This window comes from Aotus nancymaae, unplaced genomic scaffold (genome assembly GCF_030222135.1).
Source record: "Aotus nancymaae isolate 86718 unplaced genomic scaffold, 86718_ANA_hifiasm-v0.15.2.pri h1tg000031l, whole genome shotgun sequence".
In the NCBI taxonomy this organism is placed as follows: Eukaryota; Metazoa; Chordata; class Mammalia; order Primates; family Aotidae; genus Aotus; species Aotus nancymaae.
The window spans coordinates 3,551,073-3,666,081 of record NW_026988444.1 but is presented as its reverse complement, the minus strand read 5'-3'; the positions used below and the strand labels follow the sequence as shown (position 1 = coordinate 3,666,081).

Below are 115,009 nucleotides of genomic sequence, written 5' to 3'. Positions count from 1 at the left end.
ATGTTCAGGGGCTGCTCTGGAGCGGGAGGAGGTTTCACTTTTCCAGAGGACCTGAATTCCTCGACCTCTCACAGGGGTGAGAGCTACAGGTTTAAATGGTGCCCTGCCCCAGCTCTCCAGTCAGAGAGGACCAAAACCAGAAACAGTGTTTTCCCCTCCTGGGAGGAGGAGAATTAGAAATTTTTTTTTTTTTTGAGACAGTCTCACTCTGTCACCCAGGCTGGAGTGCAATGGCATGATCTCGGCTCACTGCAACCTCTGTCTCCCGGGTTCAAGCGATTCTCCTGCCTCAGCCTCCCGAATAGCTGGGACTACAGGTGCATGCCACCACACCCGGCTAATTTTTGTATATTTTAGTAGACACAGGGTTTCACCATATCAGCCAGGCTGGTCTTGAACTCCTGACCTCACATCCACCCACCTCAGCCTCCTCAAGAGCTGGGATTATAAGCGTGAGCCACCACGCCCAGCCTAGCTATATTAATAATAAAGAAATTTCACCAGAGTGTACTTACAGAAACCTAGATGGTACATATATTTTTATTTGTGTATCTATTTTTTCATATGGAAAACCAAATGTCCCAGCACCATTACTGAATAGGGACCATCTCCCCTGCTTGATCTGCAATGCCAGTAGCAACTGCAGTGTATCAGGTTTCTAGATGTGCTCCTTTGTGGCCTAATGGGACCACTGTCCTTTATGCTGTCCCTTGTTCACTGAATTATGTGCCACGTGATTGTACAAAATACACAATACTCTTTATGACAAATTCCACAGAGCTAACGCATTCTCACAGAAGGCTTCTGATTTTTGCTTAACTCTCATATCCATAGCCAACCTGTGGTTCCAATGGACGAGTTTAGTTCTGACACGAACGCCAGTTCTTTTCATTTCTTTTAACAACTAAGAGTGAAGTGAAACAACCGAGACTTACATAGGAACCGCGCCTGTTTGACAATGGGCCGAGGGACTTCTTTGTTGCATTGCATAAGCTTCTGAATCTTGGAGGAATTTTCCTCCACTTGCTTGGTGCTAGTCACCATGGAATAGCTGTGGACACGGCTGTGACATTTACCTCATGTTTACCGCATTCCTTCCACTCGCCTTCACACTATCACTTTCAGATGGAGTCTCCTTCTGTTGCCCAGGCTGGAATGCAGTGGCTGGCGTGATCTAGGCTCACTGCAACCTCTGCCTCCTGGGTTCAAGCGATTCTTCTGTCTCAGCCTCCCAAGTAGCTGGGACTACAGGTGTGTGCCACCACACCCGGCTAATTTTTGCATTTTTAGTAGAGATGGGGTTTCACCATGTTGTCCAGGATGGTCTCGATCTCTTGACCTGATGATCCGCCCACCTCAGCCTCCCAAAGCGGTTGGATTACAGGCATGAGCCACCACACTGGCAACGCTATCACTTTCTTAAAATTAGGTAACGAAACAAGTCAAGCCCTGACTTGTGGCATCTGTCCATTTCCAAGCTGTAAATCCTCCCGCCTTGGGCAAACGTGATTGCACTGGGCTTGGAGTTTTAAGAGACGCACAATGGCACACACCCAGGATTTCCCCCGCTGTGGGTGCAAGATAGAAACCACCTCAGGGCACAGACACGAGGAAAATGTAAAATAGTTAGTTTTCAGTATTCCTTACCTTTATATTTTAATGTAATGGCTCATAACATTCCTGTACATTTAACTCTCACTGAACAGCCAGCCCCAGCCCACGAGAACCACTTGTGCCCTGTTCCTGGTGCCCAGGCCCTTGCCGTGCCAGCCAGGAGCAGAAGGCTGTGGAGGTTGGAGAGGAGCGTGGCTAAGCATGGCCTGGAGGTCACCATGCAGCCGTGGACGTGCCCCGCTGGCTGTGTCCTGCCGTGCTCATCTTGGAGGTTATGGGGACCTTAACTCAGCCCAACGCATCCCAGAGACCACTCTGCTCTTTATTTTTGAGATGGAGTTTTGCTCTTGTTGCCCAGGCTAGAGTGCAATGGCGGGATCTCAGCTGACCACAACCTCCGCCTCCCAGGTTCAAGCAGTTCTCTTGCCTCAGCCTCTCCAGTAGCTGGGATTGTAGGCATGTGCCGCCATGATGGGCTAATTTTGTATTTTTGGTAGAGACGGAATTTCTCCATGTCGGTCCTCGAACTCCTGCCCTCAGGTGATCCACCCGCCTCAGCCTCCCAAAGTGCTGGGATTACAGGCGTGAGCCACCGCGCCCGGCCACTCTGCTCTTTATATAAATCATGACCTTTAATTTCACTGCTAGGGAGTCCAAGTATTTTACCACTACAAATGGATGTTTTGGCAGGTATAAAAATCAGGAAAATATGGAATAAACATTGCCTGTGCAGTTTTACAGGCAATGGGAGAGAGCCATCGCGGAGGAATAAAGGCCTAGCTCACAAGCCTCGCCCACGTGACTACGTGTTTAACTGAGGCTGAGAAGTAACCGCAGCTCAAGAGGCGTCTGAGAAAAGAACTTCCCCACACAGCACCAAGGCTTGCAGGATCCAGGCCGAAGTGCTGACGGAAGGTTTTGATTTTGCAACGATCGAACGAGTTTAATGCTTAAAATCCATGGTTTAAGAGATTTTATTTGAAAGTTCTATTTTTAAAAGCATCCTGGTGTTTGTATTGAAACTGTCCCAAAGACGCTTTTCTTTAGAGCCATAATCCATGGAAATGGAAAACCCACCAGAAGAATGAGAGCTTGCTCCCCTCCCTGGGTGCACGCTGGGCTGGAGAGTAGAATGAGGTCAGCTTCGCGGTAGGTCCAAGCCACACGGGGACGGCTGCAAGCCAAGCCAGCGGCCAAGGCTCAGGGCTGCATTATGACTTTCAGGGGCCCTTCCTCTATAAAAAATATTAAAAATTCGATTTTATGATAGCATTGATATAAAGATGAATATATTCATATTGTATATTAAAACATTTCCTTTGACCTAAAAGTTCATTTTTCTCTTCTGATTATGAAAGAAATGAAAACACTTTCGAGGGCTGTGAAAGGCGCCGTGAGTGCTGGCGCCACGCCTGCCAGGCTTGACGGGTCCGACGGCCCTGCACACACTCCCACACGGAGCGGCTGCAGCCTCGGGCAGGATGGGCCAAGCAGCAAGGTCCTGCTGCAGGTGCATGGTTTGGGGTGGGCGGTGGCCATGCCGCAAAGTGGGATTGTTCAGACCAGGAATGCCTGATTCTGCCCTCTCAGGTGTCCTCACTCACCCACAGCCCTTACTGTGACACCAGCCAAAAAACCGGTCATGCTTATCTCAGGTCACCAGCTTGCCGTTTCTCAGCTGAGTGCTCATGCAGATGACAGGATATTCAAGCAGGAAAATCCAGGGCCAGACAGGCTATGCCCTCCTGACCTGCTCCCAGGGGCCCTGGGCCAGCCACGTGTGCAGCGAACACAGCCAGGCCCCTGTATCCCAAAGGACGTCGTGCCAGGGACCGAGAGCTGTACCTTGCTGAGCTTCGGTTTCCTCATCTGCGGGTTGGCTATGGCCCGATTCCCAGCCCAGCGAGGCTCACTTGACGTCGGCGCCAAAGGTTTTCCTCAACAACTGTACACGCCAGGAGGCTTTTCTTTCCCTGCGGCTCCAACAGCACAGCAGAGGACTTCCCTGGCAGAGGGAATTTCATGCCCTGACCAAGGTGCCAAGCTCTGGAACACTGCAGGGCAGCCGCGGCCAACACAGGCAGCCAGTGCAGCTACGCGGCCACAGAGGGCAACTTTGCCCAGGGTTTGAATCCAATTTTTGGAAAACCCCCCAATTTTGAAGGGGTCTTAAATAGCCTCCTTGAAAGTAAAGTAGGAAAACTGGCAAATGTAGGCTGTTCTCAGAGGCGTGGCCACTGAAGGCTGCCTGCCGGGCAGTCCCACGTCCTTACACCTGGGGAACTCCCCAAAGGTGGTTTCTATTCAAGAGGGAATGATTAACATTCATTCCCCAGCTTGAAGAAGGACAAGTTGGGGGCCGGACAGGACTCCCCGGGGAAAGACTGAACAGTGAGGGGCAACTGGAGACTTCAGAGGCCTTCTGGGGTGTGGGAGACGGGGAAGGCAGGAACCGCAGCCCAGGCTCCACCTGCCTGGGGGCTCCTGAAGGCATGTCTGCTGAGGCCTGGCCCCCGCGGGGGCTGGCATGTTGCTGCAGTTGGCAGAAAATGCAATGGGGTGTGAAGATCTGGTCTGCTTGATGCCTCCTGTGACGAGGAGCTCACGTCTACCTGCTGACGGGCCGTCCTGCCATCTTGGAACCATCTGCTGGAACGGAGACTCCCTCCTTACGCCTAGCCAGTCAGTCTCCCTTGGTCTCCTACCCATGGGTTCCAGGGCCACCAAGAACAGGCTCAACCCTCCCTCCACCCCAGACCTGTTATTTCGAGATAGGGGGGCCATGTCTCTCCTCCAGCTTTTTCTTGTCAACAAAATATTTCTAACTTTGAGAAGTATTTCCAAAAGCCCTCCAGAAGTCTCACACAATTTACACCCCACATCCTCCATCGCCACAAGTACTATCCATTTTAAAATGTTTGGCAGTTGAAAGATGTGTGCCACTGTGGTATTAACCTACATTACACAGATCACAAACCAGAGCCAGGGTCCACCCGGAGCGCGCCGTGTGCCGAGTGCTGCCACGCGCTCTTTCCACCTGGTGCTGCGCGTACGCGCCGATGACAAGGTGAGCCCGGCATTCCTGGGTCCACCCAAGCAGGTGGGAGAGGAAGGCCAAGGGCGTGGCAGTGCCTGTCCTGCTGAGAAGCCCAGGTAACTCCTCTTCCAGTCTGGATTCCCAAATCCCTGCCACCTTCTCTCTTGACAGCAAAGTTAAACATTGGTTTCTCATGCTTTGTGATCGTTTGATTACCTATGTATTCCTTGCTTCTATTTTCAATCGGGCTGTTTTCTTATTAATTAAAACATCTGTCTTTAAACAGAGTTTAAAAGACACTGCAAGTTTATTCCAATGTGTCATTGGTTTTTGCTTTTGCTTGGAATACATAAAGCATTTCACTTCTTAACAGAGGAAAATATCCATGGTTTTCTGTGGCTTTTGGAAATTGTGTCTTTTAAGGAGGTTCTTCTTCAGCCCAAAAAGTATTTAGCACTAGCATCCTGGGCTGGGCTGCAGGAGGGCAGGGTCCCTCTCACCCCAGGTCCCCTGGATGGGGAGAGGGAAGGGCCTGGGAGGCTTCACTACTGTGCATCCGGACCACAGGGTCCCCACATCAGAATCGGACAGAGATACCACCCAGTCCTCTCGGGAGTCTAGTCCTATTGGGGGGTCCCTCACTGCCTCACCTGAAGCCTTTCCCTCCTGCTCCTCCTCAGGCTGTCCCTAGGGCCCAAGACGCAGGGGAAGCTTGCCCTAGTGTCTCCTCCCCGCAGCCATCGGCCCTGCCTGTCCTCACTGGTTGGTCTGGCGGATGGTGGGCAGCCTCTCTGACGGGGCCCAGGGAAGCATTTGCAGCAGCACCACTGATTTCTCACTGCTCAAGTCAGAAGGATTTTATGCACTTTATGAAAATAAAACAAATGCTTCCCACAACTGTCAGGCCCCATTAGCTCTAAAGGGTCACGTGCCTGGCTTTGAAACCACAAATTTCTGGCAGGTGCCTCTCATCCCAATGCCACTACCTAGGAGGCCCAACCCCCCTCCCAAGAAGCCAAGCCCCCAACCACAGGCTTGAGCCCCCACCCCCACCAGAGGCCGAGGCCAACTTGCTCGTGCCTGAGGTTCGTCCTCAGGCGTGAGGCCTGGGCTCTGAGGCTCACAGAAACATGCTAGCAGCAAGCTATCCAACCATGGCAGAGGCATTTCTGAACATCACCGTGTCTTCAGGGCACATTTCAGTCATCAGCTTCTCTGCCTAGGAGATGTGAGACCATCCACCAAGACAGGGCCACGGGCAGCTGCTCCTGAAGGGTCAGAGCTGAGCAGAAGCCCCCAGGCCCTGCCAGCCAACCGGCGAGGCAAGGGACAGCACATGCCACCAGCATGCCTCCTACCAATGCTCACCAGGCACCCAGGAGCCACATGTGCTCCCCAGGGCTAAGACCTCTCGGCAGACAACCGAGGCTCAAAGAAGAGACAGGAGCACCCGAAATCACACGCCCACACCTGACAGAGTGTCCTGACCCCACACCCATGTTCTTCTACACCACCTCGAGAAGGGACAAAACTTACCCTGCAGAGGTGAGGTTTGGCAAGGGAGAGGAAAGAAGCCCAAAAGGTGACAGAAGGCCTGAAGCTACGCCCACCACCCACAAAACGGGGCACGGGAGGAGGGGTCTAACCACAACCCCCAGAAGGCCGGTGGTGGGACGGGAGGCCTGGCGGTCAGGGCCCATGCCGTGGGCCCCACGGGGCGCACACACTGTGGTTCTTGACTCAGCTACTGCCTGTTCAAGTCTGAACCCCACACAGACCTGCCACTTACCATTGATAATAAACCTTGTTTGTGCTTCAGAAACAATGCGGCAAGACCCATGAACAAGACACAGAGGCCAGGGTGAAAAGCAAGGCACCGCTTGGGGCGAGACTTTCGAAGTCACTCTGTGTCAAGGACCTCCCAAGCCAGTTTGGGTTAAGACCTAGGAAACATCTTCAGAAGTGGTAGACAGCAACTTGAGCATTTCCACTCTGGAATTTCTTTTTTTTTTTTTTTCTTTTGAGATGGAGTCTTGCTCTGTCACCAGGCTGGAGTGCAGTGGCGCAATCTCAGCTCAATGCAAACTCCGCCTCCTGAGCTCAAGTGATTCTCCTGCCTCAGCCTCCCAAGTAGCTGGGATTACAGGTGCATGCCACCATATCTGGCTAATTTTTGTATTTATAGTAGAGATGGGGTTTCGCCACGTTGGCGAGGCTGGTCTTGAACTCCTGACCTCAGGTGATCCACCCACCTCAGCCTCCCAAAGTGCTGGGATTATAGTTGTGAGCCACCAGGCCTGCCTGGAATTTCTTAAGATGAAAAACAGCTGGACAAACCTAAGGACAGACAGCCAAGTGCCAGAGGAGGGTAGGGAGTGCAGAACTCAGTGGGGCGGCTGTAGGACAAGTGTGCTCCAGGAGAGAGAACAGGTTGCCCCCAGGGCCTCAACAGGGGTCAGCTGCCTCCCCAAGGCTGTTTCCACAAAATCTCTCAGGAAAGGCTGGAGAGAGCTTTAAGTGTCTCTCGCTGCACACACCTGAGAGACTCTCTGCCCTAAGGGCCCTGTCTCCTATTCCCTTCCCAGCTCCAGCGGGTTTCCCATGACCTAAGGCCGACAGGCTTCTCACCTGCCCCTGAACGGTGTCTTCTGTCCCACAGGGGAGAAGCTTCCAACCGTAGTCATTGTTGGAGAGCACAGAACTCCTGCTGAAATCTTCTCCCCTATGGGACAGAAGAGACCATTCAGGGACAGGCGAGAAGCCTGTCAGCCTTAGGGAACTGGGGGAACCCCTGTAGCTGGGAAGGAATAAGAGACCCCGACTCCTGCGGGAGAGGTAAGAATGCAAGCTGGTTCTAGAGCTGCAACCAAGACCCAGGGACACAGTGTCCACCCACGGCTGGGGTTAATCAAGCAACAGAGTATGCCCCCAATCCCACTGCCAGCCAACAAGCACTGGGCAGTATAAGACACAGTGGACTCATGCATGTGTGGCAGAATCACTCAGCACGACGGAGGAACAGCCTGCCTGACCATGCGGGACTTCATCTGTGAACGAAAGATATTTTCTTTTCTTCTTTTTTTTTTTGAGACAGAGTCGCTCTTGTTGCCCAGGCTGGAATGCAGTGGTGTGATCTTGGCTCACCACAACCTCCACCTCCCAGGTTCAAGTGATTCTCCTGCCTCAGCCTCCTGAGTAGCTGGGATTGCAGGCGTGCACCACCACGCCTGGCTAATTTTGTATTTTTAGTAGAGACAAGGTTTCTCCATGTTGGTCAGGCTGGTCACGAACTCCCAAACTCAGGCAATCCACCCGCCTCGGCTTCCCAAAGTGCTGGGATCGCAGGCGTGAACCACCGCGCCCAGCAGGATATTTTCACATTGGGTAATCTAGAATAGCACATTACTAAGCCAAGGAGAGAAAATGTGGTCACCTTAACAGACAGGGATAATTCAACATCCATTCCTGCTAGAGGTTCTCTGTGACCAGGAACAGAAGAGTGTATCTTTAACGTGAGAAAACAGCCATCGCCATTGTTCCTGGCAGCCTCTCGTAAGATCACAAGGACAGCCCTTGGTATCCGTCCAGCATCGCCCTGGGGGAAGGAAGCCATAGCACAGTCAAAAGGCAAACTGGAAAATAACATGAACTGAAACCAGGAAGCACTTCTAGAAATCCAGGAGGGAAAAACCGAGAGTCCCACAGAATAAAGGGCAATGAGCTGAACAGATCAGAAAAGCAAACAAGCAAATGGGCCTTAAACACATCAAGAGAGGCTGCAACTCGGTCAAAATGTCGAAGCGCAAATTAAAACCATGCTGAGATCCTCTTTCTCGCCTGAGTAGTGGAAATCTCAACGTGTGGCCAGCAGCTGCTGGGAGGCTGTGGGGAAGAGGCACTTCCACGTTTTCTGGTGCAGGAACGACATGGAACCACCCACAAACAGCATCTGGCAACGCCCACCAGTACTGCGACAGACATGTGCTTTTGACACTGCAGTGTCGCTTCTGGATATCTATCCACACATAAGACATGGAAGGGCTGGGCGTGGTGGCTCACACCTGTAATCCCAGCACTTTGGGAGTCCAAGGCGTGTGGATCACGAGGTCAGGGGGTCAAGACCACCCTGGCCAACTGGTGAAACCCCATCTCTACTAAGATATAAAGAAAAAAAAATTAGCTGGGCATAAGCATGGTGGCATGCACCTGTAGTCCCAGCTACTTGGGAGGCTAAGGCGGGGAATCACTTGAATCCGGGAGGCGGAGGTTGCAGTGAGCTGAAATCATGCCACTGCACTCCAGCCTGGAGACAGAGTAAGACTCCGTCTCAAAAAAAAAAAGATGATGGGAGAACAAAGCTTTCACAGTGCATGGTGGCATTGCTTTTAATGGCAGAAGACTAGAAACTACACGACTGAGCACCAGGGAGCCAGCAGGAGAAGCCAGGCAGCTGCGTGGGGGAGATCCAGGCAGCCTGGAGAGGAGTGAGGACGGTGTCTTGGGTGGACACGCTGAGGTCCCCATCAATTGGATAAACCCGAAAAGCCAAGGTTCAGAACAGGGCATAGATCATGACCTTCTGTGAAACTGTATGTTATAGGGTATACAAGTAAATATTCATATCTGCTTGTACAAATGGTGCCTGCAGGAGCAAGAAGCAAGGCAGACAGGGACCGTGGGAGGGGACTCCCAGTGGGGACCCTTTCAGCTAACTGTGACTGTGGATCCATGTTAATGTATTACCTTTTCCATTAAAAGCCCTTTAAGAGGGCTGGGCGCGGTGGCTCACGCCTGTAATCCCAGCACTTTGGGAGGCCAAGGCGGGTGGATCACGAGGTCAAGAGATCGAACCATCCTGGTTAACATGGTGAAACCTTGTCTCTACTAAAAATACAAAAAATTAGCTGGGCATGGTGGCGCGTGCCTGTGATCCCAGCTACTCAGGAGGCTGAGGCAGGAGAATTGCCTGAACCCAGGAGGCGGAGGTTGCGGTGAGCCAAGACTGCGCCATTATACTCCAGCCTGGGTAACAAGAGCGAAACTCCATCTCAAAAAAAAAAAAAAAAAAAAGCCCTTTAAATTAGAGGAATTGAATACTTGAGAAATATAAATTAGTTATCCAAACATGAATCCCTGGCATGACTAAGGATGATACTGATACATGATTGACAGTAAGCATAATCTTCCTTAAAAAACGTACACAGAGTGCTATCTGCAGGGTGTCATGCCTGGCTGCCGGAGAACATAAATTAGACCCTACCAACTGTGTGCACAGTGGGGCAGGGCCAGCCCCACCTCGAATCACATGGCTCTGGGTGCCCGGCTTCCTCAGAAGACACCCAGAGGTTTCCAGGGTGCCTTTACCAAAACCACACACCAGCCAATCTGGACACACGTTTGACTGCATTCATTTACAAGAACGTGATTCTGCCCTGGCTGACCAGAGCACAACCTTCTTGGAATATGTGTGCACTTTAACTTTCGTTTGAACTCCATTTTCTTACCAGAAAGACCAATTTGCTTGGTTTAACAAACTGATAACCAGTTCGGAACTCAGCTCTACACACAAATTTTTAAAAAGTTTTATGTAGTATTATTTCAGAGTGGGTCTTGCTCTGTCACCGAGGCTGGAATGCAGTGGTATGACCATGACTCTCTGCAGCCTCAACCTCCTAGGCTCAAGTGAGCCTCCCATCTCAGCCTCCTGAGTCACTAGGACTCTAGGCACATGCCAACATGCCCAGCATTTTTGTTTGTTTTGATGGTGTCTCACTACATTGCCAGGGCTGGCCATGAACTCCTGGGCTCAAGCAATTCTCACATCTTCATCTTGGGCTCCCAAAGTGCTGGAATTACAGACGTGAGCCACGACGCCTGGACAAAACAAATTTTATAAATTTTTTTATCTTTTTATTTTTTGAGACAGTCTCACTCTTTCACCCAGACTGGAGTACAGTGGTGCAGTCTTGACTCACTGCAACCTCTACCTCCCTGGTTCAAGCAATTCTCCTGCCTCAGCCTCCCAAGTAGCTGAAATTACACACATGTGTCACCACACCCAGCTAATTTTTTTGTAGTTTTAGCAGAGACAGGGGTTTCACCATGTTGGCCAGGCTGGTCTCGAACTCCTGATCTCAGGTGATCTGCCCGCCTTGGCTTCCCAAAGTGCTCGGATTACGGGCATGAGCCACCATACCCCGCCAAGTTTTATAGCTTTAAAAGCCATTTAAATTTCTTTTCTCTTGCTGAATTTAAAAGAAACCAAAGTCCCTCTCAATCTCCCTTTATGAAAATATACATAATAAGCAAAAAAGGGGTTCTTTTTAGGGAGCTTCACTAATGCCCCAACATAAAGCTTGCATAAACCACACTTATCCAAACACCTTTTAGAAAAATAGAAAGCGTTTTTATTAATAAAGTGTCTCATAGGCTAGAGTTAGACTCAGAGCCCAAATGCCGTGAGCGGTTGCCTTTGCGATAGCTGAGAACAGCTGTTCCTCCCCTCTGACTTAGACTGGCTCATGGTTGACTTACATTTCTCACTTCCGCTTTGCTACATCCGTCTTTGCTGGAGAGCCCCTCAGAAGAACCCACAGTGGTCTCCTCAGAGGTGCCATGAACAAGGTTATTTACTCTCTGCACTTTTGGGTGTGGAAAGAAGAGCCCAGAGTAGGGAGCCAAGTCCAGGCCTGGGTGTTCAGCGTCTTCCGATGGTGACATGCTGAGCCGTGATCCTGCTGGGGCGCAGCCTCCTTCTGAAGTGGATTCCTACGGAAGCCCAGACAGGCTGCTGGTCCTGCTTGCTGCTGCCTCACGCACTGGCTACTGACCCAAAAGCTGGTTAAAGGCCCTGGCCATTTTTTCTCTTATTCATGTGCCACGACACGGGGCACATCGACCAACAGAAGATACACCCTTCAGTCCAGGGCAGCTCAGAAGAGCAGTGCCAGAATAGCTCAGGGGCACTTGTCAATACACTGAATACAATTCCACATCACCCAAATCCTAAGTAGCACTTTGTGTCACCAAATGACAGCATTTTGCTTGATAGCAAAAATCAGTTTTTTAAAGCTGATTATTAAAAAGAAAAATAAGGATGAATATAAAAGCAGAAAGCTGCATTTTAGTCTTGAACTATTTCTTCCAAAGGTTTATTATGCATTTCCTTTGAATATAAATTACCATCAGCTCAACTTTTAAATTCAAATTCCTGAAGTATGACTCCAGTACTTCCTGAAAACTTATAAACCAAAGTATAGAAAAATAATCCCATTTGTGTATTTTCTCAAAATAAGAGAAAAATTAAATTTCTCAAATAAGATCAGGATCTAGTGTCTACGATAAGATTCAGTAACAATCACACGTAGAGATCTTCTAAAACTTCACGAATGATCTTAGTCTCTGCCAAATGCTTACCTGTCTTGTAAGACTTCAATTCGTACTGAAAAGAGATAAAGTGTCACAATATGAATGAAAAGTATATTTCCCTGCACTTTCCTCATAAAAACCAAGTGCACACATTTGAAAATAAAAAATCCAAATGCTTATGATTTTTCCATGTGTGAACTGAACTGCAGAATCCATACACTTATGGGAAAAATATGTGATTTTTTTAATGATTTACATATAAAAGAAAAATAAACTTTATGATACAATTTGACAGACTACTTCATAAAAAATTTTACTTACATACAACGTATGCAATTTTTTGCAACCCCCAAATTCTATTTATATATACAAATTCATAAAAGGCGGACATCTTAACTTGAAGTGAGGCAGGGGCCATTCAGGGTCACGGCTACGTCATTTGATTCAATAGAAAAGAGATTATAAATACGTAAAGGACTACTTAACTAATGTCCCTCCGCTCCCCCAAAATGTGTTTAATATAATCTGATCAAACAGAATTTTATGGTGCACTGTAGGAAGGAGAAGAAAACCAACATTTCAAAATGGCAGATCTTAATAATCTGCTCCTGAATTTACTCAGCTCAGAAAATCACAAAACTACCTTAGTACGTTATTCATTTTGGAAACTGTACAAAGAAAAACCCAACTGTGCCATTTGTGCTAATCCTTAAAGAAACAAAACCTGGCCGGGCTCGGTGGCTCACATCTGTAATCCCAGAACTTTGGAAGGCCGAGGTGGGTGGATCACAAAGTCAGGAGGTCGAGACCATCCTGGCCAAAATGGTGAAACCCCGTCTCTACCAAAAATACAAAAATTAGCCGGGTGTGGTGGCGTGTGCCTGTAGTCCCAGCTACTCAAGAGGCTGAGGCAGGAGAATCGCTTGAACCTGGGAGGCGGTGGTTGCAGTGAACCGAGATGGTGCCACTGTACTCCAGCCTGGGCAACAGAATGAGACTGTCTCAATAAAAAAGAAACAAAACCAAGCAATTCTCACAATTTAAATGGCACTCCTTAGTTTACATAATAAACACACTATCAAGAAATAAAAGTATTAGGATCCAGACCTTAAGATCTGTAAGTATGTCTTCAAACACAGTGAAATGCTTTATACAATAACTTAAGACTCTGCTGAGTATTTACAATAGTATCTGTAAGTGAAAAACTATAAACCATGTTTTTTTAAAAAACCTTTGATTTAAAAAACAATTTCCAAAAAAAATGGCTAACATCAAAAAAATATTGTAAATCAGTGCATCCTTTCACGTCTTCCTTATGTAGTTTTTCTAAGCTACCCGTCTCTTGGGTGTGCACGTATGCAAAGGAAAAGACATGATGCCAACGCCTACCAGAGCAAGCCCCTCTTAAGAAGGACAAGGACTCCAGAAGAGCTGTGCTGGCCTGTCCGAGGACCGCCAGGGTAAAATGCTGAGGAAAGCGAGGATGTGGCCCACGACAATTTCCAGATAATGTCCATAACGGCCACACTGAAATCTCCTTTGTAAATTTATAAACTTTAAGGACTAGAAACACAAGCAAAAGATAATAGAGATTAAGAAGAAAATTACATAGAAAAGTACATGCAATTACAAAGAAGTCAAAACACAAAAGCAATCCAGTTGATTTGTACCTTATATGGAGACAGGCTGAGATTAGCCCTTTCAAGTGGAAATTAACTAAAAATATAATATATTCATTTTCAGGCCTTATTCTACTTACAAAGTGCCTATCGGAAAGTATACAGTCATCCTTCATTCGGCAGTGACCTGTGAAAGTCTTTCCACTAAACCAAAATAAAGGACCACTGTTCCCTTGGTATGCCAGCACCACTCACCTGCTAGAGAGTTCTGGTACAGAGCTAAACAGGATGCGGCAGAAACAAAAGAACAGGCTTTCAGAAAAACTTTTCACAGAGGTGTTTGGAAGCGCTATTTATAACTAGCCAGTATTTCATCTGGAAGGAGGTATGAAAACATGTTTTTTTAAATACACTTAACATGCTTACAGTTTTAAAGCTCTGAAAATTAGCTGGATAGTAACATTGTAAACTGTTCATTTTCTTAGCAAACTGGAACTTAAAGAGTAACGATTTTCTGCCTTCCTTTTTGCTTTTAAACCGGAGTGACTTTTCATCTCTGAAACTTCTGAGTGTTCACCTTTGTGAGGTCGAATTGATACTATACACCATCTTCTGGATTTTTTCCTCATTCCTGAGGATGTTGGCCTTCATCGCACAGATCTTGTCCTGCTGGTCTTTGATCAGCTGCTCCAGCTCCGCCAGCTCAGCCTTTAAGGGCTCCACGGCACAGTCTGTGATACTGAGGGAGAACAAAACCAGCGGCTCGTCACTCATCTCAGTGTGTGTTGGCTTCTTAATTCAGACATTGAAAGACAACAAAAGTGAATTATTCATTTCATCCAAAGAAAAGGATAAAATGTATTTCTTATTTCCAAGACCCCTGCCACAACCAGAAGTGAAGTCAAACATGAGATTTATAAAAGCAGCAGTTAATATTTCTTCAGTGATAAGTTTGAAGTCCTTAAATTATATACAGAACAGCCTCTGGGACAAGGACATATGCAGCAAAGTCGTCATCCACTTTGGGGACCCCACTCTGCTACTGCCCAAATCTCCTGCTGCAGGGCCCCCTCCCCATGACTACCCCCCTCCGCTACCCCCTACCTCTGCTCCTGCTGCAGGGCCTCCTCCCCATTACTACCCCCCTCAATACCCCCCACCTCTGCTCCTGCTGCAGGGCACCCTCCCCATTACTACCCCCCTCCAATACCCCCCACCTCTGCTCCTGCTGCAGGCCCCCTCCCCATGACCCCCCCTCCACTACCCCCAACCTCTGCTTTTGCTGCAGGGCCCCCTCCCCATTACTACCCCCCTCCAATACCCCTCCAACCTCTGCTCCTGCTGCAGGCCCCCTCCCCATTACTACCCCCCTCCAATACCCCTCCAACCTCTGCTCCTGCTGCAGGCCCCCTCCCCATTACTACCCCCCTCCAATACCCCTCACCTCTGCTCTTGCTGCAGGGCCCCCCTTCATTACTACCCCCCTCCAATAACCCCCCCACCTCTGCTCCTGCTGCAGGGCCTCAGTGTGCTGCTTGTTTTCGGCATGCCACAGCTGCAGCTCATTCTGCATGGCATCCACGTCTTCCTGGATATAGTCCATGATCTTCCCCAGGGGAAGTGCGCTCTTGCACAGGGTCTGGATGGACATGCGGAGCTTCTCTATCTCCTTGGAAACGATGTCCTTCTCCTTCTTCCACGCTGACTTGAAGACGAGAGATCTCTCCTACAGTCAGGGAGACATGGGAAGAGGAACACGCCTCCTTAGTCCAAAGGTAGCCACAGGGCTGGGAGGGAAGGTGCAGGCAGGGACAGTGCTGGCTGTGGGACACTCACTCCCATGCAAAGGGAGAGCTATGCCGCCTGACGGAGTAGCCCTGAATGCTGCATGCCATCAGTGGACACAGCAGTGCCAGGGAGGGGCCACTCCTTCTCTGCTTGATGGGAACAGGGGTCTGTCTTTACCTGGAAATTCATCTGAGGGCAAATCTCTATACTGGCAGATTTCAGTTCCCAACAAACAAGCAACTTTTGTAGCTACTGTTACAATAGCTTAGTGACATGGAAGATTTTTCCCAAATGGACTGGCAGAAAGGGGGCCTGACCCTACAGCTACTCAAATGGCCCACCTTCCATCTCAAATGACTCCAAAACCCAGCATGCGAGGAGGAAAAGGGAAAGAAACCCAAAGGAGAGGCAGAAACTGGTGCCACGGAAAGGAAGGCATGGAGAATATGCAGGGGGACCGGTGCCAGCAGCACCCAGTAGCACCCAGCAGCAGCCAGCAGGCAGACAGGTTGACTTAGACAGGACTGTGCTGGTCACTCAGAGAGGCCAGAGTCTGGGGGCCAGGGGCCAGGTGGAAGGGGCAGGGCTGAGACAGCAGCAGGTGAAGGCGGTGAGGAGGATGCAGAGACCAGTGGAGAGCTGCATTCGGCTTTGGCCAGGAGTTCTTGGGTTCTTTGACAAGCAACATTTAGAATTCTCATCATATGAGCTTTTATCACAGACATCTCTGAATGTCAAAAACTGATGTGAGTTGATAAGAACCAAGCTTGGGAAAATTAGCATGGGTTATTTCTCCTTTCCTTTCTTTCTTCTCTCTTTCTTTACAGACAGGGTCTCGCTGTGTTGCCCAGGCTGCTCTCAAACTGCTGGGTTCAAGTGATCCTCCTGTCCTGGCCTCCCAAAGCACTAGGATTACAGGTGTGAGCCATGAGGCCCTGCAACAATGTTTCTTTAGGAAGCTCTCCCTGGACACCTCACCCAAGTCCAGACTGGCTAAGGTGCCCTTCCTTGCCTCACCCACTTACAGAATGAACTAGTAAATGCATTAAGTTGTAACCAATTAACTCATTTAGTTTGAACCTATCATAGCTACGTCATCACTTGTATTAATTCTTCTAGTTTCAGGCTGTGGGCTCAGGAGGGCAGGACCTTGTGTCTAGATTCATTGTGGTTCAAATAAGCTCTGCGAAAGAATTTGTGAAATGAACTAATGCAGTGGATAAATGATTTATGTATCAAGATCCTAGTTCCACCAATTACTGGCTTGGACAACTACAAGAAAGCTTTAGCATAATGTCTGGCACAGAAAGTGTTAAATGATTGGGACTTTAAATAAAAGGTAAAACTCATACAACTAGTGAGTTCAGCAAGGTTGTAGTACACAAGATGAGCATATGAAAATCAACTATATTTCCATGTACAAGCAATAAACACATGAGGGAATGTGTTCTCTTTCCGGGCCCACAAGGGGGCATAGTTTTAAGGGCAATAATTTCCCAGTGCCATGCCCCCTCCCATCTGTCTCCATCGGGAGATTTAACTGTTTATGTTTAAATTTCGCGGGCGCGGGAAGAAACTAAGTCCATCACTCCAGCAGAAGACTTTTCATTGGCCCGGGGGACTTAGAGAAGGTGGGGGTTCCTCCCAGGTTAAAAGTCCCCTTCTTCCGCACCCCTTCGGACTCCGTGTTTGGGTCCCCTTTCACGAACACTCCCTTCGTGGAAGCCATCTTTCTCTCTCCTGGATTTCCCCTCTGGGGTCCCCTTCCACACTCTCTCGTGGAAGCCTGTCTTCCCCTCCTAAACTCCGTCTCTATTCCCTTCCACTCAGTGTGGAAGCTGCTTTCCTCTCCTGGATTCCATCTTTCTGGATTCTCTCACTCAGTGTGAGAGTTAGCTGTTCCTTCTCCTGTTTCTCTCTCTCTTTAAATAAATCACTTTCTACAAACACTTTTGAGTCCAGTATTTACTGTGCACTGTGCCATGGTCCCCTCTTTCATTCTTGAGAGGGCAGGAGACCAGGAATCTGGAGAAACGTCCTCTCAGGGGAGCTGAGGGCACCCTGAATCCCTGAACCCCAATATTACACATGGACACTGAAATTAAAAATACAGTGCCATTTACAATTGTTCAATGGAGGACAAGGCTTAGTTGTAAATCTAACAAAACACGTATAGGACTTGGAAATGGAAAACTAAACAATTCAGATGAAAGAAATCAAAGGAAATCTAAATGGGAAGACACACTGTGTCCATGGATTGGAAGACTCGACGTAGTAAAGACATCAATTTTCCCCAAATAGATATGCATGTTTAATGCAAATCCTACCAAAATCCCAGCCAACTTTTCTGTAGAGACAAGATTATCCTAAAATTTATGTGGAGAGATAAAGGAACTACAAGAGCTAAAGCATTTTCAGAAAAAGAATAAAGACAGAACTAACCAGTCTACCCAATTTCAAGGTTTTTTTTTTTTTGAAATGGAGTCTCACTCTGTTGCCCACGCAAATGGCATGATCTCGGCTCACTGAAACCTCTGTCTCCTGGATTCAAGCAATTCTCTTGCCTCACCCTCCCAAGTAGCTGGGATCCCAGGCGTGCACCAGCATGCCCAGCTAATTTTGGTATTTTTAGTAGAGACGGAGTTTCATCATGTTGGCCAGGCTGGTCTTGAACTCCTGACCTCAGGTGATCCTCCCACCCTGGCCTCCCAATGTGCTGGGATTACAGGCGTGAGCCACTGCATAGGCTTCAAATCTTTTTATACAACTACAGTAATTGAGACAGTGCAGTATTGACAGAGGGACATAGATCAAGTGAATAGAACAGAGAATCCAAAAATAGATCCGTATGAACATGCCCATATGCCCAAGCAATCTTTGACAAAGGTACAAAAGCAATTTAATAGAGTGGAGAGCCTTGCACCATTTGGCACTGGGTAAGTGGACATCCACGAGCCAAAAACCAAACAAACGAAACCTTGACCTAATCTCACATCTTAAACAAAAACTAACTCGAAATGGACTATGGATTAAAATACAATCTATAAAACTTTAAGATAAAAAACATATGAGGAAAAAGTCTGTGGGATCTAGGACCAGGCAAAGAGTTCGAAGACTTGACACCAAAAACATGACAAAAATTTCAAATGTTTGCCGTGCCAAAGACCCTGTTAAGAAGCTGCAAAGAAAAGTTACAGAATGAGAGAAAACAACTCCAAATCACATATCTGGTAAAGGACTGATATCTAGAATATGCAAAGAAGTCTTGAAACACAATAGCAAGAGACTAAATAATTCAATTAGAAAATGGGCAAAAGACACAAAGAGACATTTCACTGAAGAGGATATATGAATGGCCGACAAACACATGAAAATATGTTTGAAATCGTTAGCTATTAGGGAAATGCGAATTCAAACCACAATGAGCTATCATCACACAACAATCAGAATGGCTAAAATAAAAAATAGTGACAACATCAAATGCTGGCTGGGGGAAACTAGATCACTCATACGTTGCTGATGGGAACGTAAAAAGATATGGTCGCTTTGGAAAACAGTTTGGCAGTTCTCTATAAAACTCAACATGCAGCTACTGCATCATCCAGCAATTGTCCAAATTGCATCCTGGGCAATTATCCAAAGAAATGAAACTCATGTTCACAGAAAAACCTATACACAAATGTTTATGGATGCTTTAATCAAAGTAGCCACAAACTGGAAATGACCCCTATGTCCTTCAACGGGTAATTGGTTAACTAAACTGTGGTGCATCCACTCCAGGTAAAACTATCCCCCAATAAAAAGGAACAGACTGGCTGGATGCGGTGGCTCACGCCTGTAATCCCAGCATTTTGGGAGGCCGAGGCGGGCAGATCACCTGAGGTTGGGAGTTCAAGACCAGCCTGACCAACATGGAGAAATCCCGTCTCTACTAAATGGACAAAATTAGCTGGGTGTGGTGGTGCATGTCTATAATCCCAGCTACTTGGGAGGCTGAGGGAGAAGAATTGCTTGAACCCAGGAGGTGGAGGTTGCAGTGAGCCAAGATTGTGCCACTGCACTCCAGCCTGGGCAATAAGAGCAAAACTCCCTCTCAAAAAAAGGAAAAAAGAACAGACTGCTAATCCTCAGGACAACCTGGATGGCCCTCAGTGGATTATGAATGAGAAAAGTGAATCCCAAGAGGTTACATGCTGTAGGATTCCTTTTATACAAGATTCTTGAAAGACAAAGTTCTGGAAATGGAGAACTGACAGTGGTAGCCGGGGTTAAGGAAGAATTGGAGGTGCAGAGAAGAAGGTGTGGCTATAAAAAGGCAACAAGAGGGATCTCTGTGGTGATAAAAATGTTCCGGATACTGTTTCAATGTCAATATCCTGGCTGACAATGTACTATAGTTCTGCAAGATGTTAATCACTGGGGAAAGTGAGCAAAAGGCATACAGTGTATCCCTATTTTTCTTTTTCTACTGTTTTACAGGGTTTCACTGTGTGGCCCAGGCTGAACTCAAACTCTTCGGCTCAAGCGATTCTCCTGCCTCAGCCTCCCCAAGTAGCTGGTGCTACAGGCACGAGCCACCACACCTGGGCTTCTAGTATTTCTTATAACTGTTTATGAATTATGATTATCTCAAAAGGTTTAATTTTTAAAAGGCTATATAAATGCCTTTAAATTAAGATGCTAAATGACTGAAATGAATTCAATACAATAATAAACTACTTCCCAAGTGAAAAATATATTGTCTTTATTATACACAAATTAGTAAAGGTCCCACTGACTTAGTTGAGAAATTAAAAATTCTATTAAAACACACTCATAATGACTATTAAGTAATTCCTCTGCATTTGGCATCGTGTTAACTCTAATATAAAACTGTTTAGGGTATAGAACTTAGGGTAGGAGACTAATATGAACAAATGTCTTATAAAATTGGAGAGTTACAATGTAGAAAAAGGCACTAAGAGGTAATCTGGCCAAGCTCCTCATATTTCTATAGCACAAAACCAAGCGGAATTTGGAACACTAATCTTAAAGCTTATAATTTTATTTTTAAGAGATTAATACTTTAAAATAAATACACTTGGGCTGGGATCGTGATAGTCAGGACAGACTTTTATTATTATCCTAAAGGCACTGGAATACATTGCTGCAAAAAAACACAATTCTGCCAATTTTCAAGCTTTCATTTAATTTAGCACAGAAGGGGTAGGGTGAATACGTCAAGCAGTGATTATTTGCTTTAAAAAGCACACCCCTCTGATGACAGAGTTCGAATTATATGTTGCTCATGTAGATATATCAACAATTTTCCAGATAAAAACAACCTTGTTTTAAAAGACTTTAAATCTGATAGTAGTTTAAGGATCTACTACCTCCACACAGGAATTAGTCATACACAATTTGCTTAATTTTTGGAAACAGAGAGGAAAAAAAAACATTGAAAATCTGTCATGACTGGGCATGTTGGCTCATGCCAGTAATCCCAGCACTTTGGGAGGCTGGGGTGGGCAGATCACTTGAGGCTAGAAATTTGAGACCAGCCTGGGCAACATGGCAAAACCCCATCTCTACAAAAAATACAAAAATTACCCAGGTACGGTGATGCACACCCACAGTCCCAGCTACTAAGGAGGCTAAGGGAGGAGGATTGCCTGAGCCCAGGAGGAGGAGGTTGCAGTGAGCCAAGACTGCGCCACTGTACTCTAGCCTGGGCAACAGAGCGAGACCTTTTTTTCTCAAAAAAGAAAAGAAAATCTGTCATTACACAAAATATGACCTAAAACCACCTAGACCATAGAAGGAGTCAGGGGCAATAGGACACGCCGTCAGTGCCCTGCGGGTTCCGGGGCCCTCTGCCAACCCAGCCTCACCACCTCCTAACTTTATGACCTTGGAATGACCTCTCCGTACCTCAGCTTCCTCACAATAAAATGGAAATAATAATATTTATCCTTCAGGTAAGATTAAATGGGATAATGTAAAGTAAGCAGTTCAGTGCCTCGCACATAGTAAACCCTCAAATAGACGTTAACCATTATCGTAAATTTATTCCCCAGAAAGAAGCAAGCTGCAAGTCCCCCGGGACGAAGCATGGGCGCTTTTTCCTGTGCACTGATACAGTCATTTTACCTCCTGTTAACTTGCTGGCTACAAAAGAGTCTTATCCAGGCATGTTTGGAACACTTTAGTGCACAACAAAAAAAGTATTTATATATATTATCAGCACCACCTAACAAGCAGTCATGTCCTCACAAATTCTTTCATTAAAAAGTCATTTACCTTCCTCATTGACACACTTCCTTCCCCATCTCCATTTTAAGAATATAAATAACCCACAGCTATGAAATTAATCTCAAAGCTCTTTTCTCTACTGAAAGACTGGTGATCCTGAGCTCAGAGGAAGTCTGCTGTGAATACTGCAGAACCACCCACAGTACCTTTTTGTGGCACCCCTGCCGTGGATCCAGTGTCTACAGGCAGTTTTTCCAGGTTACACAAACAGAGAGGTGGCAGCCCACATGTGTTTCGAGGGGACTCAAAGCCACCCCTCCTGTCCCCTCCAGCCTTCTACCTGGCTGGCCTCCCTTCTCCTGCAGGCTGGAGACTGTTTACTCAGCTGCCTTCTGGCAGCAAGGCCTCTGGAGAGGCGTCTCAGTGTTGGGCCACTTCATGTGCTCATGTGTGTGCACACACTTTTGAGAAAATGCTTCCATGATTTCTCAGGTGAACAGTTACTTCTGGGACTTACTATTTTATTTGCATTTTGCCACACACACACTTGTCCCCAGAAACATGGGCATTTGCACTTCTAGTGACTTTCAAATTTATAGTTATTGATTATAAGTCATATAAATAAAACATTGACCTTAGAGATTTGTTTTTTTAAATTTCAACTGTAATCCTTCAAGAGAATAATAATAACTATTATTATTTTGAGAGAGTCTCGCTCTGCAAGGATGGTGTGCAGTGGCACAATCTTGGCTTACTGCAACCTCCGCCTCCCAGGTTCAAGTGATTCTCCTGCCTCAGCCTCCCAAGTAGCTGAGATTACAGGTGCCTGCCACCACATCTGGCTAATTTTTGTATTTTTAGTAGAGATGGGGTTCCACCATGTTGGTCAGGCTGGTCTCCAACTCCTGACCTCAAGTGACCCACCTGCCTCGGCCTCCCAAAGTGCTGAGATTACAGGCGTGAGCCACCACACCCAGCTAAAAGTATTATTTTTTAAATATCTTAAAATAAAATTTAAAAAATAAAGATGGAAATAATAGACACTGAGTACTCCGAAATGGGGAAGGGTTGGGAGAGAGAGGGTTAAAAAATTACCCACTGGCTGCGACGTTCACCACTGGGTGATGGATACACCAGAAGCCAAATCCCCACCCATTAACAAGCATGCCCATGTTCCCATAAATCCAAAATAAAATAAAACGTATAAAAAAGAGTATCTTAAAAGTCTGGCCTTTAGATGCTGCCAGAAGTCCTTCTCGGAAGCAGGATCCAGGGCGCATGGGGGTGGAGGCCTTCAACCCCTGCCCTGCCCTGCTGCTGGATGTGACTGGTCAGCCACACTCCAGAGCAGAGCTCTACCCGACATTAAGCAAACTCAATAAACAAAAGCCTGATTAATTGTAGCGTGGCAGGGGGTGGACAATAAATCAAAAGAGTAGGTATTTGCTTCAAATCACATACACATAACAAATCTCATGACCTCAGGAACTGACCTATATGTAACCTGTCAAAAGTTTGTTTTCTAGGCTGGGCGCAGTACCTCATGCTGTAATGCCAGCACTTTCGGAGGCCAAGGCGGGCAGATGGTTGGAGCCCAGGAGTTTGAAACCAGCCTGGGCAACATGGTGAAACTCCATCTCTATGAAAAATTACCCAGGCACAGTGGTGCTTGTTTGTGGTCCCAGCTACTCAAGAGGCTGAGGTGGGAAGATGGCTTGAGCCCGGGATGCAGAAGTTACAGTGAGCTGAGATCATGCCCTTGAGCCCAAGAAGTCGAGAATGCAGTGAGCTGAGATAGCACCACTGCACTCCAGCCTGTGCAATCGGCAGAACGCTGTCTCAAAAAAAAAAAAAGGTCGTTTTCTTCATAAACGGAGGAATACCTGCATTCAATTTACAAAAGAAAAGCACAGAATGACAGAATAATTATTCTAAATGTCCTGTTCATCCAGAAATATTCCATCACCAAACTTCTTCATAAACTGCATGTTCACTTCGAATGCAAGTCAAGCTGAAACCCTTGAACACACAAGCAAAATGGCCTGTAAACATGTATTTTTTTTTTCTTTTTTTTGAGATGGAGTCTCACTCTGTTGCCCAGGCTGCAGTGCCGTGGCGAGATCTCGGCTCACTGCAACCTCCGCCTCCCGGGTTCATTCAATTCTCCTGCCTCAGCCTCCCAAGTAGCTGGGATTACAGAAGCGCACCAGCATATCCGGCTAATTTTTGTATTTTTAGTAAAGATGGGGTTTCGAGATCAGATGGTCAGGCCGGTCTCGAACTCCTGACCTCGTGATCTGCCTGCCTCATTCTCCCAAAGTGCTAGGATTACAGGCATGAGCCACTGTGCCCGGCCAACACATTTTAACCTTTTAATGTATATACAGAAAAGCATATAAAACATCAATGCACCACTTAACAAAACGATGAAGTGGATACCTGCAACCCTCACCTGGGTCAAGAAGGCACACTGCCAGCATCCCCAAAGCTCCTCGTGTGTCCCTTCCTGAGATCACCCGCATCTGCCTTCCCCATGACCAAGCCTTGGGTCTGTGCATACCTAGCTCTGTTTTGTTTACCTCATGCTTGTTGCACTTTGTGAAGTACAAATGGAACCACACAGTATATATCCCCTTGTGTCTGCCTCTTTGGTTCAACATTATGTTTTCCCTTTGGTTTTTATTTTATTTTATTTATTTGAGATAGAGTCTCACTCTGTCACCCAGGCTGGAGTACAGTGGAACAATCTTGGCTCACTGTAACCTCTGCCTCACCAGTTCAAGTGATTCTCCTGCCTCAGCCTCCTGAGTAGCTGGGATTACAGACAGGCACGTGTCATCACACCATGCTAATTTTTGTATTTTTTGTAGAGACATGGTTTCACCATGTTGGCCAGGCTGGTCTTGAACTCCTGACTTCAAGTGATCCACCCACCTCAGCCCCACAAAGTGCTGGGATTATAGACATGAGCCACCACACCCAACCAATTTCTTGAGACAGGGTCTCATTCTGTCACCCAGGCTGGAGTGCAGTGGTGTGATCACAGCTCACTGCAGCCTTGAACTTCTAAGTTCAATAATCCTTCCATCTCAGCCTCCCAAGTAGTTGGGATACAGGTATGCACCACAACGCCTGGCTAATTTTTTTTAGTTTTTTACTTTTGCAGACAAGGTCTTGCTATGTTACCCAGGTTGGTCTTGAACTCCTGGCCTCAAGTGATCCTCCTATCTAGCTATCTCAAAGCACTGGGATTACAGGCATGAGTCATCATGCCCAGCCTCAAAATTCTGTTTAAGAATCAACCATGTTACATGTATTTTGTTCATTTGCATTGCTGAATAGTGTTTCATTATATGAATGAAATGCCACAACTTATTCATCTGTTGCTGATGGACATTTGGGTTTATTATTGCAAAAAAATGCAACTCTGAATAATCTTACATATATCCCAATATAGATGAGCACACAACCATCTCAGGTATGCAACAAGAAGTGGCATTGCTGGGTCAAAGGGAATGTGTATCTTCAATTTTATGATATAAGGCCAAACCATTTACATATAGTTTTAGAAATTTACATCAACCATTTTTCATTAATCAATATCTTATTTCTAGGCATATAAAGGAAGCTTTAGCTCTATTCCTACACCACTTCTACCATCTGATAACTGAAGGTCATAACTACTGAACTGTTACCTGGCAGCAGCTAGAAAACTGCGACTCCAAGTCAGTAACAGGCTGTTAAAGGAGCCTTCCAGACGGCAGACAGCTGCTCATGAGACGAACTACTTATAACTGCTTACACACGGGTGGTAAGCTTTTAGCATGGACGTATGAGAAGCTGGACAGGATGAGGGCTAACTGCCCAGACTGGGGCCCAACAGATCTGGGGTAGTTTGTACCTCTAGGACTTACTGTCTATATTATCTTGGACAAGATAACTTTTGTGCCTCATTTTCCTAACCTAGGAAATGGGTATAACGCCGATCTCATCTGTAGGTGACCGTATTAAATTAAGTATGTAATTCCTTAGTCACGGTAAGTGCTCTATAAATGTTAGCTGTTGTAATCATTATATTGTCTATAATGAATAATTAATGGCAAATGTCTATAGGAGAAAAAATGCATACAGAGCAAAATATCATTAAATGTTAGCACCTTTTACAGATAAACATGAATGTCCTTGGAAGATGAATGAGAAACCCTCTTAGAATTATGTGTAGCCAGGTTGAGTGAGCTTGGCATGAGCCCCAATGGGTCACTGTGGTCAAGGCAAAAGATCAGAGCACAAAACACAGAAATCTTCAGACTGGCCTTTCTGATGGACCTTAAAGTGGTCTGAAAGTTGATTTTATGAGTTAGGTTATTCTTGTCATATCCAAGTAAACCAGAGTCAAGGGGTGAGGGGAAAAAGCACTTGGCACCTGCTTCAAGAGTTACATTTTTCAGACCAGTTGCTTAAACAGCCTGCTGTAACCTAAGACCAGTTTTACTTAGGAGCTGCTGGAACAACCCCCTGTGACTCTAAGACCAGCTTTACCTACCACTGTCACTCACCAATTCCAGCTTGCCAGCTCCCCAAAGCGTCTCTAGTGCCAGTGAGCTTTCTTCCAAAACAACATGTAACCTCTTTCTTTCTGATTGATAGAACTCCCAACCTGCTCTGTTTTTCAGACATACTGAAGATCATCTGTTCTGTGTGTACACCCCGAATTGCAATTCTTGCCTCCCAAATAAAACGTTTTAAATTTCAAGATTTGTCTCTACATTTTGATTTCGACAATGGAAATATTCTTTAAAATCACCTGTTCACTGAAGGGTGGCAGACTATCCCACCCAAAAACCTGCTACTTTGGCAGAAGGATTATTTTGAGCTAAAGGCACTTGAATAACAGTGGAACAAGGAGGCCAGGCTGACCTCCCTTTTCTTCTTAAAAGTAGATGAAACTCCCATGTGGCAGACGCCCTCCTTGCACCAAAAAGAAAGAAACATTCTCATCACCAGAGATGGGTTCGAGGCCAAAAGAATTCTGTACAAACAGACCTAGAAGTCCGTGGAAAACTTCGCTTTCATGAAACCAGTCCCTGGTACCAAAAGGGCTGGGGCCCGCTGTTGTGGAATATCTAAGCAGGGTTACAGTGCTCACACCTGTTCCTGACTGCAGTGGAAATGCCTCTAGCCACTCACTAGTACATACGATGCTGACTGTTTGACACAGGTGTTTTCTCTCTCTCTCTTGAAAAAGAAGTATTTTTCTATTCCTAGCTCACTACAGGTATTCAGTCATGATGGATATTGAATTTTACATGAGCCATTTATTTTTAAGAGAAAATATACTGACTAGCGATTTGAGCTGGTTCGGGAATAATTTCTTGGTTAAATGTAAGGTAAGTAATCCACACTTAAAAGATGCTACAACAACTGACTTGAATTTCTTAAACTGAAATGACTGACTCTCCCCAGGACATGGCTGCACGAAGGAGGAGGAAATACTGGAGAAACTACTAAAGGAACTAGACACAAACATATTTATCTAATAGGAAACAGTTTCAACCCTAGAATATATTCTATCTCACTTTTGATTATATAGTAAAACACACACTTTAGGAAAGAATTACTAGTAATTCCTAACTTTAACTTTTTTCAAATTTCTTCATCTTTGCTGAAATGAAATCTCTAAAGTCCATTCTAGCCATAGTTTTAGGATTCTGTAACCCTTTTTAAAGGCTATCAGACTGGGTGTGGTGGTTCATGCCTATAATCCTAGCACTTTGGGAGGCTGAGGCAGGCAGATCACGAGGTCATGAGTTTGAGACCAGCCTGGCCAATGTGGTAAAATGCACTAAAAATACAAAAAATATATATATATATGTGCTTGTAATCCCAGCTACTCAGGAGGCTGAGGCAGGAGAATTGCTTAAACCCAAGAGGTGGAGGCTGCAGTAAGCCAAGGTCGTGCCATTGCACTCCAGCTTGGATGACAGAGCAAGACTCCATCAATCAATCAAATCAGACTGATTCTGGACAGATTGGAAAAGTGGGAACCAGACTAGCAAACAAGTGTAAAACAGAACAAAAGATCAGGGGCAACTGTTTTCAGCAGTAGGTGGAGGCAGCATACAAGTGAAGCCCTGAGACAGGGGACACTCAGGAGGCCAGCCCACCGGTGCCCTGCTCTTGTATGAGGATGAGAGCCCGACCAGGGCAGAGCTGAGTCTACAAGGAGCATGAGGGTGCCACTGAACCAGGGAGAATGAGTCCAATGGGGGCCCTGCAAGACCACAGCTAAATCAGAGAACAAGCCAGTGGACAGGACATAGTGGAAAACTAACAAATAGTCAACCCCAAAGACAGCAGGCGATGAGCAAAAGAGGAACAGAAACCATAAGGGGAGATACATGAAACAAAGAGCAAGACGACAGACTTAGGCCTACCTGTATCGACAACTGCACTAAATGCAAACAGACTAAATTTGAACACCATGCAAAGAATAACAACAGGACTTCACTAAGAGAGACGCAACTAGCACGTACAAAAAGTTATTCACCTCAATTTGCAACATGAAAAGCAATAAAACAGGTTTAGCTGCTAGCAAGGAATCCAAAAACAATGAAGATGTCCAGTGTTTGCCACAATATGAGGAAACGAACACGCACGGTATGGGACAGAAAGATATTGACAATCTAGATGACCCAAGATTCCACTTCTGGGATTTACCCTTAGGAGATGTTAGAGAGGTGCCCAAAAGTATGTGGGCAAGATTTTTCATCTCAGCATTTCTAATCATAGCAAAAGCCCGTCCCCACACCAGTGCCAAAGTCGACAGGGGCCTGGGGAAATGTCACAGTGCATCTGTGCAGTGGGACAGTGAGCATTCACCTGTTGGATGGTGACTGACAGATTCAGTGCAGATCATTGATTAACCGGTAATTTCCAAAGGCCTATGCTGGGCAGCACCATTTGCGTGCAGCCACACTTTCAAAGGCACCTACTGTGTGTAAGGGCCTGGGCCCACTGCCCTCGGGACTCTCACAATCTAGTCAGAAGAAAGGGCAGCAAGTCTGATTCAGGTTGCCAATGAGACACCAAGGGGATGGGGGAATGGAAGTGAGGTCCCACGTAGCCTGGGTATAGGAGACTGCCCAGAGGGCAGCCTGCCGCAGGTGGGCCTACAGTGGGTGAGTATTCCAGACAAAGGGCAGAGCTGGGTGCAGACTTCCTCAGAGGTGAAAACCACATGCAGGTTCGGGAAGGCTGCAGGCTGGAGGGCAGTGTGCAGACAAGCAGGGAGGTGGCCGGAGCCAGACAATGGTGAGGATTTCGGACTTGATCCTATGGGCAATAAAAAGCCAACAAAGGGATTTCAGCAGCCAGAAACCTAATGAGATCAGAGTTTTCACAAAAACACGTGGCTTCCAACTAGGGGATGAGAGGAGGCAAGGAGGCTCTTGTGACCAACTGCCCAGGGAACTAATGGAGGCAGGAAAGGGAGGCAGCAGGACTGGAGAGAAACATGCAAGCTTCTAGCCTTATGAGAAGTGGAGGGGCAGGGAGGAAGGGCTGGGACTCTCTTGAGCAACTTGGGGGACAGTGATGCCAGTCGCTGAGCCAGCAAAGAAGGTCTGGAAGGAAGGTGGTGACACTCGACTGAGAGCTGCTGAGCCTCAGCCATCTATGGGGTGCCAAGGGAAGACACGCAGCTCCAAGGAAAAGGCGGACACCCACGAGTCCTCCACCTTTCATCCTCCCCCACCTGCTGATCTGAACGCACCATTTCACTGCCTCCAGGTGCAAATGACGACTTGGGCAGGTACATAAAATTCTTGTGTTGCAATGTTTCCTTTACGATTGTGAACTTTTTCTGGATTCTTTCAACATTTAATGTTGCAAAACTCTGTGGTCAATCTGATTTTTGTCCTTTAATCATTTTTGGCTGGGTCCTTTGTAGTGTTCTTTTCTTTTTCCTTTTTATTATTATTATTTTTTAGAGGGAGTCTCACTCTGTCGCCCAGGCTGGAGTGCAGTGGCGCCATCTCAGCTCACTGCAAACTCCGCCTCCCAGGTTCAAGTGATTCTCCTGCCTTAGACTCTTGAGTAGCTGGGATTACAGGTACGCACCACCACGTCCAGCTAATTTTTGTATTTTTAGTTGAGACGGCGTTTCACCACGTTGGCCAGGCTGGTCTTGAACTCCTGACCTCACGATCCGCCCACCTCGGCCCCCTAAAGTGCTGGGATTATAAGCATGAGCCACGGCGCCCGGCCTGTAGCGTTCTTCTCTTATCCTTGACAGTCAACGATTCCACCAGGATGTGTCTCAGTGTCCTACTGGCACTTTTTAGCTGACACTAAGGGAGTGCCTCCTGTCTGCATACTCAGGTCTTCAGTGCAGGAGAACTGCTGTGGCATCTGTTCCACCTGTTCTCACGTTCTCTTTACAAATGCCAACCACCACATCCAGGCTCTCTGTCCCCTTTCTGTCATCTCCTTTTTCACACGTCCCCGTGGCTTTGGTGTTTCCTCCTTGATATTCTGGGAAGGCTTCTAAGGTTTGCCCCAAACATTACTGGTTGCTTATTCTGCTGTACCGATTCTGCTGCTTTATGGCTTTAGGTAAATACTTTGCTCCTATCATCACGTCTGTGTGCCTCCATGACAACTGCTCCTTGACTCAGCACACACCTCTTCCCCATCTGTGGCTTCCCTCCCGCCAGCCCCTTTCCTTCGCAGCCTGTCTTCCTCTCATTGATTTTTTGCTTAATCATTGGCATTTTTAAAATTCATAGAGCATGATGCACATATTTACAGAAGAATCACACCCTACGCCCACAAGGAGCTCTCCTCAAAAGTCCCTGTCAGTTCTGCTTACAGATGGCAGGAAGGGCACCCACATACGCAGTGCTTCGTGAACCCTCTCTCTGCTCACAACCTGGAACAGTGGTGCAAATGAATGTTTACATCCATTTCCAAGGATCTCGTCAGGGACAAGTGCAGGGCGGCAGCCCATCAGGGTGGTGTACACAAGGGAACTTCGGTCCATCTCTCTTCAGTGCCTAGAGGAGCCCCTGGCCAGCATCCTTCCACACAGTGCTGCTCACAGGCAAAGAGGGCCCCCACCTTCCTGGCTTCCAGCTAGGTACCAAGCCTGCCTGAACCTGGGAGCTCCTCAGGCCCCACTTCCAAATGCCACTGAGCCACAGCAGAGAAAAAGAACCGAAGAGTGTCCCACCCTCACCCATGCCCATGGCCTTCCAAGGGTGTCAGTGGGGTTCAGTGGCCCCTACAGGCCTTCTTCCAATCCAGCCCCCTCTGCATGTCCCAAAGAAACTTTTTAAAGTTTCTGGAATGTGGATGCAACCCTCACTGGTTTTGTCCCGTTTTTATGTTCCATTCACTTCACTGGGATTCTGAGAAGGGGAAGAGAAACTTGGGTTCAAGCTACCCTAGCTGACCCAGGAGTTCCATGGAAACAGAATTCTGGGGGGGGGGGGGGCGGGAACAAGCATCCTACCAAGTCTCATCATTGTGGCAAGAAAAATAGTTGCTATTTTGTAAATAGGACGGATGATGAGAGTATCCTCAGGAAAGCAAAACAAATGAGTCAGACTCAATAGAGATCTGGAAGAACTGGTTTCAAGCACGCAAAGAACTTAATTCTCCACAGAAGATACTCGTCTACAGAAGGATCCTTGCTCTCCATCCTTGTTTTATGGCTACAGCACTCGCACTTAAACATCAACTCATACACCTCCATGGAAAGCAGGGGTATTAATGGGCTTTTATCTGATTTTCTTACATTCCTCTAATCTCTTTACAACAGTGTTTTTGGTTTTTTAATTTTTCAGGAGTTCAAAGACTAAAAGGTATAATGCAGGCATTTCCTTTAAAATACTGTTAGGATCATCTCACCTTGGGGCCAGGAGGCTGGGCTCGGGAAGAGCAGGATCTGCTTCTGCCACCACAGCCTGGAAACAAGCCCCCAAGTCCATCCACAGGAGAGAGAAGAAGATGCTGTGAGTGGCCGGGCTGGACCACTAGGCAGGGCAGTAGTATGTGTTTCCTGTTGGTCAGGGGGATACTTCAAGATCTGCCTCAACTGCAGAGCTTCCTGTTCAAATTAGCCAAGTCCAAGAGGACACTCCCACCACTCAGGGACTCCGGGGGAGAGGTCCTTCCCTTCCTGTGCATGTAGATACCGTATTTTCTGGGTGTAACAAGATCAACTGTTGTGCATAGAAACCAAAGGGCACAGGTAAGCAGCTTCTCTACCTGGTTCCTGCGGGGCTCGGAGGGGCCCTCTGAGAAGCTGGAAGGCACCCGCAGGGAGCCACCTGCACACAAAGTAACCTGGGGAGCAATTTTACATGACCAGCACCAGCACCTGCCCAGAGACGGACCCTAACGGGGAGGGGAGGGGCCTGGGCACCAGTATTTCACAAACACTCTCTGGATGCTTCTAATACCTAGAGGTCTCTGAGCAGATGAACCTCCAAGCAAACGTCAAAGGGCACAAGGTTATAAAGTTCACTTTCTCTACATTTTAGAATCACTTTCCATGTCATAGGCAGCAGCAGCAAAAGAATCTAAGTTTAAAAATAGACTTTAAAATTGTCTTTCTCCGTCAACACTGAGAATGGCCAGTGAGGGAGGGGATTATTCAATTATTTTGTTTTTTATTTCCATCTCTGTACTAATTAGATTTGCTATCTTAAATATCTTACTAAAATATTAATCATTTTCTTTTGAACCAATTGCTACACTACTTCCTTATCATTCTGGCTCCAGTTTTATATTTTGCCTTCTAAATTCCGAACATACTTAATTGTTCCAAAAATACCAGATATAACAGGCAGTTACTGGGCAACATGAGACCCACTGAAGTGAATGGCTGACATGTGAGCAGGGGTCCAAACCTGTAGCAGGAAGTGACCATGAGGTCAGAGGTCCTCAGCAGAAAACAAATGTCACAGAATTAATTGAAGTCTAAGGACTGGATGAGCAAAGGAAAATTCACATACAGGACAATGAGGTTCCAAATCCCCAAGCAATGGCCCCACGCTGCCACCTTCATGCAAACAAGTGTCCATGGCTGCCAAGGCAGACAGAATGAGGAGCTCTGCTGAGGCTGGCACGCCTCACTCTTCCCTCCACCAGCATTCTCACAGTCAGCCCCAAAGTCGCACAGTCTCAGTCAGTGACCGATGCCGTGAGGAAAGAGGGCAGGGGTCAGAGATGGTGAGTGTGCGGCTGAGGCCCCACACAGCTGGGTGGACAGGAGAGGACTCTCTGAAGAGGAGACTTGTGGGCAGGGACTTGAATGGGGTGGGGGCTGCCTGGCCCGAGAGACCAGCAGCCGGCCTCCAGGTAACTTTGGACTGCAGGAAAACAGGCCCCCCATGACGCACAGACCACCAAAGAGTGAGCCGACAGGAAACAAGAACAAGTCTGGGGTTCCGCTGAGCCCTTGACACAGGGCGGCAGCATCAGCATCAGCACCAGCACCTGGCTGCCTGAGGTGGGGACCGAACGCTGAGTCACACAGAGAGCACCAAAGAAGGACCGGACCCTCCGGAGCCTTTCTACTCCCAACCCACCTCCCATGAAGGCAAGAGCAGAAGCAACCTGATACTTGTCAGCAGTGACCGACCACAAAACCGCTCGAGTGCCTCGTGGTATTAGGTTTGCAAGTTGTTGGGGAGTAGGAAGCTTCTGACCCAGCAGCCTGGGGCCTGGGGTATCAATGGGGTTCAGTTGGCCCTACAGGCCTTCTTCCAATCCAGCCCCATCTGCATGCCCCAAAGAAACTTTTTAAAGTTTCTGGAATGTGGATGCAACCCTCACTGGTTTTGCCTGGGCTTGAATCTCGCCTCTGCCACTCACCACTCATACAGCCCCAGACACATTCCTGAACCTCCAGATGCCCCAGTTTCAACATGGGTAACAGCACTGCCCCTATCTCACTGGGAGGATCCCAGTTTCTGACCAAGCTAGGGAGAAAGTGCCCAGCCTCAAGTTTCCCTCATCCCTCAAAACCCAGATCGCCCATCAGACGTAAGCTATTCTAGGGCTCCGGAAAAAACACAGGGTCCCAAATTAATTTTATAAAATGGACACAACCTTGATTCACACACACACACCACAAACACACACCACAAACACACACACACACACACACTCTCTCTCTCTCGCTCGCTCTAGCTCTCACTCTCGCTCTCTCTCTAAAACACCAGGCCAATTCCACTTTAATAAATATATGAAGTTCTATTTCTAAATGTCAGCAAATTAAATATAGTTTTATATTGGGTAAGTAATAGATGATGACCAAGCAAAGGTTACTTGAGGAGTGTAAGAACTGTTCAACATTAGGAATTCTATTAATATATGAACATCCCAACAGCTGCCAAAAAGACAGTTGTTAACCTTGTCATCCGTTTCTGACTGAATGCCGAGAACAGTGCCTAGCACATGGCAGGTGCCAGATGGCTGGTGATGAATGGATGCTAACTTTTAAAACATGAGACTTTATAGTCATAAACGAGTTTGCATTAGGAGATTTTTTTTTTTTTTTTTTTTTTTGAGACAGAGTCTCGCTCCGTCACCAGGCACCAGGCTGGAGTGCAGTGGCGCGATCTCGGCTCACTGCAACCTCTGCCTCCCAGGTTCAAGCAATTATCCTGCCTCAGCCTCCCGAGTAGCTGAGACTACAGGCGCGCCCCACCATGCCCAGCTAATTTTTTTAATATTTTTAGTAGAGACGGGGTTTCACCTTGTTGGCCAGGATGGTCTCGATCTCTTGACCTTGTGATCCGCCTATCTCGGCCTCCCAACGTGCTGGGATTACAGGCGTGAGCCACCGTGCCCGGCTACATTAGGAGATTTTTTTTTAAGGCTAAATAAAAACTAGTAACTAAGGTGTCCAACTTAATAAATTTAAAAAGAAAAACAGTACAGAAGGAAGAAAATTAAATAAAACTGGAGGTATCAATGAAAATAAACACAAAGATTAAAACAAGAACAAAAAAGCCAAAAGCCAGTGGTTTAGACAGACGGACAAATTTCTGGAAAAACAGATTTTAAAAAATGCCTAAGTAATATTGGTTTTTAAAAAAGAACAAAACTAAACCACATATAGAGCAAATATTAAAAAGAGTACCAGTAAGAGCTTTTTTCCAGTAAGTTTGAAATTTTTCAAAAAATTGATAGTCAAAATGGACTTGAAAACAAATTTTCAAAAGTCTGAATATTCTCAGCCAGGCGCAGTGGCTCATGCCTACAATCCCAGCACTTTGGGAGGCCAAGGTGGTCGGATCACGAGGTCAGGAGTTCAAGACCATCCTGGCCAACATGGTAAAACCCCATCTCTATTGAAAATACAAAAATTAGCTGGGTGTGGTGGTACACGCCTGTAATTCCAGCTGCTCGGGAGGCTGAGGCAGAAGAATTGCTTGAACCCAGGAGGCAGAGGTTGCAGTGAGCCAAGATTGTGCCACTGTACTCCAGCCTGGGCAACAGAGCAAGACTCTGTCTTATCAAAAAAAAAAAAAAAAAAAAGCCTGAATACTCTCATAATTAACACAAAAATAAAAACAATGGTTTAAATATTTCCCACAAAGAAATACCAAGCTCAGGTGGTTTTATATGTGAAACTATCAAATTGTCAAGAAATATATTCCAATCATATACAATCTCTTCCAGAACAGATAAAAACAAAGAATACCCTCTATTTGTTCTTGACCTTGGTACTAAAAAAAAATAAGGGAGCATACAAGAAAAAGAAAATTATGGGTTCATTTCATTCATGAATATAGATGGAAAAATACTAATTAGCAACTAGACTCTTAACAGTAGATAAAAATAACAATAATACATCATAACAATGTTAAATTTATCCCAAGAATGGAAGGACTGTTTCCTATGAGAAAAGCTACAAGTGCCATATAGTGAATTAAGGAATATAATAGAATCATCTCAATCGACACAGAAACAGTATTTAGTAAAATTTAACACCCATTAATAACAAAGCCTCATAGTAGGGGGAAAATCTACAAAAACTTAGCTGGGCACAGCGGCACTTGCCTGCAGTCCCAGCTACGGGGAGGCTGAGGTGGAATGATCATCTAAGTCTAGGAAGTCAAGGATACACTGAGCCATGATTGCACCACCGCACTCCAGCCAGGGTGACAGTGAGACCCTGTCTCAAAAACAAAAAAATCAGGTTAAGAAGGAAACAAGGTTGCCCACCACAACCATTCCTACTCCTACTCTAGTAGAGGGCCAAGCCACAGAAATGTAACAGTAAGAGGGAATTAACTGGATAAGACTGGAAAAAAAGGAAATGAAATAATCAGAACTTTCAGATGCCACAGATGATGGTGCGGAGCATGGGCTAAACGCATGGACTCTGGGTGCGATTGCCTGGCCTTGAATTTCACCTCTGCCGCTCAGCACTCATACAACCCCAGACATGTTCCTTAACCTCCAGATGCCCCAGTTTCAAAATAGGTAACAGCAGTGCTCACAGCTCACTATTATCTATGTTATTAGCTATCTTAGAACAGAGCCCGGCACACCATGCTGTTAGGTGTGTGCTGCTATGACAACTAAGAAAACACAAAAGACTCAACAGACACATGTTTAAAATGGTTTGAAAGCATTTGTTGACCTACTGGTTATAAGTCAACAGCATTACTATCTACCAGCAACAAACAACTAGAAAACAATTTTAAATAAATATATAGTACTTAAAACAGCAGAATAAACCATAAATACCCAGATATAAATCTAACAAAAGATATGAACAACCTTTACAAATAAAATTATAAACATTCACTAAAAGACTTTAAAGAAAGTCTAAACAAATGAAGAGAGAGTTTTGTTCATAAATACCCCAACTGAAATCCCAAGAGGGTTTTTCATGGCACTCAATAAGCAGGTTATAATATTTATATGGAAGTGGATGGGACCAATAATTGCCAAAACACAGCTGAAGAAGAGGAATAAGAAGGCAGGGCTTTGCTACCGGACATGAGGCCTTGCTATGAAGCGACAGTCATTGCAGCAGGGTGGTATCAGTGCAGGACCGGCGGAACAGTAAAAAGTATATACAGCCTGTGGACCGGCCCACCATCTGGATTTTTGTATAGCCTATGAGCTAAGAATGATTTTTATACTTATAAATAGCTGGAAAAAACCTGTTAAGGAATAATACTTGGTGGCACATGAAAGTTATACAAAATTCACATTTCAGTATCCATAAATAAATAGAGCCTTGCGGAAAAGCAGCTACACTCATTGGCGTATATATTGTCTGTGGTTGCTTTTACACTACAATAACAAAGTTGAGTAGTGGCAACAGAGATTATATGGTTCTCATGGCTGAAGATATTTACTACCTGACCTTTCACAGAAAAAGTTTGCAAACCTCTGGGGCAGAGAACACAGAAAGAGTCCCACGCATATGGAACTTTCATACTCACTAGAGACAGCATTGCAGATCAATGTGGAGAGGAGGAAAACTGGTTATCCATATGAGGAGAGAAAAAAGAAACTACACGCTATCCACAGAATACAGGAAAATCAACTCCAGGTGGATTAAGCATGTCCATGTCAAAACAAAGCTTTACTTTTTAAAAAAGAATAAATATCTTTCTGACCTTGGAATAGAGAAGGATTTCTTAACCAAGACACAAAAAGCATTAACCATAAGAGAAAAGATTGAGAGATATGATTAAAATTTAAAATTATCACTGAAAGACACCGTAAAGAGAGTGAAGGAAAAAACTTTTAAATAAATGTGATTTTAATGTGATTGTACTTTCCTTGACTCCCTCAACCCTACCATCTACTATTTATTATGTTATTCTTCCACAAAACTATTTTTTCTAGAACTAGTTTAGGGGTTTTACATTCAATTCTGTAGTTATACTCAATTCTATATGCTTAATCAGTTTCAATAATCAATTTTCACTCATTTCACCTATACCAGTGCTGTCCAATACAAGTATGCAAGCCATATATGTAATTTAATGTCTTCTACCAGTTTCACTTTAAAAGTAAAAATGAACAGGTGAAATTAGTTTCAACAAATTTTATTTAATGCAAAATATACAAAATCATTTCAACATGTAATCAACATAAAAATTACTAATGAGATAGTTTATGTTTTTCTTTTCCAACATAATATTTGAAATCTGATGTGTATTTTACACTCCAAATATATTTCAGTTGGGACTCAATGCTTTTCCAGTGCCACCACCATGTGGGGCGAGGGGCCACTGCACTGCTCACCCCAAGCCCACACTCGGCCTTTTCTGAGGTTTGGGGCTTCATTTTGATGTTTGCTTATCGATTTCTTAGTTATATAGATATCTATATATTTTTTTCTTTTTCTTTTCTTTTTTTTTTTTTTTTTTGAGACAGAGTCTTGCATTGTCGCCCAGGCTAGAATGCAGTGGTGTGATCTCTGCTGACTGCAACCTCCACCTCCCAAGTTCAAGTGATTCTCCTGCCTCAGCCTCCCGAGTAGCTGGGATTACAGGTGCCAACCACCACACCCAGCTAATATTTTTTGTATTTTTGTTTCACTATGTTGGCCAGGCTGGTCTTGAACTCCTGACCTTGTGAATCGCCCGCCTCAGCCTCCCAAAGTGCTGGGATTACAGGCATGAGCCACTGCGCCCAGCCGGTATCTATATTTTCTAAGCAATTTTTTCCCCCCAAGAAGAATCCAGGAACAATCTTTTTTTTTTTTTTTTTTTTGAGCTCTTGCATTATCTGGATATATCTTCCACTATTTTTACGTATGAAATGACAATCTAGCTAAATAGGAAGAATCTTGGGTCAATTTCTTTCTCTCCAAATGCTGAAGCAACTGTTCCTTTCTCTTCCGGCATTTATAGCCAAAGAGAAGTTTACAGCAAATCTGACTTTGGTTCTTCTGAAAAGAACCTATTTTCTTCTTGATGTACAATATACTTGCAGGATTGTTTTTGGTTGCTGTCAATAAAAAACCTTGATCTCCACAATACTGCCAATATTGTGAGTTCCCTTTTTACCTGGCACATGAAACCCTTTTCAAGTGCAGACTCATAGAAGGTCAAGCTTCATGCTCTTCACAAAAAGTACCAAAGCACCCCTAAGAAACATACTTTTAATGTCACATTAACTGAGATCCAAAAGCTAGTAAACTTCATTCTTGTCACACTTTACTTAAAAATCTGTATTACTGTCCAAATGACATATGTCCCAATTGTGGCAGAAAACCACATTACAAGAGAACCATGCCTGCTCCCTAGTGCTCAGAGGCCTCATCACGGGCTTAAAGCACCCCCTGGTGTTAGCACAGGGCTCACCGGAGGCTATGGCATGAAAAATGTCCATAATTCCCCTAAATGCACATAGATTCATTTTCACCTCTGGCAAGTGCTTCCCCACATTTTATCATTCATTCCCTTCCACTTCCCCCTTTCTCTTCTAACTTCGGTTCAACTGCCAATGAGATTCATCTCTTCAACAGTTGATGACACGCACTTAGGTCCACTGCTATGCTAGGCACAACAGGGAGGTGAGAGGCACTGCTCTTCACCTTACGAGACGCCCATTCCAGGAGAAAGTCAGGAACTGATCTCCCCGTCCTGAGCCATTGGTCCTGAAGCCATGAAGTGGACAATGCCAGGGGAACACGTGCACTAGGCTGGGGGTGGGAGACCTGGGGTAGGGAGAAGGGAGGCAGCAGCCCAGCATAGGGGGAAGAGGAAACGCTCAGGGCTGAGGAGACCAGGTCGGGAGGGCAGTGACATGTACGCACACATATGTGTACACACATACACGCATAGACATGCACATACACATATATCACAGACATAGGCATGCACAAGCACATGTATAGATACATGCAGACATACACACATACATGTATACACTCAGACACCAACATGCACATATGCATACATGCAGACATGCACAATACATATATACATGCATGCACACATACACATTCATATACACATATCCAGACATGCACACATATACATATATACACATAGATATGCACACGTACACATATATATACACACACATACACATGTATACACACATGCAGACATCCACACTTAGACACACAAACATGCACACATACACATTCGTATGTATACACACATACAGACATGTACACGTGTATACTCACAAACACAGAAACGTACATTTTTCCCCTCTAGCTCTGTTCACTGAGACAATCTGAGAGCGGAACATCCAAAAGCAGTAAACACCCCAATCAAATGACCCAGGTGTCCTGGGGAAATGGCTGATTCTGCGGCTGGAGCAGGGAAAGAACAGGATGAGCCCGAAAGCAAGGAACAGCTCAAAGAAGACTGGGCACAGGCTGAAAGAACACAAAGCCAGCTTGAAGGAGCTCTCCAGGGCCAAATCTGAGGCCATCTGCACATGAAAATCATGACAGTAAGAGATTACAGCCCACAGAGTCAAACTGGAAGCCACGAGCCCACAATGATACAAACGAATGCTTACATTTAGTGAAGCATGGGGTACTTAGATTGCACAAAGTACTTCCTCCAAAATCCCAGTAATTATAAGAGAAAAGGAGCGGCTTGACAACAGAGAAGCTGGCAGACGGCATTCTCATTGAGAGGCCACAGAGAGTGTCTGCAGTCAGGGAACAATCTGAAACCCCGTACCACCCAGCAGGACACAGCAAGGGCAGCACAGCCTCGTTTCTGGGAGATTTCCACCCAGGATGCAAAGTCTGACTCTTAATCACAAGGAAACACCACACAAACCCAAATTGACGGCCGGTCTGGAAAATAGCTTGTACTCTTCAAAACTGCCAAGGCCAAATTAAGGGAAGAGCACAGACTGCTTTGAGACTGAAAGAAACTTACAAAACACGTTACTCATTCTGGACTGGACGTTTCTGCAACAAGAAGCAGAGTCAGAACGCTCCCGACGGAAGACAGTGGAACACGCTCCACTTTTAATATCACTGTCATTCATCTCCAAAGGCTCTCAAGTCCCCAAAAGTGTCTTTCACAACTGAATGTTTTGCCTGCTTCTAACCCCGCTTTTCTTAGAAAGCTGATTTTAAAACTGTTAAAAATATAAAAATATATTTATTTTAATTGCTTGGTTTGATTATTACTATTAAAATAACAGCATTATTTTCTATCATTTTTTACTATAAATGAACACTACTTGTAGTATAATAAAAGCTTTGTTAAGCTACCAGAAACCTAGTCAAAACCAAAAAATAGTAATGTACAAAAATCACTCCTAAGTTTTAAGAACTAACATGGTATGCCATCTAAGAGTATTAAGATACAGTGTATTTTACTTACAAATTATTTATTACTGACCAGGCCCAGTGGCTCATGCCTGTAATACCAGCGCTTTGGGAGGCTTGAGGTGGGTGGATCACCTGAGGTCAGGAGTTCGAGACCAGCCTGGCCAACATGGTAAATCCCTGTCTCTACTAAAAATACAAAAAAATTAGCCAGACATGGTGGCAGGCGCCTGTAATCGCAGCTACTTGGGAAGCTGAGGCAGGAGAATCGCTTGAACCTGGGAGGCAGAGGTTGCAGTGAGCCTGGGTGACAAGAGCAAAACTCCGTCTCAAAAAAAAATGATTAATAACAATGTCTAAAACAAATGTATTTCTACTTTGTTTTCATTTTTTTTCCTTTAAGAGATTTAAGAATATTCCTGAAAATATAAAACTTACATAGAGCAAAGCCTGATAAAATACAAGCCCTTCACAAGGTGGGTGTCAGTCCTGGTCTCTGCAACAAGTATTGTAAGTATTATCAAGAGGCTTTATTAGTCTAAACAGGGTCACATCTGGGGATGGAGGAAGTCTACTGGCCAGATGAAACCATATGGAGATTTCAATCAGGAAACCTTAATAATATTTCAATATGAAAAATTATATATGCATCCCTGCTATAAATAGGAAATCTAAGCATTTTAATGCCAAGAATTTAAGTTTTTCTTTACTCTAAAATATCCCCTATAATCCACACCCAGAGAAAAGTAATAAAGTTGTGCCATTGTTTCGTCCATTTCAGCCCTCCTGAGCCTGTTTTACCCACATTAAATTAAAAACTCAATAAAACCTAATTCATTCAGCCAAGTTCTGTTCCTCTAGCGATAGCTCTTCACTGGAAGCTGCTTTTCAGGTCAGAAACAGACAGCAAGGAATAACAGATGAGAACTAGAAAAACACACGTGTTTCTCAAAACAGTGAGCACAAGTGAGTATGTTTGGAAAGGACAAAAATAACTAAGACTTTTTAAAAAATACATTTCTTTTTTTTCCAAAGGGAAGCTGAAAAAATACAGAATTTCAGGATTAAAACAATGCTGGAAATAAGTTGCTCCAAATAAAGCCAAAAGCAGCTCAGTACACCCACCCGGCACTGAGTGAAGGAGCACACGCCCTGGCCTGGGGCGCACTGGAACCACAAGTGCTGCTCCCTCCTGTGGTGAGAACCTGTGCTTTTGGATCCAGGCTCTGGAGTGCAAGGCCCTGGGCAAGGGACTCAGACTCTCCTAAGCCTCAATTTCCTTAGCAGTGAGCTGTGGTGAGGGTGTGGGCGGCCATGCAAGGGAAGCCCAGCACAGAGAGGGCTCGGTGGTGCAGGCTCTCGGTCCCACTGTGGTCTCCAGTGTCCCACAGTCCCTCTGGGAAAGCTCAGTCAGTCCCGCAAGGAGCAAGACCTGTCACATCCACCACGACATGCTAAGGGGACCCCAGCCCATGCCAGGTCCACACCAATGGCCCAGGCCTACTAGGGTCAGCTAGGTCGTTTCTAAACCATTCCTTTGAAGGCCTAATAGCTAACAGATTTTAACAACTTCATGATGTCTCACTGGGTACCTTCTCAAGTCTTCACACCTCTTCAAACTAGTGAGCTCTGCATCCTCAGTCTTCTGCTGCAGGGTGGTTGAGGCTTCCAGAGCTTGTGCCGCAGCCCCTTTGATTTCTCTACTTACTGCTCTTCAGATGCCTCCTACACCTCTCTCCACTGAGCTGCAGCATTTTTTAGTAGTCAGTTTGACTAAATTCTATTTAATTCTAATCCTTATCCACCAATTTTCATCCTGGGGCTAAGATAACATCATTCCCTCATATATCCATTAATGTGTCATAGTGAGTGTATTTAAACACCATGGTCTACACTACTCAGAAACTGAACTGACATCCAAGGCAGGCTGTCAAAACCAATCAACTGAAAACATTTTTTTATGCAAAGCACAGAAAAGAGTAGTGGTGAAATGAAGACCAGAAATAACCTATCAGACCACAACTGACAAAATCTAAAAAACTGAGGACATAATATGAATTTCAGTGACATTTTGAGTAAAAATGAAATCTTTATTGACTGTATTATTCGCTGAGTAATCATGAACCAGAAGATAATGACCATTTCAATTTGGAAATGTTGGTGACAATATGACTAAACACATTTTTATAATAGTTTTCTTAGGTCATTTATATGTATATCTATTTTTTTTCAAATAAAGAACTCATATTGTATCCTTATCATGAACTTTCTTTGTCTAGAGAGAGAAGGCCTATCTCCTCCTAATTATTTTTATAAAGTTCATATACATGTAATATTCTAATGGCTCCCAAACCATTTTTGTGATCTGTAATACATCCATAGCATATGTTTACAAATATTTTAAGTGATATAGTTGGTGTCTGATTTTTTATAAGACAATATGGTAACAAATTTTAAATCCAAAACAAATTTTATATCCAAAACTTAAAATCCCCAGCTGGTATATTGGATGATACTGCATTCAGAGATTTTACTTGGGAACATAAACTATCACCCTATTTCCTTAAAAACAAAAACAAAACCTCTAAGAAACAAACAAAAAACCCCACCGCAACCTTTCATGATTAGAATCAATTTCAGTAGTTCCCAATTCAACTACTGTATTTTTATTTCCTTTTATTTTAAAACAGGTCTCACTCTATCACCCAGGCTGGAGTACAGTTGCGCGAGCTCAGCTCACTGCAGCCTCCAACTTCTGGGCTCAGCCATCCTTCTGCCTTGTCTCCCGGGTGGCTGGAAACACAGGTATGCACCACTCCATGTCGGATGGTTTTTAATTTTTGTTGAGACAGTGTCTCACTATGTTGCCCAGACTGGTCTGCAACTCCTAAGCTCAAGTGATCTGCTTGCCTTGGCCTCCCAAATGCTGAGATTACAGACGTGAGCCACCACGCCAGGCCCATTTTTATTTCTTTAACAATTTCAATGGAAACAATATTCCTAGCAAAGGACAAACCTAATAATACTAGGACTACAAATATCCAAACTAAAAATACTGTTGTCAGGTGTAGAACTTCAGGTAAGGAGAGATTCTGAACAGCATTTTTCTGAAAGAGTTACAGTATTTGTGATGAAATTGCACCATCTACCTCCCAAAAACAGAAATTTGAAGATCTATTCCAATCAACAAAGTGAAATAATTTAAGACTCAAATCCCTAACTTTCATCAACAATTCAGCTAAATACTATTTGCTATATGCTACTGATTTTAATTAAAACATAACTTGTTCATGATAAGGTCACTGTATCCATAAAGAGGCATCTCAAGATACAAGAAGTTCTTATATTCTGAAATAAATGTCTCTTTAAGACAGTCATCCATAATTTCTAGCAGTATTTGTTTGCTTATTACAACTTTCTTTCAGAATGGCAACAAAAAACATACATGCAGGTCAAATTCAATACATGCACGTGCTCAGCAGGAGATGATATGGGCGTGATCTCTAGCAGTCCCACAACAAGGCACAGTTTACACGATTGAGAAAGTAAAGAGAGCAGTCACAAAAACTTTAAAAGGACTAAGAGAGAAGGAAATATACAAAAAAGAGGTACTCCAATACAGTTATTTCAAAATAAAAAATTTAAATGAAAAGAAAAGGATCTAAAATTCATATTAATAATTAGATATAAAATAAAAAAGAAAAACTAAGGGAAAATCATGTAAAAGGAGATTGAAAAATTAGGAGTAAGAAATATTTACTTTAAAGTGAGTGAACAGTCTTTGAAACTGTTGGCCATTAGCTTAAAGCGTCTTCACATATAAAGCTTTAGAAAGCACAAGAAACACTGTAATAAAATGGTTCTCTTGGTGGATTTACAAAAACTTATTCATAAACCTGAAGAAAGAAAAAATGCTGGCAGGAGCTAATATCTTACTATTAGCAAAGTTTATACTTCCTCTTGAAAAGAGAGCAAAAACGTCAGGATAATGAAGAAAACGCTTAAAGCAATCTGATTCACATATTTATTCTATAATGTATTATTCAAGTCCATTAGTACAATAAAAAATGGCTTTTCTTCCAATGCAACTTCAAAGACAGGCTGGAGAGAGGCCCAGATTATAAATATGTATTTCTTTAGCATTAAAAATATTCCTCCAAAAAAAATAAAAAGTATCAAGACTAAGGAAGGGTACAGTGCAATTTATGTGAAAAGCAGAGAAAACACCTGCTTTGAATTTTTTAATGAGACAGGGAGAAAAAAAGCAACTACTATGGTAATATGTATAAATTAATAATGACGATAGATTCAGCATACATGCTTTGAGGATATATTCCTACATTTGCCTCTCTGTGAAATCAACAAGGGTACGTGGAAGCCTGGACCTGAAGTATGGACAGAAGTAGGCAGCTTTGCAAGCAAGCACTTGGAAACACTTACAAACCTGACTACCAACTAGGCCACAATAAAAGCCTCATCAATTCCAAATAATCAATTTCATTATATTAAATATTATCATTAAAAAGAGTTTAAAAAATCTTCATGTGTAAAAAACTAAAAAACAAATCCCAGCTTGCCCATATGTTAAAATCGTAACAAAGCACTTCACATTAAAAATCAAGGACTTTGTAATATTCATTATGAAATTTAATATTCAAGGAATTTAGAAGTCAAGGATAAAGTATGCTTAAAATGAGATGTACAATCTTAAATATGTGTAGGTTTAAAATGACAAAGACTAAAATTAAATGAGCTATGTGTTTTATTCAAGAAGCTAGGAAAAGTCAATGCCCACAGAAATTAAAAGGAAAAACAATGAGTAGAAATTTATAAAACAAAAGTGAATTATCTATAAAACTGAAAGCTGATTATTTGCTAGAAAGTGTCTATTTTAATAGTTTTTTACAAAGTCTCATCAAGAAATAAAAAGACACAAAATTTTGAGAAGAAAAGAAAAACTAAGTATAGATAAGATTTTTTTAAATCATAAAGGATACTTCAAAAACATCTTTATGCCATGACTATAAGATATGAATGAAATAAACAATTTCCTAGACAAACACTGCAGAAGAGACAGCTGGTCGACCTTGTGTCTGATCTCTGCTTTGGCAAAGCTTCTGGCCACCGTGTGCAGCCCACATGTGAGACATGTGCTTGGTCCAGGAACCCTCAGCCTCTAGCCAGGGAGGCAGCCTCTTCCACTTACCCATGTGCCTTGCAAGCATTAGCGTTTTCTGAGCATGGCAGGCACTGAGAAAATCTGACACATTCTAGTTTGTGATAATGGAATTCCTGACTTCTGGCTACGTAAATGAATGCCTAAAATAGAGGTTTCACTTCATGATCTCCTCTGTGACAAAGTTCTGGCCAGCATAATATAAGCGGAAGTGGTGCATAACTTCCAGTAAATATCCTGAAGGAGGAGAGCAGGCCTTCTCCTTTCTCCCTTTTCTCCCTCTTGCTGGCTGGAAGCTGAAGCTCTGCTGGGCTGTGAGGTGCCCTGAGGAAAGGAGGTCACATCATGCTATGGAGGAATGAGGCAGAAGGCATTGGGGTCACTGCCACCTGGACGGCCACCTCCAGACTGACCCATGAGATAAAACACTTTATACCTCATTGAAGCCACTAACGTTTTGGATTTCTTTTGCTTGCAGGTAAATCTAAACCTAACTGATTCAAACATTAATTACCAAAATAAACAAGAAAAAGCAGAAAAAATAGAATATAACCACTAAAGAATCTGACTTGGTTAAGAAAACAATTAGTTTGAGGGGACAGCTAATAACATTAAGACGGTGATACTAAGAAAAGAGTGAAAGAAGAGGAACCAGCGAAGGAGAGAGAGGAGGAGGACTGGCCTGGCAGGAGGGGCACCAGAGGAGAGTGCTGTCCTGGAGGCCACGCCAAGGAGGCGCAGCAAGGAGGGAGTGGCCAACAGCATCAAATGCTGTCGCTGGACAAGACATAACCAGCAGACAGAACAACGGAGAGGTGAGGCGACCCTGCCGAGGGCAATTCGGACAGACGAAGTAGTAGAGCCAGTGGCCTCCCTGGAATGGGGTTAGGAGAAAGTGGGAAGAGGTGGATTGTAGACAGCAAAAGACAAGCAATTATTTTAAGGATTTTGCCAAAAAGACAGGCAAGGCAATAAAGTGGGAGTTAATGGCAAAAGTCAAGTCAAGAGAAGATCAATACAATTCCAGTCAAAATCACAAAATAGGATTTTTCACTGAACAACACAAACTGATCCTACAACTATATTAAGCCATAAAGACTTAATCATAGCCAAGACAACCCGGAGAGTGGAGGAGGAGTGGAGGAGCATTTAAGAAGGCTTTCCCAGACAGAAAACAATAGTGCTGAAACATGGAGAGACACAGTAGAGCCCGGAAGCACGGGACGCCTGGGCTTCCTAGAGGTGGGGGGGAACAAAGGCAGGGGTAAGGAAGCCTAGGATGGCTAGCACGCAGCAGAAAACCACCCTTCCGGACCAAGCAGAGACCCAGACGTGAAAAAGAAAACTTACCACAAGAAAACTAGAGACTACCTTTACAACCAGCATAGGACAGGTTTTTCAGACAAAATAAAAAATGAAGTATAACTGCACCTTAAACTCTTGGCCAAAACAAAAAGAAAAAAAAAGAAAAAGCCTATTTAAATTTTATAACAAAATACAGAAGTCTGGCCAGGTGCAGTGGCTCACTTTGGGAGGCCAAGGCAGAAGGATCACTTGAGCCTAGGAGATCAACACCAGCCTAAGTAACATGGCAAAACCCCACTAGAAAAAATACAAAAATTAGCCAGGTGTGGGAGGATCACTTGAGGCTGGGAGGCAGAGGATGCAGTGAACTGAGATCCTTACCACTGCACTCCAGCCTAGGCAACAGAGCCAGACTCTGTCTCAAAAAAAAAGAAAAAAAAGAAAACATTTTTTAAATAAGAAGGCGAAGTCAGACAAGTGACAGACTGGAAAAATATTTACAACATATGAGACACAAGGGCTTAGGTGCCATTATATGTTATATATACAACCATAGGATAGATATTGAACATCAATAGCCATTAAGAAAATGCAAATTGTTGGCCGGGCACATTGACTCACACCAAGAATCCCAGCACTTTGGGAGGCCAAGGCAGGTGGATCACAAGGTCAAGAGATCAAGACTATCCTGGCCAACATGGTGAAACCCCGTCTCTACTAAAAATACAAAAATCAGCTGGGCGTGGTGGTGGGCACCTGTAGTCATAGCTACTCGGAAGGCTGAGGCAGGAGAATCGCTTGAACCTGGGAGGCAGAGGTTGCACTGAGCTGAGATCGCGCCACTACACTCCAGCCTGGCGACAGAGTGAGACTCCATCCCAAAAAAGAAAAATGCGAATTACAACCATGAAAAATTTCAAAGTTTCACCATATCTAGTGCTGATGAGGATGTGAAGGAACTGGAACTCTTACACACTGCTGGTAAGAACGCAAAATTATATAACCACTTTGCAACACAGTTTGGCAATTTTTGTTTTGTTTCTTTGTAGAGACAGGGTCTTTATGTTGCACAGGTTGGTCTTAAAATCCTGGCTTCAAGTAATTCTCACACTTCGGCTTCCCAAAGGGCTGGGATTACAGGTGTGAGCCACAGCACCCAGTCCTACAGTCTGGCAGTTTTTTAAAAAGCACGTATTTACCACATGCCTCAGCAGTCCCACTCCTAGGTACAACAGTCCTGACCCCCATCCATAGTTTCACTTCCTGCAGTTTCAGTTCCGTGTAGTCTGAAAATATTAAATGAAAAATTCCAGAAATAAACAATTCATTTGTAAGTTTTAAATTGCATGCCATTCTGAATAGTGTGATAAATCTTGCACAGTTCTACCAGGACATAAATCATCCCTTTGTCCAGTATATATACACACTGTACATGCTACCTGCCTGTTAGTTACTTAGCAGCCCTCTCAGTTTTCAGATGGTCTAGACTGTGGCAATATCCCAGTGCTTGTGGTAAAGCAACCCTTATTTTATTTAACTGTGGCCCCAAAGTACAAGAGAGTGATGCTGACATATTGTTAAAATGGTTCTGTTTAATATCAGTTATTGTCAATCTCTTACCGAACCTAATTCATAAATTAAACTTTATCATCAGAATGCATCATGAAAAAACATGGTATATACAGGGTTTGGGACTATCCACAGCCTCAGGCATCCACTAGGCGTCTTGGAACACATGCCCTGCAAATCAGAAGGGTGCTACTGTATTGACACAACATAATGAAAGCATCTGTTGACACAAAGACATGAACATGAATGTTCACAGCAGCTTTATTTATAATAGTCCAAACTAGAAACAACTGAAATGTTCATCCACTGATAAATGGATGGACACACTGTGGTATATCCATACAGTGGAATACTACTTAGCAATAAAAAGGAATAAACTATGGATACATGCTGTAACAACATGGATAAATCTCAGAATAATTATGCTGAGTAAAAACAGCCGTACTAGAGAAAAAAAACTCCAAAGAGTGCACATCATATGATTCCACTTATCTTGGAAATGCAAACTATAAAGCACAGTGATTCAGGGCAGATGAGTGGCCGCTGGGGGATGGGGCACGGGGAAAGGCGAACACGGAGATGGGCTGGAGGGTGGGTTCACCAAGGGCACTTGACACTGGAGGGTGATGAGCATGTTGACTATCTTGACTATGGCTGGCACAGATGTTTAGAAACAGACAGTCGTTCTACCGGGAGAATACACTGGTACAGCCACTTTGAGGAGTGGCCTATCTGGTGAAACTAAAGATCTGTGTACTTCCTGGCACAGCACTTCTAAGCCTGGGCATAGCCCCCAACGCTGAGATCAGTAAACTGCAGCCCACAGCCTAGACCTTGTTTTTGTAAAGTGCGTTTTATTGAGTATAGCCGCACATGTGCATTTACATTGTCTAATGCTGCATTCATGCTACTTTGGCAGAGTTCAATAGCTGCAACAGAGACCATCTGGCTCAAAAAACTTAAAGTATTTACTATCTGGCCCTTCACAGAAAGTGGCCTGATTCTTGCTGGAAGAGACACTGGTTCTTGAAAGCAACCTGCCTAACAGATCAACAATAAGATGACAATAGAAAACTCACAAAACTTCACGATGTACATGCAAAGTAAAGATACACACCAAGTTCATCCTAGGGACTGCCCTCAGGGGAATGGGACTGGGGCAGGGGAACAAAGGACTTTGGCTCTTACTACATGTTTTCTTTTTAAGACAGTCTTGCTCTGTCATCCAGGCGGGAGTGCAGTGGCCCAATCACCACTTAATGCAACCACTGCCTCCTGGGACCAAGCGATTCTTATGCTTCAGCCTCCGGAGTAGCTGAGACAAGTGCACACCACTATACCCAGCTAATTTTTGTATTTTTAGTAGAGAGGGGGTTTGGCCATGTTGGCCAGGCTGATCTCAAATTCATGGCCTCAAGCGATCCACCCACCTTGGCTTCTCAAAATGCTGGGATTACAGGTGTAAGCCACCACGCCTGGCCATATTATTATTTATTTAAAAAAAAAAAAAAGTAGCTGGCCAGGCGTGGTGGCTCATGCCTGTAATCCTAGCACTTGGGGAGGCCAAGGCGGGTGGATCACGAGGTCAGATCAAGACCATCCTGGCCAACATGGTGAAACTCCATCTCTACAAAAATACAAAAACTAGCTGGGCGTGGTGGCGCATGCCTATAGTCCCAGCTACTCGGGAGGCTGAGGCAGAATTGCTTGAACCCAGGAGGCGGAGGCTGCAGTGAGCTGAGATCGCACCACTGCACTCCAGCCTGGTGACAGAGCAAGACTCTGTCTCAAAAAAATAAAGGTAACAAAAATGTTTTAAGAAGACCAACAAGTTAAAGTCTGATGTTTATCAATATCCTAAAGAAAATCACACAGACACTTGCTGATTGTCCCCTACCTAACTGTAACATACATCACCCCTGACTTTGAAGTACTCACTAATTACTCTTTTTCAAAGCAGATGTTCACCAAAAAAAGACATTTTTCCTTTTATCTTCTGAAGCCAAAAGATTTATCAATCTGAAATAATTTACTCTTCCGAGGACACTTTGAAACACAATCCTAATATGCTCTGCATAAACATCATAGCTATAAAATTTAAACCAATGGACGCTTCAAAGGTGACCTCCACTAGGAGCCTGGAGGAACACATTCAAGGTTTTTGACTGGGTCTCAGAAACACCACCAGGGACACCAGGACCACCCCTCATGCATATGGAAAGGACTATGGTGTATTAACATTCAACAGAAAACAGGCTGTAGAAGGCATTTCTCCTCTCAGCAAGGCAAATAGTGGTAATGTCAGCAAAGCCTCCTTCGACAACATTCCCAGTTATTATTGTTAAAAGGGCTCCCTCTACTGTTAATCTCAATTGTACAGTTCTGATTGGCTATTTCAATCCCATGACAAACTAGGACATGTTAAGCAGAATTATCTAAAACAACCATTAATTCAGCTGCAGAAAAATACATATATGTGTGCATGTGTGTGCACACACCCCCATATATAAAACTTTTTAAAACTGTTGAGTGACTAGGCTAACTATACAAAAAACTCCTGTTTAAAAGAAAAAAATATATTCTTCCTCTTTAAAGTGACTGTAAGAGAAACCTGCCTGTGGCATTTAAGGCACACCCCTCTGGCCCACAGGTGCTCACCCCCATGGCCTTGTGCCCAAAGAAAGGGCAGTGGCTGGCAAGAGGCCACAGATCCCAACAAAATCACATCACACATGTGTAAGGAGGACTGCAGAGAGCCAGGTATAATAGAACACACATTTAAAACCCAGTCTTAAAAACACCGTGCAGCCTCTTACTTTGCAATCAGCCAGGGCCAGGCAGCCAGGCTCTCGGTCTGCAAACAGAACCTGGGAGAATGGACGGGCAAGGCTGGAAGGGGAGAGTCAGGACGTCAGAGCCCAGCAGGCCTTTGGCTCTTTGTTCCTCAGCTTCCCAAGCAAGCCACCACCGCCTCCCAAGACAGGGCTGTATACCAGGCCAGGGAAGCAGCCCCACACAGAGTCTCCCACACTTTATATCCTCCCAACTGGGAGCAGGGAGGAATTATATATATTTTTTTCTTTCTGAGGCGGGGTCTCACTCCATCACCCAGGCTGGAGTGCAGTGGCGCAATCTCAGCTCACTACAACCTCCACCTCTCAGGTTCAAACGATTCTCCTGCCTCAGCCCCACAAGTAGCTGGGACTACAGGCATGCACCACCACAGCCGGCTAGTTTTTGTATTTTTTGCAAAGACAGGGTTTCGCCATGTTGCCCAAGTTTATCTTGATCTTCTGGGCTAAAGTAATCTACCTGCCCTGGCCTCCGAAAGTGTTGGGATTTCAGGTGTGAGCCACCGCACCTGGCCAGGAATAGCATTTAAATATGCACAGACAACACTAATAATGGTAATTTTTAAAAGATGCTTCTAATTTTTAAAAGTCTGTAAATGCATGAGACAGACTGCTAAAATGCCAGTGTTTACGGAAATCATTTCATTACCTTCTCCCCAGGTTTGAGTGACTGCTGCAATTTCTCATAATCTTTCTTAGTCTCCAAAATTTTTTTCACAAGTCCACCTGTTGAAAAATCAGTGATTTTATGTTAAAAGTTGATTCTAAATGGGTGGGATGATGGGAAAAACACTAAGTTTTTATCCTATCTCTTTTTAAACAGTTCCAAATCATCTTTATTTGTCAAGGAGATAGTATACAAGAGTGATATGACAGCTGGTGGTAGAAATTATAAAATTTCAAAGTGTTTCAGGGAAATAAGCTCCTTGAAAAGTAAAAAGCTTTAGAAATAAAACAGATTTTCTCTTTTCAAAGATTAAAAAGGATGTAGATTGACAGCCAAAAATATTGCCATCTATTATGAACAGAAATAAGAATTATGAATTGCTTCTAAGTACTAATACTTCTTTTATATTGGGGCAAGAATATCCCATTTCTTTCAGAATTTACCCAAGGGATAAAATCCTATGGAAAGTGTTTTGAAATAAGTGTTTCACCCAGGCATGCATCAGCCTGGGACTGATTGAATAAAAAAGGTGCATGCACTTGGTGGAGGACCCTGCGGCTGTGAAGAGGAATGGGGGAGGTTTCTCTGCATTGCTGCGGAACGAATGCCTGCATCTACTGCCAAGTTAAAATGAAGAGCAAGATGGAAACAAGTGTAGGTATCAGTAAATACACATGCACATGCATATGCACTTATTTATTTATTTTTCAAATGTAAGTATAAGCCCTATTTTTCACTGTTACCGCCAGGGAGAGGGAAAGTAGAGGGTGGAGGAGACAGGGGTCAAAGCCTCATATTTCTGATTATACCTGGTTTTGTACATCTGACCTTAAAACCATGTGAGTTATCTTACATTAAAAAGGTAAACTCTCATGCCTAAAGACTGAATGCAAAATGAAATAAACTTAGTGATATCCAATTGGCAAGCATGAGCCACTAGAGAAAAAATTGTTTCATAACTTTAAAACAGAGTAATTAACTGTACATCCCTAATAGGATATACCCAACAAAGAGACAGACACATCTACCGAAAAAAAAAAAATCTATAGTTTCCAGCAATCCTATTGCTGTTAAAAAACAGTGGTGGTGTTCTAAAACTGCTGTGTGAGCGTGTGAAGGATCGTAAAGCACGGGACAGCTGCCGTTGCTGGAAGCCAAGCTTTTTGGCAAGACGTGGAAGAGATGCACATATAAAATCAAAGAACGCAGGCAGAGCCCTACAATCCTAAATTGGAATTGGAAATATCAGCACCAAGTCAGAATATACTTTCTTATTTTAAAAAACTATATGCCTGCTTTATGCAGTGAAAATGCCTGGAAACAAGAACCACCCAGAGCAATAAGTAGCCAGGTTCCTTGGAGAAATGAGGCAGTTATGGGGCAGAAACGCCTTGTCCTATGAAAAAACAAGGAAGCTACAAACTGTACTGGGATGTGTCTAAAGGTCCCCAGAAAATAGCTCCAACAGGCTCCTCTGGTCAAATACTGGGCAATCTGAACATTACTAAGAAAAACTGAGAGGGGCTGAAATGAAACACATCCACGATGTTAAAAATCTGTGACTAGGCCGGGCACAGTGGCCCACGCCTGTATTCTCGGCATTTGGGAAGCCAAGGCAGGTAGATCACTTGAGGTTAGGAGTTTGAGACCACCCTGGCCAATGTGGCGAAACCCTGTCTCTACTAAAAATATAAAAATTGCCCAGGCATGGCGGCAGGCACCTGTAGTCCCAGCTACTTGAGAGGCTGAGGCACAAGAATCGCTTGAACCTGGGAGGCAGAGATTGCAGTGAGCCAAGATCACACCATGGCACTCCAGCCTAGGCAAGAGTGAGACTTCGCCTCAAAAAAAAAAAAAAAAGATTCATACAGATACCAAAAAAACCCCCAAAACCAATAATCCCTCATTAGTCACCTGTGATGGGTGCCAGGTAACAAAGTCATGTTGTGGGAAATAAAGGGAAAGTATTCAGCCTGCCTCTTCCACAAAAGCTGTGCTCCTGGATACTCAAACCCTGGTGCAGGGAGCGGGGCTTGCACTACTGAGTTGAACAGCTAGAAAACCAACAATAACATCCAGAACTCGACTTGGGAAGGGCCTCAGAGATCATCTACTTCCACAATCTAATCATACAGATGAGACAAGACGTCATCTGCAGGACACTTCCCAGCGAGTCTGCAGTGTCCAGCAGTGCCCTCCTGCTCCTCTAAGGATGGGGAGCAGCAGTCATTGCCTTAGGGAAATCCATGCCCACAGGGTCCTATGTACTGCCAGTGTGATCCCATTGGTGTGACCCAGACCAGAACCTGGCACACAACAGTCCCTTGCACTGGATCCTTTCCAAGCACACGTGGAGAAGGTGCGTTGCGCCAGGACTCACCATGTTTCTCCTCTTCTAGTTCCACTGCTGCTACCTAAGCAGGAAAGGAAGAGGAAAAAGAAGATTCAGGCTTGCTGAATTCTAAAAATCACGCTGCTGTGGATCTCAAAAACCGAACAACAAAATTAACGAAAGTAGAAAACTAACTGGAAAATTATAGGAAATTTTTGTCTACATAAATCTAAAAGCTACAGTATTAATCTCGATGTAGGCAAAACATGATTATTAAAAACCACCACATTTTGGTTAACTAACCATTTCAATTTCTGACATTTCAGAGAGCTGAGGGGCAGCTTCCACCACAAATTGATCATCCTCTTCATTGTCAGAGTTGTGTGACTCTATAATCACATTTGAGACGGTTTTACCACTCCCTGACCTAAATAAAAAGAAATTAGATTAAATCTGAAACACTCTATCAGTCACACGTTTTCTTCAATCCCAGGCATTTGAAACTGTCAGAGGTCAGCAGAGATGAAGCTAATCACCAACCATCTGAAGAACAGCATCTCAAGCGACCTGCTGAAGCTCAGATGGACTGTTTGCAGTGTCCTCTGTAAGCCCTCCAGGCCTGAGTCCCTTTGAGCCTCACCCGCCACCCCAACCCAGCTTCCCCATGTCCCTGTGCTGCCCTGTGTGTGTGTGTGTGCCCCCTGGTCCACACCTGGCCTCCCGCCCCCAAAGCCTCGTCATGCCCTCTACTGGATGAAGGCCCTCAGGGCCTCCACCTCTCCCCTGACCATGCTCAGTGACACCAGCCTTTCATCTGCTGCCTTCTACCTGGAGGCGCTTATTGCCCTGGGTCACAAACCTCAGGGTAGGGGCCACATTGGGGTCCCCATTGGCAGGGCTGCCCCCAGACCTCTCTTCACACAGCCAGCTGGAGGCCCCTCATTCAACTCCTAGTCATGGTGGCTGCCCTGTGTCCTGGCCAGTGCCATGCACACACTCCTCTCCACCAAGATCTGACCTTCTGGGCAAGTCAGCATCCAACAGCCTGACCCTCCAGCCCCGGACTTTGTCCTCCCTGGTGGTGACAGTCTTCACCCAAGGGCTCTCTCATGCTCTCCAGGGCCATCCACTAGAACTGCCCCAACTGCAGCTGCTCCACTCCTGCTCACGCAGACCACTGTCAGCTCATTTTGCCCAAATGTGAACCCCAGACCCACTCACTCTACGGGTTTCCTGACGGCCCCTCCTGCCTTTGTTCCTTCCCTACACACTCATGCTTGAACCAATCCCCTAACTGCCCTGCCCATTATCACACTGCTGCATGCATGCACACACATATGCACACGCACATGCACACACATGCACACACACACACCCCTCCCAAACCCCTCCCTTGCTTCAGTGCCATGCACAAGATCCAGAGGGAATCTAGACACTTGGGAACGAGCTCTTAAAATAACACCCATTGCCACAAACATCCTCAACTTCCTCAACAGCGTCCTTGAGACAAGAGGGCCTGTGACAAGAGGCTCGTGGGAGGAGCGGCAGCTGCAGCTGAGGGCTGTGGGGAAGCCGTGTCCTGGAGAGCATGGTGGGACAGAGAGGGACTGCCAATCAGGGCAGGCACGAGGGTACAGGTATTTGTGGGGTGGGATGTGGGCCACAGTGGGGACGTCAGCATGGCCCCTGCCCTGAGGTTTGTGACCGAGGGCAGTAAGTGCCGCTGTGGTCCATTCAACAACCATCTGTGTGGCTCCTCCAGGACCAGCCTCACCTTGTACCTGCTGCTCTGTCAGTACCAAAGGAAGCCCGAGCTCCCATCTCCTCATCTATCGCACTCCTTGAGTGAAGGCAGCAGTGTGATAATGGGCAGGGCAGTTCGGGGATTGGTTCAAGCATGAGTGTGTAGGAAGGAACAAAGGCAGGAGGGGCCGTCAGGAAGCCCGTAGAGTGAGTGGGTCTGGGGCTCACATTTGGGCAGAGTGAGCTGACAGTGGTCTGCGTGAGCAGGAATGGAGCAGTTGCAGGTGGGGCAGTTCTAGTGGGTGGCCCTGGAGAGCATGAGAGAGCCCTTGGGTGAAGGCTGTCACCACCAGAGAGGACAAGGTCCAGGGTCGGAGGGTCAGGCTGTTGGACGCTGACTTGCCCAGAAGGTGGAATCTGGGCGGAGAGGAGTGTGTACGTGGCGCTGGGCAGGACACAGGGCCCACATCCCACCCCTCCAACACCTGCACCTCCCGTGCCTGACCTGATTGGCAGCTCTTCTCCATCCCAACTTGCTCCAGGACACGGCTTCCCCACAGCCCCTCAGCTGCAGCTCCGCTCCTCCCATGGGCCTTCTGTCACAGGCCCAGAGGCAAGGTCAGTAATTTCCTTATGCTTGCTGTGTCTTCCAGATCATTCTCACTAGAAACTGCCAACTTTAAATCTTGTCACCGTCAACCCCATCATTGCTACCATCAGCTGCCAACCCCTGGTCCCACTCGATCCTCCCGGACCCGCCACTCTCGCCAACACTGCTCCTGTCTTAACTTGTGATTTCAAGCATTGAGAAATGATCTTTCCCAAATCTGGCCTTTGGTCCCTGAACCGTCCTGGAACGATCCCACCTCCCGCACTCGACACCCACTCCCAGGGTCACCCCTGTCACTACCACTAACAGAAAGCCCCAATCTCAAATCCAAGCGCCCCACTCCTTTACCACCACCACCCATCTTTCCAGCTCACGGCTCTAGGACCGGACTCCAACAATCCTTCCACCCGTCCAGCATCTTCAGTCTCTCAATCCTCCCACCTCCTCCTGACCTTCACCCCCAAGGGCTCCTCCCCCATTCACTGGCATAAATCCCACATCAGTCATGACTGTGGCACTTCCACATACTCTGACTCCTTGCTCTTCTCTCTGGTGTGCTTGCTTGGCACAGCCGAGCACTGTGATAACGGGGCAGCCTGTTTAATCCAGCCTTTGCCCCCATGCCTGCACTGTGCAACTGACCGAGGCTGCACAACAGGCCCCGCCACACCAACTCCTATCTCTTTACACCCAAGTGCACCAGATGCACCAAAGTCAGCTCTCAGTTACAGCCTCCACCCAGGCACCGAGGACGGGCAGCCCGTCCTCCTTTGTGGTGGGGGCCGTCCTGTGCATTGCAGGGTGTTCAGCAACAGCCTTGCCCTAACCCCTTGCCTCATCAGAACACTAGAAAATGTCTCCAGACCAAAGCCCAATGTCCTCAGAGGGGGGTCACCCTGGAGGAAAACCTCTGCTCCAGTCTCTTCACTAGCCAACTCTTGTGCCAGGGATGTCACCCAGCCCCTCTCTCCTCTGATACTCCTCCAGACTCTCTTATGGCTCATAAGAAAAATACGTAGCAGAGTCACCTTAAGAATCTGCACCACATCATGTGCCAACTCCACCTCTGCGCCCGTTCCCACACCCATGCAGGGACTCTGCCCCACCAAACCCCTGCCCCACGTCACCTACATCATCAATTTCCCCTCTCCACTGGATCATTCCCATCATCAGAAAAATAATAACTCCCCTTGACACTGCCTTTCCCTCTTTCTAGTCTTACTCCTTCATTTCTCTTTGTAACAAAAAACTCCTGGAAAACCACATCTACTCCTGCTGCCTCCAATTCCTGCCTCTTATTTTATCTGAAACCCACTCTGATCCATCCTGTCTTGTTTGTCTTTATATTGCTTACGACATTTTTTTTTTTGAGACAGTCTCACTCTGTCACTCAGGCTGGAGTACAGTCGCACGATCTCAGCTCATTACAACCTCCACCTCCTGGGTTCAAGTGATTATCCTGTCTCAGCCTCTTGAGTAGCTGGGCCGACAAGCACAAGCCGCCAGGCCCAGCTAATTTTTGTATTGTTAGTAGAGATGGGAGTTTCACCATGTTGGCCAGGCTGGTCTCAAACTCCTGACCTCAAGCGATCTGCCTGCCTCGGCCTCCCAAAATGCTGAAATTGCAGGCGTGAGTCACCACACCCAGCCTGCTTATAACATTTTGACCATCTTCTGTTTTTCATTTTTGTGCAATTAAGCCCCTAAATTTTCCCCTACTTTTCCCTCAGCATTGTTTTCATGCTTAGAAGTCTTCAATCTAGAAGCCAGGCACAGTGGCTCACGCCTGTAATCCCAGCACTTTGGGAGGCCGAGGCGGGCAGATCACGAGGTTAAGAAATTGAGACCATCCTGGCCAACGTCGTGAAACCTCGTCTCTACTAAAAATACAAAAATTAGCTGGGCATGGTAGGGCATGCCTGTAGTCCCAGTTACTCAGGAGGCTGAGACAGTAGAATCGCTTGAACCCAGGAAGCAGAGGCTGCAGTGATCTAAAATCGCACCACTGTACTTCAGCTTGGCAACAGAGCAAAACTCCGTCTCAGGAAAAAAAAAAAAAAAAGAAGCAAGTCTTCAACCTAGAGATCAGAGAAATGCAGTCCAATACTTTCCCATGGATGTTAAGATTTAATTTTACATGGATGTGCAGCTTTCCTCTTTCACCCATCTGCTAGGTCTGTTGGCCTATGGTGTGAGGCAAGGGCCTATATCATTTTTCATTCCTCGACACTGAGTTTCCAGCACCATCTGTGGCCCCCCTCCCCCATCCCTCAGTGGAGGCACTGTGCCCACGGGAGAACACACTATGTGACCGGAACTGCCCTGTTGAGCCAGCCTTACCTCTCCAGCGGTAACGCTTCCGCGCTGTCTTGCCGTTTGACCCGGGGAGGTGCTGGTCTTGCACTCCCAGGCCGAGGAATTCTTCTAAACCCAAATATCAGAAAACCAAAAAAGGAGTATGAAAGGCTTATACATTTCAAAGTGGAAAATCATCTCCAGGCCATAAGCAAGTGCTAGTTAGGACACACTACTCTGCAGAAGAGGAAGAATGTCCCGTTAACCTAACCAACCAGAAAGTGTCCATCTTTCAAACTACATTTTCAGTCATTTCAAAATACCAAGGAAATAGCACAACTATCATTAATCAAAACATGACATAATTCAGACATAATTTTGAATTCCCCTAAATCTCCAAAATATTCTGCATATGGTTATATAACTGAGGTACAGAAAAATGATCTATTTTTTTTATTAAATAAATAAATTTTTTTAAAATTTTTTCTATTTTTTCTATTAATAAATAAATTTTCTATTTATTCTATTCTACAAGTAATTCCTCATAAGTTAGCTCAAGTGCTAAATAAACAGCAACAAGTAGAAAGAGAAGCATAGCAGCGTCCTAGGTGTGGTCACTGCTGAGGGAAAGGGATTAAAAGCACACAGACCTGATGCTGGATGAAAGCTCATTAGGAATTTCTGGAATCTCTGACACCTCAGTCTTATCTTGGCCAGCAGGTCCAGCGTCTCCTTCTAAACAAATGACAATCAATTAGCAATTCACAAGGGAAAAAAGACACTGACAACTATTTGAAAATTCTATTTGCGTTTGTATTTGCAGTTATTTGCAATCAAATACATTTGTAATTGCAAATACAAATGAGTAATTTTTCCATCAATCATGTTGTTGAAGATAAAACCGATGTCTGATATCTAAGCTTGGTGAAGATTTGGGAAAATGGGCACACTCAAACCCAGGAAATACAAACTGGTTCAACTACTTCAGAAATAAAATTCGAAAGGCAGGCTGATCAACTCCGCACTTAAAGGAAATACAACCCAAGAGGAGAAATGGACACATGTCAAGATATTCACCCATCATCATTGATAGTATTGACAATTAACCGGTAACTAAGTAAATTATGGTACAGTCACATGCTAGTCCCTTTTGTGTGAAACAATTCAGTACAGTAATATATCTAACAATTATATACGTACGCATATATATGCAGAGAGAGAGGGTTCTAGAAGAATATTCATTTAAGTTATAAGCAGTGGAATTATCAGTGCTTTTAAGTTTTGTTCCTTATGTTCTTCTGCATTTTTAAATTTTTCTACATTGGTATGTACCATATTATGTTTATAATCCGAACAAAGTTTTCTTCATTTTGATAAAAAGAATTAAGCAGTAAATAATAAGGCCCAAACTATTAAGACAATTAAGTTTACTCCACTACTTAAAGTAAAATAAATTAATAATTCAGAACATAATCAGAATTTGAATATTAGAACTATACTTTATATTCTGGAAAAAATCCTGAAATGTATTATTTGCAAACTTAAAACATATAAATTAAATTAGGGTAGTTAACATCTGTTTCCATAAACTAAGTTACTTTCACTAATGCACTTCATAAAACATAAATCTTTGAGCCCATGTTTACATTCACAACATGCATCCTGATGTGACACACAGGTGTCTAAGGCCATTCCTCACCTGCATCACTGGCGGAGTCACCTGAAAAAAAAAGCACAGCAGAAAATTAACTTTTGTGTAAGTAAACGTCAATATGGTAAATGATGAGAACAGAGTTAGAGAAAAAGCACACTGTACATAATTGTGGATGTCTGTTAGAAAAAAAGATCATTTCCTCATAGCCACTTTTCTGATGTCCCTATTGCCATTTTGTTTTATTTTCAAAGATAGAAAAAGCGCAAACACATCATGCATCATAAAATAGTATTACATAAAAACAGGACACAGGGGTGTGGAAAGAGCACATCGGAGACAGGAAGTTAACAAGTTCATGAGACAAGAATTGACAAAGCCAGAGCCACAGAAAAGCATCTAAATGCGAGGGAATGACGCAACAGTTTGAACCCGGCCAGCTAAATTCCAGCCTTTCCTAAGACTGGGAGATAGCCAGCAACAGCCCATCTTATAGACATAATCGATATTTTTCCATCAGCCCCTGAAGTAGAAGAAAATCTCCCAGCTCAACACAGGCCCACCTCTGCACCTTCACCCATGATCCTTTTCCTTCAAGTGCTGTGTCTTGGGGACAAATGTGACCTAAACAGTCAAAGTAAATGAGCAGTGGCACCACAGGAGTGGGGTGGATTCAAAACCACAGGTGGAAAATCTCTGTTTCACCCTCTCAAGATGCATGAATGCACTTGCTGAAGAGCGGAAAGCACATGGATTCCCAAGACGGCCCAGAACACTACGCGGGCAGACACAACCCCTCATTTAACACGGCTCCACCCCAGACGGGGACAGTTCACGCAGCCTCGAGAAAGCAGCCTGGGTTATTCTGAGGGTCCACAACCAACAGAGTGAGGAGCACTCCACAGACACCTATAGCTCGTTTATTCACAGGAGGACTTTCCATGAGCATAACAGTCATGAGCTCATAAACGCTGCCCTAAAGAGGGTGGCTCTGGCAGGGAGAAAGAGGCCAAGCTTGTGGATCAAGGGGAACCGGGAGGCTCTAGAGGACCCGATTAGTGTGGGCCTGGGAGCCTCCAGAGGTCACGCCCCACAAAGTGCCACAGCACAGTGGGCAGCCTGGCACCCGCCAGGGCCTAGGGGACTGGAGGGCACAGTGGTTAAGAGGGGCCTAGAGAATGTGGTCCCAGATAGTGACACTAGAAGGGCAGTTTCAGAGATCCCAGCACTCTGGGGCAACAGGGTTGGAGCACTTAGCTCAACCCCCGGTACAGGACTGCTCGGGACCAAGAGCAAATCTTCTCATGGCTGTGTAGCCTGGAGCAAGTGCTTGACAGAGACCAGCGACCTGGGGGTGGGCAGCAGACCCAGTTGCAAACCCCCAGCTCTTTATTTAAAACACCAGGGTGTTGGGGACAGACTCTGGGTCACAGAGCTCATAGGTTCCTGAGAGGTGCAGTTATTCAACCACGAGGCCGATACCCAGAAGGAAAGCGAGCACAGTAAACTCTCTACCTTTCCATGGAGACTTCCAGTCCCCATTACCCAGAACCCAAGGCACCTGCCACATGGCACACACCTTCCTCCCTGAAGCCTGTGCTTCCACGGCACCAGTGCTCTGCCAGCTCCTGCACTCACGGTCTTGTCCCAGGTGACCTCGTCCCCATCCAGGCTCCCGCCATCACCAGTGCCAGCAACTCTCACAGCTCCTCTCTAGCCTGTGCTCTCCCTCCACGCTCCAGGCCGGCTCCTCCAACACGTGCCAGCAGCCCTGGAATCCCTTCTCCCTTCCTGGAGCTCCTCCACAGTCCAGGCCTCTCTCTCTCTCTTCTCTGGACACTCTTTAATCCTCCCTAATTAACATGGCCGCGCATTAAAATCTAAATATCATTATACTGCTCCTCCTAAAGATGTGATTAGCCTCCTGCTGCTCTTCCAATAATGGCTAAACTCCATAAGGAGGCACAGGGACCTGGCTCTGCACTTCCTCTGGGCTGAGCCAGCCCTGCTGCAGCTGCGTCCCAGCTAGGATCCTGGTTTATAAATCCCTTCTGCCCTGCAGGCTCCCTGGGCCACCCTCACCACCCAAGGCCCCTCCTGCCCCAGACTGCCACTTCATCAGATGGTTTCGGTGAATCCTCGAGCCTCATCTGCACCAGGAAGGCAGAAGGCCAGTCTGACTTCACTGGCTAATGCACTCCCAGCCTCAGGGCTGAAATGTCGTAGGCCTTGGACAGGTATTTTCTGTTTGAAGGAATCAACAAACATCAGCCACATCCCACCCTGCCGCTGCCACCTGCACAAGCCTTGGTTCCCTGGGCACTGGCACCCCTGCAGGCCTGTTAGGAGCTCCAAGGCCTTAAAACACAAACACTGAATGGCTATTTTACCAAAGTTTTTTTAGGGTTGAGAAAATTTATGATGAAAGTAAAATCTCACTGAGGTATAATTCAACATTCAAAAAAAATGACAGAAAAATCATGGTGGCCACAGCACCGTGACCATGAAGTGTGGGTGGCACACTGCTTGGCCCATAGGGCTCTCCAAGCAGTGACCCTGAAAATTCAGGGATCACTCATGACACCGCCCGAGTGATGAACCATGCCACCTCCTCTCACTCACGAAACACAGGGGAGCACATGAGTGGGTCTCATGTTATCAAGAAACCACTGTGTTAGATTCTAGTTTATGCAAAAAGCCAGAAGTGAATCACTCGCCACGTTCAGACCCAAGGGAAAGCCCTGAGCTCTGGGCTGTGGCCCTTTGGGAAGAAGGCTCTGGAGGGCTGACTACTCTAGCCAGAAAAGGGCAAAACAGGACCATTCTTACCTTTCTGCTTCACTGCAGGGTCGGGCTCAATATTCTCACGCCGCAGACGAGCTGAGTTATCATCTGAAATACTAGTTGAGTTAATATTAGCTTCTTTTGTTCCTGACATAAAACAGTTTGAAATTAGTCATTAAGACTGTACACCAAAGGGCCGGTGATCAGCGGCTTCGTTAACACAGAGCATGCTCACTTATCTACGTCTTCCCACACTGCAAGTTTACAAAGGATCGACCAAAGGCAGTTTTTAGAAAACATTCATCTAGAATGTTCCTTCCCCATGGGTGGCTCTGCAATTAGGTGAAGAGGAAAGAAAACCCCAGACTGTGAGTGTGCCCTGGGTCTACCTGGGCCAGGAGGCGCAGGCTGTCCCCGCCCCCATTTCTGGAGCTATCTGATACTGCCAGTCTCCACTCGCCTCCCCACTAGAGCCAGACCCAGCAGCTGAGACGCTGCAAGTAGGTGGTTGTTTCAGGAACGCAGGAAGAAAAGAAAAATATTTTGGACACAGTGCACAGTCCTGGACATATTGAAAACCTCCACATACCTGCCTACTAATTACTGACTGATGTTCCAAAGTTTATGAAGACAGAAAAAAATACCAAATACCTGAGAAAATATTTTTGCTATGAAAAACGAACACAGGCTGGGCGCAGTGGCTCACACCTATAATCCCAGCAATTTGGGAGGCTTCGGTGGGAGGATCACTTGAGCCCAGGAGTACAAGACAACCTAGGCGACATAGGGATAGGCAGACCTTGTCTCCACACAAAATATAAAATTTCAAAAACTAGCCAGGCATGAGTACACACACCTGTAGTCCCAGCTATTCAAGAGGCCAAGGTGGGAGGATCACTTGGGCCCAGGAGTTGGGAGATGCAGTGAGCTATGACCACGCCACTATCCTCCAGGATAGCGAACAAAGTAAAACTCTATCAAGGAAAAAAAAAAAAAAAGGCCGAGTGCAGTGGCTCATGCCTGTAGTCCCAACACTCTGGGAGGCCAAAGAAGGCACCAGCCTGGGCAACCTGGCAAAACCTCATATGTACAAAAATTAGCTAGGAGTGGTGGCAGGTGCCTGTAGTCCCAGCTACCCAGGAGGCTCAGGCAGGAGAATCACGTGAGCCCAGGAGGTTGAGGCTGCAGTGAGCCATGATTGTGCCACTGCACTCCAGCCTGGGTCTAAGAGTGAGATCCTGTCTGGAAAAATAGGGGATATAGGGGCCAGGGAAGGGGCTAGAGGAATAGGTTCTAAATTACAACAGGACCCAGAGCTAGAAAACTAGCCCATAGTCAAAGGACCTGCCACTCTAAAAAGAAACTAAGAGACAAAAATAAAACTGGAAAAATGTTCCCTTTCCTGAAACACAATCTTAAAATTTCTTCAAACTATTCAAAACAGCTTACATCAGAATCAACCTGACATTAACTACCAACTGTCTTATTTATAATGTAATAGAACTACACAAAATAGATGAAATATAATTTTATAAAGACATTTTTATCAATCTATGAAAATGTTGCTGACTTAACTAGTCTGATTCAAATAGTTATTTATACTTCATACAGGGTAACCAGAGAATAAACAGGAAATAGTAAGTTCTTAACAACAACAACAACAAAAAAATCAATGTAAGCTTGGCAATTCTAGTTCAAGAAAACACTCTAATCATTTTAAGTTGCATACTTGATTTCTAAGTGTCAAATATTTTCCATACTCTACCATACCCACCACCATCACAATAAGTAAATTATAAATGCATCATCTTCATTCTGTAATTCAGAGACCAATGACACTTTGCACAATTTTACCTTTCCTAAGTTCCAGTGGTATTCTTATGTAAGCTTTACTAAACCCCAGGTTCACACCAAGAGAAAGAACATGAAAACAGACTATACACTCACTAATGATATCACACTGCAGAATCAACTTTTAATCACAGAGAAGGGATTAACCAATCTGTCAAATAATAGCTTTAAAAAAATAAATAATGCACTTATAAAATGAAAATGATGGCCAGGCTCGGTGGCTCACGCCTGTAATCCCAGCACTTTGGGAGGCCAAAGCAGGCTGATCACCTGAGGTCAGGAATTCAAGACCAGCCTGGCCAACATGGCGAAACTTCATCTCTTCTGAAAATACAAAAATTAGCTGGGCCTGGTGGGAGGCTCCTGTAATCCCAGCTACTCAGGAGGCTGAGGCAGGAAAATCACTTGAACCCGGGAGACAGAGGTTGCAGTGAGCCAAGATTGTGCCATTGCACTCCAACCTGGCAACAGAGCGAGACTCCATCTCAAAAATAAAATAAAATAAAATAAAAATGGCTATAAATTGAAAAAAAAGAAAAGAGAAAGAAAGAAACAGGAAAAAAAAAAAAAGAAGAATCACAGCATAAGCACAATCTGTTGTCTGGAACTACCTGGTAACCAACGAATCTTGTAGGTAAGAATGTGAGCCCTGGTTCAAGACTCCCTAGGGTGGAACACTGGTGCTCCCTCTCTCCACGGGCTACACTTTGGTCAGACCCCTCAGCCTTCCTGAGCCTCAGTCTGGTCTGCCTACCTCATAGAGCCATCCTGAGTCAAATGAGATCTTGTGCATAAAGCAAGGAGCCCTGTGTGCCAGCTGGGAGGGGCCAGTCCCCATCAGTCACTGTTATTGAAACTCATCAGACTTAGGCCCACAATACAACTGCAAGAGATCCGTCATTCTGTCAGTGTTCTTCGCAAATTTTAGCTACACTGAGTTAAATGTGATCAAATAGCCAGTGTTTAAAAAAAAGAAAAAAACATTTCTAGGACAAAGAGAATATAGCTTGGGATTCAGATGCTATCAGGAAGTAATAACTGAGTTCAGTTAGACAATACTTTTGTGTCTATGTAGGAGAATGTACTTTTTTTTTAAGCTGCATGTTGAAGTATTTACAAAGTGTTAGGATGTTTTTAACATATTTTGAAACAAGTCATTAAAATATGTAACTAAGGAGGCTGAGGCAGGAGAATTGCCTGAACCCAGGAGGCGGAGGTTGCGGTGAGCCGAGATCGCGCCATTGCACTCCAGCCTGGGTATCAAGAGCAAAACTCCGTCTCAAAAAAAAAAAAAAAAAAAAAAAAAAAAAAAAAAATGTAACTATATGCTGGGTATGGTGACTCATGCCTGCAATCCCAGCACTTTGTGGAATTTGAGGTGAAAGGATCACTTGAGCCCAGGAGTTCAAGACCAGCCCAGGCAACAAAGTGAGATGCCCTCTCTACAAAAAAAAAAAAAAAAATTAGCTGGGCATGGTGACACATGCCTGTAGTCCTAGTTAGTCGAGAGGCTGAGGCAGGAGGATCACTTGAGCCAAGGAGTTCAAGACTGCAGTGTGTTATGATCATACCGCTGCACTCCAGGCTGAGTGACAGAGCAAAGTCCTGTCTCAAAAATATACGTAAGTAGCCGGGCGTGGTGGCAGGTGCCTATAGTCCCAGCTACTCAGGAGGCTAAGGCAAAAGAATCGCTTGAACCCAGGAGGCGGAGGTTGCAGTGAGCTCAGATTGTGCCACTGTACCCCAGCCTAGGTGACAGAGTGACACTCTGTCTCAAGAAATACATATATACACATACACACGTAACTGTACATTAAGCAAAATGGCAAAAATGTTAGAACTAGTGAATCTAGGTGAGAGGTATATGGGCATTAGTTATAGTCTTCTTTCTACTTTTCTGTATTTTTCGCAATAAAAACATTTAAACAATTAAGCAAACATGAAATGAGGAAAACTAAGTAAAATAAAGACCTGGCTTAATGCTCCAGAAAAACTTGGAAGCGTCACACAATTGTAAAGAGAAAAAAGCATAGCTTACAGCTTGCATAACAACTGAAGTACAGGAAGAAATTGTTCATGTTTTGAAAAAGAAATGGATAAATTCCTTGCTGAACTCTTTGAGACAGAGTCTTGCTTTGCCGCCCAGGCGACACGATCTCAGCTAACTACAACCTCCACCTCCCAGGTTCAAATAATTCTCTGCCTCAGCCTCCCGAATAGCTGGGACCACAGGCGCCTGCCACCATGCCTGGCTAATTTTTTGTATTTTTAGTAGAGACAGGGTTTCACCATGTTGGCCAGGCTGGTCTTGAACTCCTGACCTTGTGATCCACTCGCCTTGGCCTCCCAAAGTGCTGGCATTACAGGCACGAGCCACCGGCGCCCAGCCAAACTCTTTAATCCACCCAAAAAATCAAAATGATAACGTAAACCCCACAAATTCTCTGATGATGACCCAGACTATGGGCACAGGGCTCGCTAGGGCTGGGTCGGTCATTGCAACACAGGCCAGCCTTCTTTGACAACATGGACTTTTCTTTGAAGCACTAAGAAGGAAAGGTACTGTGAGGACCGGCTCACTAACCAGACCCAATGACAGTGCACCTGGGGTTCACCCTCAATGAAGAAATCAAGGAACTGTAACAACTGCCAGCAAACTCTGAATTCCAAATGTTAACCATGGCCAGTGCAAGGTAACACCTGCAACTGCGAGGACAAACAACCCAGGCCCGAGCCGTGGCAGGACCCCAGGGGAGCAGGGCCAGGGTTGGGGGAGGAGAGAGAGGAGGGACCATGAATCTCTCCAGAGCCCAGGCTCTGCTCCTGGCCACTGTTCCCAACCCCCCGCACGGCCACCCACCCCTACACCACCACCCAAGGAGAGACTCTGCTCCCCAGCAGGTGGCATCAGGCTCCATCCCTATCTCTGCAAAAAGCTGAACCCAGAACCCATGGTTAGAGTGCGTGCTTCTCACTGCCTGGGCTTGTGCTATCTCACACTTGTGGATATTATCTATATAGTGCTCAGTACCTGTCTGGAGAATGCTTTCAATTTGTTCTAAATCCACTGCCCATCTCAGGATGAGCGCTGTCTCGCCCTGATCCGGGGCTGGCAGTTCAGCTGAGGTGACCTGTGATAAAGCGGGTTAGACCGCGGCATGCCTAGGACGAGCCACCACCTTATGGACATCACCTCCTTCACCCTCAGGCAGGTCTCTTTATGCCCATTTATGATGAGGAAACTGTGGCTCAGAGAACCCACTCACGTGGCTGGCTAAGGTCATGAGACAGGTAAGCAGAGGGTGGGGAGCTGCCCCAGCAGTCTCAGAGATGGGGTCCCAGCTACCCGGATGGGGACTACCAGGAGTCTGCCCCTCAGGCTTTTGCTGCTGCCTGCTGCCCTCTCCTGCGTACAGGACTTCAGAGCGTCTGGGCGTTTCCCCACAGGCGCCTGGGGATGAGGAAAGCTCTCACAGAAAGAAAACATACATCACAAGATGTGGTGGAGCTGTAACATGCATTTCCACGCGGCAAGGGCTCTCTTCAGTGGAAACCCCTGCTCCAACTCAGTCACCTTTTACTGTGCCATCCCATGCTACCGAAGACCCAGATAACTCCTACTTGGAATAAAATAACCACAGATCACCTTTCACACTGCAGCTGCTGTACCAATCACGCCCAATCCTGGAAGTGCCAGCTCTGAGGGGGAACACATGCAAAGAAAGAAAGGTGTACCCATTGGCATTCCAGCTACACTTCAGAATTCGTCAAAGTCAGACAGATACAAGGCAAGTTGGGCCCAGCAAAAATCTTATCTTCCCCTAAAGTGTAATTTTACACTATTTTTTCCTTAAATGCAACTGAAGAATTCGAATATTTCTGAAGAATTCCATCTGTAGTCACAGATGACCGCCGTTACTGATACTGAACCAAGGGCCATCCCCTCTGAGCCAGCAGGATGAGGACTGAAATGTGACTGGCTGTGACAGGCCAGCTTCCCCAGTGCCTAAGAAGCACTTTAAACATCTCTACTGCGAGCATTTTCTAAGTAGAATACAGTAGGGCAGGATGAAGACAGAAAAACCGTTTCTCTATGTCATCACCCACACCACTGTGAAATCCCAGCAGTAAAATTAAGAAACCATTTTGACTGAAATGTAAACATAAGCTATGTACAAAAAGGCATATAATTAACTTAAAGCTGAGTTAATAAAGTTACGTAACTTAGCATATTAAAGCAAGTAAAAAAACCTCAAGTCATTCCAATCTTCAGTACATCATGAAAAAGTCTGATGAACATAAAAGTGTTTAGAATAATTTTTAAAAAATGTATAACTACACTGAGATATAGCCATTCACATTAAAGGGGTAAGGAATTGAAACTAAAGAATCTATTTTTCTTACCAATTTCTGAAGTTGTTGTTTCCTGATTTGGCTCATTATTTATTACAGACACTATGGAGTCTACAATTTTAGCTGAAATATTATCCTCCTTCCTTCCTGACATAAAATAGTTAACAACAGATTAAAATATTGTAAAAGATTTTGTGTTTGGTTTAGTTGGGATTTATAGGGGATATACAAAGGTCACCAGCAAACTGTCTTGTCAACTAAATGGTCAATTCTCAGCCTCCACATGACTCCCTCACATTAGAGCTTGACAAGAAGCCCCTTTCTCCTTCCCTAACAGTTTCTTCCTCTCCAAGTTTTCCTCCAACTTGTTGGCCTTCTGTTTCCTTTGTGAGGATGATCCTCCATCTTTCCTCCTCCTCCTCCTCCATCTTTTTTCTCCTTCTCCTCCTCTTCCTCCTCCTCCTTCTCCTCCTCCTCCTCCCCCTCTTCCCCCTCCCCCTCCTCACCTCCCCCTCCTCTCCCTCTCTCCCCTCCCCCCTCCCCTTCCCCCTCTTCCCCCTCTCTCCCCCTCCCCCTCCTCCTTCTCTCTCCCCCTCCTCCTCCTCTTCTCTCCCTTTCCCCCTCCTCTTCCAACCTGGGAGCCCACAGCAGGCCCCAGAGCTCACCACGCCCTTTCCTACCTACACACTCCCCTGGACTACTTACTGCACAAAGGCCCATGGCTGTAAACATCACTCGTATGCTAGAACTCTCCATTTTTGGTTTTTACCTTCAGTTTCTCCAGCTCTCTCCTATCTCCAAGTCTATACAGCCAGCTGTCTACTAGATGTTTCTACTTGGTTGGTCCACAGCCATCTCAAATTTGTTGTCAACACAGAATTCCTAACAGTGTCACCCATTCTACCAACCAGCGTCTCCTAGAACCTTCCACGTCAATAAAGGCCACCCCCAGGAACCTAGACCCCTCCCAGAATGTATCGCATCTTTGATTTCCTTCCATCTGAACAAGTGGCATCCAACCCATCAGCACAGTAAACCCAAGCTGCTCTCACCACTGGTCTGAACTATCACCTCCTCTCATCTGGATGCCACAGCCCCCTCCTTACTGCTCTGTGGCCTTTATTCCTGTCACTCCACAGTTGTAAAAGGAGGCCTTCTAAAACCTAAGTCAAATCTTGCCTCTGTCCTGCTTAAAACCCTCCAAGGACTTCTATATGCACTCACTGTAAACCACAAAGCTGCTGTGGACAAGGACCAACAGCTCTGAGCCCTGCTTACCGGCACAGTCCCTCCCCTATCGCTGTTCCTCTCTCCACCCAGCCTCACTACTCACACAGGAAAGCCTGTCCCAGCTCAGAGGCTCTGCTCAGAGGCTATGCACACCTCTGTGTCCTCCTTTGCCCAAGTCAGCTCTCTGTCCAGATGTCCTCCCTCAGAGACATCCTCCCTGCTCAGCCCCTCATCCCTGCTCCTCTTGGCTTATTTTCCTTGAAGATTCATCACAAACTAACATGCAAATATGCATCCCTGAGTCATAAATGTCTGCAGAATCAATGAAGTAAGGCTCAAATGGACAATTTCAGCCTGTGATTGACTCAGAATAAGAAATTCCCACCTGGTCAGGGGCAGCCCTGCAGGGGGCCAACAGGTCCCTCTGCCCCTCTCCATTCTGGCCTGAAGGCAGTGTTCTAGAGCTCAGGCCCCAGGACAAGCAGGGCCACACACATCCAACCACCCCTGCAGACTTCCACATGTTCAATGACCAAGCAGAAGCAAAGGACCAGGCAGCAAAGGTTTCAACTCTCAACACTCACTCACAGCCTCCACTATGGCTCACCCAGCTTACCAAGCTATTTCAGGGTATGCTCCTTCTTAGCTTTATAGTGGGAAGAGTTATGTTCTTTCTCAGGGGAAAGACTATTTTCACTGGCTTTAGGGTCCCTTCTTCCTGACACAAAATTGCACAATGAAAATATATATTAAACTTAATTTGTAATGTAAAGCAGTTAACAAACAAATGAAATTAAAATATACTCATTAAATCAAAGCGATCAGCTCTATATGCACTACTTAGGAATAAGCAAAAATTGTCATAATCTTATGCAGAATGCCTTCTGGATTCTGTGGGATTCCAGAATGACTTTAAGAGTCTAAGTATGTTTAACAAACGTGCTCCCCTCACATCCCATAGTAAAGGCTCATTGATCCCCTCGAGCAGAACACAGAGGTCGAGTGTCTCACACACCTCTGGAAGCTGGGCATTTAACCTACTTAAGTGAGGCAGAATGTTCAGGCAGAGTGCCAGCTGTGCTGGGAGACCTACAGTGAGGTCAGTGCCCGGCTAGCAGGAGGGGAAGATAAGGGTTCACTGGGCTGTTGGTAACTCAGGAAAGCTCAGTGTCAAAAAACCCAAAAATGTCTGATAATAAAATCTCTTAAGATCATACAAAAGAACCCTAGAGTACAAGCTCACCAGTAAACACAAATGCAAATATCCCAAGTGATTAGAAAAGAGCAGACGATATAACTGTCTGCTTAGGAAACCCAAAAGAACCAACAGAAGACCTACTGGATTAAGATGCAACAACAGGCCAGGCGCAGTGGCTCACATCTGTAATCCCAGCACTTTGGGAGGCTGAGGCAGGTGGATCACTTGAGGCAAGGAGTTCGAAACCAGCCTGGCCAACATGGTGAAACTTCGCCTCTACTAGAAATACAAAAAATTAGTCAGGCATGGTGGCATGCACCTGTAATTCCAGCTAGCTGGGAGGCTGAGGCAGGAGAATCACTTGAACCTGGGAGGCACAGGTTGCAGTGAGCTGAGATCATGCCACTGTACCCCAGCATGGGCAACAGAGCGAAACTCCATCTCAAATAAAAAAAAAAATGAAGCCACTACATACCAACAATAATCATTTTTAAAATGAGAGAAAATACCATTTCCAAGAAAAAATTAAAAATAAAACAAACCAGCGAGCAACCACTGTGACTAACAGACACAGCCAGGCACATGCACACGTGTTCTCGAAAGAGGGGGACGCCTTCCCAAAACTGAAGTTAGAGGTGTCTAATCTTCCTAACCTAATGAGAGCATATCTTTAACACAAGTCCAATTACATTCTGAGACATTAGTTTGTTTATTTTGCAGGAGTGGAATTCTTTGAGTTGTGAAGTGCTTTTAAAATTCATCTGGAAGAATAAGCAAATAAGATGGCTTAAAACTTTCCTGAAAAGAACAATGATAGGAAACTGATAGTAAAACTAAAACAGTGGAAGTAAAAACCACCACACACAAAAAAGCCGATAACGCAGACTACAGAAGGCATCACAGAGCAGGAGAGAAGGGTTCAATTAATTAGTAACTGATCCTGGAACCCCTGATGAATTACTCTGACAAAACAGATTCAGAGCCTCACCTTATACCATGAATTAAAGAGATAAAATAAAATATTAAATGAAAAAATGAATGATAAAACACAAATCTTCACCTCTCAAATCTCTGGACAGATTACCAAAAGAAAGATTAGAGGCCTCAAGTACCTAACAATTTAACACTTGGGCAAATCAGAAACCAAACCAAATATAATTAGCAGAAACAAACTGGAAAAAAAATAAGAAACACTTATGCAAAAATCGGCAAATTGGCAGATGCCCTTAACATGCAGTGCACATGTGCAAATCAGTAAGAACACGAGACTCCAGCAGCAAGAAGAACCCAGGCAAACGAAAGGACAGGCAGATCAGACAAGCCCAAAACACTCACATACGGCAAAAAGTGCCATTTCACTAGCAATTAACTTTTTGTTTTTCATCCACCAAAATCAACATGCTTTTAAAACAGTGGAGAAGGTGTGGGATGAAGGGCCGTTAAGGGAGAGCAGAAGCCACAATGCCACGCCCTTTGTGCCAGCCACTGCGCTTCTGGAAACCTACCCCAGAGCGGTCAACCAAAAGATAGCAAAGGCTTCTGGCACAAAGCTGGTCATGAGCACACTACTGATTCTTGTGCAAGAGTGGAACCTACCATGTATGCTACCCCACAGAGGCAGGCTGAGAAAGCCTCCTTTCCATACGAGAAATTCCCACTGCTATGTCTTGCCACCCTTCTTTAATCTACACAATTTAGAAAAAGGAGACTTTCTGGAAACTAGTACTGCTCATTCAATATAACGTCATACTTCAATGGAAAATGAGCCTCCAACACCGTGGCCTCCAACAGGGCTTTCCTGCATGTGCCTGGCACTCTTGTGTTAGGCAAGACGATGAGGTACTACCCTTGAGCGAACCACAGGCCAGGCCTGTGTGCTCCCGGCTTTTAGCATGACTTCCATCATCATTTCTGTGGTTTTTAAACACATAAACATTATCCACCTATGTGCTCTATGTCCAACCAGTGTAAGGATTAAATGTAGCCTGCCAAGGCAAAGGACAGAACCACTGAAATGAAGAGGGCTGGTAAGTATTTCCAGAAAATGAAAATTTGATCACAACTTTTAGATTTCAACACAGATCTCCAGCAAAGAGGGCTACTCTGCCCTGATGCCATCAGCTCACACACTTGAGCACACGTGCAGGCGTGTGCAACGGCCACAAATCTGCACTATTTCCACACGCCGTTCATGCCCAGACACAGCAAGTCTGTTTTCCAGCCACAGTTCTTTCCTACTAGATGTTGAGATTAAGGCAAAAAAAAACTAACATCCATATTTTCAGCCACATATATAAGTTTTGCAGTACCTTCCACTGAATTTTTGGATCGCAGCTTTGATGTTTTTGTTGTCAATGACTTGGATGCTCTAGTGGAAATCTCAGTCTTAAAGAAAAAAGAATGAAAAGAAATTAATTGATGTATTACACAGTGATATCACAAGCAGATTTACTTTTCAAGCTCTGCTTGAGGAAGAACAAGTAGGAAATCCAGCAATAGTGCTCGTATGCTTTAAAAACTCAATACAATTAAGGACTCAAGACCTGACAGTATCAATTACAAGGAAACCAAAACCTTTTTTGCACTATATTTAGAATTCCATCTTTTTGTACAGCCCTAGAAAGGTCAGTAACCTACTCACCAGACTTTGAGAAACACTAATGTCTTATCAGATGTGCTTACGAGGACTCTACTCCTGTTGCTATATACTTAATTACTTAAATGCACTTGTAAGCAACTCTGAAGGTAAAAATTTACACGTATTTTAAGCAGAACCCAAATCAGAGAAAACAGCATATCCTAGTCCTCCCTCCACTGACACAGTGCCAGTCTGACCACCTCTCTCTCCTAATTGGCCTTCCAGCCTCTGCTCTATGCCTAACCCATCTCCCCTGCAGCCTACTCAATACTTCCTGAAATGCAAAACTGGATTACAAAAGTTGGTTTAAACTTCTCAGTGGCCTTTACTGCTGGGGATGAGTCTAACCTCCACAAGATGGCCCACGTGGAGATGATGGGCTTCTACCGTACCCAGCCCCAGTCCCAGAAAATGCATGATAGAGTCCTGAACAGGCCAAGCAGAGGTTGGAGGGGTCCCTCCCACTGGACCCGTCTGCCTGGTGACTTACAACTCTTCCAGATTCATCCTGAATGTCACCTCCCCCTTCTCCCCAAACTGACAACCCTATCATACCAACATCACACTTGTCATATAAAAGCATAAGTAAACCCAGGAGCGCCCCACAGAAAATCAGAGAATACACACACCCATCTATTTTACCAGGAGGTAAAGCATGTAACAGATTACTTTTACAACAAAATAAAATGGACCTATTATAGGTAGGCCCAGACCATGCGCTCCTTCCATGCCTCAGTGGACCAGGGGAGGACACAGCATTCACCATATCCACACAACTACAAGTTGACATCTCTTAAGGTTATTTTTTAAAGTTTACCTCTGTTTCAGCCTTGGAGTCTTTAAAAGTTCCATCTGACAACTTTTTAGACATCTCCCCTGAGCTTGCTGACTATTAAAAAAAAAAAATCAAACTTTAGAATTATTCAAATCCATAATATCTAAAAGTACATCAAGATATTTTCTGTAACACTGACAAAGAGTGAAATCATTCTTCCCATGAGAACATCTCATCACCACTCTGATTAGCCACCACTGTTATTGCTGCCTGGATTCCCCAAGAGTCTTCCAAGCCAATGGCAGGGAAATCTCTTCCTGTAAGGGCAGAGTAGGTGGGCAAGGACTTCAAACACTCCTGCCTCTCAGGAAGCTACATGGAACACAAATCCCTATGACATGCCAAACTTCCTGGAAACATCCCAGTGAAACCCAGAAGTGAGGGAAAGAACGAACACCCACGGAGAAACTGCTCCTAGTCGCCTCTGCTGATCATAAGGTAACTTTATCAATAGAATGGGGCAATTCTTCTTAAGCAAAGGCTTCAGACTTTAAGTGAAGAACGCATTCTCATAACATAAACTACATAAAAACCATAAGCACCATCTCATCTCATGCCTTAAATCAATTCTCTAAAAGATACATTTCAGAGTAGAAGGAGAACAGATTATCTTCACTGAGATTTTCCTCCAGGAAGACTGAAAAGCAAAGAATGCCTGTTCAATATTTTAACAATTCAATGTCCTCATAAGTTAATTATGAAGGTATCAGATTGTATCAGCAGTAATTACCCATGACTGCAGGCTGGGTACTGCACACATGCTACCCATAAAAGAGGCAGTTAAGAGAGGGGCCTGGGACCCCCACAGGGCCAGTCTAACCTAGCACCTGGCCACTCAACTGCACTCTTAATTTTCCGAGTGTTTTCATATCTACTATTTCACCTCTTCTTCACAAAAGCCCATGGGGTAGACTACAGTCTCACCACCCTTTCTACTAGACAGAAATAAAATGGGGAAGAGAATAAAGAATGACTGAGTTCTAACCAGGGTTAGAACATAAGTCTCCTGACTCCCCAGATCAGACGTGACTGAAGTCCCTGGGAACTGGATTCCTTGGGAGGCATCTCACAGCAGCTCACACCTGCCTGGCACTTTTTACCAGAAGAAAGGATGCAGCTGCCTCCCAGATCCGTGCGGCTCAATGAAGAAGCCCCCAGATTGTCCACAGAAGAGCCTGGCAGGCAAAACCACCAAGCAAGATCCACACAAATCTCACGGCAGCCGAGAAAGCACCAGCTTCAAGTAGGAAAATATCACTTCGCCATGGTCTCAGATGCTTTTAAACAAAACTATCATTATACTTGGCTCTAATATGTTCCCAAATATCAGCATCTAGATTTTGTTTGGAACTATTTCTCTCAACTTAAAAAGCCAGTTGCCTCATTAGCAGTTTTAGGGAACATAACGTGGGGACCCTCAAGCCAGAGGCCTTGAGAGCTGAGGAAGGCTGGCCCCTTCCTAGGCTGCTTCATGACAGCAAAATACACCAGAATGTGCTGGTGCCCCAGAAACATCAGATCCATGAAAAATACTTTTCTTACACCTCTGAAAAGGAGCAAAAGATGGGGAATGTCTTTGTAATTTCTAAGACTCATAAGGAAAGGCAGGTTATGAGACACAGCATAAGGTACATTACTACAGGACGTGCAGAGGAGGGGGAAGGAGTGACATTTTAAATAGTAAAACTCCAAAGTGCTCTGTAAAACACCACGCTCAATTACGAACAAACCACCATCTTTCCTGATAGGCACCCCCTTTCCCACTGTGATCCACAGATCTCAACAAGGGCTTGTACTGACCCCACAAGAAAGCCTGGTTTACAAGATTTCCTCAGGGTCAGTCCTGTGGTGCCCACCCCCTCCCCTGGGCAGGCACACCCTGAAACACAGTGCCACAAGACAAGATGGCTGTCCCAGGAGGAAGGGGTCACAGCACCAGCCAGGCCTGCCCCTCAGTGCCCAGCCAGATCAATGGGGCAGATCTAGACCCTTTCCAACCTCATTGTCCTCCTCTCTAGCAGCTGGAGACAATGATTTCCACCATCTTCGCAGGATGCTTTACAATTTGATATCCTCCGAAGAACGAGTAGGGGACCCATATAGTGGGTCCAAAAGGAATCCACACATTTAGAAAACACTTTGAAACGAATAGGATTTTCTGGCCAACCCTAAATTTACCTGAAAATTTAATTAAACAAGAAGTATAGTAAACTGAGGTCTTATTGTACTTATCTGCTAATGCCTAAAAGCCCTTGAAAGCAGCCCTAATCCTTAATAACTGAGCAATGTCCATGCTCTGAAAGACACCAGGCACACAACTCAGACTGCACATCAACACTGCATGCAACGTTAAAGGTGGAGGCTGCTCCAAAGCCTTCACGGCAATACCAAGAGTAACACAAACGACACAAAAGACACGCACAGGAGAAGCAACGCACCTTAAAACACCTGCAAGACAAGGACAAGGGCAACCTGGCGAACCAGCTCAAACCCTGAAAAATGTTCTCTATATGCCTGGTGGGGAATCATTAAACTCTAAAAAGAGCAAGATTAAATAATATTTTCCTGACTTCCTCCTCCAAATTATCTTCTACTACTCCCAAATCAAAATTCCACAAAGGGAGACCTCAGAAACCACTATCAATTGATCAATTCTATCCACAGTTTCATGATCTAAAAAGCCCATCATCCCTTGCCTGGATGCTCACTCTGGTCCACCAGCAAATGTCTACTGCAAAGCTACTATGTGTCAGACACTCTACCAGGATGGACATCCAAGAGTTAATATGAGTGAAACCTTAGGCTCTTAGGGAGCTTACGATCCAGCAGAATTCTGCCTGGACATGACGTAGAAAAAGGTTGGAAATGCACTGAATAATGCCTTAATAAATGATCAGCTGAATAATAAACTTCTATTAAGGGATGAACAAAAAAAAACACAACTGGCAAGAAACAGGTATCTCCGGGTTTCTATTGAGAATCCAAGACTGTCATAACTTTAAATTGGCATAAAAGGAAATCAGTTTCCTAGTCACATTATAAGATAAAAATCATGTTTGAGACCACCATAAACTCTTGCTAAGTGAAAGGCGGGGTTTTTAGCCAGACTTTACCTTTTTCCCAGGTTTGTCGTGCTCTCTGTTCTTCTCCCTGTCCGGGTCCCGGGAGTGCTCCCCATTTTTCCCTCTCCGCCTGTCCCTGTCCTTCCCCTTGTCCCAGCCACGCTCCCGGTCCCTGTCTCTCAGTCTCTCCTTCTCTTTTCCCCCCTCACTCTTTCTCTCTGACTCCTTCTCGCGCTCAGAGTCTCGGTCCCGCTCCCGGTTGCCTCTGTCTTTCTGCCGCTCGCTCTCGGGCCGGGCCTGGGCTCTGGCTCGCTCTCTCTCCCCTTCTCTGTGTCTGTCTCCACCATTCTCCTTGGCCTTCTCCTTGCCCTTGTCCTTTTCTCTTGGCTTGCTGTCTTCTTTCAATTCTTCTTTCTGTTTTCGATCTCTGCTTGTACTTCTCTCTTTCATTTCAGAGTCTCTTTTACCCTAAAAAATAAAAATAAAATCATTTATGAATGTTTTTACCTAAACTACAAAAAGACTCACTATTTGATTTTCAAAGACGTGCGACTTGCAATTCACCTCTGTATCTTTGTGAACTCTGGACTCTTCTTGCACATTCTTATTATCCAGTTCCTGAGATCTTGAGGCTGGTGAGGCCCGTCCTTTCACTTCTCCCTTCTCTCCAGCTAACACCCTCCGCACCGCATCATCGCTGGAGAGCTTGTCGTCCAAATGAAAGGAAATGAGGTGTTAGGTGAAATGTGATCAGCAGACGTAACAAGCAGAGTATCATCATTCAAAGATAGCTCGTGAGACAGATTCAAAAGATAAAATATTTTTTGAAAATGTTATCTATTATATACAAAGCACAGCATAACTTTATAACTATTACTTTGAGCACTTTGGTCATTAACAGTAAAGTCCACCCAAGCTAAATGAATCCTGGTTCACATCTACCCAAGCTGTCAAAACTGAATGTCTATGTTCAAGGTCAATAAAGCTGACCCATGCAACTCTACAAATACCTTAAACTTCTAATGGGATCGTAGAATCCCAGCCATAAGTGCCTTAAGGTTTTATCTAACCACCTCATACCCATTAGGATGGCTGCTCCTAAAAAAACAGAAAACAACAAGCATTGGCAAGGATGTGGAGAAATTAAAACTCTCATGCATTGTTGATGGAAATGTAAAATGATGCGGCCATCATGGAAGACAGTATAACAGTTCCTCAAAAAATTAGGCACAGATTTATCATATGACCCAATAATTCCCCTTCTGGGTATTTATCCCCCCAAAAAAAATGGAAAACAGGGTCTTGAAGAGATATTTGTATACCCATGTTCATAGTAGCAGCATTATTCATAATAGCTAAAATGTGGGTGCAAACTGTACCATTGACAGATGAGTGGATAAACAAAATACAGTAGATTCACTACAATGGAATATCATTCAGCCTTAAAAAGGGACGGAATTCTGACACATGCCACAACATGGGTAAACCTGGAGAACTCAGACTGCACATAAAGTGAAATTAAGTGAAATATATTAAGTAACATAAGCCAGTCAAAAAAAAAGACAAATACTCCATGATTCCACTTATCTGAGGTCCCCCAGAGTAGTCAGATTCATAGAGACAGAAAATAGAATGGAGGGTGCCGGGGGCTGGGAGAAGAGAAAGTGAGTGTTTCATGGGGACAGAGTCTGTTTTACAAGATGAAGAGTCCTGGAGATGGAAGCGGTAATGGCTGCACACCTTGATGAATGAATTTCCCACCAATGAAGTGTACACTTCAACATGGTTAGGATGATACATTTTATGTGATGTGGATTTTAACACAATAATAAAATTATGGGGGGAAAATCTGATCTAATTCAAGCCCTGCCAAATGCAAAAATTATCCCTGACAACCATCCAGAGTCTATGACACCTCCAGTCAAGAGTCCCACTCACTCACACACTCATTCCACAAGCACACGCTAAGTGACTGCCACGTGCCAGGCTCCATGGGCCAATGACTCACCATGTACTGGGACACAGACAGACACAACAATGGAACAACAGCCTGTAGGAAGCCTACGGGGGCACCCAAGTCGGCCTGGGAGGGAGGAGAGGCCTGGGCTCAAGGCAGCGCTCACAGACACTGCTGCTCAGTGAGGCTGGAGGAGGAAGGCAGCCCAGGCACTAAGAAGCCAGCAGGCACCAGGGCAAGAGGCTGACGGGAGACAGCGGCCAGGGCTGAATGCCAGGGTGCGTGTGACTGGAGTGGAGGACTCAGGTGTGGGAAATGAGAGAAGGACCTGAGGGGAAAAAATAGCAGCAGGTCTCTAGGAGCCTCACAAGCCATGCCATGGAGCTGGCCTGGCCTCGAGGCTACTGGAAGCCAGAGAAGATTCAGCAGAGGAGACAGGAGTCAGATGTGCTTTTTAGAAAGACGAGCAACATAAAGGACCCGGGAAGAGATCTGGGGAGCCTGGGGACAGAGGCCAGTGTACCAGCAAAATCTGCTTCCAAGTCTCTAAGCTTGCATGCTGGACCTGCACTAGGGCAAGGCCTCCCAGGAGTCAGCTGGACACCCCTACACACCTCCATGACCCACTGCTGTTAAAGAGGCTGAAACCCACCTCTTCCCATGTGCATCACATTTAAGATTAGCCCCCAGCCAACCACCCACTAGGTATGTAGAAAATTGTATTAACTGTACTCTCAGTACAAGCCCAACCTGCTCCTCCACGGGCGACTGCTTGGCCTTCAAAAGAAGGAAGACGCTGGGGGAAGACCTTCTCCAATGTTCGGGCAAACATGGCCCAGGCTGGAGCTAACCAGAGAAGCCTGAGGCCTGACACCCAAGTTTCCAGGCCACCGTGACAAGCTCAGGAAAGAATAAATCTACTCCCTGTACAACTGAAACAGCAACTGGGAGAGAGAGAGAGAGAAAGAGTAGAGAAGAGAGAAGAAGAGTGACAGGTTAAGCAGACACCACAGGCTGGAGATGCAGGAAGAGAATAGAGACCTCCACAACACCCAGGGAAGAAAAAAAGCACTCCTGTGACACCCCAGCCCTGGCTGGAAGCAGCTACCTGTCCTCAACGGAGCCCCAAAAAAGAGAAAGCCAGAGGGCACAGAAGCCTGGGCCTGCAGCCTCCAGCTGCCAGCTGGGCACAGAGTGCCTGCAGTGTTCCCGATTTTATATTGAAAGCTTGCAGAACTTACATATAACAAACACTTATTTGTTTTATTATTCAGTTTTAAATTACTCCTCCTGTATCTCTAGGGCTCCAGAAGGGGTAGGATCAGATTCAAAGCACAGCGTTTGACAGATACCACTGAAAGTCCTTCCTTAAATCGTCTGCACATTTGAGTCCCTCACCCCCGACTGCTTTTTTCTCAAGCACTAAGTTCAAAATGCCAGGACGGCAGTAGTAGTACCTTGTTGAGACAGCATTTTCCAATTATCTGGAGCAGTTCATTTGTTCTCTCAGGTTCATGCCCGGCCACAATTCGGGCTGGTTTTGCCAACAGTGGCTCTCCTGAAACCATTACAACCACGTCTATGGCTTTCTGTAGGAAGCTGATTTTTGCATCTTTATCCTGAAATATTTCCATTGAAAATACAAATATTATAATACGTTGAAGAGTTTGCATTATCTTCAGTATGTTCAACAGGCACAGGATAGTTTCTGTTTAAATACAAAGCTATTTTTAGATATATAACAAATCTAGAAATACTGATCTTTACTGACAAAACAAAATCAATTCAGTAAAGCCTTTAATTTAGTTGATGGGCTAGCATTAACCTTTGAAATACCAATTCCATTTTTCAGTGAATAAAACTAGCATGACATGCAGTTGCCACAATGAGAAAATGAAATGAGAAAGGGGATATACATCAATTCGTGAATTCACCGACCTTGTATTCCACCCACATGCAGCACAGAAATGACACACACCACACTACCTGGATGACAAAAAGTCCCATCCATTAAGCGAGGGGTCAACAGGAGAAGCCCGACTCCAACCTACCTTCACGTTATCAGACTTCATCTCAGTGTCTGTGTAGAGGCCCTTCATGAAACCAGTCATTCTAATCACCTTCAAAAGAGAAAGAAAGGCCACCACTGTCACCTCACAGACAGCCTCCTCATCAGCCTCATCCACTGAACTCCACACTTGGGAGATGTCAGAATTGACTGGCAGCCCAGACCCATCCACTTACTCAAGAAATACTTGATGTCTACTACACGTGTGTACAGGGCAGAAGCCAGCCAGGTCCTCACAGAATTTAGTGTGGCTGTACGGACAGACGGTTAAAGATGACACCATCCAGATACTAAGGAAGCACTTAGGCTTGGTACCTAGTCCACAATCCAGGAGGGAGAAGGGGTGGCAGGAGCCCTTCCTGGAGGAATCACACCTAGATGGGGATCAGAAGGCTTACAGAAGAGTTGGACACACATGCCAGACGGAAGAAAGTCCGCATAAGGTGAGAGTCCTGTGCAAGAGATCCAAAGAAAGGTAGGATGGCAGGAGCCTGAGGCCAGAGAAACACTTGGGGCCTGGTGTAGAGGCCCTGTGAAGCCACTCAGGGACATGAACTGAGCCCAAGGACCACGAGGAGGACATGGACAATTCTAAAGCAGGAAAGGGCCTGGCCACATGGCATTTTACAAGAATCCTTCAGGTGCAGTGGAGGGAATAGATTCCAAAAAGAAAAGGAACTCTGGCCGGCACAGCGGCTCACACCTGCGATCCCAGCACTTTGAAAGGCCAAGGTGGGCGGATCACTTGAGGTCAGGAGTTCAAGATTAGCCTCGCCAACATGGCAAAACCCCGTCTCTACTAAAAATACAAAAATTAACACCGGATATAGTGGCATGGGCCTGTAGTCCCAGCTACTCAGGAGGCTGAGACAGGAGAATAACTTGAACCCAGGAGGTGGAGGTTGCAGTGAGTCAAGATCGTGCCACTGCACCCAGCGTGGGTGACAGAGCGAGACTCCCTCTAAAAAAAAAAAAAAATTGTGAGCAATGACTGTAAGTGACAAGAGACATTAATATCACAGGATCCACGCTTAGCTTAATGAAAGGGGTGGTTAGTTTAGCTATAGCTTAAATACTAATATACTGATTTGAGTATAATATTTAGAATAAAGCATTTTCATAAGACCCTTTCCACCTATTATCTGAAAATGCTTTCCAATATGTCAGTCATTCTAGCCTCTTTATCAAGTAGGTGACAATTCCTGTATTGATCTTCGCACAGGAAGAAAAATGAACTTTGGCATTAGATAAGGAAGTCTCTGGGAGAAGAGCAGACCAGTCATTCCTAATTGGGAACACACAACTACTCCCACACCCTAGGTACCTGGCCAGTAAGACAATCCTTTTTTTTTTTTTTTTTTTTTTTTTTGAGACAGCGTCTTACTCTGTCACCCCGGCTGGAGTGCACTGGTGCAATCACAGCTCACTGCAGCCTCAACCTCCTGAGCTCAAGCGATTCTCCCTACTCAGCTTCCTGAGTAGCTGGGACTACAGGTGCACCACCACGCTCAGCTAATTTTTGTATTCTTCGTAGAGATGGAGTTTTGCCACGTTGGCCAGGCTGGTCTTGAACTCCTGGGCTCAAGTGATCTGCCTACTCTGGCCTCCCGGAGTGCTGGGATTACAGGTGTGAGCCACCACACCTGGCCCATGTTCCTCCTCCTTTCCCATGAGGATGCCTCCAACCAGCTATGCAGCAGTGACTGGACAGCCACCGAGAGCTGAGCAGCACCGCTACCCCACAAGGATAAGGCACACTCCCTGCAACTCACTCCTAGGGCTCTGCATTTCAGTGGGGCAGACAGGACTGGGAGAAGATTAAAGGTTTTGGCAGCCACAGCTGTAGTGGGTTGGGCTCACATTGGCTCTTACTTGTTTCCTCTTGGGGCAGAGGACGTACCTGCCTACTTCACAGGGGTGACGCCCGCACTGTCCTGCTCCCACAAGACTATCCACACAGCAGGTCCCCTACCCACACACTGCCCAGGACAAGCTGTAAGTGCTGCACCAGTTGGGAGGACATAACCAGGGCTGGCGGTGCCTTGGGTTGTGGGGGGATTCGAGAGCATTTTTAAGCACTGTTTTAACACAGAGGCACACGTTCCAGGAGAGCATGTTATAAGCCAAGGTAGGAGGGCAGAAGCAGAAGAGCGAAGTCTGTGCAAGAATAAGGCACCCAACCTGTTGAAAAGAGTGAGAACTGGAGCTTGAGGACCATCACCAGGTTAAGTCATGAGCCCCTGGAAGTCTCCAAGTCCAACCTGAAACCTAAATCCCAGAACACACCTCTGAGTTCCCATGTGCCCTTGGGTGCACCCTGCAAATGGGTGCTGTACCCCCTGCAGTGACGCTCCTGAGAGTTACCAGGGAGTTACCCGGAGCCGTGACAGGTCCCACGCAACAGGGGATGTTTGCTGTGAATTTCTATGTACCTGATCCAGGGCAGATCACCAGAGCCATGCTAACAAGCAAGCCAGGGTCTCCGTCACTAAGGAGCACGCCATCCGCAAGCGGAGAAAAGCCACACAGACCACCAATCTCAATTTAGGGCAGGCTGTGCGGCTCTGTTACGGTTGTTCCTGCCAAGTCTCCCCACAACCACCTCCACTAAATTCACCCGCAGGCATTTATCAAGCACCCAAAATGTGGTATAGAGGGCAGCTTCGAGGCAGGAGGGTTGTATAAAAAATATTATTTCCATTCTCCCAGGATTTAGGGAGCGCCTTCCATGTGTTACATGCTCCAGGGCAAGCGAGAGGGGTTCCACAGGGTTACACAAGGAAAGAGTCGCAGGCAGAATGGAAGATGCACTCTAAAGAGATACACGGACAGGCAGGGAAGAAGTTAAGAATGCTCCCCGAGGGCCCGGAGCCTCCCTGTAAGCGGCGGCCGGGAGCCGGGGGAGGGGTAAGACTTCCGCGCGGAGAGCGCCGCGGAATTGGGCCTACAGGCTGGGCTCCGGGGCAGGGGCTGCACGGAGCTCTCGCCCCAACCCCGGGACTGACCCCAGCCCCCTAACCGCACCCCGCGCCCGGCCCTGACCCGGTCCCCGACCTGCACCCCGACCCCGGCCCACACCGGGTCGACACTCGGCCCTGACCGGGTCCCCGACCTGCACCTCGAGCCCGGTCCACACCCGGTTCACGCCCGGCCCGGGCCCTGACTCCGGCCCAACCCCGGCGCCCGACCCGCACCTGAGCCCGACCCTGGCTCGCACCTGGCGCCACGCGGCCCAGGCCCCGACTCTGGCGCCCACCGGGACCCCGACCCGCCCCTGGCCGGGCCCGGCCCCGGCGCCCACCTCGGTGATGATGTCGTGCAGGTAGCGGAACGGGGGCTTGCTCAGCAGCTTCTCCGTCAGCGGCGGCCTCCGAATCACTTTCCCCAGCGCCTCCTGCGTCCGCCTCACCACTGCCGCATTCATGGCAGCGTCCTCTGGCCGCGCCCCTCAGCCGACCCGGCCGAGCCTAAGCCCGGGTCCTTGGCCGCCGCCGGCCCCGCCGCCGGCCCCGCCGCCGCTGTCCAGTCCGGCCGGGACGCGCCGCTCCGGTTTCCATCCCACAGTGCACCGGAGCCCGCCACGGCGCCTGCGCGGCAGCCGCAAGGCGTTCGGTCGCTAGGTTCTGCGCGGCCTTAGCAACGGACGCGCCGCGGCGCCCCGCCCCCGTCTACCGCCCTGCGCCGGCGCAAACAAGACGGGGGTTCCGCCGGGGCGGGGCGGGGCGGGGCGGGGCGGGGCGGGGCGGGGCGGGGGAAGGTGGTCCAGGGTCCCGCGCCTCGCCCCCCCTCTGCGGAGCGACGGCCTCGCGAAGTGGGTGTTCGCTCGCTTTAGAGGCCACCGCCTGAGGATTGATGAACAGCAAGGTAAACTCCAAGATCTGTGCCTCCTGCTTCCCAAATCTCAAGGGCTTTCGCAGGCACTGGTTCATCGGAGGGGACGGGGCTGTTATCCCAAAACACACGGAATAGAAAATACACTGTCCTGGCCGGGCGCGGTGGCTCACGCCTGTAATCCCAGCACTTTGGGAGGCCGAGGCGGGCGGATCATGAGGTCAAGAGATTGAGACCATCCTGGTCAACATGGTGAAACCCCGTCTCTACTGAAAATACAAAAATCAGCCGGCCGTGGTGGTGTGTGCCTGTAACCCTAACTACTTGGAAGGCTGAGGAATCGCTTGAACCCCGGGCGGCAGAGATTGCAGTGAGCCGAAGTCTTTCCACTGCACTCCAGCCTGGGCAAGAGAGCAAGACTCTATCTTTAAAAACAAACAAACAAAAAGTATAGAATTCTAATTTGACTGTTTTTTATTTTTCAATACTTTAAGGATGTTACCCCATTGGCTTCTGGCTTGCATAGGTTCTGAATAAAAGTCTTCCGTACAGCCGGGCGTGGTGGCTCACGCTTCTAATCAATCCCAGCACTTCGGGAGGCCGAGGTGGGCACCTGAGGTCACGAGTTCAAGACCAGCCTGACCAACGCGGAGAAACCCCGTCTGTACTAAAAATACAAAATTAGCTGGGCATGGTGGCGCATGCCTGCAGTCCCAGCTACTCGGGAGGCTGAGGCAGGAGCATCGCTTGAACCTGGGAGACGGAGGTTGCAATCAGCCGAGATCACTGTTACACTCTAGCCTGGGCAACAAGAGTGAAACTCCGTCTCAAAGAAAAAAAGTCTTCTGTAATTCTTTGTTCTGTCTATTGTGTTTCTGGCTGCCTTCAAGATTTTATTTGTATTATTTGTTTGCCAGAAGTTTGCACATGGTATATCTAGATGTGGGGGTCTCTTCTGCCTGAAATTTGTATTTTATTATTTACATACAATAAAATTCACACATTTTAAGTATGCAGGTTGATACAGCTTGGTAATTATTTATAATTATGTTACCACCACCACAATCAAAATATACAACTGTCCCTGCACCCTAAAACATTTCTTGCTGCTATTTGCAGCCCATCTCCTTCCCCACCCGAGCTCCAGGCAACTGCTAATCTGGTTTCTGTCATTGTAATTTTGCTTCTTCTAGAATTTCATATAAATGCAATCATATAGTACATAGTCTTTTGTATTTTATTTCTCATGTAATATTTTTGCCATTCCTTTTTGTGACTGAATGGTATTCCATAATATAATTTGTTTATTCATCAGTTGATGGACATTTGGGTTGCTTTCAGTTTTTTATTTTTTATGAGCAATACTGCTGGCCAGGCGCGGTGGCTCCCACCTGTAATCCCAGCACTGTGGGAGGCCGAGGTGGGCAGATCACTTGAGGTCAGGGGTTCAAGATCAGCCTGGCCAACGTGGTGAAACCCAGTCTCTACTAAAAATTCAAATATTAGCCAGTCATGGTGATGTGTGCCTGTAATTTCAGCTACTCAGGAGGCTGAGGCAGAAGAAATGGTTGAATCTGGAAGGCAGAGGTTGCAGTGAGCAGAGATCACACCACTGCACTCCAACCTGAGTGATAGAGTAAGACTCTGTCTCAAAAAGAAAGAAAAAATGCTGCTATGACCATTCACTTATAAGTCTTTGTGAAAGTTTCATTTCTCTTGTATTAGAATTGTTGGGTTGTATGGTAAGAATATGTTTAACTCTACAAATACTACCATACTGTTTTTAAAGTGGCTGAATCGTCATTCATTGCCACTAGCAATATGTTGAATCCCAGGTTGCTCCATATCCCTGCCAACATCTGGTATTATCAGTCTTTTTCACTGTTGTTCTTTTTTTTTTTTTTTTTTTTTTTTGAGATGGAGTCTCGCTCTATCACCCAGGCTGGAGTACAGTGACATGATCTTGGCTCACAGCAACCTCTGCCTCCTAAGTTCAAGTGATTCTCCTGTTTCAGCCTCCTGAGTAACTGGAATTACAGGTACCCACCACTACACCTGGCTAATTTTTGTATTTTCAGTAGGGATGGAGTTTTGCCATGTTGGTCAGGCTGGTCTCGAACTCCTGACCTCAACTGATCCACCTGCCTCAGCCTCCCAAAGTACTAGGATTACAGGCGTGAGCCAGCACACCCAGCCTGTCAGTCTTTTTAACGTTCGTCTTTCTATGGGCGTGAAATGGTGTCTTGTTACGGTTCCTATTTACATTTCTGTAGTGATTCATGATTTTGAGCTTATTTCTCTGCCTTTGCTAGATATTCATATATCTCTAGTGAAGATAGCCAGCCTATCAAGCATCATTCAAGCATGTACTGAATCACTGCTATGTGTAGAGTACTATCTATGTGCTGTGGATTTCATGAGGAATTAAGACCTTCCAGAAGGCAACGTCCATGCTGTCCACTGGACCTGGGAACATCACTCCTCATGCTGCTAACTATATCCAGGAGCAAGTGAGCTTTGGTGGCCTGGACAGAGCCAGATGAACGGGGCCAGGGCTCATCTCCTAACTGTCAGCCTCACTTCCTTACGTACTGCACCTTGAAAGTGGGCTGGCTGGGTGACACTCGGCCGACAGGCTGGGAGAAACCCAGGAGAGAGACGGCCCATGACGGAGGGAATTTAACAACACTCATCCTAAAGAACCATCCCCTGCTCTGTGGGGAAAACAAGCCCCCAGGGAGTTGGACCCTCAGAGGGATTCCATCCTGGCTGCCTCCATTTCTAACCCTGCTCCTTGGCCAGAGCACCGCCAGTCTCTGACCCCTGCCTTATGAAATCTTCCTGACTCTGGAAACTCCACTCCCCACCTGCAGAAGCTTTTGTGATTTTCCCTCCATTCCCTTTCTCTCAGCACTACACTTCCCAGAGTAGAGGGTCTCCAGTCCAGACTCACACCACCCCGAAGACCTCAGCAGGACAGTTCGCTGTGACATTCAGCACTGCAGTCGCTTGGAACAGCCCAAGATGACAGTGGACACTGGATCATACTCTCTCTAGGGCTCCCAAATTCCCATTCTCCTGATTGTCCACATGTGTCCTTATCACACACATACCTGCTTCCCGAGAACAAGCATTAATTCTCAAACAGTTCATCAAACCCCGTAAAGAGAAACAAAACAGTTTCTATACTGCCCTGTCATTTGCAAACATCCCTCACCCAGTGAAACTAACACTTCACATGAACGTGGAGAATGCTGTTAGCTCCCTTCATTCCTTCATTCCACCTTTCCTGCCCACCACCCACCTCCTCCTCAGGCCTCCCTGAGAGTTTTCACAGGAGAGGAGCATGGTGAGACTGTGCACTTCTTCACAGCTGGGCCTCATTTCACAGAGGCTGGCCTAAAGCTCTGAAACGATGAAGCCCTTCAACAAGGCTGCAGCAGCCTCCTGCCCCCAGGCGTTAGAGAGAGGGCAGCCATCTTCGCAGGACGGACAGGTGAGGCCCTCAGGGACGCTGCACCAGGTGCAGGTGATGCTGCGGCGGCTGAGAGCGGTAGTGTCCTCCCAAACTGGAGGAAGCCCGGCTCGGACACCTTCTCTGATCTGCCCACCGTTGCCACGCTGGAGCCAAGATGCTTCTGCAAGGGCCTGTCCCTCTCTGAGGTTTGAGCTGGCTGGGGTTGACCTGAGTGGTGGTGGAAGGAGCATTCAGACCTCAAGCGCCCTGCCTTCTAAACACCATTCCCAAGAGCAGAGCTCCCCAGCCCCCACCCCAGAAAGTTCCCTCAGGCCAGCATCCTCCTCTGGACCTGATGGCCAGAAACCTGCTTGTCTGACAGTGGCCAGCCTGAGTGGTGGGAGAGGTAGTTGTGTCCTGGAAAACCCTCGTGCCTCTGAGGTTCTGCCAAGCACCCTGAGCCAGTGCCACCCAAGGGGGAAGCTGATTCCTACCTCTCCCCAGCCTGTGGAGAGCAGGAGCCCGTGGGCCAGGCTTTGTGGAAGCCCTGAGGGCCCAGGGCCTAGGGCCTGGCTGCTCTCTTTGGAACTGTGAGCCATTGGAGGCCCTCTAGTCCACCTGGGCATCAGGAGCTCTAAGGGGATCTGGAACGAGGAAGCAGAGTCACCCAGTCCCACCAAGATCCTGACTGGGGGAGGCGGCCGGGGAGTGGACACGCGTCCCTGGACAGTGTTTGGGGAGCATGGACTCTCTTCCATGCCACGCACTGCATCTCCCAAGGCCCCAACGCTGCCTGGAGGTGAGTCCTCACCCTCTGCACCGAGGGAGGGAGGACAGGCAGGCATCCTGGGCCCTTGGAAAGCAGGTCTAAAAAGAGGCAGCCAAGGATTCCTGACTCCAAGAAAGAGACCTGCAACCAGGGCCTCCCAGGGCAGGAAGGTCCAGACAGCAGCCTGAGGCCTCCAGTTCTGAAGGCTCCAGACCAGGCAGGAGGAACGACGTAGCCTAGATTACCCCTAAGCTTCTCAGAGTCCTCAAAGCATTAGAGGGAAAGGCAGGGAACAAAAAAAAAGTTCTTCATTAAAAAAAAAAAAGATAATTGATGAAACAACTATAGAAAATCACAGCAAAGAAAGTGGAACATAAAAGGCTGGCAGGAGATGCTTTTGAAATAAACAGCTTCTGAATGAATGATAACCATGGGCCTGACTCACTCCAGGAGAGAGAAGCCACAAAGCTTCCAGTGTGTGTCCCAGGCCCTGCCTCCCCTCACCAGGACACAGACATTCCCAGAGACAAAGGCCTGGAGAGGCTGACTGGCCCCACCCTGAACTCCATTCTATCAAGAACCCAAGATGTGGGTCAGGCTCTGGGAAGGGCTGGGGAGCAGATACCAGGTCAGAGGAGAAGTGCAGAGCTGGGGATGGGCTCGCCAGCCCTGGAGCCACAAGGGAGTGGGGTGCGGGGGTCGAGATGGAGCAAATGCATGTCCACTGGGCAGAGGAAGGGGAACTAGGCCCTAGAAGCCCGGCAGAAACAGATTTCCATCACAAGCAGGAAGCCTTTCCTGTGACTGCTGCATCTGCTTCCCCAGCTCTCTCAGTCCTGCTCAGATATTCTCACCCCGCATCACCCAATCTTTATGTCTGCCTGTGCAAGCTGGATGACCCTCTGTGTCCCACAAACAGTATGGGGGTGCAATACATAGCGAGCAGACCATAATACTTAGAATGCTCTCCCATGGACAGTCTGAGGGAAAGGTTCACTACCCTCCCTCTTGCAGGCCCTCAGGCCCTTCCAGGAGGGTCCTATGACTTTGAAGGGGCAGGGTCCTGGGTCCCATCATCCCCCAAAGGCCTCTGAGCTACCCATGCCAATTTCCCGACAATCTTTAAGCTCTGCTGGTCAGTAGCCTCTTTTGGGTGAGGGGTGGAAGAGTCTGCCTCCCCAGGCAGCCCAGGACACCCTTCCTTTCCTCAGTCAATGCAAAGATGACACCAGGAGGGTGGAGCTGGGGGATCCTACACACCACAGGCCCCAAGCACATCTGAGAAGAGAGACCACCATGGATAGGAGAGGTGCCTCAAGGGAGCCCCTAACTATCCTCCTGGCAGACATTCTCCACTCTGAGCTACACAGAGCACATTTTATGACTTTTGTAATTTCGTTTTCTATTTTTGCCATGCTCTTTATTTTTTCTTCCCCTTCCCTGTGGCTTTACAAAGGTGTAATAGGCAAATAAAAATTGTACTTTAGGAGGCCGAGGCAGGCAAATCACGAGGTCAGGAGATTGAGACCATCCTAGTCAACGTGGTAAAACCCCGTCTCTACTAAAATACAAAAAATTAGCCAGGTGTGATGGTGTGCGCCTATAGTCCCAGCTACTCGGGAGGTGGAGGCAGGGCAATAGCTTGAACCCGGGAGGCGGAAGTTGCAGTGAGTCGAGATTGCGCCACTGCACCCTAACCTGGTGACAGAGCAAGACTCTGTCTCAAAAAAAAAATTGTATATATTTGCAGTATACAAAATGATGTTTTGATTATGTATATATAGTGAAATAATTAAAATAAGCAAATTAATGTATGTATTTCCTCTCATACTTACCTTTTTCTGCAGTGAGACCATGTAAGATCTCTCAGCAATTTTCAAGTATATAGTTAATACATTATTACTAACTGCAGTTACCATGCTATACATTAATCTCCAGAATTTACTCAGCCTGTCCAGTGAAACATATCCTTTAACCAACAACATATCCCAATTTCACACACACACACACTCCCAGCCCCCTACCACCATTCTACTCTCTGCTTCTATGAGTTCAACTTTGGATTCCACATATGAGTTGAAATCATGCAATACTTGTCTTTCTGAGCCTGGCTCCTTCCTTCCTTCCTTCCTTCCTTCCTTCCTTCCTTCCTTCCTTCCTTCCTTCCTTTCTTTCTTTCCTTCTTTCTTTCTTTCTCTCTTAGACAGAGTCTCACTGTGTTGCCCAGGCTGGAGTGCAGCAACATGATCTCAGCTCACTGCAACTTCCACCTCCTGGGTTTAAGCGATTCTCCTGCCTCAGCCTCCCAGGTAGCTTGGATTATAGGTGCCCACCACCATGCCTGGCTAATTTTTGTCATTTTAATAGAGACGGGGTTTCACCATGTTGACCAGGCTGGTCTTGAACTCCTGACCTCAAGTGATTCGCCTGCCTCTGCCTCCCAAAATGCTGGGATTACAGGCGTGAGCCACCACACCTGGATAGCTTATTTCATTTAACATAATGTCCTCTGTGTTCATCCATCTAAGAAAATGACAGAGTCGTCTTCCTTAAGGCTGACCGTATTTCATGGTGTATATATCCCACGTTTTCTGTATTCCATTTATTTGCCAATGGACACTTAGGTTCATACCACGTCTTGACCATTGTGAATAATGCTGCGGTGATCGTGGGAGTGCAATTACCTCTTTGACATACTGACTTTATATCCTTCAGACATCTACCCAGAAGTGGGATTGCTGGATCACAAGGTAGTTGTATTTTTTGGCCAGGCACAGTGGATCATGCCTGTAATCCCCAGCACTTTGGGAGGCTGAGGCAGGTGGATCACTTGAGGTCAGGAGTTTGAGACCAGCCTGGCCAACATGGTGAAACCCCGTTTCTACTAAAAATACAGAAATTAGTTGGGCATGGTGGTGGCCGCCTGTAGTCCCAGATACTCGGGAGGTTGAGGCATGAGAATTGCTTGAACCTGGGAGGCGGAGGTTGCAGTGAGCTGAGATCATGCCACTGCCTTCCAGCCTTGGTGACAGAGTGAGACTCGGTCTCAAAAAACTAACTAACTAAATAAATAAAATAAGGTGGTTCTATTTGTAGTGTTTTGAGGAGCCTTTATACTATTTTCAGTAATAGCTTCACTAATTCCCACCCCCACCAACAGTGTGCAGGGTCCCCTTTCTCCATGGCCTCACCAGCATTGTCACCCTTTGTCTCTTTGATCATAACTTTCTCCCACGTGTGAGATGACAATGCCTTGTGGTTTTAATATGCCTTTTCCTGGTGATTGGTAACACTGAGCATTTTTTCATATGCCTGTTGGCCATTTGTGTGCCTTCTTTTGAGAAATGTTTCTTTGGGTCCTTTGCCCATTTTTGAATTGGGTTATTTGTTCTCTTGCCATGGACTTGTTTGAGTTCTTTATACATTTTGGATATTAACCCTTTATCAGATGTATGGTTTGCGAGTATTTTCCCATTCTGCTCGTCGTCTCTTCACTCTGCTGATGGCTTCCTTGGCCGTGCAGAAGCTGTTCAGTTTGATGTTATCCCACTTGTCTATTTCTGCTTTTGTTGCCTGTACTTTTGGGGTCATATTTAAAAAAATCATTGCCCAGACCACTGTCAGGAAGGCTTTTCCCTATGTTTTCTTCTAGGGTTTTATAGTTTGGGGTCTTGAGGTCTGCCATTTAAGTCTTTAATCCATTTTGAGTTGATTTCTGTTTCTGGTGTGAGATGAGGATCTGGTTTCATTCTTTAGCATGTGGATCCAGTTCTCCCCACACCATTTATTAAGAAATCATCATCTCCCCATTGTGTGTTCTTGGCATTTTTTTTCTAAGGCAGGGTCTCACTTGCTCTGCCACCCAGGCTGGAGTGCAATGACGTGATCATAGCTCACTATAACCCCAAGCTCCTGGGCTCAAGCAATCTCCTACCTCAGCCTCTGGAGTAGCGGGGACTACAGGCATGTGCCACCATGCTCAGCTAATTTGTTTGTTTGTTTGTTTGTTTTTGAGATGAAGTCTCGTTCTGTCTCCCAGGCTGGAGTGCAGCGGCGCAATCTTGGCTCACTGCAACTTCTGCTTCCTGGGTTCAAGTGATTCTCCTGCCTCAGCCTCCCAAGTAGCTGGGACTATGGGCATGTGCCATCATGCCTGGCTAATTTTTTTGTATTTTTCATAGAGATGGGGTTTCACCATGTTGGCCAGGCTGGTCTCAAACTCCTGACCTCAAATGATCCACCTGCCTTGGCCTCCCAAAGTGCTGGGATTATAAGCGTGAGCCACTGTGCCCGGGCGTCAACTAATTTAAAAAACTTTTTTGTAGAGATAGGATGTTGCTATATTGTCTAGGCTGCTCCTGAACTCCTGGACTCAAGTGATCCTCCCACCTCAGCCTCCTAAAGTACCAAAATTCCAGATGTGAGCTACCACGTCTGGCCTCTTGGCACTTTTGTTGAAGGTCAATTGACAGAGCCCTCCAACCTGAAATATCCCACCTGCCACTCCCCGAAAGCCTGCAGTTGACTCCCCTGACCGCAGGGGTCCTGCTCCAAGCTCTGGTGGTGCTGCCAGGCTTCCCCTGGCCCACGCTTAAACAAGGGCAGGAATCTCCCCAGCTAGCTTGCAAGGTCCCGGAAGGCCGGGGCAGGGTCCTGATATCTCCTCTGAGGGCACCCCATGAATACTGGCTGCATGAACCTGTGGGTGCCTGGAGGAGGAAGTCTTAAAAAAGGAATCGTGGTCTCAGCTATGGTGGCCTTGGCCCCTGTGGCAGGTGCTGTGCCACTCAGGTGCCACTCAGGGCCAAGGCCCACACAGCCCCACCTGCCAGGAGCAGTGCTCCCTATGGGCTCACAGCCAGGTTCCCTTCTGGGGAGATTTAGCCAAAGGGGCCTACTGTGCCCCCTGCTCCGTACCGGTACCCCCCATTCGAGGACTGATGGAGTTGGGGGTGCAAACCCAGTTTCCCAGAGATCTTTACCTAAGAGAGTTGCTCTCAGAAGTGGTCTGAGGAAATGGACCCTAAATTGAGATTTTGGACCTGAATCACCACTGACCAGCTGAACTGAAGCCTCCAGGGTGGGCGTGAGAGACCAGTGTCTCAAAAACAAAGAAATAAATCTAGAATCCCCAGCTTCTCCTGCATCATCTGGGCCTGCAGAGGTGGCCCACTGCTCCTGTTAAAGGTTAGCGCCCCCTTTCTTGAAGTGTTTTATATAGAGAGAGTATGTGTGTTATAGTTAGGGGGCAGGGGGGCAGAGAGAGAGAGAGAGAGAGAGAGAGAGAGAGAGAGAGGCCTCTGCCTTGCAAGGCAACACATGCCTTTTTCAGGATCTATGCCAATATCCCCCTTCTGACACCAGACCAATCACTTCAAATGACAACATCACCTAGCTAGGACACGCTGGCCTGCTAAGGGAGGAAGGGACTCTATTCTGAAGGAACCGCAGGATCTGCCCAGCACAGACCAGCAAGATCCAGGAGAACACCTCCAGGACTCCATCCCAAGGGTGCTGGACCCACAGGTGACAGAATATAAAGACAGATAAGAGAGAGTTGATGAATGTGGGAGGAGTTTCCATGATACGAGCTTGTGACCCTGGCTAGGCCCTGGGGAGACAGTCCCAACATGCCGTTAGAATGGCTCGTGGATGCCCGCAAAGAGCCACGGCCTTCGCTGAGTGCAGGAGAACTGCCAGCGCGACCATGGAAGATGGGGGGAACGAGCCTCCTAGAGTACATACGCGCTGTCAGGCCAGCAAAACTACCAGCCGACTGTGTCCCGTGGGAGGGCGCAGAGGTCAGCTCATTTACCAAAGCAACAATATTCAGCGTGCAATATTGGTTTTTATGGCCAAGAGCAGTGGCAAGGTCAGAGTGGTAGCCAGGAGGACCTGACACGCAGAGTTACGAAGCTGAATAATAGAACATAATGTTCCTAGGGGCCAGGGGGATGGGCAGTCAGAAGGCGTGGCTGAACTTAGGTAACAAAAAGAAATCGAACCTGGATGAGCAGGAGGCCAAGAGTGGCTGCCCCAATGCCGTGCTGCCATCCCTTGCCTGGTTTCAGACCTGGAACTCAGGGAAAGGCCGGGTTCCCACATCACTGCCAGTGCCTACAGTCAGTCTCCCCTCACAGTCCTTCCCCAGAGAAACCTGAGGTCACTCATTCAAGTAACTGTGCACGGGGAGGGGAATGTGGAAACGTTTCAAGGACGATTGCACACAGAATCCTGGGACATGGCGCATCGTCTTGACTCCCGTTAAAGGGAGGGCATATAGGATCAGGTGATAGAGTCCTGGCCCAGCTTTGGATCTTGGTAGGTCCACTGGGTCCACTGAGCCACCTGGTGGTCACTTCCAAAGCCCTCAAATGCATGACAGAAATGGACATACTTGGCACATGGGATAACCCCCATGTTGGCCAGATATTTGGGATTGTGGAATGAGAGCTATAGATGTGGGAAGGCTGAGTGGGAATCCCTGATACTGCCCAAGCCAAGACAGTGAATAAAACCAGTACTGCGTGCTGAAGAGAATTACAACAATTATAAGGGAAGAATATATTCTACTGTCAAAACCTGAAGGATGCAGGTACACTTTCTCCCCATTATGGAGTCATTTAATTAGTCAAACCCCTACAAAAACCGGATGGATCCTGGAGATTGACAGCAGAATACTGCAAACCCAAACAAATAGTGGCTCCAATAATGGTGTCTTTGCTAGAGCAGGTCAACAGTCTCAAGTCCACGGTAGGAAGCCAATGCATTAGTTTCCATCCCTACTAAAGAGGCGAACCAGAAGCCGTTTCCATTCATTTAGGATGGACTAGAGTGCACACTGGTTGGGCACGGTGGCTCACGCCTATAATCCCAGAACTGTGGATCTGAGGTGGGCAGATCACTTGATCACTTGAGGACATGAGTTCGATACCAGCCTGGCCAACATGGTGAAACCCCAACTCTGCTAAAAATGCAAAAAATTAGTTGGGTATGGTGGTGCACACTTGTAATCCTGGCTACCTGGGAGGCTGAGGCAGGAGAATCTCTTGAGCCTGGGAGACAGAGGTTGCAGTGAGCTGTGATGGTACCACTGCACTCCAGTCCGGGCTTACAGATTGAGACTCCATCTCACACACACACACACACACACACACACACAAACATACTGTCGGTCTCACCCCAGGGCCATATTAACTCTTTTCCCTCTTTCCTAATATAGTCTGGATGGACCAGACATTCCACACCGCTGCATTGGCTCGGTACACTGATAACATATTAATTTAATTAAACCGGATGTCCAGATCGATGAGGAAAAACCTGAGAGGCCTTAGTAAGGTGCATGTGCTGCAGAGGGTGGGAGAGAAACCCTGCGAAGATCCGGGGCCTGCTGCATCGGTGAAGTTATAGGGTCCAGTGGTTGGAGCGTCACAGGCATCTCCACGGCGAAGGACAAAGACTGTGTTGTGTACTTGCCACCGCTAAGAAGGACCACGGGCCGGGCACGGTGGTTCATGCCTGTAATCCCAGCGCTTTGGGAGGCCAAGGCGGGTGGATCACAAGGTCAAGAGATCGAGACCATCCTGGTCAACATGGTGAAACCCCAACTCTACTAAAAATACAAAAATTAGCCGGGCATGGTGGCGCGTGCCTGTAGTCCCGGCTACTTGCGAGGCTGAGGCAGGAGAATTGCCTAAACCCGGGAGGTGGAGGTTGCAGGGAGCTGAGATCACGCCACTGTACTCCAGCCTGGCAACAGAGTGAGACTCCAGAAAAAAAAAAAAAAGGGACCACAATGACTGGTCGCCTCTGTGGGTTCTGGAGGCAGCAGGTGCCACACTTGGGAATACTGCGTGTTCACAATGACCAGGTGGTGTGAAATGCTGCCAGCTCTGAGTGAGGTCCAGCGCAAGGAAGAACTCTGCAGCAGGCACAGGTTGTGATGCTAGCAGCCCAGCAAATTAGGCCGAATGATCTGGAATATTCTATGGTTCTAGAGGTACCTATGGTGGAAAAGATGCCATGTTGCTTTAAACCCCTAAGTTTGTGATAACTTCATGGCAAGCCCCAGTAGGAGAGTCACAACCTGGATCCTGGGGGTTCTGGAGCAAGGCCACGCTATCTGCAGCAAAGGAAGACAGCTGCTGGTGTGCCTCTGCACCCTAGCAGAGCGGGAGACACCAAGCGGTGACCACGCCACTAGAGCTGCCCGCCTTGAACCGGGCTCTGCCAGGGCTTCCAGAACAAAGGTCAGGCATGCCCAACAGACATCTGCGGTAAGATGAAAGGGTACGTCCAGGACTGGGCCTGTGCAGGGCCGGAGCCACTGATAAACTGCACCAGACCCTCCTAGCATCTGCCTCTGTTGCGCCGCTAGGGGTCCCTCACCTCCATTACTGCTGTGTTGGGTGGTGTGATGTCACCTATGACCACCTAATGTAGGAAGAAATAGGCCGAGCTTGCTTCACGAATGGGTTGGCTCAGTATAGGGTGCAAAAAATGCCTGAAAATAGTTAGCTGCTGCACCGCAGCCCCACTCAGTGGTCTCCCTGAAAGGCAGTGTGGAGAGACGGCCTCTCCCAGTCTCCCCATGGGCAGAAACATGCTGTGTTAGTTCACCGTTGCTGCTGTAACCAATCTCCAAAAACCTGGGAGTTTAAAACAACACAAATGGAATATCTTACAATCCTGGAGGTCGGCTCTGAAACTGGGTCTTACTGGGCTGAGGTCCAGGTGTTGTAAGGGCTGCATTCCTTCTGGAGGCTCTCGGGGTAGGAGAGAATCCATTTCCTTTCCTTTTTCAGCCTCTAGAAGCTACCTGCATTCCCTGCTCATGCACCCTTTCCAGAAGCCACATCAATGTAACATGTTTCTATGGCCACGCCTCCTTCTCAGACTTTGGCCCTCTTGGCTCCCTCTTTCACTCTTTTTTTTTTTTAGAGAGAATCTCGCTCTGTCACCCAGGCTGGAGTGCAATGGCCCAATCGCGGCTCACTGCAACCTCCACCTCCCAGGTTCAAGTGATTCTCCTACCTTAGCCTCCAGAGCAGCTTGGATTACAGGCACCCGCCACCACGCCGGGCTAATTTTTTTTGTATTTTTGGTAGAGACGGGGTTTCACTATGTTGGTCAGGCTGGTCTCGAATTGCCAACCTCAGGTGATTCACCTGCCTCGGTCTCCCAAAGTGCTGGGATTACAGGTGTGAGCCACCTCACCCGGCCTCCATCTTTCACTTATAAGGACATTTATGATTACACTGGGCCACCCAGATAACCCAGGATAATCTTCCCATCTCAAGATCCTCAATTTAATGACATCTGCAAAGTCCCTTTTGCCATGTACCAAAACAGATGTACAGGTTCCAGACATGGGCATGTTTGGGGCCACTGTTTGCCCACCACACTTAGGCAGTACACACGCCTACCCATTTTGTGTAGAAAGAGGAGCGGTTTAGCATAAGAATATGTTCAGACCCATGGATGGCAGCAAACGACTTGGCTGTTGCTGCTCTGGGCCTGGAGAATTTAAAGGTTGGGGACCAGGAGTCTAGTGGAAGGGTCACGCATGCAGCTGGAACCATGGGCATGGGCATGCGTGTGAAGGTCCCATGCTAACACCCACCAGAGAGCAGCACCACGAGAAGGCGCCCAGCAGCCGTGTAGGAAGATGGTTTGACCAGTCGGAGCCAGCCTGCTCTGTCATTGGCCATTCAGTGAGTAGCAATGGTGGCAGGGAGGCAGGATGGTGTGGGCTCAGTGGCATGGCCTGCAGCTCAGCAAGACTGATCCAGTTCCAGCAACTGCTGAGTATCCAGCCAGACAGCAACAGACACCGAAGCTGAGCTCCCAGTACAGCGCCACCTTGAGACTCAACTGGCCACTGGGTGGAAGGTCGATTACACTGGACTTGAAGTCAGTTATATTGCCCTAAAGGTGAGGCAGTGATTCATTTTGACTGAGCCAAGACACGCTCCAAGTGTGGATTTGTCCTTCCTGCTCTTACGAACACTATCGGGAGGTTTGTAGAATGTTTGATCGATGGATATTGAATACCACATAACATTGCTTTGGACCAAAAAGACTCACTTTACAGCAAAGGAGCTACGGTGTTAGGCACATGACCGTGGGTCCCCTGGGCCCATTCCTCACCATGCCATGCAGATGCTGCCAATATGGGTGAGTGATGGAGTGGTCCTCTTGTAGGCTCTGCTGAGGTACCTACCAGCTGGGAGAAAATGCCCTTTGAAGAGGGAATTCCACCCTTCAAGACACAGAATATACCCTAAGTCAGCGACCATCAGAAATTGCTGTCTCCAGCTGAGAAAATGCATGGGTCTGGGAGCCCAGGAGCAGAAGTAGGAACAGCCCCCTAACCATGACCTCCAGGGATCCAGTGAGAGAATCTGAACTTCTTGTCCCCTCCGTGTTGGGCTTTGCAGTTCTAGAGGCCTGTTCCCCAGAGTGGGAACACTGCCACCACGGGACACGATACAGGGGCCGGTGGACAAGAAGCTATGGCTGTCACTGGTCACTTCAGGCTCTGTGGCAAAAGACCAGCAGGCAAGGAAAGGAGTCTGTGTCCCAGCAGGGGTGACTGGCTCTGATCCTCAGTAGTAGGAGGGGCTGCTGGAACGGGGACAGAGGAGAATCACCCTGGCACACAGGTGGCTTCTGGGGCATCACTTGGTACGCTTCTACCCGGTTTTGGTGGGAAATGGACAAACACAGCAGTTGCAGCCTTAGAGGGTGAAGCTGGGATGAGGGGCTGCGTCCTCCTGCCAGGCGGGTGGCCAAGCCCAGCAGAGGGGCCGGCAGAGGGAGTGGGGAATCCAGACTGAGCAGTAGATGACAAAAATCAGCTGTGGTCATCCCCCTAACCTTCCTCCTACCTAACCCAGCAAGGAGACAAACCAGAGTCAGTCCTGGGAAGGGACGCTTCAGATGGGGTCCTGGAAATTTTCCAGGAAGAAAGGAGGGGGCAGCTCACTGGAGAGCCTTGGCCGAGCTTCCTTCCCACCTGCTAAGACTTCTCCACTTCTCTAACACATAAACCCGGCTCAACTGGTCTCCTATACAAACCCAACAAAGGCTCGGCGGCTGCAAAAAGGTTGTTACTGAAAATGGGTCAGTCTTTTGATGCCAGTGAAAGATGCTGGTCCCTGCTGGTAGCGCACGCACGCGCATGTGCGCGCGCATACACACACCCCCCACACTGGGCTGTGCAGCTGTTGGCACAGAACTGTCAGGGCTAGACATGGCTTTTCTGGGCATCACAGGCCTTGGCCTCCCCTCCAATGCCCTGGAGGGGCAATTCCCGGTAGGAGAAGCCCTGCCCACAGGTCTGCTTGAGCCCTCTGGAGACGTGAGACAGCAAAGGCCTCAGGCAGCACTCTGTTGACCAACAGAAGATGTCCTAAAGGAAAGTTGATCTCTGGAGTTACATAAATATGGCCTGAACCTTTATATCCTGAATGTTAGGGAGAGGGAGGAGAAGTGCGAGAAAAGAGTAAAAGCAACCAGAACAAGCCTCGGATAGGATCCGGTGAAGCGCGTCCTTGGGAGGAGTGGGAAATGATTCTTACTTTGAGTGAGTCCCTGCCCTGGGGAGAAGGGACTGCCTTGGGGAGAAGCCCAAGGTGACAGGAACTTAATTCCTAGAAATAAAAAGGCCTCCACCACCCCAGTCATGAGATGCCATCACGGTGCAGGAGAGGGACAGCTGTGTGATGAGTTTTGAGTTTTAGAGTACTCAGGCGTCCCGAGCGGGAGTGTGGAGAGGACGAGGGAGAATGGGAATTGGGAAACTGGAGTGGGAGTCACCGTGAGACCCAAGTCGTTGGTCTCAGGCGCTAGCAGAAAGTGAACGCTGGGGACAGGGGAAGTCTCTTCTCATCCCATGAGGGCCAGGACTCTAGTGAGTCCAGCACAGACGGACGTCCTGGTTGCAGGACTCAGTGTCTGCACCGGATGTCACACAGGGCCAGGCGCCATCTTCATCGATGGGAGACCACGAGCTCCGGTAGGGCAGCCCCACCTTCAGACTGGGGCGCCTCCGGGCATCAGAGTGAGCGAATGTGTTCTCTTTCCAGGGTCCACAAGGGGGCGTAGTTTTAAGGGCAAGAACTTGCCTGCACCATATTTTCTCCCCATCCCATCCGTCTTCATCCAGGAGATTTAACAGTTTATGTTTAAACTTCCAGGGCGCGGGAAGAAACTAAGAGTCAGCCACTCCAGCGGAAGTTCTCAGGAACTCCTTTCATTAGCCCGTGGTCTTAGAGAAGGTGGGGGTTCCTCCCAGGTTAAAAGTCCCCTTCTTCCGCACCCCTGCGGACTCCGTGTTTGGGTCCCCTTTCACGAACACTCCCTTCGTGGAAGCCATCTTTCTCTCTCCTGGATTTCCCCTCTGGGGTCCCCTTCCACACTCTCTCGTGGAAGCCTGTCTTCCCTCCTAAACTCCGTCTCTATTCCCTTCCACTCAGTGTGGAAGCTGCTTTCCTCTCCTGGATTCCATCTTTCTGGATTCTCTCACTCAGTGTGAGAGTTAGCTGTTTCTCTCTCCTTCTCTGGTTTCTCTCTCTCTCTAAATGAATCACTTTCTACAAACACTTTTGAGTCCGGCATTTACTGCGCACTGTGCCGTGGTCCCCTCTCTCATTCTTGAGAGGGCAGGAGACCAGGAACCTGAAGAAATATCCTCTCAGGGGAGCTGAGGGCACCCTGAACCCCTGAACCCCAATAAAACAAGAGGAGGAAGAGCCCAAACTGCCTGAGCAAGCGCTTGACACGGAGGGCGCAGTGGCCTGGCTGGGGGCGACATCCAGAGTCCTGAGCCCCAGGGGTTCCGAGAAGAGCCTCACTGCAGTGTCCCCACGTCACAGATGCATGGCCTTTATGCAGACGCTCCTAGAAAGTGGTTGCTGTTGTTTTTAATCCAAGTGAGAGAGAGCTCAGGAATCTGCACGAGCAAAGCGGGAAGACCACGTGGAGAGCTGAGAAAACAAGCGAGGAAGACACTCTCCTCCCTCCACCCCGACAGAAACAGACGCTTCTGCGTTTCCCTGCGGGGGCCTTCCATTGGCACATTCTTTTCCAGGAAAGGCACATGTTTTGCTTTGTCTTTCAGCAATATTTCCGCCTCTGCCTTCTTTTGCTCCACGGCTATGCCCATGCCCATTATTTTATGTTTTACCTTTCTGAAGCACTTTTGTGCTGGTTTGACTGCGAAGCCCTCAAATGTTGACTATCAATCCCATGTGAGTGCTCACAGCTCCGGTTTTAGCTATTCGTTGCCCCACAGTGATGCCTGGTCTCTTATCTGCCGAGTTGCTTTCTGTGGTTTATTTGTTTTCGTCATCTGAATTTTGCTCTATGGGTATCTTTATTTGTTTATAATCTCTGCAGAGGTTTGGATGATAAACATAAGCTTGGCAAACCTCCAGGAACAGTTGTTCAAAATAGCAGGAAACTCATATTGAATTACTGAAGACAAAGACCGGGAATGAATAGAAGTCAAATAAAAATAACTTCACAATACAAGAAATTCAGCAAAAATGCCTTTTGAAGCTCAGCTTCGCCATCTCTATTAACAAAGCGAGCCATTTTAAGCTGATGCAAAACATCCTGTTCTATTAAGTTTCTTATTTTATATTTAACACCCTATAGCATTTAAAACTGTATTTATGTTTTCTAATTATAAAATGCTTAATATAGGCCAGGCACGGTGGCTCACGCCTGTAATCCCAGTACTTTGGGAGGCTGAGGCAGGCAGATCATGAGGTCAGGAGCTCGAGACCATCCTGGCTAACACAGTGAAACCCTGTCTCTACTAAAAATACAAAAAATTAGCCGGGCGTGATGGCAGGTGCCTGTAGTCCCAGCTACTTGGGAGGCTGGGGCAGAATTGCCTGGGAGGTGGAGGTTGCACTGAGCTGAGATTGCACCACTGCACTCCAGCCTGGGCGACAGAGCGAGACTCCATCTCATAATAAATAAGTAAATAAATAAATAAATAGACAAATTGCAAATCTTGGTTTCTCAGGCCAACATGCGGCACGAAAATCACCACAGTCTCAGGCCCAGGAAGTCCACGGCTGACAACGCTCAGCCTCCCTGCAGCCAGGAAACCCTTCCGAGACTTCCCGGGACCTCCTTTTGGCTTATGACCCCAAGACTTGGAATAAGTTGGGGACTAAAATGCTGAGGTCAGCTGGGACTTCTGGCTCTCCTCACTAAGACAGAACCTGCATCCTCCACTGGAACCCCAAGGATTTGCGTCAGACAGTACTAGGGAGAGCTACGCGCCCTACCCAGGCCCCCACTCCGCAGATAATAGCCTCCTTTGTCTTGATGGTAGATCTTAAGGCCAGGAAGAGGAGGCGTGGCTTGACACAGAAAGGCCAGTCCCTACTACAAACAATGTCTCAATAGCAATGATTACAAACCCAAAATTCTCATTTTTGTGGCTGGCCTCCAACATGAACTGACTTACAGCAAACTCCTCATATAAGAAGCCATCGGTCTTAATAACCTTGAGAAATATCTTACAATGAACACTTTATTGAGATTATTTGGTAAGAACAGCCACTTTTGAAATCTTCTAACAAAGAGTTTAGAAAAATGGTCTTCTGGATGTCGAACTTTGGGAGGTCCATTTCTCCGCATAACTGGGCAGATCCGAACTCTATTTGCTAAGGAATTGCTTAGGTTGGCCATGTTAGCCTGAACCCAGGGTAAGCAGGGTGGGCTTCTTCTCTCCATGCGTGTGGCCTTAGATGGCATCACCACTTTCACAGGGTGTCATTGGTGGTAGCTTGAAATTGGCCACACGGGAGTATCTACATCACAGAAATAGATAAATGCCACCTATTTTTTCTTTCTTTCTTTTTTTTTCCCAAGGAGCCAATTGTTGAACATTAACTAGCACACCACTGGCGTCAGCCCAGCAAATGACTGGAATCAGTTCCTGGTGTCCTTGCCAAAGCACTGAGTTCTAAGTCACAAACGACTGCCCCGTGCCCATGACTCCTTCTCCAGCCACCGATCTAGCGATATGCTCCTCCCCCACCACACTTGGAAGAACCAGTGTCACCTGTGTTCCTTCAGATCCTGTCAGCACATGTTAGCTCTGCAATTCCTTTGGAGAACAGGACAGTTCTGACCAGAGCTGAGCTTACACCTCTTTGCTCTAGCAGTGGTGAAGCCAGACCCTGGATGTAGGCCTGGCATCAAGGAGCAGTGGTGAGGGCAGGTCTTGAGAACAGACACCTTGCGGGACACCTGCCACAGGTGATGTATTCGTGAGAACAACCTGTTCTCTGGCAAGGAGCAAACGATTGCTTCTGCTGGCTCAGAGGCTTCTGAGAACTTGGGAGTTTGAGATTCTCAGCTTATCTACTCAATTGTCCATAGCCATGTCTCAGGACCATTCGATAGCTGGCTCCTGACTGATGTAGCAGGTCTGTCAAGGCTGTGACTTTAGTCTCCTTTGTAGATTTCAACCCTTATCAGATTCAAGGTCTTATTTTCTTTCTTTCTTTCTTTCTTTTTTTTTTTTTGAGACAGAGTCTTGCTCTATCGCCCAGGCTGGAGTGTAGTGGCATGATCTCAGCTCACTGCAATCTCTGCCCCACCAGTTCAAGCAATTATCCTGCCTCAGCCTCCTGAGTGGCTAGAATTACAGGCACGTACCACCACACCCAGCTAGTTTTTGTGTTTTTAGTAGAGACAAAGATTTTACCGTGTTAGCCAGGCTGGCCTCAAAATCCTGACCTCAAGGGATCTGTCCTCATCAGCCTCCCAAAGTGCTGGGATTACAGACATGAACCCTGTGCCAGGTCTCAAGGTCTGAGGTCTGATTTTCTTTTTCTTTTCTTTCTTTCTTTCTTTCTTTTTTGATATGTAGTCTCTCTCTGTCACTCAGGCTGGAATGCAGTGGCACAATCTCCACTCACTGCAACCTCTGCCTCCTCCTGGGTTCAAGCGATTCTCCTGCCTCAGCCTCCTAAGTAGCTGGGATTACAGGCGCATGCCACCACCCCCGGCTAATTTTTGTATTTTTAGTAGAGATGAGGTTTTACCATGTTGGCCAGGCTGGTCTCAAACTCCTGACCTCAGGTGATCCACCCACCTTGGCCTCCCAAAGTGCTGGGATTACAGGCATGAGCCACTGGGCCCGGCCGATTTTCAACAGTGATTTCTCCTACCCAGTGGCTGTAGGAGATGTAAATCTCCTGAGCTGCCAAAAAGGCCCTTGGGCTTTCAAAGTTTGTCTTAGGTTGGCAATGAACTCTCCCAAGCCCAGCATTCCTTTTTTCCGGGTGTTCAGCTCCAACGTAAGAAGGCATCACCCTTCTGCAAAATCATTATCATTATCATGGCTCCCACTCAGGAAGCGCCACCCAAAGCCTTGCTCTCCGGCTGCACCCATCATAACTGACTGCAGGTGAAGACTCTCACAATCATAACGCCACTGTGTGATGAACGATCACCAGTCAGCAAACTTGTTCTGTAAAAGGGCAGATAGTAAGTAATTCAGGCTTTGTGGGCTGTGTGAGATCTCTGCAGTATGTTCTCTGACTTTTCCCCTCCCTTTCCCTTTAGCCTACAAGCCATGCAAGAACAGGCCATAGTTTGCTGAGCCCTGGTCATTCCAATCTCATTACCAGGGGCATGGAGACCCTATGACTCTGAGACAGGAGGAAGATCGATTCCACAGGGAAGCCTTGAGCGAGGGTCTGCTCTGTCAAACCATTTTCAGCATCCAATGTCTTAGTTCAGGTTCCCAGAAAACAGAGCCAGGGAACAGACTTAAGAACAAGGACAGGGAGCGTGGAGAAAAGAGGAAGGAAAGGCAAGGTGAGGGATCCCCATGCTGGCCCCTGCTTCCTGATGAGCCACACGAGGCAAGCCAGACACTCAGCATGTCCCACGCGGTCCGTGAATATCAGTACGCTGACCCGGTGGAAAACCATGCCTTGGATTTTGGCCCAACAGAGGGCAAAGGGTAAGGGAATTATCCACTGGCTCTCTCCTGCCTCCTGCCTCCCACTGAAAGGTTTTGGGAAGAGCCCTGGCAGCACCTATGACAGTGACCATTCTTGGGCCAACAGTGACAGCCGCCCAGGCTCCTGTGTCTAGCAAGCCCCGGACTAACGGGGCCCCCTTCCAGCATATGTGGTCCAGAGCACACAGTCTGCCAGCCAGCCCCCCACAGGGAGCTTGGGGAACAGGGTCCCATTCCTCATATTCCTGTGGTTTGAAGGATTCAAACAGGGTGTAGGGAAGCCCAGATCAAGGCGAAGCTCGCAGGGTGGACCCTAGAGTTACAAGAGTGCTAGGAATCCCAGTTCAACTGCGTCTTCATCTCATCCCCTGAGTTCCTTCTCAGAGGATTCAGAGGCTGTGCTGGGTAGACCAGGAGGTGAGAATGGAAGGCTCTAGGCTCAGGCTCCCTGCCTAGGGGACTCCTGGCCCCAGGCTGTGCTCCTCCTCTTGATAGCTTCTCCAGTTTTCACACTGTTCTTCCAACACCTTCTCCCCGCAATCCCTTTCCTCCTGAGAGTCCCTTTCCTTTGTCATTTCTCCTGGTGTGCTCGCTGTCCTTGGTTTAGGGTTTGGCCAGCCGCAGTGGCGCCCAGAGTGAAAGCGCAGGATGGTGCAGAGGGAGGTCTGCCTGCACCGTGCAGCCTCAGATCCTCCCTGCTCTTTGCTCCTCATTCCCGTCTCAAGCAGAGATCTGAACCACTTTTGGGCGTTCTTTATTTCTGACTCTTCTTTTGAGGCCAGGTACATATCAGCCTGGAAAAACTGCTCGGGCCCGGCAGTGCCCGGAGGAACGAAGCTGGAGATGTCGCTCACGAGGAGGGCCCTGCCTGCCGTGAACCACTCAGCACTTCCTGAGTCCAGAGCATGGAGCTGGCAGGGACTCTCTCTGCATTCTCATAAACCACATGAGCCCAGCAAGGTCTTCCAGAGTGGCTGCAGCCTCGTGGGGATGCCTGGATTTATGCTCAAGGTCTCAGGGAGCTCGCCCTAGGACAGCCACACCGCAGCCATCCAGCTATGGGAACCTATCCAGCCACCCAGGATCGGGGACCATTTGAGGCCAGGGGTTTGGAGCTTCACTAAGCTGTGATCACACCGATGCACTCCAGCAAGACCCCATCTCTAGAGAAGAAGAAGGAAGAGAGGAAGGAGAAGAAGAAAAGAAGAAGGAGGAGGAGGAGGAGCAGGAGGCAGAAAACTTTGTTGCTTCCAACCAACAAGACTTGGTTTGGGGACAAGGGATGTTTTTTCCCTGTTGGGCACCAAGGAGAAGCCGCCGGGGAGAACAAATACCCAAACACCAAAGCAGCACTCTGCGAGCCACAGAAGCAGTGCTTACTGCAGGCAGAGGGGGAGGCAGGGGTACAGGCCTGAGCCTTCATCCTCCCAAGGAGGGCACACTGAGCTGGCATTGCTGGTGGGCTGGTGATCCCCAAGGGGACCTGCACCCCAGCCATCCCCACCTGTGAGCCCTTGTGGACTCAGAGGGGAGTTATGTTAATAGAATGCAGCATTCGCCAAGTCGCAGCGGAGCTTCTGGGTGGGAAGCATGTTTGGAGAACGAGAGGCACATGGGAGCCTGGACTTTGGTCGCTTCTGAGCTGCTGAGCCAGCTGGTTCTCAGCCTCCATAGGGGCAGGGTGGTGAGGGTGGCCATGAAATCTTTCTGCAGACAAAGGTGGTTTCTCTTTGATGGCATAAGACACAGATGCACAGGATTCCTTTTGCGTCATGGTGTTGAGAATATCTTTTGCAAAGGGGCAATGGCACGCAGGCACATGTCCTATAGAGTGGTAAGGATTAAAGAAGAGAATGTATGCTGAGCGCCAAGCATGATCCCTAAACACAACAAGCCCGTGCTCCATCACAGCTTGTTCACAGGCCACGGGGGCCTGAGGGCCTCACTCATGTGTGAATGCCAAGCCCCAAACTCAGCCTCCTGCATTCTTCCTGTGTCACCCAGGATCGAGGACCCTATTGACACCAGGCCTTGTTGGCCCCCAGGGCACGCAAGGCCCCCATTCCTGACTCCAAGACGTCCATGGTTGGAGGTACCCACTGGGCCACCCCTCAGTGCCACCCTCAGGAATGCTGGCAGAGCCACACTGAGGCGACAGCCATGCAGGACACACACTAGACAGAGAGGGACAGGGCTGGGGAGCTTACTGCAGGGGCCTACCCAGGCAAGGTCCGTGACCCAGGCCAGCAGAATGACACCCTGACCTATGCAAGACCTTCCACCTGGGAAGGAAGAGGCGCCTTGGGTGTGGGGATCACTTTGAATGTGGGTATTGCCTCAGGCAGGGGACATCACCTTGGGTGTGGAGGATCAGCTCAGACAGGGCAGGCATTTTTGGCAAGTTGCCTCTCCTTGGGCTCTTTCAGGACAGTGAGGGGTATTGGCCACCCAGAATCCCTGAGAAGAAACTCAAGCTGCCTGAGACCAGAAAACCTGATTCACAAATTAGTCCACAAGTTCCCGAGGCAGAGACTTGACTTGCAACTCAAGGCAAGGGCGCCATACAGCATCACCGACCCACGGCTACCCACTCCCCACCAAGGGCACAGCTTTCATCTCAGCTAAATTCTTGGTTTTTCTTTGATACAGAGTCTCGCTGTGTCACCCAGGCTGAAGTGCAGTGGCATAATCTCGGCTTACTGCAGCCTCCGTCTCCCAGTTTCCAGCAATTCTCCTGCCTTAGCCTTCCCAGTAGCTGGGATTATAGGAGTGCACCAACAAGCCCAGCTAATTTTTGTATTTTTAATAGAGACGGGGTTTCACCATGTTTGCCAGGCTGATCTTGAACTCCTGACCTCAGATGATCTGCCTGCCTTAGCCTCCCAAATCCTTGGTTTTTCTTATTGGCTTTCATGGCCAGAAAGTTTGACGTTTTAACCCTTTTTCAAGTGACATGATAGCAAATTCTTTCTTGGCTTTGGTTAAAAACATGCCTTTTATTCACAAAGCTGATAATAAGAGAAGTCGGTTGGGTACACATTTAATAACTGAATTCCTGTAACAATAAAGAGGAGATGTGTGACATTAAACGGACAGAATCTCCAAGTACTATTTATTTTATTCAGTTATATTTTTTGTCTTAGGATACAATAATGAAGTAAACAAGTCTATACAGAGTATTGTATAGCAGAGACAAAGCTATCACAATTTAAGTTATTTCCAGATCTGCCAAAAAAAAAAAAAAAAGATTAGACGTATTTGGGAGAGATATTTTTGAAGTAATAACAATTGCCATGGATTAAAAGCCCCCTGCACCTATGTGTGATGAAAAGAAAACAAAGTAAAACAAATAAAAATCTTAGCAAATTAGAATATACGGCAATGGACATCTATAAAAAAGCAAACACGTAAGGCCCATCACATCTGGTGGTGAAATACTGACCACTTGCTCCCCCGGCGTGGAACGGGGCAAGGATGCCCACTCTCGCCATTCTATTCCACATCAAATGCAGGTTCTAGCTTGTGCCACCAGCCCTGTGATGGCCAGGGCGTCCTTTGCAAAGGAGCCATTGGGATATCGATGCCTACATTCCAGGCTCCAAGGTGACCTGGAGGGCCCAGTTGGGCCAAGCTCACTGGTGGAAACAGGCAGGTGGGAGTGGGTGGGGCAGGGGCCAAGCAGCCTTTAGCTGGGAGGCCAGCTCCTCCTACTGGCAGCATTCCCAAGGTAGCTGGGACCCTCACCACCCCACCTCCACCCCCAACTGAAGGGCTAGCTTTCTCCTACATTCTCCTTCATTCTTCTCCAGAGTGAGGTGAAGAAAGATTGGGGCTGCACACCCATCGTGGATGGCCCAATCTTGTGACTTCCTTGGGGACGGCATATGAGAACACATGCGCACACCACACCCACATGTCTCCCCAAACAAAGAACAGCCTCCCTGGATCTATATTTAGTTGAAAAATCAAAAAGCCTTCTCAGTAGGTAGTCTGCATGATAAAGATGACTTCTTTTTTTTTTTTGAGACAGGGTTTCAGTCTTGGTCTGTCACCTAGGTTGGAGTGCAGTGACACAATCACAGTTCACTGCAACCTCAAATTCCTGGGCTCAAGGGATCCCCCTGCCTCGGCCTCCCAAGTGGCTGGGGCCACAGGCGCACCATGCCCGGCTAACTTTATTATATTTTGTAGAGACAGGGTCTCACTATGTTTCCCAGGTTGTTCTCAAACTCCTAGTTTCAAGAAATCCTCCCACCTCGGCCTCCCAAAGAGCTGGAAGATACCTTCTTTATGTTGCTCCACAAACAGCTCATGTCCAGGGACAGGCACCTGCCCTCGGGTCACCAGAGGCAAGTAGTCCTTGTCTTACCCTCTCTGAGAACCTGGACACAGGTGCCGATGCCCTTGAGGTCATCTCTATGAGCTGGCTGAGGTGCCCCTGCCAGGAGCTGCCACTGTGCCAAGCTGGGGTCAACTGTGGGTGGGGCAGAAGCCAAGCAGCCTTTAGCTGAGAGGCCAGCTCCTCCCACTGGCAGCATTCCAGGGGACCCTGGCTCACCTCCCCACCTCCACTCCCAACTGAAGGTCTAGTTTTCTCCTAGCCAGCCTGCCTTCCCCAGTGCCAACAGCAATTCGCCTGTCCAAGAGCTCTGAGCTCTGTGCTGGAGGTGACAGCTGGCCAGTGTGGGCTGGCTAGGAAAGAATTCATCTCCCCTCCTTCTCCAATCTGACTGGCTCAATTTGCCCTCTCTCTCTGTTTCTGTCACCCTCTTGGTTCAGCAGGAATGACATCCATACACTTTGCCTGATGGTAGGCGTTCAGCCCCTGCAACGCTCACCTGTAGGACCTGGGATGGAGGCTTTTGCCCACAGCTGTCCTGTTCCTTCAGGACCTACCCCACATCATAGACAGAATTGCCTCTGAACCTGCCTCCTCCCGCCTTCTGCATCACAAACTCCTTACAAGCAGGGATGCAGTGAGATGTATTTTTGCATGCTGCCAACACTCAGGTATCAACAAGTATTAGTGGAGTGTACAAACGTTTCCAATAAGAAGAAAGAAGAAACTGGCTGTGAATCACCGAAAATAGATGAGATGCTGAAGAGTCCTAGAGCCCAAAGCACTTGATAATTTCCCAAAGAATTGATTTCTACCAGATTTATGGGTGGAAATAAAAAAGGCTACATTTAGGGAGGAAATGTGACATCAGGCAGCAGGATGAATATGGAGCAAGACCCAGCAAAAGCGTGAAGAATCTCGGGGAGGTGTGGGCGAGCTGTGTTTACTCTTGTCTCCAGAACAATGGAGCTGCCCATTGACGTCAATGGAAGGGAAGGAACAAAAGAGCCTTTGGGCGTGTGCAGGGCACAGCTGGGCCCGGGTCTGCTTGGCATTTGTGTGTGTGTGTGTTAGGGAGAGGGGTGGGGAGTGTGTCGAGGTATCAATGTCAGAGAAACAGGAGGAGGGGCCTCCTGACTGAGTGTGTGAACAGACTGCAGGCTTCCCAGGGCTTCTGTGGGAGGGGCTGCCCCGATGAACTTGGTACTTGCCCTGGTTTGCATCTGAGAAGTTACACACACACCTTGTCAAATCCAAGGGAAGGAGTTATCACTTTCAGGAACTCCTGATGTGGGTTCATAACCTTTCCTTCTGTCCCATCCCTGGTCCCCAGGTGAGCTTGGGGAAAGAAGAACAGGAGAAGTAAAGGGAGATGCTGCCGCCCCAGCTTCCTGGACAATGCCTAGGGTCTCCAGCCTTTCAGAGCCAGAGAATCTCGCCTTCCCCATGAGACCCGGCATTTTAGAGCCTGCTGCGTAGGAGTCTGCAAGCTCCTTCATGTCCTGTAAGTCTCAGGCTTCTACCCAGACCAGGGGAAATTGTATTGTCTCTTTGTCTCTCCTGGCACTTTAAATGGAAGTTTCGGGGCTTGACATACCCCCAAACAATGCTTACTGAAACAACAAACACTCAGACAAGGTGATGCAGGGTCCCGCGCTGTCTCCCAGGACAACCTCCCACCCTTGGCTCCTGCGTCTCTATGGCTCGCACCTTAGAAGGCGTCCTTTTCTCAAGGCCCATCCTACCCGCCCTGGAAGTGCTGCCTTTCTCACGGAGCCTGTGGGGATAGCTCTGGCTCTGGTTAACTTATAGCTTACAGAGCCCAATTTAGCATTTGATGAAGTTCCGTTTTTAAGAGACAGTCCTTTCTCCCTAGGGATGCGCGTGGGGGCAGGGACAATATCATTTCTCCTTTGTACCTCCCCAGAGTAACAGCGACTCTATTTCCTGAACCAAAAATTGCAACACGTGGTCTCAAAAATAAGAAAGGTCACTTGGTAGCGGCCGGGACAAGCGTCGACCACAAGCACCTCGGAGGCCCGGGTGGGCGTACCCCGGGAGCGGCTGCGGGGCAGTGCTGCCGCCTTTTCCCGGGCTGCTCCCGTGCTTGGCGATGAATGAGTGAGTGAATGAGTAAATGAATGAATGCGAATGAGTGAATGAAGCATGCCGCCCGAACTTTCCCGCGGCCCTGGCCGCTGGGGGCGCGCCTCTGGTCGGTGGCCGCAGGTGGAGGTCTCTCCGGCCCGGGCTTCGGCGCGCCGGCCCTGCCAAGCCGGCCGGAGGTGCGCAGGAGCCCCAGCTCCCCCGCCCGCAGTGGTACGCGCCACTCCGCGCTCCCCGAGCTGGCGGACTCGCGGGCGTCGTGAATGGAAGGCGCAGACGCCGGAAGTGGATGAGACCACTAGGGAGGACGACGGGGGGCACGAATGCGCCGCGTCTCCATTGAGGAACCGACGAGGTGAACATGGAGTTCCATGTGCG

General features: G+C 46.9%; 1 protein-coding gene and 1 long non-coding RNA gene across 5 annotated transcripts; both read right to left on the bottom strand.

Annotated features, from left to right (window-relative positions):
* Positions 1-2,572: 2,572 nt before the first annotated feature.
* LOC105731618 (uncharacterized) lies at positions 2,573-8,261 on the bottom strand. Its single transcript, XR_001110789.1, has 2 exons — positions 8,085-8,261; positions 2,573-2,849 (listed from the first exon to the last, which is right to left on the bottom strand). It is a non-coding gene; the product is annotated as an uncharacterized LOC105731618 (long non-coding RNA).
* Positions 8,262-11,035: 2,774 nt separating this feature from the next.
* Positions 11,036-86,668, bottom strand: TRAF3IP1 (TRAF3 interacting protein 1). Of its 4 annotated transcripts, none has more exons than XM_012473483.2 (16): positions 86,429-86,569; positions 83,111-83,179; positions 82,517-82,678; positions 79,667-79,807; positions 79,154-79,570; positions 76,023-76,094; positions 74,877-74,952; positions 63,981-64,082; positions 61,200-61,220; positions 60,151-60,235; positions 59,546-59,629; positions 55,156-55,279; positions 54,901-54,934; positions 52,503-52,579; positions 15,141-15,364; positions 11,036-14,377 (listed from the first exon to the last, which is right to left on the bottom strand). In XM_012473483.2, the coding sequence occupies exons 1-16, from the start codon at positions 86,549-86,551 to the stop codon at positions 14,212-14,214; spliced, it is 1,977 nt and encodes a 658-aa protein (XP_012328906.2). In that variant the 5' UTR covers positions 86,552-86,569; the 3' UTR covers positions 11,036-14,211. The 4 variants fall into 4 exon arrangements, with proteins under 4 accessions (XP_012328906.2, XP_012328907.2, XP_012328908.2 ...); XM_012473484.2 differs by having other exon boundaries at positions 63,981-64,043; XM_012473485.3 differs by lacking the exon at positions 63,981-64,082 and having other exon boundaries at positions 86,429-86,668.
* Between the last annotated feature and the right edge of the window lie 28,341 nt (positions 86,669-115,009).

Coding starts and splice junctions, on each gene's coding strand:
- TRAF3IP1 (XM_012473483.2), bottom strand. CDS start 86,551: ATGAATGCGGCAGTGGTGAGGCGGACGCAGGAGGCGCTGGGGAAAGTG. Junction 15,365..52,502: donor CACTCAAACCTGGGGAGAAG/GTAATGAAATGA, acceptor CCCTGACTGTAG/GAGAGATCTCTCGTCTTCAA. Junction 14,378..15,140: donor GCCCTGCAGCAGGAGCAGAG/GTGGGGGGGTTA, acceptor GTTCTCCCTCAG/TATCACAGACTGTGCCGTGG.